At 49.2% G+C, this 136,448-nt stretch overlaps 4 protein-coding genes and 1 long non-coding RNA gene across 10 annotated transcripts; 2 read left to right on the top strand and 3 right to left on the bottom strand.

Moving 5' to 3' along the window:
- The first annotated feature begins 856 nt into the window (after window positions 1-856).
- TTBK1 (tau tubulin kinase 1) lies at window positions 857-42,829 on the top strand. Its single transcript, XM_066359367.1, has 15 exons — window positions 857-935; window positions 4,021-4,182; window positions 9,576-9,723; window positions 10,035-10,108; window positions 10,279-10,419; window positions 11,384-11,488; window positions 11,896-11,961; window positions 12,421-12,513; window positions 12,597-12,722; window positions 14,043-14,197; window positions 15,580-15,811; window positions 16,032-16,210; window positions 19,102-19,663; window positions 37,414-38,987; window positions 39,626-42,829. Exons 2-15 carry the CDS (start codon window positions 4,075-4,077, stop codon window positions 40,008-40,010), a joined length of 3,948 nt encoding a protein of 1,315 aa, XP_066215464.1. The 5' UTR covers window positions 857-935; window positions 4,021-4,074; the 3' UTR covers window positions 40,011-42,829.
- Window positions 22,705-25,369, bottom strand: LOC136387575 (uncharacterized). The gene is made up of 3 exons (XR_010748132.1): window positions 25,230-25,369; window positions 23,279-23,487; window positions 22,705-23,182 (listed from the first exon to the last, which is right to left on the bottom strand). It is a non-coding gene; the product is annotated as an uncharacterized lncRNA (long non-coding RNA).
- Window positions 42,830-49,901: 7,072 nt separating the features above from the next.
- Window positions 49,902-56,391, top strand: SLC22A7 (solute carrier family 22 member 7). Of its 2 annotated transcripts, none has more exons than XM_066359361.1 (10): window positions 49,902-50,543; window positions 51,115-51,218; window positions 51,351-51,505; window positions 51,681-51,783; window positions 52,487-52,610; window positions 52,910-53,019; window positions 53,450-53,664; window positions 53,816-53,924; window positions 54,698-54,904; window positions 55,301-56,391. In XM_066359361.1, exons 1-10 carry the CDS (start codon window positions 50,151-50,153, stop codon window positions 55,353-55,355), a joined length of 1,575 nt encoding a protein of 524 aa, XP_066215458.1. In that variant the 5' UTR covers window positions 49,902-50,150; the 3' UTR covers window positions 55,356-56,391. The 2 variants fall into 2 exon arrangements, with proteins under 2 accessions (XP_066215458.1, XP_066215457.1); XM_066359360.1 differs by having other exon boundaries at window positions 49,904-50,543; window positions 51,615-51,783; window positions 55,301-56,390.
- CRIP3 (cysteine rich protein 3) lies at window positions 56,338-78,121 on the bottom strand. 4 transcript variants are annotated; one of them, XM_066359362.1, is made up of 9 exons: window positions 77,984-78,121; window positions 58,925-59,132; window positions 58,573-58,667; window positions 58,106-58,163; window positions 57,870-58,001; window positions 57,019-57,090; window positions 56,800-56,894; window positions 56,644-56,701; window positions 56,341-56,476 (listed from the first exon to the last, which is right to left on the bottom strand). In XM_066359362.1, the coding sequence occupies exons 2-9, from the start codon at window positions 59,070-59,072 to the stop codon at window positions 56,415-56,417; spliced, it is 720 nt and encodes a 239-aa protein (XP_066215459.1). In that variant the 5' UTR covers window positions 59,073-59,132; window positions 77,984-78,121; the 3' UTR covers window positions 56,341-56,414. The 4 variants fall into 4 exon arrangements, with proteins under 4 accessions (XP_066215461.1, XP_066215459.1, XP_066215460.1 ...); XM_066359363.1 differs by having other exon boundaries at window positions 57,879-58,001; XM_066359364.1 differs by lacking the exon at window positions 56,644-56,701 and having other exon boundaries at window positions 56,338-56,476.
- A 6,139-nt stretch (window positions 78,122-84,260) lies between these two features.
- On the bottom strand, window positions 84,261-111,828 carry ZNF318 (zinc finger protein 318). 2 transcript variants are annotated; one of them, XM_066359358.1, is made up of 10 exons: window positions 111,236-111,828; window positions 108,077-108,225; window positions 100,578-101,217; window positions 97,755-99,200; window positions 96,115-96,214; window positions 93,571-93,875; window positions 89,725-89,928; window positions 89,165-89,264; window positions 88,170-88,288; window positions 84,261-87,907 (listed from the first exon to the last, which is right to left on the bottom strand). In XM_066359358.1, the coding sequence occupies exons 1-10, from the start codon at window positions 111,692-111,694 to the stop codon at window positions 84,566-84,568; spliced, it is 6,864 nt and encodes a 2,287-aa protein (XP_066215455.1). In that variant the 5' UTR covers window positions 111,695-111,828; the 3' UTR covers window positions 84,261-84,565. The 2 variants fall into 2 exon arrangements, with proteins under 2 accessions (XP_066215455.1, XP_066215456.1); XM_066359359.1 differs by lacking the exons at window positions 108,077-108,225; window positions 111,236-111,828 and adding an exon at window positions 107,770-107,967.
- Between the last annotated feature and the right edge of the window lie 24,620 nt (window positions 111,829-136,448).

Below are 136,448 nucleotides of genomic sequence, written 5' to 3'. Positions count from 1 at the left end.
GAAAGGCCCGAGAGAGACAAAGTGCAAATGTTCAGCGAATGTTGAGTAATCCAACCTGTCAGAGGGTAGTTAAAGCCTCTGTGAGCCCATGTTGGGAGGAATTTTTAATGACGCAGTAAAGAGTGTGCATCTTATTTGGTAAGCAGTGATTGTCAATGGCACAGTTTGTCAACAGATGGGAGAAAGGACCGAAGAAAGAAAAACACAGGTAGAGCCAGGAGGTAAGGTGTATATGTGTTGAGGTGAGAGTTATAGGTGAGGAATGGTGTTAGAAGAAATGGGAGTGGGAATGTATGGCAGGTGAGGGGAAATGAATTTAGAGGAAAATAATATGACTATATGGAGGCTGGAGTGGGGGAATCAGTCAAGGCTGATAAGGACAGGCGAGGAGTAATAAGAACATACTGGGAGTGGAGAAGATAGAGTGATGGAGATAGGTGAGGTTTATGGGGGACAGGTAAAGAGTGATGGGGCTCTGTTGGGGAATGGGGATCGAGAGAATGATTGAGACCAGTTTAGAAATCCTAAACGTTAGAGAGGACCACGCGCGCGCGAGCGAGTATTTGAGCTGCAGGAGTGGAGAGAGGGGCAGAGTAGAATGTGATGTCAGAGAAAGGGCGGTGATGTAAGAGCCGGGGCGGTGGGGCGGTGATGTCAGGGCTGGTGCTGATGCTGGCGGCGCAGTGCATTGTGGGCAGCTCCCCGCTCTGCTGCGGCCGCCGCCTTCGCCGAGGAGGATCGGGGCCGGGCCGGGCCGGGATGGTCCCGGTCGGGAGGCCGCCGCCGCCGCCGCCGCGGGAGGGAGCGGGCCGCCCCGCGCCGCACTGAGCCGCCCCCGCCCCCGCCCCGCCCGGGCCCCGGGGGATGCGCCGCCCCGAGCCGCTGCCTCCGCCGCCGCCGCCGCCGCAGCCTCAGCCGCAGCGGGCACAGAGCAGGTGAGGCGGGGCGGGGCCGGGCGGGGGCCGGGCGGGGGCTCCTCTTCGGTCTCGTCGGGCCTCGGGCCGGGCTCACCTCCCCGCGCAGCCTTCGCCAGCGCCCCCTCCCTGCTGCCGTCTCCGCCCGAGCCGGGACGCTGGCCTACACTGCCTGGGCCGCATCGGAGGCCTGGACCAGCTCCCTGCCCCCAGCACACATACCCACCCTTTCCTGCCTGCCCTCCAGGGGTTTTGCTCCTCACTTCTCACCTCTGTCCCTGTCACTCCTGACAAGTCGTTTCCAGCTGTCTCCATAATCTCCCTCCCTTGTCCTCAGCCCCTCCATTGCTTCCACTAGCTGTTTGACCAACTTCCTCACCCCTTCAACTGTGCCTGGAAACTCCTGCCCTGGTCCTGTGGCTTCCTCACTGGCCATCATGATCTCTCATCTGACCCAACACCCTCTGCCGATCCTGTCACCCCTGGTCCCTTTCATTCCCCTCTGCCCCCTCCCACACATCTTTTCACACTTTTCCATTACCCGTGGCTGGTCTCCTTTACCTCTCCTTACCTGGGCTCCCAGATTCCCACACATAGTGACTCGCACTTTGCATAGGTACACACCAGTACCTGCCTTCACATACCATGAGGAGCTACCAACCACTTAGCGCTCTCTCTCATCGTTAGGCCCACACTCTCAGACATATGTTCATAAAAACCTCCTCCACAGCCTCTCTCCCTACACACCCAGCCTCCACACACCCAGCGGGCCCTGAGGGGGCAGTAAAGGGACAGCCAGATTACTTGTGTTCCCGTCATCCAACCCGAGTCTTGAGTTGAGTGTGGTCCTCTGAGGCAGAGAGTTGGGAAGGATGGTGAATAGGGAGAGGCAGGGACCCTCATTTATCCTCCTGCCTCCACTCTTCCTTTCCCCACCTCACCTGTTCCTCCTAGGCTTGCCCATCTATGAAATGGGAGCCGGACCTAAATTTTTCTCATATAGAATCCACCGTCACAGGGCTGGAAGGCCCACCAGAGGTCACCCTGTTCAACTCCTCAAGCCTCCCTCTCTGCTCGTTCAATGGCTTCTTTTATCTTGTCCTAACCTGTCTCCTCCATGTGTATTCCAGAATCTCGTCATCCCTACCTCTCCCTTCACCCTACCAATGCCCTCACAGCCCTGCAAACTCCTGCCCTGTATGCCACTTGGCAAAAGGCGGGCAGAGGCTTATTTGATATCCCCACAGCTCTGATACTCTGAAGTCGTGTGGATAGGAGGGAACAGTTAGCCGAGTCATTTGAAGCAAGTCAGAAAAAGAGTGACAGTGCCCTTCCCCATGAATATCCCTTTTCCACATGTCCCTCATGGCACACCACGACCTGTTGAAGGTTGTTTGCATGCATTCACCATTCCATGCTATTCACCATTCCTGTATCAGGATGGCCAGACACAGGAGCGCTGGGGAATTATTCCAGACCAAGGAGAGACAGGTTTACGGAGTTCCCATCCCATCCATAGATATCTTAGACACTTCCTCTTCTTTACGCCACCCCTACCCCCCCACAATCCTAGCTTGAGTGACTTCCTTCCATCTGTGACTCTCCAGGGTCATTGTGAGGGCAGGGCAGTGTGCTTATTTAAAAAAAAAGGGAAAGAAAAGAAGGAAAGATCTTGGTTCCATTCCTGTACTGGGTTGGCAGAGATTTCAAAAAGTTATCTCTTCTGATCCTGTGCCTGAACATACATATCACACACTGAGACACAAAAACACACATAAGCACACAGAGACACAGATGTACAGACATAGCCATAAACACACACACACACACGCACACAGATACAGAGAGACACTCTAGTGGGGTTACTAAAGGTGAAAGGGGGCCGAATATATGGTGATGGAAGATGGTTTGACTTTGGATTATGGGCACACAATGCAATATACAGATAATGTATCATAGAATTGTACACTTGAAACCTATATGATCTTATTAACTAATGCCACCCCAATATGTTTATTAAACAAAAGACACACAAAGACATATATAGACACTCACATAGAAGGATATATATACAAACACACATGTGCATTTCTCTGGGTGACACTGGCTGGCTCCCAACCCTCACAGTTGGGACACTCTCCCTGCTATCCAGCTTCTACCTATCCTAACGCAAGCAGAGCTGTGTTCTTTCTTGTTGGTTTCTGAGCAGACCCAGGAAGGTGTGGTCAGAGGCTCTCTCACTCCATGCCACCCCAGACCTGCTGCTCCCTGTCACTCCTCATTAGGCCTCTTCCGCTCCCCATCAGTCCCCAATTCCTCCCCATTTGACCTGCTTCTCTCCTTCTGAGTGACCACTTTAGCTACTGTCCCCCTAATATCCGTGTCTTGAGTCCACTGCCTTATGTTCACATCATCATTCTCACCCTTGCTTGTCAAGCCCAGGGCTGTGGCAGTGGTTTGGGCTTCCCATGAGAATGGTGTGTGCCTCTCAGCCACTGAATCCTCACTCAGTACCATCCTTGAGGGGCTGTCGGGTATCTCCTCATTCTCTGAGTATCACATCTCCCACGGTTGGCTGGTAGGTCTCTGTCACTCTGGGGTGTGTCTCCAGGGGTCACCCCTTTGTCAGCAGTTCTCCCCTTTCAGTAAGCCTCAGATGCACAGCTCCCTGGCACTTTGTGGCACAAGGAAGGTGTGGGTGCGAGGGACCACAGATCGAGTTACTTGGACTGGTCTTTCCTGGCTTAGGCCTCCCCAGTATAAGCATGGGTTCCAGTTGGTGTGCTCCTTGGGTAGTAAGTCTCCCCCACATTAGCTAGCATATGTCTCTATGGGAAAAGCTTTCTCCACAGCCTGCTTGCTCATCATTTTCCTCCAATTTTTTCATCAGTGTGTGTTGCTAGTTTTCACATCTCCAGTTTGTAGTTTGAATCTCCCTTCCTGTGGAGAGTACTGTCTTCTCCTTTGACCTCCCCCAGGGCGCTTACGGACCTTCCCCCAGTAAGCCCTGAAGCATCTGTCCAGTGGGACCGGGAAGGATGCCTGCTAGAATAGAGGTCCTTGGTTTGTGGCTCAACGCACTCACAGCCCCTTTCCACTCCCCCAGGTAGATGGCCCCCCCAGGGCAGGCCCTGCGGACACCCCTCCCTCCGGCTGGCGGATGCAGTGCCTAGCAGCTGCTCTTAAGGACGAAACCAACATGAGTGGGGGAGGGGAGCAGGCCGACATCCTGCCGGCCAACTACGTGGTCAAGGATCGCTGGAAGGTGGTGAGTGAGTGACCCGGCGGTGCAGAGAAAGGGGCCGGAGGGGAGGGGCGGGGTAGGGGATCTGGAAACCTGTGAAAACAGGTGCCTTAAGCGCACTTACCCTAAGAGGGAGGTGCCCCTCAGCTCATTTGCATACTGTTTGCAGGTCATTATTTTTGCCTACACTTTTGGACAATCGCTTTCTCCGAGTGCCCTCTCTCCAGCCCCGCCCTCTCTCTCATCCCTTTCCCGGCGAGGTCACGTTGGTCGGTCCCAGCCTGGAACAACTCCTGGTTGGATGTCGGAGCAGGAGCTGCAGAGCTCAGTTGGGGGAGGATCGAGGATGGGGGGAGGGAGCTCTTTCTTTGCCGGACCTTGGAGAAGGGCAGGGAGTGAGCATGTGTCCCTCCGCTTCCGCAGAGGAAGGAAAGACTTAGATTCAGGGAAGGAGGCTCTGCAGGCTGCTCCCACTGCATCCGCACTCCATCTTCTCCATCCACCCTCCTCCTTCACTAGTTCCTGCGGCAGGTGCAACACGCCGAGACTCCATCTCCCAGCGTGCCTTGCTCCTCTAGCCCAGGACTTTAGGCTGCTCGGCCTGCTGGGAATTATAGTCCGAGCCTTCTGGAGGGTTTGGGTTTGGGTGGGAGGAGGACGCTTGAGGATTGGGGGAAAGGCAGTGTCTGGGAATCAGGACCTACTGTAAATCAGTCCCTGTCCTGTCCCCCTTTTAGTCGCATAAGAGCTTTCTGCGTGCCTCTTACCATTGTGGGGGCAGGCTAATGTGGGTGGATTGTGGGGTGATGGTGTGTGAGCTGTGGGTCTGCACCTGGGTGGGGAGCCAGGAGGAAGAGAAGGGGAACAGCATTGATCAGGTCTATACTGAGCCTGTGTGTGTGTGTGTGTGTGTGTGTGTGTGTGTGTGTGTGTGTGTTGGGGGAAGAGGTTCAGCCTACCAGGGATTGGGTTTGAGAGGAGAGTGGGGACTGGATGCAGGTCGGTCTCCATGGCAACAGCCACCCTGTTGGACAGGTCCCTTCAAGGTCCAGGGATTGGGGCAAAGGTGGCAGCTTTGTCAGAGATGTCTTGCGAAGGGTGGGGGCAGCGGAGGAGCTGAAGAACTGAGGGTAGGGCTGTCTGTGTCCCTGAGGGGGACTTTCTGAGAAGGAGAGTAACAAGACAGACTAGGGGAGGAGGAACCAGGAAGGACAGTAATCAAAGGAATGAAGGTCGGGCAAAGTGAGGAGTGCTACCAGAGCTTCTTGTGCTGGTAGATTGGAGGAAGAAGGATATTTGTACTGAAGAGGCGAGAAGAAGATGGTGATCATGAGCTTAGATTAGAATCCCATGGTGCTTTTTGAAGGAGGAAGTAGGGGATGAGTGGGAAGAGAAATGACATGAGGGAGTGAGGAAAGGGGGCATGCGCACAGTCTTTGCCAGCTTACCTCGCTGCTCACGTCCTCCCTGGCCCTTGGAGCGCTAGAGATGGTGGGGTGCCAGGTGCCTCCCCTCAGCCATCTTCCCGTGAGGGATGGGACAGAGGCACGAGGCGAAGCTCAGGACCAAAAACAAGTTGCCCAGAGGTGGGCTGTAGCCAGGAGAAAATGAGGGTCAGTGGCACTAGGTGGGTATTTAAAAATAATAACATTTTCTTCTTGATGCAAGCTTCTCAGAATCAGAATAGCAAACAATAATAGTAATAATAATTGTAACAGAACTTAGCATTTGTTTGTTTTGAGCATTTACTATTGCCAGATGCTGTAGAAAAAATGTAGATACTGTTAGCCTCATTTCACAGGTGTAGAAACAGAGGCACAGAGATTAGTTAACTTGCCAAGTTACGGTAACTGGTAGGTAGACCCAGGTCTGCCTGGCTGACTTCCCGAGAATCAGCCCATCCAAGAATCAGAACCATAGATAGAGCTGGTGGAGTCTTTGTGACCAATTCTAGTCCAACTCTCCTTTTACAGAGGAGGAGGAAAAGTGGATCCTCAGTAAGTTTAAGAAACCCTGGGTTAGCCAGAGCTGGGCCAAGAAGCCAGGCTTCCTTTTTCCTCTGTGAATGCTGGTTCTATTATGTTGCATTTCTCCTCCACTTCAGGGAGGTCCTTCGGCAGGGCAGGGATCAGAGTCTGGTGAGGCAGTTTGAGAGAACATTCCTGTTACTACTGGGTTTTATGACTACATTTGGATAAAGAGGAATAAATAATGTTATATATTAAAATTTTCTTTTTGACCTAAAAGTTCATTTTTTTCTCCTTTTGATTTTATTTATTACTTTTAATTTAAAAATTGTTTATTGACTTTAGAGAGAGGAAGGCTTAGAGAAAGAGAGAGAGAAAGAGAAACACTGATCTGCAGGTGCCTGACTGGGAATCAAACCCACAACCTTGTGACTTAGGGTGATGCTCTAACCCACCGAGCTATGCAGCTAGGGCTTCTCCTCTTTTTTTGTGTGACAGGGACTGAGAGAGACAGAGAGAGGGACAGATAGGGACAGACAGGAAGGGAGAAGATGAGAAGCATCAACTCTTCGTTGTGGCACCTTAGTTGTTCATTGACTGCTTTCTCATATGTGCCGTGACCTGGGGGCTATAGCAGACCGAGTGACCCCTTGCTCGAACCAATGACCTTGGGCTCAAGCTGGTGAGCTTTGCTCAAACCAGATGAACCCACGCTCAAGCTGGTGACCTCGGGATTTCGAACCTGGGTCCTCCGAGTCCTAGTCCGATGGTCTGTTCACTGCGCCACTGCCTGGTCAGAGTAGTGCTTTTCCTTTTGATTAAAAAAAATGCAAACATTTTCATTGCCTCCTAAAAATATTATGGGCCTAGTCACTTTGCTTGCTGTGGCCCATGGATGAGGGCCTGGGGAGGAGGGGTATTGGGTGAGTGGGTGGGGCAGATGCCAGGCTCCCCACCCTAGGGAGTTCTGTAAAGGATGGATGAGGGTAGCAAAGGGCCTAAAGAAGGAAAAACAGGCTCTGTTTGGAAATGAAGGTGGTAGAGAAATACCCTTGGGCACCCTGGGAAATTGGGGAGTAGGTGTTGGAAATGTCTTGATTTCCCTGACCCCTCCTTACCATCTCTAGCAAGGATTTTGGAGCCTAGTAGATCTTAGCTTGAATCTCAGCTCTGACACTTTTTAATTCCAGTGCGATCAACTGTTCCTGTGACATCTTGTTCAGAGTGTGGGTTTCGTATCAGATTTCCTGGTTTTAAATGACACTCAGCTTTGTTATTTACTGGCTGAGTGTGTTCTGGGGCCAGGTACTTTGATCTCTGTGCCTTAGTTTTACTTCTGTGCAAAATGGCGACTCCTGTGACTTTCCTCACCTGTGTTGTTGGGTGCCTTTGCAGATAAGATGTCTGTGAGCCAGGAGCACAGATCCTCTGAGATGCGGTGATTTTTCTCCTCCCCCTGCCCTTTCCTCCATGTGCACACACAGCAAACCACAAAGGAATCCGGAACATACTAAAATCTCCCCGAGTTTAAGGTTCCCTAGAGGAAGACAGGCCCTTGCTTCCCCTGTCTGTGTCTGTCCCCTCCTGGTTCTGAAATTCTTCTAGAAGTCTGACCTTCAACTTTTGTCTCAAGGAGAGAGGGACTCTGGTTTCTCACTGCTCTGCCTCTCCTCTCTTTCTGCGTCTCCCTCCTGGGCACCAGAGTGAGCAAGAGCCCATCCAGCCTTCCACTGCTCTTCTAAGTCTTCCTTTCTAGAGTGGTTTCAGTTGTCACCTGCTGGGTAGTCCCAGGGCTGAGCCCTGCCCCCTTCCTCCCTTCCTTCCCATATTTCAACCACCATTAAATGTTTCCTGGGTATCTAAGTCCTGATAACTGCTAAGGGGAGGGCTCTGAGACTCAGGTGGTTCAGGACAGGTACAGGGTGGCAGATCATAGCCACCTCCATTCACTCATTAGCAAGTCCAGCTGTGGCTGACCAGTTACAAGTCAATAAGATTGCAAGCGAGGCCCTGGCCGGTTGGCTCAGCGGTAGAGCGTCGGCCTAGCGTGCGGAGGACCCGGGTTCGATTCCCGGCCAGGGCACATAGGAGAAGTGCCCATTTGCTTCTCCACCCCTCCGCCGCGCTTTCCTCTCTGTCTCTCTCTTCCCCTCCCGCAGCCGAGGCTCCATTGGAGCAAAGATGGCCCGGGCGCTGGGGATGGCTCTGTGGCCTCTGCCCCAGGCGCTAGAGTGGCTCTGGTCGCAACATGGCGACGCCCAGGATGGGCAGAGCATCGCCCCCTGGTGGGCAGAGCGTCGCCCCCTGGTGGGCGTGCCGGGTGGATCCCGGTCGGGCGCATGCAGGAGTCTGTCTGACTGTCTCTCCCTGTTTCCAGCTTCAGAAAAATGAAAAAAAAAAAAAAAAAAAGATTGCAAGCGAGGGCTCCGGAGGGCAGGCCACCCATGAGGGGCAGGCTTCCTGAAAAGGCAAAGAGTGACTGTACATCTTTCTGAACCCAAAGGAATTACAACTTAGAACTCAACACCTTCTCCAGTGTCCCTCATCATTGCCAGCAGCGCCTTCACTCTCCAAGAACCCTGGGCCTCGGACTTGACATGACTTTCACTCCTCCCATAACTGGGCTTCGCTCTTCTCCCCTTGCTGATTCCTCCTCCATCACCATGCTCTCTGTCCTTTCTCACTACCTGCCCTGGGATGTGGAGGAGGAAGGCCTGGAGGATTAGATCTCCACGGCACTGCCCCCGGCCATAAGCAGATTCTCTCCAAACCTCCATGCCCACATGCTCCTGCGTGTCCCTTGCCCTGAAGAGGAGGCTCACCTTGGTCTTGGGCACCTGAGCAGGGGCCTAGGGAGCGATGTGAGCTTCAGTAGCAGGCATGGGCAGTGAGCACCCTTGCCTGAGTCTCCTCCATCAAACACCCCTCCCCAATACTCTGGCGACAGCTTTTGGGATTATGCCAACCTCTTCCTGGGAGATTCACTCTAAATCTGGGAGGTTCTGGAAATTGGTTTTCTCTCTGGAGGTGGCTCAGTCTCTGCAGTGGATTGGGGAGAGCGTAAGACTTACTGTCCTAGAGAAGAAAAGATTCACGACAGTCCATTATCTCTTCAGAATCCCACATAAAGTTGTCTCCATGTCTATATGATGTCACATGTCTCAGACCCTGTCCTGCTGCCCACTCTGACATCTGGCCGTGTGTGTGTGTGTGTGTGTGTGTGGGGGGGTTGTCCACCCATGAGCTGAGCTGTCTGTCTCAGGCACTAGGAAAGGAGGCGGGGCCCTGGTGGGTGGGGCAAGGAAGGGAGGCATGGGGTCCGCCCCTTCAAGGATGGCCCCTGCGCCTATCAGTGAAGGCTACGACCCAGCAATGGGCGGGATGAGGAGCTGCTCAGTCTGATTCTTGTGTCCCCCATTTCCCCCACCCCCATCCCACCTGTCTCTGCAGCTAAAAAAGATTGGGGGCGGGGGCTTTGGTGAGATCTACGAGGCCATGGACTTGCTGACCCGGGAGAATGTGGCCCTCAAGGTGGAGTCAGCTCAGCAGCCCAAGCAGGTCCTCAAGATGGAGGTGGCTGTGCTCAAAAAGCTGCAAGGTGTGGACCTAGGATCAGAGGGGGTGAAGGTGATGGAGCCAGGGCCTGGGAGAAGTGATGGGACAGGAAGCTGGGGAGGAGGTGGAGTGTGGTGGAGGGAAGGAGCCAAGAGGGGTGGTGATGGACAAGGTGCGAAGGGACCAGAGTCTAAGAATGAGGATGAGCCCAAGGGCGGGGGTGGTGATACAAAGCGGTCAAGGGGTCGGGGATGGCGGGGGACCAGGAATCCAGAGGCTACGAGGAGCCCACCTCAGGGTTGGAAGTGAGGGAGAAGGAGGAGGAGTTGGACGACCCCTGTCTGTGCCCCTCAGGGAAAGACCACGTGTGCCGCTTTATTGGCTGTGGGCGGAACGAGAAGTTTAACTACGTGGTGATGCAGCTCCAGGTGAGTCTGTGGTCCGTCCTCCCCCCAGTCTCACCCTGAACGTGGGCTGCAGCCCCTGCGGTGGGGAGCTGAGAAGGGAGACTGTGGCCCCCGGTGGCGTGGGTGAGGCTGGGCAGAGTGTCACAGTGGCGGTGGCGGGGATGGCCGCTTACCCTCACCTCCACCCGCAGGGCCGGAACCTGGCTGACCTGCGCCGCAGCCAGCCGCGGGGAACCTTCACGCTGAGCACCACGCTGCGGCTGGGCAAGCAGATCCTGGAGTCCATTGAAGCCATCCACTCCGTGGGCTTCCTGCATCGCGACATCAAGCCGGTGAGGGCTGCCCCACTGCACCCCCCAGCACCCCCCCACACACACACAGCTCCTCTCCCGCTCTAGGTCCCCTGTTACTTCTCCAGAACAGCTTCTTCTCCCTCCCAAGCCCCATCTCCCCCTCTCACCCGCCTTGCAGGAGCACAGAGCCCTGTCCACCCTGGGCCACGCCCACGCCCTCTCCTGTACTTCTCTTTCTCTCCCTCACCCCTGACCTGAATAGTTCTTGAACCTAGACAGGTGAACGGGTTGGGGAAGGATGGCGCATAGAGGAAAAGGGACCAGGGACTGGGGCTTCCTAGAAACTCTGTGTAGCTATTTTTGTGACATCTTGAATTTTGGTGCTGGACAAAACTGCCAATCTTAAGGGGTGAAAACTGGGGCCCAGAAAGGTTGGTTGAATGGCCCACAGTTGCACAGCAAGAACAATGTAGGTGTCCTGTTGCCTTAGTTAGACTAAGACTTACTGCCCTGCTAGGAAGTCCCAAGGATTTAGAGCAGCGGTTCTCAACCTGTGGGTCGCGACCCCGGCGGGGGTCGAACGACCAAAACACAGGGGTCGCCTAAAGCCATCAGAAATACATATTTTATTTAAAAATGTATTGTATAATAAATATGTATTTTCCGATAGCTTTAGGCGACCCCTGTGTTTAGGTCGTTCGACCCCCACCGGGGTCGGGACCCACAGGTTGAGAACCGCTGATTTAGAGCCAGACAGAACTAGTTTCGACTGTCAGCTGGGCCATTGGTTGATTTGTGATCTCGGAGTAGCCCCCTAAGCCTTTGACCTTCAGTTTCCTCATCTCTAAAATGAGGACAATCCCACTTGCCCCTTGGATGAGGTGCTCTGACCACCTGCACATGCTCACGTTTCAGTCTTATGTGAGCGCGTGTGGGCTGAGGGTCCTCGAGGTGAGCCGGGAAGGGGTGGAGCCCACGGCTCACAGCTGCTGTCTCCCTGCAGTCAAACTTTGCCATGGGCAGGTTGCCATCCACCTACAGGAAGTGCTACATGCTGGACTTCGGGCTGGCCCGGCAGTACACCAACACCACGGGGGACGTCCGGCCCGTGAGTACCGCTGTGCACAGGACCCCTGGCCTCCCGGACCCTTCACCAGGTTTTCTGCAGCTGCCCAGACAGGCCCAGCTGTGTTTCGTCTCAGCAGCACCCAACTCTGTGTCTGCACCTGGCCCGTCCCTGTCTCCCTGAGCCTAGGCCCTGGATGGAGGCCACACCCACACTGTCATCTGTCTGTCCACTCTAGTCAGGGACAGCCACAGGGACAGGAGGCGGGTTTAGGACTAGGATTGGTGTCAGGTTTGTTCCCGACCAGGCCAACGTGGCGGGGGTGGGAGGTGCTATGGGAAGCCGGTCAGAGTAAGAGTAGGCGGAGGTCAGCTTGGTAAGCAGGGTTGAGATGTGGCCAAGGTCAGGCGCAGCAGCTGAGGCTCCTGGTGGGGTTCTCTCCTCTGCAGCCTCGGAATGTGGCCGGCTTTCGTGGGACTGTTCGTTATGCCTCGGTCAATGCCCACAAGAACCGGGTGAGTGGCAGCGCCAGGACTGAGGGATGTAAGGGCAGCAAAGGCACAGGTCAAGGGTGGCGTTTGCTGCCGAGGGAGAGGGGAGGGGGGAGAGGGGGCAGCTCTGGAGGTGGGGGAGAAGTATGGGGCAGGGGCTGGGAGCTGTTACTCCAGCGACCCCAATGGGAAGAAGGCTCTGTACTTGACTTCCCCTTCTTCCGTGTTTTCGGGGGCTCCCCTCCTCTCTGTTCTCAACACAAATCTCTGTGGGCTGAGAAATCACACAGAAGTTATGATTGGGATTCTATATATACTGGCAGGTTGGGGAGGGAGCCTGGCTCTAGGGAGAACCAGCTCTGCCCATAGAAGCCTGGGTGCCAGGCCCCCTTGAATGATGTACCTCAGTGAAGGGTCAGCCCCCTGTTCCCAGGGAAGGAAGGACCTGAGAGCTGTGGGTGACCTCTACACCCCCACCCCCAGGAGATGGGCCGCCACGATGACCTGTGGTCCCTCTTCTACATGTTGGTGGAGTTTGCAGTGGGCCAGCTGCCCTGGAGGAAGATCAAGGACAAGGTGAGCCCTGCGCAGCGGGGTCTGAGGCGGTGAGGGAGGCTGGGGCAGCCAGGGCTCCATCGCGCTGTGTGTCTTGCCTCCAGGAGCAGGTAGGGATGATCAAGGAGAAGTACGAGCACCGGATGCTGCTGAAGCACATGCCCTCTGAGTTCCACCTTTTCCTGGACCACATTGCTAGCCTCGACTACTTCACCAAGCCTGATTACCAGGTGGGAGCCAGCCACCAGCCTGCGTCCCCGGATACCGCTGTGTGGGCGAACATCTCCAGCAGCACCTCCTGCGGGGCCCTGCGCCCCTGCCCTGACCATCTTCTCCTCCTGGTCTTCCAGATGCATGAAACTGTTTTGTGCTCTTATAAATAGTAGGCACAGCTAAGATTTATCGAGAGTTTGCCCTGTTTTCAGTGCTTTTCATGCTTTAATTCATCTAAGTTTCAAAACAAGCCTTTAGTGATTATTGGGTGCTCCTTATGTTATTATTTTAGCACTTAATTAATTAAGTCAAGTGCCTGCAAGTGCTTTACACCAAAACTCTGCAGGAGTCCAAGTGGGATGATCATCCCGTGTCCTACACAAGGAAACTGAGGCTGGTAGACTAGAGCAGGGCTGCTGGGCTCAGGCACATCTTCTGACTCTGAGGCACCATCCCCGCAGCCCTGTGGGAGCCACTGACCCTGACCCGAGAGTGGGGAAATGTCAGTAGTGTTCTGCCCACCCACGACCTGCTGTGAGCCCGGTGGGGAGTACCATGTTGGGCACACAGTGGGTACTCAATGGAGTGGGCCCTGCCAGCAGAGACAACCTACCCTGCGTTCTGGAGAGAGCGAAGTCAGGTTGGAATGGTCTGGGAGCTTCAGAGGGTCTACCACTGCCCCCCACCTCCTGAACACAGAGCCCTGGTTGCAGGCCCAGGAGCCTTCCTTGGGCAGTAGGAGGCCACGCCTCCTTATTCTTAGGTCAGTCTTGTGGGGTCCCCTAGACCAAACAGCTGAGAACACACCCTGTGCTGGGCCCTGTGCCGGCTGCTAGAGATACAGAGTTGGCACGTAGGTGTGTGAACAGTTTGAGCTCATGCACTGGGCCCAAGCAAGGGAGCTGTGTGGTGGGGAAATCAGGGAAAGCTTCAGAGAGGACGAGTGGGAGAGGCATTGCAGGCGGAGCAAGCTGCCTGTGCACACCCGCGACCCCCGGTGGTGGGTTTGGGGAACTACCAGTACTTTCAGCTGCTGTTGCTTCTGTTGAGATGATGGAAATGGCAAAGGAGTCTGAGGACATTTCAGGGGACAGATCTCAGGGGGCTTATGTCCAGCCAGCGGAGCTTAAACCGAGATGATAATTTGCATGCTTATTTGCATATTGTGTGCATGTTTTCATTTAAAATCAATATACCCTTCTCCTTCCATTGCCTCCTCTTGGTCCACCCCTGTCCTGGAAGGCCCTCTCTTCCCCCTGCAACCCCAGCAACGGTCCCCTCCTCCTGGCTAGCCATGGGGTCACCTCTCTGTCCTCCCACCGCCCCCGTCCCTGCAGTTGATCATGTCAGTGTTTGAGAACAGCATGAAGGAACGGGGCATCGCCGAGAACGAGGCCTTTGACTGGGAGAAGGCGGGCACCGATGCCCTCCTGTCCACGAGCACTTCTACCCCGCCCCAGCAGAACACCCGGCAGACGGCAGCCATGTTTGGGTGAGTCTCCGGAGGGGCGATGGCTGGGGTGGGGGACCATAGGACCTCTGCCTGGACCTGTCACCCGAGAAGCCAGCTCTTGTCCTTTTCCTACCTGGCTGTCTCTCCTCATCTTGGTGCTGAACAGTGAGGTTCTTAAACCCTAGGAAGTTCTGCCACATCTGCACCCTCAGCATGGGCACAGAGTGGGGTCCTCACTTGGAGCTGTTGACCTCAGTGGGCATCAGGAAGCCCTGAGTGAAGTTGCCTGAGCCCCACAGTTGACTTCCTGCTCACGTGCACTCATTTAGCGAGCAAGTCTTGAGCGCCGCCATTAGACTCTGTGGAAACAGAAAGAACTTGCAGCTCCTGCCCTCCAAGTACTTTCCCCCCCCCCCCGTTTATTTATTTATTTATTTATTTATTTATTTATTTATTTTCTGAGAGAGAGAGTCAGGAGCATGGAGCTGCTCCTCTGTGTGCCCTGACCAGGGAATTGAACCAGCAGTCTCCGTGCTCAAGGATGCTCCAATCAACCATGCTGTCCGGCCAGGGCTTAATTTTTATTGATTTTTAGTGACAGAGAGAAAAAGGGAGAGAGAGCAGAGCGGGAAGGGAAGCATCTGTTGTTCCTCTTAGTCGTGCATTTCTGGCTGCTTCCCGTGTGTGCCCCGACCAGGATCAAACCCGCAACCTTCTTGTTTCAGGATGACGCTCTTAACCGGCTGAGCCGACTGGCCAGGGCCCAAGTGCTTTCAATTGAATCTAGGGTATTTATAGTTGATGGGTCAGCATTTCAGAACCACGTGACAAGCACAAACACAAAGGTGGCCAGCGTGAGAAGGGGCTGTCAGCCCAAACTCAGGAGCGAAGCAGGGAGAGACGTGGGCAGGGGTTCCAGAGACACACGTGGGAGGAGACTCCACAGGACTTGTCAGCACATCACAGTGCCCCGTTCTGTAGAGACATTGCTCAGGCCACTCCCAAGTGAGTCTTCCCTTTAGACCCACCCCTGGTCTAAGGGAAGCCAACCAGTGAACCACAGTGGAAATCGGCAGGCTCTGGACAGCGGAGGGATCTCTTAAATCAGCGGTTCTCAACCTGTGGGTTGTGACCCTGGTCGGGGTCGCGACCCACAGGTTGAGAACCGCTGTCTTAAATAGAGTTGGGTGGTGCTGTGCCCATCCTGGCAGCCACATCTTCTTACAACCCTTTGCCAACCGGAGGAGGGTCCGATCTCAGAGGTTTTGTGAGCCGGGGTGGTGATGAGTCCAGGGGCGCCCCTACCCCTGCTGGTGACACCCCTGTGCCATGCCCATGGGTGGCAGTGATCCCCAGGGCCTGTGCTGGTAGGAGAGAGCACCCCGCCAGCCTCCCCCATCACCCCCCTCTGGCCTTTCCAGGGTGGTCAACGTGACCCCGGTGCCAGGAGACCTGCTGCGGGAGAACACCGAGGACGTGCTGCAGGGCGAGCACCTGAGCGATCAGGAGAATGCACCCCCAATCCTGCCTGGACGGCCCCCCGAGGGGCTGGGCCCAGGTTCCCACCTTGCCCCCCATCCTGGGGGTCCTGAGGCTGAAGTCTGGGAAGAGACAGATGTCAACCGGAACAAACTCCGGATCAACATCGGCAAAGTAACTGCAACCGGGGAGAAGGTTGTGGGTGGCCTCCCAACCCGTGGGCCCCGTCCCCGACCCTCCCGGGTGCCCTCTCCCCAGCTGCCAGCCTGCTTGTCCTGCCTCCGTGGCTTTGCCCCTCTCCGGATCACCGGCCTCCTTGTGCTTGGCCTCCCTCTGTCTCCTGCGCCCTGAGAAAACCACCTGGCCCACCTCACTAACCTCCCCTCTCCTGCAGACCCCCTGCGTGGTGGAAGAGGAGCAGAACCGAGGTGTGGGGGTCCCCAGCTCCCCAGTGCGTGCCCCCCCAGACTCACCGACAACCCCAGCTCGTTCTCTGCGTTACCGGAGGGTCAACAGCCCTGAGTCAGAGAGGCTGTCCACGGCGGATGGGCGGGTGGAACTCCATGAAAGGAGGTGGGTCTGGGGCCGGGGGCTGGTGGAGGATCCCCTGGTCACCTCCCACCTTCACGTGGCTGGTCTGGGGGAAAGGTCAGACTTGTGGCAGAGGTCGGGGGGCTCTGGGAGTGTTGAGAGGGCTGTACTTGGGCCTTGAGTCAGACTCGGCTCAAGTCAGTGACGGCCTGGAGAGGGTGGGGCACACGAAGGTCCCACCTCAGGCCATGAGGGACGTGGGGGTGACACAGGCCACAGGAACGACAGGCTGGGTCCCCAGGCCCGGGAGGAAGTGACGGGTGTTAGTAAGTAGGCGGGCTTCCAGACCTCTTTCTTTAGAGATTAATTCCAGGGGCTTCAGAGAGCAGACGAGGTCCCCTTCAGCTTTGGAGGAGGGGTTCAGAGAGGGCTCAGCTTGAGGAGGAGAGAGACCAAGTTTGGGGAATCAGGGCTCCCCTGAATGTCAGGGAGGGGACCTAGTTGATGGGAGTGAGTGTTAGTTTAGAGCTCAGAAGAGCCTTGGGGGGCTGATGGCCAACAAGGCCCAGGGCCACATCTGGTGGGTGGGACAACCTCAGGTGGAGAGAGCTGTCCCTGCCCTCCCTCGGCTGTGGGTGGGCCTTCTCTGCGCCAGGAAGGGGCACTCGTCCTCGGGCCGCCCCCGGGGTAGAGGCCCTCCCACACCAAGCAGTGCGGTTCTCCAGGCCCACCGCAGCCGGGCCCCTCCGACTCTGCCCCAACGACATCCCACCTCTGGGATGGGGCACAGCCCTCCTTTGGGGTGTGGAGACACTCAAGACCAGGGGCCCTGTCCCATTCCCTGTGGTGACCTCACGGCAGAGGGTGTGGTGGACCCTGTCTCCAGGGAGCCGGCAGCTCGAACACTCACACTCACACTCACACAGGTCGGTCTACATTTTCATCCATGGTAGCCTGGAAGGTTCTGGTAATGGAGAGAAATGAGGGAGAGCAGTTTGGAAGGGAGATGAGTGGACAGAGAGGTGGGGAACGCCCTGGACCTACGGTCCAAAAGAGCAAATGGGTTTGGCTCCGAGTGAACCCTTGTTTCAGGGGTGGTGGGTGAAGGAGATGGCTGGGGAGAGGTTTTTCTGGAAGGGAGTTCTCAGGATCCCATAGACAGACCCTTGGTGGCCTCCTTTAGGGCTCTCTTTATTTTAAGCTTTATTAACAAATCAATAAAAATACTGTATAGAGTCCGAGTTGACAGGTACCCACTGAGGCCAGGGTGGCAGTATGTTGAGAAAGCCCCACAAGTGGCTTCTGATCCATACCCCTCCCTCTCACAGGCCCGGTGCTGGGGCAGAACGAAAGCCAGCCCCCTGCCCACGGGCTGAGCGTGAGGGCGCGCACAGCCCCCTGCCCACGGGCTGAGCGTGAGGGCGCGCACGGCCCCCCCTCCCCCCCCCCCCGCCCACGGGCTGAGCGTGAGCACGCGCACAGCCCCCTGCCCACGGGCTGAGCGTGAGGGCGCGCACGGCCCCCCCCCCCCGCCCACGGGCTGAGCGTGAGCACGCGCACAGCCCCCTGCCCACGGGCTGAGCGTGAGGGCGCGCACAGCCCCCTGCCCACGGGCTGAGCGTGAGGGCGCGCACGGCCCCCCCCCCTGCCCACGGGCTGAGCGTGAGCACGCGCACAGCCCCCTGCCCACGGGCTGAGCGTGAGGGCGCGCACGCCCCCCCCCCCACGGGCTGAGCGTGAGGGCGCGCACGGCCCCCCCCCCCCGCCCACGGGCTGAGCGTGAGCACACGCACGGCCCCCCGCCCACGGGCTGAGCGTGAGCACGCGCACACCCCAGAGGCACTCAGCCGTCATGGTTCTCAGTGAGGGCTCCCCAGGCATTCGGGAAAAGTCTTCCTTTCGTAGTGGCCTGTCCTCTACACACTGTCATACAATTACAAATACCCTCACGTTGGGGCCAGTCCACTCCTGGTACTGTACTGACAAGCTCTGGAAGTAATGTGAGACTCACCGTAGTTTAAGATCGCAACAGAAGAGATGCCCAAGGCAGCATCAGTGCCTGAGAAGTGAACAGTCAGATGAGCCCAGGCCCTGCCTGGTGGAGCTCACAGCCCCTTGGGGAGGCAGATGCATAAATGCACACGTGCTTGCTCTGTGATGAGAGGGGATGCAGGGAGCACCCCCATGGAGGATGGAAAGGCTCCTTACAGGAGGTGACATCCGAGCTGGGATGGACAGCAAAGGGTGGGAGGACAGGCCTTATAAGGGGAACATCATGTGCAAAGGCACAGAGGTGTGAGTGCATGGGCATTTGGGGAAAGTGGGTGAATCTGAGATGGTTCTGGCTAGGGGATCGGGGAATCTGGGCTTTAGTCTGACAGCCAAGGACCTTGAGCGCCAATCTAAGGAATGTGGCCTTTGTCCTCGTGGCTGGGAGCCACTGGAGTTTGCCGGAGGTGTGGTGAAACCAGCCAGCCAGGCAGGGTTGAGGGTGGTAGGGGAAGGGGCTGGGAAGACCACCTGCAAACTCAAGGGCCAGGTGGGTGCATTCCCTGGGCGCAGCAAGAGGAAGCTCCTGACGGGGTGTGAGCACCAGAGAGGCCAACAGACTTGGCTTTAGGAATATTCCGTTTCCCTGGGGTGGTCTGGAGAGGAGCATTCCTTGAGCACAGGAACCAGATTTTATTTCCTGCCTGTTTATATTCCTGGAATACAGTAAGCATTCAAACACATGTTGAATGAATGAATGAATGAGATCTGTACAGGGGATGAGGGTGCAGAGTGACAACCCAGGAGGTGACAGCCTCTCCCAGGGTGGGACAGGTACCACGATCAGGAGGACCCAGGCGTCATGGGCCGCCCTGCTACCTACGTGGGGTCCTTGGGGGTCCAGAGAGGCCTGGCACTGAGCCCTGGCTGGGATGGCTTTGCAGGTCACGGATGGATCTGCCCGGCTCCCCCTCGCGCCAAGCCTGCTCTTCTCAGCCAGCCCAGATGCTGTCCGTGGACACAGGTCAGGCTGACCGGCAGGCCAGCGGCCGCATGGACGTGTCAGCCTCCGTGGAGCAAGAGGCCCTGAGCAACGCCTTCCGCTCGGTGCCGCTGGCCGAGGAGGAGGACTTCGACAGCAAAGAGTGGGTCATCATCGACAAGGAGACAGAGCTCAAGGACTTCCCCCCGGGGGCTGAGCCCAGCACGTCGGGCACCACGGACGAGGAGCCCGAGGAACTGCGGCCGCTGCCCGAGGAGGGCGAGGAGCGGCGGCGGCCAGGGCCAGAGCTCACCGTTCGGCCCCGGGGCCGCAGCATGCAGACGCTGGCTGAGGAGGACCCACGGCAGACGCCAGCCCAGCCCCCGCCACCCCAGCTGAGCCAGGCCGATGGCCGGTCGGAGACATCGCAGCCCCCCACGCCCGGCAGCCCCTCCCACTCACCCCTGCACTCGGGGCCCCGCCCTCGCCGGAGAGAATCGGATCCCACCGGCCCTCAGAGACAGGTAAGGTTGGGTTTGCACCCCACACCTCACCCCTGGACACCCACAGTTCTGGCATGGGAGCCGGGAGTGCTCCCTGTGTGCTCCGTGGGGGTACCGACCAGCAACCAACTGTTGCACGGTGTGACGAAGGCAGACAGGTTGAAGGATCTGAGTGTGCTTGGGGGGCAGGCGAGGCTTCCCAGAGGAAGTACCCTCCAAGTTCTGAGTTGAATCTTGCATTATGGGCAGTGTCACCCAGGTGACAAAGCAGGAGAAAGGCCTTCCAGGTCAAAGGGGCAGCATGGGCAAAGGCCTGCAGGTGGCAATCAGAAAACACTGTGCTGATTACATGTTGCAGCAGATGAGGCTGCAAGGTAGGTCCTGGGGCCCCATCCTTACAGGGCCTGGGGCTAAGCTATGGGGTTGGGGCTTGATCTGAAAGCTTGGGAAACCACCAAAGTCTTTTCAGCAGGGGTGTGACATAATGACATTGGTACCTTTGAATGACCCCTCTGGCTGCTGTGTGGAAAGCGGATTAGGGGCGCACAGAACTCTGAGCAGGCCACATGGCAGGCGCCAGCAGGAGCGCGCCCTGGTGGCCTGGGCCGGGGTAGGGGCTCTGGACGTGGAGCAAGGTGACCGGAGCTAACAGGTGTTGGAGCTGTGACAGGCTGGTGGGGGGCTCTTGGGTGGTGCTCTGCATCCTGGCTGGTGGAGGTGCCGTCACTGAATGGTTTGAAGGGAACATGAACTCAGGTTGGGACACTGATCTCTGGTACTGTGGGATGTCCATGTGGAAGTTTCAGAGCTCAAGAGAGATTTCAGCTGTAGGTACAGATTTAGAAGTCATGGAAAGCACAGAAATGGGTGCTGTCGCCCCAGAGGATTGGGTAGGGTGGGGAGAGCCAAGGGTAAGGGCAGATCCAGGAAACACTGACCTCCGGCGGGGATGAGAGGAAAGGAGCCCTTGAGAAAGACTGAGTAAAGGGGCCAAAGTGTGGGGGGAGCACGTGGGGAGAGGGGTCCCGGAAGCCAGGGGCGGTGGCTGGGCTGGTGAGGGCAGCAGGGGAGGGCTGGCATGGGAGTTTCTTGTGGGTGGGGCAGGTTCCATGCAGGAGGTGAACCCTGAGAGCCAGGTGGACAGACAGTGATAGGAAGAAACAGAGCCAGGGCAGCAGGACCCAAGACTGGGCACAGGAGTGGGCGCATTGGGGGCCCTGGGATGACCCAGTTAGGCTGCAGTGGCACCTTCTCGTATGGGAGGACTGAGGGACGAGGCTGGAAGGCCGGGGTCAGGGTGCCAGATGGTGGTTGAATTGTGACCGCCCGGCCGAGCATCCGCAGCCTGTCTGACGGTATTTTGGTTCCTTTCTTCTGGCAAGGACAGGGTGTCAGAAGAGACAGGAGGCCACCGGCCTGGCCTGGCTTCTCTGTGTGTGTGGGGGAGGCTGATCTCTGTCAGATCCAGGAGGTAGCACCAACTCTTACCCTGGGTGCTGACCGGGGCCCATGGTCTCCCAGAGGGGCTGGGGAGAGCCCAGGAGGTGACTCGGAGGGCTCGGCAGGGGTCGGCTGCGCTGCGCTCTACTTTATCGTGCCACACTGGAGAAGGCTTCCGGGTGGCTCTGGGAGATGCTCAGGTGCAGGCTTGGGGCCAGTTCTGCTGAGTGCCCAGATTGGGAGGCCCAGCCTGGGGACAGGCAGGTGCCCTGGAGAAGGGCAGCTCCAGGCAGGGCTGTATTCAGGCCTCATCCCTGTGTCTAGAAGACAGGATCTCTGAGTTGAGTTCTTGAGGAATGTGCATCCTGGTTTTATCCTAGATTCTGGAAAACTGGGGGCTCAAAAAGGGTGTACCATGAGCCCTTACCCAGAGAGGTCCGAGCCAGCGTAAACTGGCGGCTCTACTGGGGCAGTGTGCGGGCCGGCATGGCTGTGTTGCTGACCTGCACCCTGTCCCCCCAGGACCAGCCCTGGGGAAGCAGTAGGAGCAAGATCTGTTTGGGGCTCCCCCCACAACCTCTCACTCATTCACTTATTCACTCATTCATTTCACTCCACTCCTACTGAGCATTTGCTCCGCCCCAGGTCCCAGAGTCTTCAGAGACCATATGCACAGTAAGCTGTGCCCACCGGAAGCCCAAAGTTTAGGAAGGAGCCAGACAGTGGCGGCGCGGGGCAGAGAGAAAGCCATAGTTAAAGTCAGGAGGCCTCAGCTCTGGCCCTGGGCTCTGCCAGTCGCTGCTCCCTGGTGGCCGTGTGCCAGCGGGCCTCAGAGGGAGGGCGCTGAGCTGTGGGGGAGATGTTTCTCACCTTCAGATTCCCACCCAGGTGCCGTGGGGGTCTTCTTCAGATTGGGAGACCCTGCCCAGGGGGTGAGGAGAGAGACTTGGGGAGCAGGCACAGGCCTATTGCATAGTCAGTCTTGGGTTCGGTTGCTGCTGTGACATGGGTGGGCACTGTTCGGCCCAGAGAGCGGTGACCTGTGTGTCTGGCTGGGGTGTGAGGCGATGGTAGGCCCGGGTCTCCTACAGAAATGAGGCTGGTTAGCATTGTGCATAATGTGTGTGCATTTCTGTGTCAGCTGAGCTCAGGAGTGTGCATCGGTGTGTGGGTGTGTCTGTATGTGTGCACATCCGTATGTGTGAGGGCGGCAGTGGTCTGCGAGTGTGTAGAGAATGACGGAAGCCTGGACCATCAGTGCTGGCAGGAGAGTAACAATCATAGGAATCATTCTAATGACAGCAGTAGCTGTCACTGTCCTCAGCACATCCACACTTCCACATTTCGCATGTGTATTCCCCACAACAACACTGTGAATGGGCAACTCCAGCTTAAAAGGTCAAGAAATGGAGGCTCAGAGGAGTTAGCTGGGGTCCCCCGCTGGTAAACAGTAGAGCCAGGGGCTTGAATCTGGCAGCTGACTTGAGGGTCGGCTCTGGGCCACTCAGTCTGAGGCCTGTGTGGTCAGGAGAGGAGTGGACACAGGCTCGAGAGAGCAGATGGCTTATGTGGGGTCAGAGAGAGTCAGACTGGTGTGTGTGTGTTTTGTGTACATGCACGTGTGTTCACTCACTGGCTGGATATGCCGCTGCGTGTATCAGTGTGCATGGTGGCCCCTGTGTGTGTTTGTATGTGAGCATATGAGCACAGGCGGTGTGACCTGGTTAGCCAAACAGTTCAGCACAGCAGGGTGGGCAGGGACCTTCCTTGGTTAAGGGGAGGGAAAGGGAAAAATGGACTGGCATAGTTTTTCCATCTTTCTTTGGTCTGGAGGGAGTCCTGACTTTGTCTATGTGTGTGTTGGGGGGTGTCCCAAACATGGCTACACACTGGAATCACAATTAGTAGAACTCCTCCCTCCCCCCACCCCATAACTAGATTCAATGGCTCGGCAAGCCGTTTAATGGGCAGCAAGTCTCTACAGGGTCCCCCCACGCTGCCAGCTCTCTGCAAGGACTCCCTCCTCGACCCAGTGTGCTCTTCTCAGAGTCTGATGTATGAACTTCCTCGTAACAGCACCTGTCACTCTGCCACCTATGCCTGTGGGGAACAGGGATCAGAATAATGTTCAGAACCAAGCACAGCAATAATCCTTTGGTGTGCATGCCATGATACTAAGTGTTCTTCTTTACACACCTTGCGTTCTTCTCTGGGAATTTCACGTGCAAACCGGAAGTGGCTGGGAAGCTAGGGCCGAAGGGAGGGCACCAGACAGTGTGTGATTTGGGGGCAGATGTTTGCCAGGTCATCTCTGGCTGATAACACAGCAGAGAAGCATTCCCGGAGCATATGGACATTTGTTGGCAGCCACCAGGACATTTCCCTGCCAAGTGCCAGGCAGTGCACTGGGAGCGGGGGGACAAAGATGAATAAGGCTTCCAGTCCTGCTCTTTTGGAGCTCACAGTCAAGAGAGGTGGGGTGCGGGTGCAGAGTGTAGACAAGGGAGAGAACAGAGAACTCTTCTTTGCTAGGGATGGGGAGACTGGCTGGGAAGCTGGAGTGGCCTCACAGAGGTGACACTTCAGCTGGGTGTTGAAGACAATCACAGGTGGCACCTGGTCAGAAGGGGCAGGAGCATGCTGGGATGAGCTCCCCCTGGCAGCTGAGCAAACTCTGGCTGGGCTGTTCAACTCGAGCCACCCACATGGGCGTGAGAGGGGCTGTGGGCAAAACTGTGGGTACCTCTGTCCCTTGGTGATTTGGGGTGGCCTTAGACCCTTAATGCAGACAGGACCAGCTCAGAAAGATCCTGGCCTTGGTCAAAAAGAAGCTGGAAGGAAAAGCAGAGTGAGGGCAGAGACAATCCCCTCAGAATATTCTCTCTCCAATCCTCTCTACTAGAGACTCCATGTTGGACCCTTGTGTCCCCATATGACATCTGCAAGGGGACACTGGAGCTGAGTGTCCTGGGCCTCCTTTTCCTTCAGTCCTCTAGCAGCTGGTCCAGCTAGTCCTCATTGCCCCCACCAAAAGCTAGTTAAACTGGCCTCAGTCCCAGGAAGAGCTAGGGGTTGGGACGGGAAAGGGGTGGTGGCACCAAACCACCATTTCCATCCCCACAAGCCTGGACACTCAGCGCCATTTCCCCTTTTCCCTCTTCCTGCCGGCAGCGAGGCGCCCAAGCCTCTGCTGCGCTGCCTTGTGGCTCAGCCTTGGAGAGGACGGGGAAGAAACCACCCTGGAGAAGTAATTTCTATTCGCTCCCCCTCCTGCTAGCCTCTACCCATGCCTTTACTCTGAAGAGAGACTTAAAGAATTATAAAGCAGCTGACATGACACAGCATTTACTCCATGGCAGGCGCTGTTCTGAGTGCTCTGCCTGTTCGAACATTTCATCCTCATGACAACCCACGAGGCAGGAACTATTGTTACCCTATTTCACAGATGAGGAGGTCGAGGCATGAGGTGAAAAGTACTTGCTGAGTCACCCAGGTAGGAAGTGGTGGAGTTGGGTGGGATTCAACCATGAGTAGCTGGACTCCAGACTGTTATCCTTGTGATAGTTGTTACTAAAACCCTGCCATCCCCCCGTGATGGGGTGGGGGTGGGAAGGCAGAGTGTGTGCAGGGAATGCTCTCTAGACCTCATGGGAACATGGAGTCAGTCCGGCCAGGGAGACAGACGGACACAGCTGCTAACACAGGGCAGTAAGAAGTGCAGAGCCGGAACTCTGCGCTAGGGGGCGCTGGGCCAGGAAGCCTTCGGAAAGGAGGCGAGTGACAAAGGTCTCCGCAGGGAGACCGCAGTATCCGAAGTGTCAGAGAGGAGGAAGGGGGAGAGGGATGGGCGTTGGAGGCCAGAGCCTAGGTTCTGAGGCAGAACCTAGGTCTGCACCCCGTCCTCCCTGCCCGACCCTGCCCTCCCGCCTGGGACGCTGTCGCCGCAGGGGCTGTGCGCGGTGGGTGGTCCCCGAGACGGAGCTGTCGAGTCTGTGCCTGACACCTCTTTTCCCTCCACTCTCTTGGTCTCTTTCAGTTGGAGGAGGACAGACTCTCGGGGCACTCCCTCCCGCGGTACAGCCCCCTGCGACGACTGGCGTCCTCCGTGTTCTCCTCCTCCACGCTGGAGACCGAGCATTACCCTCACCCCGGCGGCAGCGGCTCCTCGGGCTCCTCCGGTTCCCTCATTCAGCGCAGCCGCTCGGCCGAGAGCAGCCCCGTGCGGGCGCCCCACCGGCGCCACGCGCCTCTCGCCGCCGGCAACCACAGACTCGTGCCCTCGGTGCTCCGCATCTCGCGGTCCCAGCTGCAGCAGGTGTGGGCCCGCTTCACCCACAAGACCTAGGCTGGGCCCCCCCCCCTCCTGGAGGGGGCAGGTGGGGGGGGAGCAGGCAGAGACCATGGTTCCTTCCCAGGACGCAATAATCACACTCACACACCGCATCCACCCCACCATGCAATACAGCCCCCATAACGTTGGCCCAAGGTACTGTAATACCCCACCCCCGTCGTCTCCCTTTGCTCCGTGCCAGCCAAATGGTGCAGGAAGGGGTGGTGCTGTCCGTGCAGTTTCAGGAACAGGACAGGGGCAGGACAGGGGCACTGGGCTGGAGCCACCAAGGAGTCCAGAGTCCAGTGGAAACCAAGGTGTCAGGGAGGTGAGGCATGCTGGGTCAGAGTCAGTCTGGCATGGGGTTGATTCTGTTTAATGTGTGATCTCTTGGCATGGCTGGGCCTGGTCCACCTCAGGAGGGGGGCGGCAGAACTGGGCCCCACGTGGCGGGCGGGGTGTGAGTGCCTGTCTGTCTGCTTGGGGCGAGGTGGTGGCTCTGTATGAGGTGGGGGCTGGCCGCCAGGTTCGGGGTTTGTTAGGGAGTGCCTCTGTACCCAGTTATATAGGAGAAGCAGCCCTGGGACCCACTGTCACAGAGGGCAGTCCCTATCTCTCATATCTCCCCCCAGGAGGCCTGGAGGTCAGTGTGCTCTAGGCTGCCCCTCCCCCATGGCACAGCTGCTGCCCCTCTCCGTGGGATTGGTTGCTTGGCCCAGCTCCTTGGGAGCAGGGGTGGGTGAAGGGGGCCTGGGGTCTGCCCCTCAGAGGAAGCTGGAGCCGAGGGACAGGGGGACCCAGACTAGAAGCGGAGACAGAGAGGGTCGTTGTTAAGAATGAGGTGGGACCTGTGAGCTCAGACCACCACTGCCCACCACCGCCCCTCTCAGAGGGCCACTCCTTGTAGGTGCTCAGCTAAGCTGGCTGGTCCCAGGGGGCCGTGGTGGAGTCAGAGCCCATGGGAGGCAGGTCAGGCGGGGGTCTGGACATGAATGGGGGAGTCGGAATCCAGATGGCTTATGCCCTCTCTGTCCATTTCTCAGCTCCTGACCTGTCACTGCAGGGACTCCCAAGTTTCCCTTTCTTCACTCCTGCCCACGTCAGCCAGCACCTCTGTTCCCTGAGGTAACGAGGTAGTGATGAGGAGGGCACCAGGAAGGACGATGCCCAGAGCCCGTAGAGGGGGAAGGACGGGAGGAGACCTGAAGACTTGCAAAACTTTTGTTGCAGTGAGACTGTCTGTGCCCACGAGCATGTCTGTTCCCTGTGAGTATGAGTGTGCTTGTATGAGCATTTGTGCGTGAGCGGGGCTGCCGTGGCTGGTGGCTGAAGCTGTATACTGCAGAGTTCGTGTGTGGGTGTGTATGGGTGTGCATGTGTGTGTCAGGGAGACAGAAAGATATTTGTGCAGTTTCCTATGTACCTGCTCTCTTCCTGGCTCCTCTCTCTCCCCCTTCTCCCCTGGACCTCTTCCCTCCCCAGCGACCTCTGGTCGGAGTAGAGGCCGCAGAGACCTTGCTCCAGCCTGGGGGTGCTGTAAATGGATGGGCATCCATGGGGGGCGTGCCCACACACCCACCTCACTCCTTTCTCCGAAACCTGCCCGCTCCCTGTGGATGTCTGGGCCGGGAGCACCTTCCCCATCTTGGAATGAAACCCGTGCCCCACCCGCTCCGATCCTTGCACCTCCCTTCTGGGCTGTTTTGGGTGGCAGAGGTAGAGGAGGGGTCAGTGCAAAGCCTCTGGAGAAGGGACAACAAACACAAAGCACAAAGGTGAGGGGGTGGGTGAGCAGCAGCCCCACTCCTGCCCCTGGCACTGCCCCCATCTGTGGCCCTCTTCCCGTCTTCCAGCGGCGTGGGGGTAGGGCCCCTGCTCTCTGGGGTTAGACGACACCAAGCACTCTTATCCGGCATTCCCTTCTAGAGGGTTCCACGACCCAAGCCTGAGCACAGCTCCCACTCAGTGACCAGGACTCTGAGGTACTCTAAGATCCCAAAGTGCCTTTTGACTTATTAAAGATGAGGGCACTACCTCCAGCCTTGTTTTAGCATAAAATGCAGATTACTGTTTCCAAAGCCTTTGGAGTTGAGGAATCCATTCCAGAGGTGGCTGAATTTACACACACACACACACACACACACTCACACACACACCTGTGGGAGGGGGTGTGTTCTTTATAGTAAGATTATGATTCAAAACATTTTGTCCTTTGAGACACACTCCTTTGCATGCCCTCTGTGATCAGGAGAGAGTGTCTTGTAAGCCATAATGCTCTGAGCTAACTGGAGGCGATTTTGGTAAACTGTTATTTGGGAGGGTAGCTTTGAAGCCGCATGTGTTGGATCAAGTTCACGTAAAGCTTGGCAGAGCCCTGCCTGGTTTGGAGTTGAGTGGCCTGTCTCTAGGTCCCAGCCCAGCAGGCAAGGTGTGAGGCTGCGATGTTGTCGCTCTCTTTTTTTTTTTTAATTTTATTTATTCATTTTTAGAGAAGAGAGAGACAGAGAGGGAGAGAGAGGAGAGAGAGACAGAGAGAGAGAAGGGGGGAGGAGCTGGAAGCATCAACTCCCATATGTGTCTTGACCAGGCAAGCCCAGGGTTTCGAACTGGCGACCTCAGCATTTCCAGGTCGACGCTTTATCCACTGCGCCACCACAGGTCAGGCTCGCTCTCTTTTTTCTGAAGCTTTTCCCAAAGAGGAGAAATGGTGTCCTGCTTTGGGAAAGTGCACAGCCTCCCCAAGGTCAGCGTTGAAAAGAGGCAGCACTCTTTGTTGTACTTTAAAAATGATGTTTTTTGTACTTTATAGCCACACCCAGCATACAGGAGTGGCTTCCAATGCTTTATTTTTTATTTTATTTAAGAGTCACTGACACCAAGCACTTACTCTGTGCCAGGCGGTGGTCCAAGCACTTTACAAAATGAATTCATCTAATCCTCATAATAATAGCTATGAGGTAGATCCCAATATTTATCAGCATTTAATAGACTGATTAGAATAATGTACAAAAGACATTTTTAAAAAAACAACTTGCCAATGCCAAATAACCAAGGTCTTGTGTGATAGGAACTTTTAAGTATTTCAGTCTGCGTACTGGTCTCTTTAGGGCCCTTCCTGGGTGGCCCCTCCTCGCCCCACTAGTGAGAAGGGAGTTGTCTGTGAGCCAGACTCGCCTTCCTTCTCCACCGCCCACGTTAGGTCACTCCAGTGGGGGTCACTCCCGAGTACTGGGGTTGGTTGAAATGGCAGAGCCTGTCCCTTTAGAGACCCCACACTCCCGACCCCACACCACCCAAGCCTCCCACGGCAGCTCTGGGCATTGGGTGGCCGGGGAAGAGTGTAGTGAAGAAGCAGATGCTCAGAACCCTGACCTCAGTGGTCCTGGCAGGGTCCTCAGGGGCGGGCTCACAGACAGGGCAGGTGCTGAAGGTGTCCAGCAGTGACCATGGGAATTTGAGCTGAGTGTCACCAACTCACTGGTCAGGAGGAGCCAAGCAGTGTCAGGATGTGGGCAGATCGGGGGATTGCAGTAAACGAGACCTCCTCACCACAGCATCCTCTGTTCAGCTGATGTAGCTGAAATCTCCAATTTTTTACGTGAAATCTCCCAATTTTTTAACTATTGGCACCTAATTTTTAAAAAAACCAACTTGTAAAAGAAAAAGCATTGTGTGAGCCAGACAAAACCGGTGTGCAGGCAGAGACCCTGAACTGTTCGTCACCGCTGTGAACCTGAGCACTGTCCACCCGTCTTCTGTCCAAGACTTCAGCTCTCGAAGGGGGACAGTATTCTTCCTCAACCCAGGAGGGCTTCTTAGAAGAGACAGCTCAAAGCCAGGGGTGATGTGTGAGGTGTAGTGTCCGTTGTGCGTTGTGTGTGCCTGAATGTGTGTGTGGGCCAGTGGGCTTGTCTGTGGTGAGTGGGGCCCTCCTCATAGGACCAGTAATTTCTCTGTGGCACAGAACCCTGAGTCAGTGAAAAAGGCTCTGTTAAATTCTCCATAACAAATAGATAACCCCACACACTCAAGGCAGCTTGGGTCACAGCAATAACCACTAAGCACTCTCTCAACCACTAGCATCCCAAACTCAGCAATCCCTTTGCGTTTCCAGTTTGGGGGAAATGGGCCTAAACCTGCCCAGGTGGGGGATGACAGATGGCATCTTCCCCAGCCAAGGAGACAGGCCTCTCCAGTCCCAGGAAAAGCCAGGGGTCCTTTCTGTGGAGGGTCCCGGAGCCTTGACTATTTCTCACCTCTGTCCTGCCTAGGTCCCTTGTTCTGGGGGCAGGGGGGTGCTTTCTGCCCAGACAGTGGGGAAAGGCAGCCTGGGTTAGTGGGGTGAGCGGAGGAGCTGTGTCAGTGTGTCTACACTGGGTGGCCAGGGGAAGGGATCGTGTTTAGGGAGGGTGTGGGTGACCCTGGCTGGGGGCACAGAGAATGTTGTACCCGCTGCTGTCCTTGGGCTGATTTGTGCCTGAAGATGGGTGCATAGACCCCCTAAGGAGAGCCTGAACACCACCCCTCCCTACTCCAAACTCCACTGAGCTCTCAACCCAGAGCGCAGGAACCAACCCACCCCCCTGGGCAGACCTTGTGAACAAGGACTGCGGCAAACCACTCTCCCCCAAGTTCACATTATTCCCGCAGGAGCAGAGGTACCCCTAAGACCGGCAGGTCAGCCTCTGACACTTACACAGCGTCCTTCTCCCTAAGGGAGAGGCTCGCAGCCTGAGAACTACATCCCTCAAATGTCCCTAAAGGATCCCCACACACCCAATGCGCTTCCCAGCCCAGGGGGCCCTGAGCCTGAGTGGTCCCGTCTCCTAAGTAGAGAGCTGAGCAGCAGTGAGGGCATTGGAGGAGTGGGAATCTTCCTAGGCCTCTCGGTCCACTTGGTTCCGCTGTCATTTCTCCCACAGAGCTCTTTTCTGCCTGCACAGGATGGGGAGAGTACAGGGGAGGGGGGTTCGCTTTGCCACACACACACACACACACACACACACACACACACACACACACACGAGTGCGCGTGTGCCCCCCACCCCTGTGTGTGCACACTACGTCCACTCTCGGGACAGCAAATGAACAGCCCCCCGCCAGGGAGGGCACAAGGGCCACGTTTCCAGGCACCTCTCGCAGGTTTCTAAATGTAACGGGACTCCAACCATCACTTTCCACTTTGTCCCCGTCCCCGGGACCGGCCCGTGTCACACTCCTGTCCGCGCCGCCTTCGCACCACGAATGTACGTTCCGTCTTTTCAACTAGCTGCTAGCGGCGTGAGGAGGGGACTGCCCAGCCTCTTCCGAGCCCTGCCCCACCCCCCACCCCACCCGTCCCCAGAGCGTCCCTCCCTGGCGCGAGCTGCCATGCGGGACCCCAGGGGACTTCAGCCCCTGCCCTTTGCCCCCCACCCGCCGAGCTGCCTGCTGCTAAATCCCCCACTTGGGTTAGCACCCCTGCGCCCCGACGTCGCCTCAGCCCATGTTTGCTTTCCCCTCCACCGGCTCGCGGCCGCTGGGTCTCTGGCCCCGGGGCGGGGCGGGGACTGGAGGGGGGCCGGTCCCCCAGTGCTTCCAGGTCGGGGGTGCAGACGAGGGGCTGGGAAGGGGAGCTGGCCCGCTCTCCGGGCTTGAAGAGCCCCAACCCCTGATTCCCGTTACCTCACCGCCCACACGACTGTCCCTCACCCCCCAAATAATTGGCCTTGCAATTGGATGCCAAAGAGCCCAGAGTTGAGGGGGAGCCAAGCTTTGAGCCTAGGTCTCTCCGAGCCACCCAACACCCCGTTTTGCCCACGCCCCAGCGTTCGTGTCTCCTGCCCCACCTCACTCCACTGAGGGCCCTGGGGGGACCCCAAACTCGTCCCCACTTCCGGCTCTTTTTCCTCCCCAACCCCGAAAATAAAACTCAGGGACCAACATCTGCTTCCTTTGCACTTGCTCCGTCGATCCCTTCCCTCACTTGGAGGGGCTTCTGTGGGGGAGGAGGCAGGGCCCGGGGCTCTTAGGACTGACAGTATTGAGCAGAGAAGAGCTGGCCCTTGCCCCCCGAAAGGTGGGGCTGGTGGGATGGGGAGAACTCAGCCCCGGGCCCCGCCGAGCCCCTTCCCTCCGAGGACCCCCCTCCCAGAGTCAGGAAACGCTTCCTCGTCGAGGTGAAGAGGGGAGCGAGGGATGGGAAGGGGGTTGCCAAGACCCTCCGGGATCCCAGCCGGTTTATTCCTGAGCCACCCCCTCCCGTCATGACCCCCTTTTGTACTGCAATAATACTGTATATTAAGCTTGCACTACTCCCCAACCCCGGCCAGCGTAAGCATGCACAAAAAACTCAAAACCACACACACGAAGATGGGACGCTTTTCCCCGCTCTCTCTCCGGGGTGCGTCTTCGGTGTACATAGCGGCGTCGGGGGCCCCCGGGCCCAGGTGGAAAAGCATGCACTGAGCCCCCGCCCCTAGACTGCGAGTACTGTACAAATCCAACACTTGAAACCGACACGCACACGCGCGGCGCCCCCACGGGGGTGGGACACGGACACGCACCCACGCGCACACGGCCACACACGGGCGGGGGTGGGGGAGCCCTGCCGTTACGTGTCGCCGTGCGAGGGATCTTGTGCCTTTTTAAGTCCCTGTATGTTCATGCAGACAATCCGGAGAGCTTGTGTACTACCAAATCCTGATTAAAAAAGCCTTCCAGGAACCTGGCCTCGCCTGCTTTCTTTCCCCCAACCCCTCTTCACCCGCCCCTCACGCAGATCCGGCTCTGGAGTCGCAGGGTCGCTGGGCTGGGCAGAGGGGAGGGTCTAGTCTTTTTCAGACTCAGGGATGGGGTGGGGGCAAATTCCAGATTGGTGGATCCAGCCTCACTACTGCCCACCCCTCGCCCCCCTGGGCTGATAGGGTCCCCAGGAGGTTTCAGCCTCGGTGAGTTGAGCACTTCTCTCTCTGCTGGCCGTCTCCTTTCATCTGGAGGAGGGCCTTGAGGCTGGATCTCGGGTCTCTGGGGCCCACTCCAAACTTCTGGCTGGCAGACTTGCCAAAGCCAGGAGAAGGAGTCGGGGTGGGCCCACTGCTAGTTTCTATATGAATCAGATTGTTGAGTCAGTGGGCGGGAAGCCAGGGTGCCAGTGAGCTCCGTGAGGTGGTTGCAGGAGCCTCCGCGGCCCCTCTGCTCTGATGGGGGCTCTGAGGTCGCCCTGGCCTGGGGAGAAGGGTCTGTTGAGGCAGATCAGTGAGATGGTGGCAGTGCAAGGATAGCCTGTGGGCTGAAGGAGGACCAGACGGATGAGAGAGGGTGGGGACATGGAGGAGAGGCTTGCACAGATTTCTAAGAAGGCAGGAAGAGAGAGTGGGGGGGAGCTCTCCCTCTCCCTCTCCTCTCTGATTCCCACCCGCTCCTCCCCTGCAGGTCTGCTGCCACAGAGCCAAAAGTAGAGACACTTTTCTCCTTGGAGCCTGAAGCAAGTGTAGGGGCAGAACAAGGGCAAGCTACAGCCCTGGCCCTTCAGAGCCCTGCAGAGCGCCCCAGGCTGTCAGCGCCTTGCCCGGCGGGAGGCAGGGCTGGGCTGGGGACAAACACCGGGAGATAAAGGAGGTGAAGATCTGTAGAGACGTAGGGTAGGCAGCCCTCGGCCATCTTTCCCCTTCCTCCCAGAGGACTGTCCCCGGCCCTGAGTCTGGAGCGGGTGGCACTCCTGGGTGTGGGTGGAAGAACAGCCAGAGGGGTCCTGGTTCGGCAGATGTGTTTTGAGAGTGAAGACCTGGACTGGTGACCTCTCGTCTCCAATTTTCAGGCTGCACAGTTGTGGTGAGGGGGCTCCCCCTGGGGAAGGGGGGCGCAGGAGGTGTGCACTTGGTGGCTGTTGAGGAAAGAGGAGTGGGGGGCACTGCTGTGAGCGGCACAGAGCGCTCCCCACACCCACCCAGTGGGGGAAGGGTGGCATCAGGGTTCATCCTCTGCTTTTGTAACTCAGCAACCCCCCTTCTCCGACCTTGGGACCCATGTGCCAATGGGCAGTGGGCAGTGTCTGGGCTGGGCCAGGGTCCAGGCAGGAGAGCTGCTCTATGCACTCTGTGTGGGGATGGCCAATGTGGAATAACCTGTCCCTGGGGTTGGTGTCAGAAAAGTCAAGGCAGAGGGGAGCCCAGTTGGGTTGGTAGCAGAGGAAGATCAGAGGCTGGTCCTCCCACCTCTCTGCACTTTTCCTGCTGGCTGGAGAAAACGTGGACTGGGGTTGGACTCTGAAGGTGGTGAGCCCACCTGGGGTCAGTGGGGTCACGGAGAAGGCTAGGACTTTCATTCGCTCTGCTCTGCGTGTCTCAGCTCCAACGGCCTGCCTCCCCTTCTACCACAATTCACCCTATGACATTTACCTTTTGCCAAACTCCAGTAGAATCACCAGGAAGCTTTGAACAGATAGATTTCTTGGCCTTGTTTCATATCTACAGACTCTGTATTTTCAAGAAGCACCCACAGACAATGCTGTGCCAAACCAGGCGGGAGGACCCCAGTAAGCACATTGGAATCATAAAAGGTCATTGCCCTGGGAAGGGAGAGGAGGTGTGAGCTCCCCAGACCCGTACATTCCCTGCTGGCACCCAGCACTCCTGCTTCCCTCTGAGCTAGAATGGGGGAAGGGTCGTTGCTGTCCCCTCCCACAGTGTCCTCAGCCTCCAGGGCCAAGCATATAGGCTATCTGCTGATTGCTGGCTGAGTGAATGAGCACTGGATTGCATGGAGGAATGGATGGATACTCACTAGGCCCAGGCATCCAGGAGACACCAGGGGACAGGGAGGGAGGACCTCCCAGGAAACCAGATGTGGAGGAGCAGAGGGATTTTTTTTTTTTTTACTAGGCAAGGGATTTTGAAACAGAAAACCCAGCATGCTCAGGTGCAGGTGGCCTTGGCAATGATCCTTAGGACAAAGCTCTCTCCACTGTGAGGTTTATAGCCCTTTCTGCTAAAGGGCAGAGGGCCCCAGTTTCTCTGCCTTGGAGGGTGGGAAGCCACGCTGGTTGATGACTTGGGCGTGTCTGTGCCTCTTTCCAGGCCTCAGTTTTCCAGTCTGATATCACCGATGCCTGGTTTTCAGTTCTCCTCCCTCTTCGCTCCCAGGTAATCGAAGGGGAGAGCTTTGAGATGGAGGAGAGAGGGTTCCAGCTGGGATCATCTAATGTGGGCACTGTGAGAGGCATCCTATGGATGGGGCTTCTTCAGAGACATCCCGGACCTGGCCGGGGGAAAGGTGGTTCTTCCAGGGATGCCCTAAGTGTCAGAGATGGAGCAGGAAGAACAGGCAGAAGTTCTGAGAGAGGATCCATGTGGGGCTGAAAGTTACCCCTGCCAGGTGGATGTGTCTGGTGCTGGGTGGGTGAGCTCTGAGCTGGACAGGAGGGAGACATGATGAGTGCTCAGTATCGCTCTGCCTGTCCCTGGCTCTCAGTGTCCCTGCCCCATGGTCCCCACAAGTCCAGGAGTTCACCACACCCCTTCCACCTCTGCTCAGTCATCTTCGCTAGCCTTGATATTGGTAACTAAACATGGCAAAGGGCCCCAGCACAAGGCCTGGCACAGAAACGGTGCTTAATGTTTGCTAAATGAATTAATGAATAAATGAAGAATGAGAATGGTGCAGATAAAGAACATTGCTGGGGACTTCCAGCCCGGATATGAAGGGGACAGTGCTCTAAGGAGGTTCCTTGTCTGGCTCAAACAGGACATGCTGGGGTCCTGTCTGGTGGGGTCTGGTGGTACCCTGTCTGGCACCAGTCTTCACCACCAACCCCGTCCAACATGTCCTCACCCAGTGGTCTGATTGTGAGGAAGAGTGTGGCAGTTGGGGATGGGAGAGGTCACAGGTAGCCTCGGACAGGTCCTGGGTCTTAGGGATCCCTCCCTCTCCCTTCCACCAGCCTTCGGGCTATCTGCACAGAGACCGCTAGCAGACCTCCTCCTTGCCCCTCCCCCCGATCCCCCATAGATCCTATGGGGGTAGTATCCTATGGGGGACAGAGGGAATGATCTCCAAATCAGAGTAGGAGGGGGATGAGAGGGAGCTAACATTTATCGAGAAACTGCTACATGGCAGACCTGTTGCTTATATGACCTCCTTTATGATCATAGCCTTTGTGGAGTACACATTCTCTCCTCTTCATTTCCTGGTATGGAGAGTGCACACTCCATGGAGTCACAGATTCAGGACTTCTTGAATGAATGAGTAAATGAATAAATGAAGAAATCCTCAAGGGGCTTAGTGTTTATGAACAGAGAGAAGCATGTAAACACCTGCATGTGAACTAGAGGGTGCCTCAGTGCCAAGAGTGGAAGCCACCTTCTTCTAATGGAAGGGTAGGGGCAAACCAGTACAAAGGAAGGATGGAGTCTGCTTGGTGGGTGGACAGGAAGTCTTTTTGGAAGAACTGTTTGAGCTGGGTCCTGGAAAAAGGTGAATTTTTCATGTGAATAGAGGGGATGAGAAGGACCCCCAGAGCAGAGGAAACTGCTTAGGAGAATACCCCAAAGTATGAGGTGCAGGATGCATTTAGGGGACTACTGGTGGCATCTGAGTGGCTGGGTGTGGGGAGGGGGGTCGGAGGGTGCTGCCAGAAGTGAAGTTGGAGCAGAAGGTAGAACCAGACCATGAGGTGCAGGGGTGGGGTTTCTGGTGTGTCTCCTGTGGACCGTGGGGGCCAGTGGAGGTTTCTGTAGGCTTGAAGCAGAGAAAGATGGGATTTGATTTGTTTCAGGAAGATCCCTCAGGCAGCTAAGGGAGGGGCTGATGGACGGATGGAGGATGGGTGGATGGATGGATGGGTGGGTGGATGGGCAGTGTGGGACGGAGAAAACAGGCCAGTGGCTGGGGAACCACCAGGCAAGACAGGGCTGTGCCCATGAGGTGGGGCAGCGGACACAGATGTCTGAGAGGGTACTTGGCGGGACTCCCTGAGAGTCTGGATGGCATCTGAAGATGTTGGAGGTGTCAGGATATCTCTGGGGCCCCTGGTCTGGCTGGGCTGTGTTTAGGAAGATGGAGGCCCAGGATGTCCAAAAAGGCTAACAAAGTGCCAGACACTGTTAGCACCATCAGTCCAGGAACACAGCCCCGTCAGCTGGACCGGGCCCAGCACGTGGAGGGTGCCCGGGATGTGTGTGCGCTGGCAGGGCGGAGCTGGAGGAGATGCAGCCGCCGAGGGCCTGGGAAGGTGGTCAGGCCTGTGCAGTCTAGAGGGAAGGAGGCCGAGGGGAGACGGGCAGGGGTGTTAGGAAACCAAGAATGGGCCATCAAATGGCCAAGGACTCTGTAGCGAGCTTCAAAGGGGAACAGTTAATCGGGTGAAAAGGAACCGCCCTTCCCAGATTGGCTGGGAATTCCTAAAGGAAGTGTGAACCGAAACACATGTGGAGGTCCTAGCAACTTCCTGGCTGATGGGCCAGGAAGGGGCAGGAGGGAAGGGTCTGGGGACTTGCAGAGGCCCCGCCTACACTTGGTGGAGAGAGAACAGCCTGAACTTTGCCTTGTCCCACACAGGTTCCGGTGACCTTGGAACTCTGCCCTGTGGGGAGCCAGGGAGGGCCCCTTGCTGGCCCTGTTTCCTGCTCTGTTTAAGGGAGGGTTGATCTGCCTTGCAATGGTCATTTTATTCTATTGATAGAACTAGCGGGGCTCTGGGTCTCAGGAAGCATGTGGCAAGGAGAGGAGTGGTGGGAATGGGAGACGGAGAAACAGAAAAACCACCAGGATCAGGGCCTGGGACCTCAGGGGACTTGGAGCGTGGACACAATCATTCACCGGAGGTTTATTGAGCACCATCCTAGGCCCTGGGGGTAGAGCCGTGAATAAAACAGACCCGGTGCCTATGTTTATGGAGCTCACACTCTGCGGACACACCGGGCACGTGGGCCTCCTGACCTGTGGGTGCACGCCCTTGGAGGTGGTCCCCTTGGGCCCGGGAGGGTGCGTGACCTCAGTGGGTCCCTGTGTGTGCCCTTTGCAGGTGTTCTCCATGGCGTCCCCGTTTGAGGTGAACGGTCTTCCACGAGCTGTGCCTCTGAGCCTGCCCTACCAGGACTTCCAGAAAGATCTCTCCAATTACCGCGAACGGGCTCGGTTGCTCAACAGGGTCCGGAGGGTGGGCTTCTCGCACATGCTGCTCGCCACCCCCCACGTCCCACTGACTCCGGCTCAGCCTCAGGCGAATGGGAATGAGGAAGAGGAGGAGGACGAGGAAGAAGACGAAGAGGAGGAGGAGGAAGAGGAAGAGGAGGAGGAGGAGGAGGAAGAGGAGGAGGAGGAGGAGGAAGAGGAAGAGGACGAGGAGGAGGAGGCGGAGGAGGAGGCAGTAGCCCTGGGGGAGGCGCTGGGGCCCCGCAGTGGCTCCAGCAGTGACGGCAGCGAGAGGAGCACGGACCGGAGCCAAGAGGGCGCCCCGTCCACGCTGCTGGCTGACGATCAGAAGGAGTCCAGGGGCCGGGCCTCCATGGCCGACGGGGACCTGGAGCCTGAGGAGGGCTCCAAAACGCTGGTGCTCGTCTCCCCCGGCGACATGAAGAAGTCGCCCGTCACTGCCGAGCTGGCCCCTGAGCCTGACCTGGGCACTCTGGCTGCCCTCACTCCTCAACACGAGCGGCCGCAGCCCACGGGCAGCCAGCTGGACGTGTCTGAGCCAGGCACCCTGTCCTCCATCCTCAAGTCTGAGCCCAAGCCCCCTGGGCCCGGGACAGGGCCGGGGGCCGGGCCAGGGGCCGCAGGGGCAGGGGCAGTGGCAGTCACCTCCTCACCCTTCACCAAAGTCGAGAGGACCTTTGTGCACATTGCGGAGAAAACCCACCTCAACGTCATGTCTTCCGGTGGACAAGCCTCACGTCCTGAGGAGCTCAGCTCTGGGGGTGAGCTGGGCCTGGGGGTGCCCTCTGATGGCAGGGCTGCCGAGGAAGGAACTTCTGTGCCCCTGGAGAATGGTATTGCCCAGTTAGGGCTGGAGAGTTGTGTCCCCTCTGGCCCTCCGGAGGAGACCCCCTTGGAGGCGGCCACGGACTCACTGCCCAATGGCCCATCCCTTGCCGAGGGGCCGGCCCCGGCATCCCTGCTGGAACCAGGCCCCGAAAAACGGGCCACCATCTCCCCCAGCCGCCGTGCCATGCCAGGCCCTCGCTCTAGGAGCCGTATACCTGTCCTGCTGTCTGAGGAGGACACGGGCTCAGAGCCCTCAGGTTCGCTGTCGGCCAAAGAGCGGTGGGGCAAGAGGGCGAGACCGCAGCAGGACCTGGCACGGCTGCTGATGGCGAAGCGGCAGGGCCGCCTGCTACTGCGCCTGGCCTCCGGGGCCTCGTCGTCCTCCAGCGAGGAGCAGCGCCGCGCCTCCGAAACGCTGTCAGGCACGGGCTCCGAGGAGGACACACCTGCCTCTGAGCCCTCCTCGGTGCCCAGGAAGGCCGGGCGGGCCGCTGCCACCCAGAGCCGGATTCCCCGCCCCATCGGCACCCGCATGCCCACGCCTGTCTCAGCCCCGCAGCCCCCTGGCAGACCCCACGGCACGGCCCCAGCATCTGACACAGCCATCACCAGCAGGTGAGAAAGCCCTTCTGGCCCCAGGGCTGGCCGAGGGTGAGCACAGAAGGCCTCCCCCGGTGGGCTTGTCCCGGGCCAAGGTCAGGGACTACTGAAGATTCAGGAAGGACTCTCGACTACCTCCCGCTCACCTCCCCGGCTAAGCCTCTCTCCTGACTCGGGTCCCAGACAGGCTCAGAGGAGTAGACGCAGTGAGCATGCCTGGAGAGGTGCCAGGGAAGCCAGGTTTAGGACAGGTTGATGGGGAGGACCAGTGGGGCCCACACACAGCCTCTGGTGTGTGCTACGAGGCATTTGAAGCCAAAGGAGAAAGCCCAGAATAGTTGGGAGAAAACATTATTCATATTAATATAAGCATGGTTATATTATAGAGTAGAATGTAAAATCCATGAGAATTTGAAAGGTTAAATAGGAACGCCAAAGAAAGCCTGCGGCAAGCTCCTCCCATAGCAGCCTGGGAGTGTGCAGCCCCCCGGAGGCCCTGCCGGGGAAGATGGAGCCACGAGCCTCCATTCATCCATCGCTGCCATGGGCTCAACCAGGTCTGAGGATGCAGGCCTCTAGGGCTCATTGTGCCTCTGAAAATGTCTTTTCCCTTCCTCTTCTTTTCTCTTGCCTTCTGACTGCTCCTCCCGCAGGCTCCAGCTGCAGAAGCCCCCAGGGTCCGTCATTGCTGCTGACCTCCGCACCAAGCAGTCCCCTGGCCGCAGCCAGGGTCTAGGGCGAGCCCAAGCCAGCACTAGGCCCACGCCGCGCAGTCCGGGCCTCCCTGCCTCCACTGCGCGGAATCCCAGCGCGTCCCCCCGCAGCCAGTCCCTGTCCCGCAAGGAGAGCCCCTCCCCATCTCACCAGGCCCGGTCTGGGGGCCCCCCACCCCGGGGCGCCTCGCAGGCCCGGGCAGAGCCTGATGGCACCCCCTCTCCGGGGGGCCCCAAGAAAGGACCTAGAGGGAAACTCCAGACTCAGCGCGCAGCAACCAAAGGCCGGGCAAGTGTCGCGGAGGGCCGGGCCGGTGCCAGATAATGACGCGCGCGGCTCTGCGCGGCCCCCCACCCTCACTCCAGCCCCCAACCCTCAGCCGGCCACACTGGAACAGCTCCCAGCACAGCCTTACGCGCCTGACGCGCGCCACCCGCGGCCCCAGCTTCCCGCCTGCACCCGCGACAGCGCGCGCGACAGCACCCACCGCGCCCCCACGCCGGCCAGACCCGACCGGTGGGGGGCGCCGCAGGGTTAGCGCTCGCCTCCTCTACCTTCTCTTCACCTCTGCCCCGGGAAGGCTCAGCCCCTCTTCAGCCCGCTAATCCGGGCACCCGCTCACCCACCAGGCCTCTGCTGCTCTCCATGCTCCACCCCCCAACACACCTCTGCTTATAGCTCCTACAGAGCCTTTCCTTCCTCCCAACCTCTTCCAGCCAAAGCCCCCCCTTTTCAGAAAGACAGCCTCAAATTCTGGAAGTGGAGGCTCCAGCCTCCCCTAAGGGTCAACCCCACAGTCTCCTGGGAAGGACCTCTTCTCAGCGCTAGACTGGGGTGGGGCAGGTGGGACCTAGGGGCATTGGTCTACTCAGGTGTGAGGGGGCGTAGATGACTTTCCCCAAAGTTAGCTCCATGCTGGACACCCCTGTGGGAGACAGTGGGCAGGTGATGGGGGTCGCTCCCTGTACCTCTAGGGTGCAAAGCTCCCTCTCCCTAAATGGGGATGGGGTCTCAGTAGGAACCATAGAGTGTGTGTGGGCTGCCTGCCTGAGCAAGTATTTCCCAGTGGGAAGTTGGGGGAGGGGCTTTAAAGAAGTTTTCACCTGTCCCTTGCCCCCCCCCCCCCCGGATCTAGTGCTCAGGACCCCTCGCCATCAGGAATTTCTTACTGACATCTAACCTCAATCTTGCCTGCTGCAGTTTCGGCCAACTTCCTCTCTCCTAGGTTCAATGGAAGTGGAGAGTGGCCAGTATCATCTCTCACTGGGCTTTTGGAGATTCAGGGACACAGTTCTGGCCAGGTCACCCTCCCTGTTACTCCTGGCTGAGACCATCATCTCCCCGAATGGGCAGAGAGAGCAGAAACAGACAGACAGCTGGCCCCTGGACTCAAGGCAGAAAGGCCCTTCTAACTTCCAGATTGTATGCTTGTGTGATGGGTCCAGCCCTAGCCCTCTCCTCCCCTGGCTCACCCTTTGGCTTGTCCCCTCCTGTCCTAACCCCACACCATGCAGCTGAACTGTCCGTGCAGAGAGTGAGGACTGCTGCTCCATGAATAGAGACGGGGCCTGCTCCTAGGTCTGGCTCCTGCATAGCTCTCATCCCAGCTTACCATGAGCCTCCACTGCCCTTGTCTGGGCCAAGCAGCACACTGGTTGCAGAAGGGACAGCCAACCTTGCTTATCTGGGACAGGTTCCCTGCAGGCCTCCATCCTCAGCACCCACAGCCCCTGTCTCCAGGCCTGCCCCTTCTGTTCTTTCCTGGGTCATGGAGAGCAAGGCAAGATAACCAGGGAAGAGGAAGGAAGGCCCCATCACGCCCCAGTGGTCTGGTGGCACCCAGCCACCATCGCTAGGATGCCCACAAGGAAGTTGGCCCAGAGAGCAGCCTGGTGGTGCCAACTGGAGCCCCTCATGGAGAGTCAGCAGGCTTGGGCAGCTACTTCCATGCCAAGGCGGTGGCTTCTCTGCAGAGCAGCCTAGGGGAGGATCCCCCCGGGTGTCCAGCCTCTGGGGTCCACCCCATGCTGAAGCAGAAGCTCCCAGAACACTCAGGAAACCTCTCTGGGCACAGCCCTCTCTGTCAGCCCGAGACCCTCCCAAGGCCTCTACTGCTCTCTGGGTCTAGCAGAGGGGGTGGGGGAGGGGCCACTCCATCCCACCTAGAGCTTCTCGGAATGACAATCAGCTCCTGCCAGGTGGGGACCAGGGCATGACCCCTGGTGCCCAGGTCCTGGGCCTGCTCCTTGCCGCCAACTGAACTGTGAATGTAGGGCCCCCAGCCTCACCCCTGCCCCAGGACCCAACAACACCTGGTTTGGTGTTGGGAGGAAAAGGGGGTGACCTGAGAGAGCCCCAGGCCCATCCCACCCCCAGCTTCACCCAACACTGAAGCTGGGAAGAGCTGCAAAACCCTGTCTGTCCTTGAGAAACCGGACCTCTCTAGGGCTTGCTCCCAACTGACCTCAGGCCTCTGTGTCACTGAACATCAAGGGTGGGGGAGGAGGAGCAGGGTGAGTGTGGGAGAAGGCTAGAGGACTCGGCTTCTCTCCCCAGGAAGGATCCAGGGCAGAGGAAACCGAATCTCCCAGTGCCCCACCCCCAGCTGCAGCCTCTTCTCCTTTGAGCACCCATCCCTACCCCCGAGCCCCGCAGGTCCTAAGCCCCCTCTCTCTGAGTGTCCCACCACCACCACGCCACTCCTCCAGCCCTTCCTCATCATGGCAGCCTGTGTCACTGGCTCAGATGTGGGCTGCTCACCCCAGAACACGCCTTCCCTCCCCAGCCTCACTGGGCACCGAGAGGGTGCAGGAGAGGGGCTGTGCCCTAGGCACATGGGCTCCCCCTTCCCAGCCCCTCATAGGGGCCTGGCTTGTTCAGTCTTCTCAGCTCTGGGGCCAGACCTGGTGGGCAGGGATGGGGGGCAGGGAGCTGCCCTCCCCTTCCCCAGGGAAGCCACTGAAGAATGTTTACATGCCAAACAGAATGTAACACCCTCCCCTACCCCATCCAATCACTGCATGGCCTCTGCCCACCCTGAGCCTGTCCACACCCACTCCAACACCCTGGAAGCCGCTGTCATGATTAGATCGGGTCTCAGAAGGGAAGTAGCCATCACACCATTAAAAAGCCTGTGGACCTTTCTTTCTGTCGGCTTGGACTCTTCTTCCTTTGGGGCACAGGGTAGAGCCCAGGCCCTGGGACTGGGGGTGGGCAGGGGAGAAGAGCACAGGTGGGTGGGCAGGTGGGGACTGTCATGGAGGCAGATCGTCTCTACAGAAGAGGAAATGGAAGCCCCAGAGGATGCAGGTAACTTGCTCAGGGTCACACTGGTGGGAGGGGCCTGTCCTGAATTCTTTGATGGCAAAGCTTGCGATCTCTTGGCCCCCTGGCTGCTTCTCCCTAGGGCCAGAGACTCTTAAGTCTAGCTTTGGACAGAGAGGGAGGAAGAATGTTCATTGCCTAGCAGGTAGACAAATGTGAGCGTGTTTGGAAAACCATGGACTACAGCAGCTCACAAACAAGGAAGAACAATGGTTTTTATTTTAGCGAAATCTATGAAAATCACAAGTATCCTGTGGCCCAACACTTCTAGAAATGTATCCTATTTATAAACTTATGAACTCACAAAATCGTGTGTCTAAAAGTATTCACTGCAGCGTTCTTTGTATAGCTCTGCAAAGCCTCGTCTGCAATTCTGAAGCCCAAAATGTTCTGAGAACTGGGAGTTTGTCCATTAGATTGGTACAAACTCATTTGGTACTGAACTCTGACAAGACCATTTATTAATTCCACTTACCATATATATTTGCAGTGGAGATATTAATGTGTTTGATTTTGGGGTGCCGTCTTAGATCTGAATGAGGGGTTTCAGAATGTATGGAATATGCACTGAATTTTGCCTTTCTAAATATTACACGTGTGTATAAAGTCTGAATGCTGAAAGAAAGCTGGTCTTAATGGTTGGGATAAGAGGCTGTGGACCTGTAAAAGCAGGAGTTCGGATATAATCTAAATGTCTGTTCTGTTCATTGGGGCTGATTTGGTAGAGTGTGGCCACCCGTCTGTGATGGGGACCCCATTGTAGGGTGCTGTGAGGCTCTGCAGATGGGGACCCCATTGTAGGGTGCTGTGAGGCTCTGCAGTGAGGGAGGTGGCTCTTTGTAGACACTATGGACCCGTCTCCAAGACTAAGTTGAAGAACTGTGCATACAATGGACACTGATTTCTATGAGTTAGAGGTCTCGAGTTGCTTCTGGGAGGAAAGCTGGGAAGAAGGAGGTTTTAGTGTAGTGTCCTTGCTGCACTCTTTGCATTTTGGACCCTGGGCTCAGTAAGTGTGAATCTTTTATCCAGGCAATACAGATTTCTGTCCCCAGGCCTGAGATCAGAGATGAAAGAGCCCAGGCTCCGAAGTCCTGCGTCCTGTTCTCCCTCTAAGAAGAACATTCAGATGCAGCTGTGTAACATCTGTGTAACATCTTTCATTCCCCACAGTGACCTCCTGGAACCCGCTTTGCTCTGACGCGGGTGCTGGGGGGGGGGGCGGTTCACCAGCCTTCAGTGGTGTTCATACGCTTTTATTTTCCTCCTTGTGTAAAAACGTCAAAAGTAAGTCATGTTTGCAGTAAAAAGGCAAATGCGAAAAGCATATACAACATGAATATGATCATATCGACGGATATGATCATATAGAGGTATATTCCTAGAATGGTTGTGCAACCACCACCATAATCAGTATTAGAACATTCCCATCACCCCAAGAAGAAAGTCCCTACCCATTAGCAGTCACTCCCGTTTCCCCCCAACTCCTCCAGTCCTAAGCAACCATTCATCTGCTACATTCTGTCTCTATATCCATTTTCATATTTTGGACATTTTATATCATTGGAATCATAAATCTGTGGTTCTTTGTGACTGCCTGCTTTCATTCAGCAGGTTTTCAAGGTTCATCCATATTGTAGCATTTATCAGTACTCCGTTCCTTTTCATGGCTGAGTAATACTCCCCTGTGTGGATAGAGCACATCCTCACATCTGGTTTATCCATTCATCATGGACTTTGGGTTTTTCTACCTGTTGGCTGTTATGAATAATGCTGCTGTGAACATTTGTTTATGTGGACATGTGTTTTCATTTCTCTCAGATGTATATCCTGTGAAAATATATGAGATAGAATTTACTAGGTCATATGATAACTCTGTTTAATATTTAGAGGCATTCCCAAACCTTTTCATAGTGGCGACACCATCTTACATTCCCGCCAGTAATGTATGAGGACCCTTCTGTTCTTCTTAACGGCTACATAGTAGCCCATGGCATGAACGTTCCATAATCTATTTAACCAGTTCCATGTTGATTTTTCATTAGATTTTTTTTTCAATTTCCCATTATTTCAAATAGTGCCAAAATTAATATCCTTGTTTTGATCTTCGCTTCCTTCTCCAAGTCTAATTCTAGGGAAAATCCCCAGAATAATCAAATAGATGAAAAATGGTATCTTCTATTTTTAATTTCTTATATTATTATTGAGAATGAATGAATGAACGAATTCTATGGGTCACTCATTATTTTTGCATTCCTTCAATCATCCATTCATTCAGCTGATTCTGCAGGCCCTTGCTGAGCCCCACAGGAACCCGAGCGGCCAGACCCAGGGCGGTGTCGGGAGCTGAGACAGCGCACAGTGAGCTGGGAATTGACTTTCACTTTCCGTTTGCACTGTGTGCTGCTATACCAGGCTCAGGCAGTGACTCCCAGACCGCCAGAATGGGAGCTTCAAGGAAGGCCTTCAGATCAATATGACTCTTAAACTGAGTTTTCAAAGACAAACAAGAGTTAGCCAGATAGGGGGAGGACATTCTCACAGAGGGAGGTGTGAGGGTGTGAGAACTGCATGTGGTTCCACGCTGTGGTCAGAGGTGTGAATCAGGGAGCGGAGAGGAGTGAAGGGGCCGGAGCGGGCCCGGGGCAGGGGTAGGCTATGTCCAGGAGGGTGGCTTCAGAGGAGTACAGAGAACCCCTGCCCACCCCCTCCCCTGGGGAGCCTGAGACCTATCAGGTGCACTTACTTCCCAAGGCCCAGTCAGGGCCTACATGGTGCTCCACCTGTTAGGGGCCTGCCCGGCCCCTGGCTGACCCCTTCCCCACTACCCCCGAGAGAGCTTTCTCTTTTCTGTCCTGTGGCCAAGAAAGCTCTGAAGACAGAGGCATGGAGAAATATGAGGCTTGAGCAAGGTCGCTCCATCAAGGGCTAGATAGGGGCTTCAAGATCAGGGAAGCCCCTGACTAGATAGGTTTCCTTCCTACTAACAAAAGCCCCTGGGGAACACCCTGGAGAAAAGAGACCAAGGTCAGAGGGTGGAGGATGTTGGGTCTCTAATTATCAGACACTGTGGCTGCTGAGATTTTTCCACTGGCCACTCAGGGGTCTAACTCAATATTGAGGGTGTCAGAATGAGGTTCTAAGTCCTCAGCAGACGCAAAGAGCCTGGCCATCGCCCATGGCGGTGAGGTGATGGGGGGTCGGCATGGCCGTGGGAATTTGGCTATAGGTCAGAAGGAAGTATGATATGAGCTCATTTTCACCAGCTCCAGGTGGCATCTTCTGCATTCCTCCTTATCCCATGTGCCGCTACACCCAAAATGACCTAATATCACCACCTTGACTTTTATCACAGTCACCACCCCTATCTCCCTTTCCCCACCTCTAACTCTGTTTCCCACCATTACCAGCACTACCATCACTCAGATCACAGACACACTTCTCCCGGACTAGGCTCCGTCGCCACCACCAGCACTACCATCACCGTCACCACTGCCAGGCTCTGATGACACAGTGGTGAACAAGATCCTTGTTCTCAGGGGGCTTACACATCATCTTCATCACCACCATGACCACCCCTTCATGACTGCAAACACCATCAGCATCACCCACATAATCCTCATCATCACCACTGCCTTCATAACCACACCACTATTATTACTATCCCGCGCCCCCTAGCCCTCATCCTTACCCCAATCACCACCATCACCATCATGTCCACTGTCAGTATTCCCACCTCCATCACTGCTACACCGTCTCATTGTCATACTCACCACCATAATTGGTTCCATTACCACCCTCATCAATGGAGGAAATGATTACATGGGTTATTGCAATGGTCAGTCAGTGAAACCCCAACTAAGATGGGGAGGTCAGCTGAGGCCACTCGATGCAGGGAAGGGTAAAATAGTAAGACATCCTTATTGCAAATGATCCCAAATAGGAAATTGCTTATCTTAGGAACTTATTCTCCCCCAAATCTTTCAACAGTTGTAGTAATAATTTCAACTAAGGAGTTGTTCTTTTTCCTATCTATTCTGGTATAAATGAAGGTCTCTTCCATCTAGGTCTCTGCGCTCAGGTTTGGATTTGGTGATAGTTAAAATTTTAATCAGCACCAGCTCTTTACCGGTGATTCAGAGCTGATCTGCCCTCTGGCCAGACCCTCGGTATTTCATACCTTGTCTGTCAACCTCCCCCAGCTGCCCCCACACATCATGGTCATTGTCACCACCACTCCTCGATGATATCAGAGAGGAGAGCCGCGATTTGGCTGAAGGCAGAGAGTAAGACGAAGCCAGGGTTGGCCTCGTGGCTGTCGTCTCTGGCTGTGGACAAACCTCAGAGTATTCCTCTGAGGAGCCACTGGATGGACCATGCAGATGAGACAGCTGGAAAACTTACCTCTCAGGACCTGCGGAGTGTTATGGTGTTTTATATTTTTATAGAAACAGTATGATTATATAGTATTAAATGGGGGAGGGGCCAACAGCGTGGGGATCACATGTGAGTGAGAGCAAATAGGACCAGAGCTGGTCTCCGGGCACCTTGGGTGTCCACCAGGGGAAGAAGAGGGAGCCCAGTGCTGCCCAAGGGACCGCACCGCGGGGCGAGGCGCCAGAGGGCTGCTGTGTTCGGGAAGCTGGAGGAAGGGGCATGGTGGGGAGGAGCCAGAGACAAGGCAGACAGGAGCCAGTCTTGGGGGTCATATGGGCCAACTAGGGAGTTGGACTTTCACTCTCAGCAGTGGGAGCTGGTGAAGAGTTTTGTTTTTTGTTTGTTTGTTTGTTTGTTTTGTATTTTTCTGAAGCGAGAAGCACGGAGGCAGAGAGACAGACTCCCACATACGCCCAACTGGGATCCACCCGGCACGCCCACCAGAGGGTGATGCTCTGCCCATCTGGGGCATTGCTCCATTGCGGCCGGAGCCATTCTAGTGCCTGAGGCAGAGGCCATGGAGCCATCCTCAGCACTGGTGCCAACTTTGCTCCAATGGAACCTTGGCTGCAGGAGGGGAAGAGAGAGACAGAGAGGAAGGAGAGGGGGAGGGGTGGAGAAGCAGATGGGCACTTCTCCTGTGTGCCCTGGCCAGGAATCAAACCCGGGACTTCCACATGCCGGTCCAACGCTCACCACTGAGCTAGCGGGCCAGGGCCCATGGTGAAGAGTTTTAAACGGAGGCATTCCCCTGTCACATTTGCTCTAGAGTGTTCATTGTGGTGGGTGTGTGAAGAGTGGCTTGAAAGGAGTGAGGCCGGAGGCAGGAAGGTTTATGTAACTTGTGTTAACCCTCCTGCTGGACTGGACACTCACCGAGGGCTGGGACTGTGTCTGAGGCATCTTTGTACCCCAGAATACTTAGGCTTCTCTAGAGATCCAACAAATACCTCACACTATTATCAGCTCCTGTCACTGCCTCTAATCCACTGCCCTCACTCACATGCCTATTGGCACCCCTATGCACACACACCACGCCACACTGATTTAGCTCTTTTCCCAAAGCTCTTTGAGGGAGCCCTGCCTAGTGCTGACTGGAACATCTCTAGCTCAGCAGCTGGGGTCAGAGACCTGGGCCAGGGTTATGGGCTCTGGTCCCCTCTTCAGTTCTGCTACTGAGGCACTGTGTGACCCCAACAGGCTACACACCCCATTTCCTTATCTGTTCACAGTGGGGGCTAGATTAAATGAGTCATTTTCAAACTTTTAAAAATGCTTAGGCCCCTTAAAAGCCTATTTGCTTAGCCTGACCAGATGGTGGTACAGTGGATAGAGCATTGGCCAAGGATGCAGAGGACCCAAGTTCGAAACCCCGAGGTCACGGGTTTGAGTATGGGCTCACCAGCTTGAGTGCGGGGTCGCCTGCTTGAGCATGGGGTCATAGACATGACCCCATGGTCACTGGCTTGAGCCCAAAAGTCGCTGGCTTGAGGCCCAAGGCCAATGGCTTGAGTCCAACATTGCTGGCTTAAGCAAGGGGTCACTTGCTTTGCTGTAGCCCCTCTGGTCAAGGCACATATGAGAAAGCAGTCAATGAAAACTAAGGTGCCTCAATGAAAAATTGATGCTTCTCATCTCTCTCCCTTTCTGCCCATCTGTTCCTGTCTGTCCTTCTCCCTGTCTCTCTGTCTTTGTCTCTCTGGCTTAAAAAAAAAAAAAAAAAGCCTATTTGCTTTGAAATCTGTAGCCCTGGAAACATAATTTGACAAACTCCCATCTCTGCCAACTTGGCATTGGAGAATCAGACCCAAAACACTTGACATTGCTGGTTTCTTCTGTGCGTTTGTTGCATGAGTGAGAATTCAGTGGGGAGGGTCAGACAAATCCTGAGTCTTAAGCATTTCCGGTTCCTATGGCTAGACCTTGGTAAACCCTCTCCTTCCCTACCTACTCCCTTGGGGTTACCTAGGAAGCTCTTAAAAATAGGGGTGAGGGCAGGCAGGTGGGACTGTGTGTATGGAAAGAGCCCCCAAGTGAAGAAGTGGGAGGGTGATGGGTCTAGGATCCCCAGATTGGCCAGGCTGCCCGGTGTGGTTCCAGGTGTGTCTCAGGCCCAGACAGAAGTTCCAGGTGGGGATATAAACCTGACAGGGTCAGAGTCTTCGTGGCTCAGCAGTGAGAACCCTTCACCTGGTTTTGAATCCTGGGCTGCCAGCCAGACTGTGGTTGTAAATATGCAAGGCTCACGGAGGGCTTGGTGGGACAAAGGGCATCCAAGGGGAGCTGGCAGCATGCCTGGAAGACTCCTCCTCTTAGGGACCCTTGGAACTCTGCTGATCAAGGGGCAAGGGGCTCATTTCCTACACACCCAGCCACCCATCCTGGCGGCCTGAGGCCACTCCACTCAGCCCCTGAGCACTCACATGGAAGTTCCAGAGTCATGGGGTCAGTGACCTCTGAGGGGATGGCAGCTCCGCCCTCCCGGGCACTGGGTTACACAGGCAGGGATCCCTGCGCACCCGGGTGGCGGGTGGCCCTGGAAGGCCCAGTCCTGGGCCAGCCCCGGAGGGCTGGATTGTGGCTGCAGGCTCTCCACCCATCAGACTCCCGCCTCCAGAGTCCAAGGGTCCAGGTGGTGGGTGGGCTGTGCTGTGCTGGTTACTACATAGGAGCCACACTGGGGACAGTTAGTGAGTGGGTGGCATGGGATTCGAAGAGCTGCTGGAACAGGTGGGTGGCTTTGGGCCCTTCCAGCTGCGGAATGTGGCCCTGCTGGCCCTGCCCCGCATCCTGCTGCCCATGCACTTCCTCCTGCCCAACTTCCTGGCTGCCGTGCCTGCCCACCACTGTGCCCTGCCTGGCGCCCCTGCCAACCTCAGCCACCAGGACACATGGCTGGCGGCCTACCTTCCCCGGGAACCTGATGGCACCTTCAGCTCCTGCCTCCAGTTCACTCACCCCCAGGCCCTCCCCAACATGACATTATGGGGAGAAGGGCAGAATCCTGGGGAGTCGCAGAGTGAGCCCTCCACAGTGCCCTGCCCTCACGGCTGGGAGTACGACCACTCAGAGTTCTCCTCCACCACTGCGACCGAGGTACACGTGAGTGGGACGGGTCCGCTGTCGCCTGGGGTGACTACTCTGGGAGCATTAGACACATGACTTCTTGGAGTCTCAGTTTACCCATCTGTAAATGAGGTCCATGAATTTCAAGCACAGCACTTGTAGTAAGGGACATACATGGGAGCTGCAATTATTAATCGGGAATGATTAAGGCAGGGAAAGGCTAAAGTGGCTCCCTGGGAACGGGGGTTGAGCGTTGAGAAGGGTGTTTGGGATGTTAAGAGATGGGAGAAACAATAGGGACGTCCTTCTCTTCCTTCTCTTCTGGGCCCCAGGTCTGGGGTTTATGTAATCCATCTGGAGGTGAGTGCAGGTGGAGGCAGAATATCCCTGGGGACCCACAGGACCCCTATTGTCATGGTCAAGGTTCTCTGTGGGAAGAAGCCGAAGCTCCCGGGTTGGGGAGGGGCAAAGTCTGCCATCCCCACGCTGAAGTGAACCGTTGGGGGTTTATCATCTGACATGGAGGCCCCAGGATGGCACAGCTGGTGCCAGGTGGAGGGGCCTGTGCCCACGGGAGGCCCCTTCTCGCCTGTCTGCGCAGTGGGACCTGGTGTGTGAGCAGAGAGGCCTGAACAGAGCCATCTCCACCTTCTTCTTCGCCGGTGTGCTGGTGGGGGCTGTGATCTTCGGCTACCTGTCTGACAGGTGGGTGTGGTGGGGGCCAACCAGGGAGCGGGGGATAGAACGTTCTCCCACTAGCTGGGGCCTGGGCCCGGCCCACCTCTATCCTGGGCTGTCCTCTCCACAGGGGGCTAACCCCGCATGGCCCCCGTGCAGGTTTGGACGGCGCCGTCTGCTGCTGGTAGCCTATGCGAGCTCCCTGGTGATGGGCCTGACGTCCGCAGCCTCGGTCAACTACATCATGTTCATCGTCACCCGCACCCTCACCGGCGCTGCCCTGGCCGGCCTCACCATCATTGTGTTGCCACTGGGTAAGGCAGGCAAAGAGCAGGCAGGCCGAGGGGGCTGGAGTTGTCAAGGGTGAGACTGAGCCCATCGGTCCCTTACTAACTGTCTTTCTGTCTCCGGCTGTGGGTCCAGAGATGGAGTGGCTGGACGTGGGACACCGCACGGTGGCAGGTGTCCTGAGCACCCTCTTCTGGACAGGGGGCGTGACGCTGCTGGCACTGGTCGGGTACCTGATACGGGACTGGCGATGGCTTCTGATGGCTGTCACCCTGCCTTGTGTCCCAGGCATCCTCAGCCTCTGGTGAGGCCTGCGGGCAGCTGGGGAGTGGGAAATACAGAAGTCAGAGATAGTATTCATCAGAGACTGAGCTGGGAAGACAGAGAAACTGAGACAAAGAGAATGAGAAGCAGTCAGTGACCGAGACAGGGACCAAGACATGAAATGCAGAGCAACAGAAAACAAAATACAGAGAGAGAGAGAGCAACAGAGACAAGGACTGAAAGGCAGATTCAAAGGGACAGATGGAGATGGACACATGAGTGACATGAGAGACAGAGCCAAGCAGAAACCGAGAGGCTGGTACCCTGGAGGGGCAGGGGTAAGGACAGTGCCAGCCCAGAGCTAGGAAGTCCCTTTCACTGCCTACCCCAAATGAGCCAGCTTTGCATGACCCCTCTGGGTATGTCTGCTTGTCTGTCTCTCCTCCATCCTATGTCCTCCTGTCACCTGTGGGAGAAGTAGGTGGCTGTTCCTGGAGACTGAGATCTTGGGGGTAAGACCAGTTCAGCTGGTTGAGAAGGGACTCCCGGGCTACGGAGAAAGTAGGGCTGGGCAAAGTGTGCGAAAAGGTGCTTTGAAATTGGGACTTAAAGAATGAAGTTCATTAAGGGAGGAGGGTTAGGGAAAAAGATGTCCCAAGCTGAGGGGACAGCCTGTGGTGTGCCCGGGAGGGAAACATAGCTTAGGGTGCCGACTGACTGAAGGACATCCTGCTGTCCCCCAGGTGGGTGCCTGAGTCTGCACGCTGGCTTCTAACCCAGGGCCGTGTGAAGGAGGCCCAAAGGTACCTGCTCCGCTGTGCCAGGATCAATGGGCGGCCTGTGGGTGAGGACAGCCTAGGCCTGGAGGTGAGGGTGAATGTGTGTGTGAGCGCATGCAAGTCCATGTGTGTGCATGGCCTGTGTCGAGCGCCCCCTTCCTGAGGTCCACTGTGTGTGCAGGAAAAGCTCTCTGCTCGTGAGTGTAGAGTCCTCCCTGGATGTCCTCTGGTGGGCCACATCCTTGACTCCGCTTATCCCACTCAGCTCCCATGTGCATCCCTCCCCTCCAATGCACACGGGAGGAAAAGAGACCCAGAGAGAGCAATGTGCTTTGCTCAGGCCACACAGCCCACTCCATCTCACACACTCTCCTCCTCTCCCACCAGGCCCTACGCAAAGTGGCAGCTGCGGAGCGGGTGGTCCGAAGACCTTCATACCTAGACCTGTTCCGGACGCCACGGATCCGCTACATCTCACTGTGCTGCATGGTGGTGTGGTGAGGAGGGGCTGGCCGCGCCTGGGAGGTGGGCGTCGGGGTAGGGACGCGCCGACTCCGGGGTGATGCTGATGGGGACAGGAAACTGGACAAGTGAACTGTAACTGTGTAGGGCCCAGGTGCGGGTGGGGGTGGTGGGTGAAGGGGTTGGGGGTGGGTTCTGTAAGGTCAGAACATAAAGCAGGCATCGGAGACACGTGGGTTCAAAATCTGGCGCTGCCCCTTCCTTATTGTGAGACCTTGGACAGGTGTCCCTTCTATAAAATGAGACACTGTTAGATCCTACCTCACAGGGTTGCTGTGAAGACTGATTAGGCAATGGCGCTCTGGCCACTAGGGGGAGGTGGTCCTTCTGAAAGCCCAAGGCTCCCTTGGGAGGACAAGGCGGAGTGGGAAGGAGGTCCCTGAGTGGCATCGTGACCCTTCTCAGGTTTGGAGTGAATGTCTCCTATTACGGCCAGAGCCTGGACTTGTTGGGGCTGGGATTGAACTTGTACCAGACTCAGCTGCTGTTCGGGGCTGTGGAGCTGCCCTCCAAGCTGGTCGTGTACCTGTCGGTGCGCCACGCTGGACGCCGCCCCACACAGGCAGCAATGCTGCTGGGCGCCGCCCTCTCCTTGGGCTGCAGGCTACTGCTGACCTCTGGTGAGCCTGGACCTGGCCCCGCCCACTTCCGAGGCCCCGCCCTAGGCCAAGAAACCCCGCCCTTTCCCGGAAGCCTTGGTCAAATACGGTCCTCTCTGGAGATCCCACCTCCTACCAGGGAGCCTCACTGCCTGAACCCCTTTTCCTCCAGAGATGGTGTACTGGAGCACCGTCCTGGCGGTGTTGGGAAAAGGTTTTTCTGAAGGTGCCTTCACCACTGCCTATCTGTTCACCTCGGAGATGTACCCTACTGTGCTCAGGTGAGGGGAGCCTGAGTCCCAGGCAAGCCTGGGGAGACGGTTTGTTAGTCTCACCTTTACACCCACATACACACAACACACTACACCCCAGTCCCATCCCATTCCTTATACCGCACTTGGAATACAGGGTTAGTCAGAGCCTCTGTTTGCCTCACTCTGGGAGAAGGCTAGGCATTTTATCTTCTTTATTAAGTGATCGAGGGAGGTCAGACAACTTCTGTGGGCCTCCTTTAAAAGAAAACAGTGACAGCAACAATAAAGTTCTGTCTGCCAATTCCACAGCCCGGGCACGACTGCCCTTGGGAGTTGTCTGAACATAAGGCCTGGGGCTCTTTCAACTATTTATCGGCAAGTAAGGAGAGGCTTGTAGGCAGCTGGAGATGATTAGAAAGCCTTAAACCCCCTGTAAGAACATGGCAGAGTCTGTATGAGCTGCCTTCCACACTACTCTTTCCCCATTCCCTTTCTGGTGATGTTTCTTTCTTCAGCAATAGTCTGGTGATACTTCAGAGATGATTGGTACTCTGTCAGAATGGGAACCCCATCCTCTGGGGGGTACTGGCTTGGGGGACCTTGGCCATGGGGTGGGTGGGTAGGCCACCTGAAAGAAGCCCCAGATTTCTTAGCTCTCTGGGGTGAAAAAAAAAAAAAAAAAAAAAAAAAGGAAGTATCAGCAGGGGGTACCCCCTTCCAGCCCAGGGGGAAAGCCCCATGAGGTATGATCCCAAGTAGCTGTGAGTACCAATCCCTTCTCCCATCCTTTCTCTGAACAGACAGACAGGACTGGGGCTGACTGCACTGGTGGGCCGGCTGGGGGGTTCTTTGGCCCCACTGGTGACCTTGCTGGATGGAATATGGCTGCCACTGCCCAAGCTCGTCTATGCGGGCATTGCCCTGATAGCATCCTGCACTGCACTCCTGCTGCCAGAGACAAGGCGGGCCCAGCTGCCAGAGACCATCCAGGACGTGGAGAGGAAGAGGTATGTGCACATGCACGTGGGTATGGCTGCTCAGGTACCTGACACCTTAGACAAGACACGGAGAAGACATGTCTGCGTGTATGGATCTGGTGCATGTATGCAGGTGTGCATGGGTACATGTCCTGAGGTATGTAAACTGAGTGCATAAAAGCACGCACGAGTCCGTATGTGTGTATGTACAGAAATACCCGACTGTCCAGGAAGAGGTGGCTGTGTGCTGGGAGGTTGTACTGGTATACACTCAAGTACATCTGTACCTCAGGGATGTGAACAAGCATGTATGGGAGTTTATATACCAGGAGCTGGGGAAGCCCTAGGCCATCCCTGATGGGGCAGGTTGGGCCGGTGGGCTCGGGGGCTAAATGCCACCACTGCTCAGGACTCCTTCCTCCCCAGTGCCCCGTCCAGTCTTCAGCAAGAACAGGTGCCTATGAAGCAGGACCATGACTGAGTGGTGTCAGGACCAGGCCCTTCACAGAAGTTCTGCATCAGAGGCTGGGAGAGCAGAAAGGCAGCCCTGTGACTGGGGCTGGGGACAGTGAGCCCCCTGCTCAGGGCTGGATTTACCACCAATACCCTTCTCTGTGATCATCCAACTTCTAGCAACAGAGCGACTTCCCAGAATGCAGTGGCTGCTGGAGAATTCTGGCCCCTCTCTCGGGGCTGGGGTGATTCTGTAAATAAAGGTGCCCTTCGGGCTGGGACAGCAGTATGGAGCTGTGAGATGAGCCCTGGATGGATGGGAAGCCACTGAGTCTGGTGCTGGCTTCTGATCTCAGCGTTACCACTGATTTGCTCTGTGACCTTGGGCATGTGGCTTTCCCTCTTTGGGCCTGTCCACCTCTCAAATGGATAACGAAGCCTCTTAACAGACTTTATCATAGGATCTATCTGTTGTCATGCTCAGTGAGATGCTGAATAAGGTGCTTCTTCTAGAGATGGTGCTAAAGAAGGGATTGTCCTATGATGGCTTCTGGCACCAACAAAGCTGCGGCCACATTGTCCACTGTGTGGTGTTGGGGGCTGCCCCATGCTCGGGCCAGAGGACCCGGAGAGAACAGAGCTCTTTGTTCTGTGATTGGCTTTGCTACCTCCCTGGCTTTCTGCAGGGAACGCACCCCCACGCCGCACTCCCCCCTCTCCCACTCACTGTCTAGGCCTCATGTTCAAAGAAGCGCTGAAGGTTTGGGAGTCAACATTTTATTGGAGAAGCCAGAATAAACACAGGTTTTATGTGTATCTTGCTTGAAGTTACAGAATTTTCTGGGAAAAGGAACTGGGAAGGCCAGGAGGCTACCCTTCAAAATGGGGTGGCCCAATTCCCCTGAGGACACAGGAATGGGAAAGGGAGGAGCGGGCAGAGAGAGTCTAGACTTTCTGGTCTACCATGAAGTTGAGGCCCAGGCCGCCAGCATCCCGCCTTCCCCCATTATCATGAGACTGAAGAATTCTGTTGCTCCCCTTGGACCATGGAGGGGATGATGGGAGGGTGACCTCTCTTGTGAACATCTCATTTGGATTTTATTTCCACGGGGTCATAGATGTAGCAGCCCACATCACCAATGTTCACACCTGAGGAAGAAAGCCCATCACCAATGGCCTTGGGGGCGGGGGGCACTGGGCTGAGGGCTGGAGGGAACTGGGAAGGACTGGGGTATGTCTCAGGGGAAGTGGTCCCCGCGTCCCCAAAGACCCGCACGCCATACTTTAGGCCTGGTGTCTAGGGTGGGGCTGCCCACCTTTGGGGCCAAACAGGTAGCCGTAGCAGGGTATGTGGCAGTAGGGGACGCCGTCATGCTGGGACACAGAGAGAAAGAGAGCCCTCTCAGCTTGGCTCTTTTCCTATCTCCAGCCTCTCTCCTCCCAACATAAGCACCCCTCCCTTCCTCACTCACCTCAGCATGACTGCCAGCGGTCAGGGTCTTCCGGCAGCGCTGGCACCTCAGACAGGGTCGGTGCCAATTTCTTCCCAAAGACATCACCTTCTCAGCTGGTGGTGGAGAGAGGTAGTAGCCCGGGGGGCAGGGCAGGGAGACCCACCGGCCTTGCACTGCCTCCCCGCTCTCTGATGCCCACCTTGTACGCCCCTCCCCACGCTTTCCCTTGTCACTTACCAAAATAGACAGGTTCCTCACAGCCGGGGCACAGCGAGGTCTCCCCAGTGAATGTCTTCATGCAGGAAAGACCTTGGAGGGGAAGAGGCCCTGGCTAGAGCTGAGTGGGACCAGGCCTAGGTGGGGTCCTCCAGCACCAGCCTGCATAGAGGGCACTGCCCTCTTCCCAAAGCCATGCTCATCCCAGAACCTCCCACCTGGGTGGCCGTAAGGATGCCTTCCTCAGACAGAGCTGAGTCCCCTTTGACGCCACCTCCTGTCCCATTGCCATCTGTAGGAGGGACCACCTTCTGTCCTGCCAGGGGCTCAGAGGCCCACCAGCCCAACCCTATCAGCAACTCAATCCGCAGGAAACCTGAGCTGATATAGGAGCTGGCCAGGGCAGGGGTGTCAGGTGTTGGGGAGCACGGTGTCACTGCCCACTGCAGAGGACAGCAGAAAGGAACTGGGAGAGGGGAGAAGTGGCAGAATGGAGGGGCTGGCCCCGTCTCAAGAACTCCTCATTCCTAAGTCATTCCACCCATGGCCTTGGCCTGGGAGAGGCCTAAGTCCCGGGCCGACTTTGCCTGTAACTAGCTGTGCCTACACAAGGTCACTTGCCCTCTCTGGACCTCCGTTCCTCCTCTGTAAAATAGGGTTGGCAATGCCACCTGCCCACTTTACCTCTGACCTCAGCAGCTGACATAAGGGAACATCAAAACATGGGTCCTGAATAACAGAAGATTTTGCCATGAACCAGGTGGGAGGAACGTGAGGCAGAGGACTACGTGAGAGGCTGCCAACTGGCCCCACCCCCGTTCCAGTCTGGGGCGGGTGGAGAGGAGAGGTGGCCGGGGCCCAGGCTCACTTACTTTTCTTGCCCCGGGGAAGACCAGCCCTGGGCCGTGGGGGGCTGAAACTGCTGGGGCTGAGGGGAGAAGTGCTGGCAGGGGGGGGAGTCGGGCAGTTGTAGAGGTAAGAGCCCACACCGCCAATGTTTACCCCTGCAGAGAGAAGAGGGGAGGCCAGCCTTGAGTCTCCAGCTCCCTCGCCACAGAGAGGGTTTCTTCTGCTCTCTGTCCCCTTCTAGGCTGGAGGGGGTACTCACCCCTGGGTCCAAAGAGAGCCCCATAGCACGGCTTGTGGCAATACGGCCTCCCGTTATGCTAGGCACAAGCAGAGGAAAGGGGGTTGCTCAGGGTCACAGGGGCCTCTCCTGTGCCCCACAGGCCTGACCTCAAACAGGCTGCCAGGTGTATCTGGCCACTAGCCTGGCTGTTGGGGCTGGGAGGGGTCAGCGGTAGGCTGGCATGCCAGAATTGCCACTGTGGTCAGGGAAAAAGGGCAAGAACAAGTCAGGAAGCAGTGTTGCTGCCCTTTCTTCCCCCTCAAATGGCATGGGGTCCACCAGCACAAGTCAGGGCCCCCAAATCTGGCTGGTATATGGCCCACTCTGTAAGTGGTCTTGAGAGTTGGCTACTGAGGTTGCCTTTGGTGAGCCTCCAGGGCCGCAGTGGGGCTGGTGCCTGGGCGACAGTGACGGACATGCGGCTAAGCGCCCTGGCCAGGTCTCACCTCTGCATGCCCTCCTGGGGACAGGACACTGTGGCAGTGCTCACATTTCAGGCAGAAGCGGTGCCAGTTCTTGCCCAGGGAGCTCACCTTCTCCGCTGTGGGGAACAAGGTAGAACTGGGCTGCAGGGAGCCACGCCAAACAGCAGGCGCCCTCCTTCCCCCCTCAGCCCCACCCTGCTTCCTGGAGACGGGAAGAGTGTTTCCAGGAGGCCAGCTCCATCCCACCAGAGCGCCAGGCCCCCAGGTAACCAGGGAGGCTGAGATCACACCCGTCGCCAGCTCCTTGTGTCCTCAGGGAACCCAGTGTCTCGCACTTGCCCCGCCTTCTCCCCTTCCTCAGCCTAGGCCTCACCAAAGAAAACGGGTTGCTGGCAACGTGGACAGGTCCAACTCATGGCTCTGCGCAGGGCAGCCGGCACCGCGCACGTTGGGAACCGCGGCAGGGACTGCGTTCCCGCCCCCTCTGCTTGCTCCACCCGTGGCTCAGCGTCCAGCCTCATTGGGCTGAATCTGCCGCTCCTCCAAGCCCATTCGCTGCCAGAAATTTAGCACTACTCCACCTGGGGGACACAAGCGACTTCGCAATTACTTCCAAGCAGGGAGGGAAAATGCCTAGAGTGTGAACACCATGAAAGCAGGATTATTTTAAACCCAAAGCGAGGGGGCAGGCGTCTTTGAAATGGTTTAATTCCACTTTGGCAGTCTCGCAGGTGGTTAAGAGCAAGGCATTCTGGAGCCCATCTCTGCCACTAACTCTGGCTTCAGGCAAATTATTTAACCTTCCTCTGCCTCTGTTCTGCACAAGGTGTATGACGGTCAGTCTCTGCCTCATAGGATTGTTGTGAGAATTAGGTAACTTAAACATGCACAGTGCCCAAACAGCACGCGACATATAAATGGTATAAAAGCAATAGCTTTCATAATGAACTCGACTCCTAGTTTAGAAACCTCAAAACGTGGTCTGCAAACAATGGTTTGCTTGTAAAGTCATAATGCTTAATAAATTTACAAGTATACTTCAGACACCAGTTACATGTTCTGAATTTAGTTTGTTTTATGATGTTTTAATATTTATTAAAAGTAGCTCAGCAGTACTTCAAAGAACACTTCAAAACTGAAACCCATAGAATGGGAGAAAAACATTTGCAAACATGTATTGACAAGGGTCTCTTAACCCAGATATGTAAAGGACTGTTACAATTCAGTAATAAAAAACAACCCAACTAAAAAAAATGAGCAAAGAATCCAGATAGACATTTTCCCAAAGAAGATATACAGATGGCCAACAAGCCCAGGAAAAGGTGCCTGACATCATTAGTCATTAGGGAAATGAAAAGCAGAACCACAATGATACCATTTTATACCTATCAGGATGGCTATAATTTTTTAAAAAGTGGGTAATAACAAGTGTTTGTGAGGATGTGGCAAAATCGGATCCCTCATACATTGTTGATGGGAGTATAAAATAGTACAGCCCTTGGAAAGAGTCCAGCAATTTCTCACAAGGTTAAACATAGAGTTTCCATATGACCCAGAAATTGTACTCCTAGGTATACACCTAAGAGAAATGAAAGCATTTGTCCACATAACAACTTGGATATGGATGTTCATAGTACTCTATTCACAATAGCTAAAAGGTAGAAACAACCTGACTGAGAAACAAAATGATGTATAATTATAATAGAATATTACCCAGCTATCAAAAGGAATAAAGCACTGATGTATGTATGCTATAACATGAACCATAAAAGCATTGTTAAATGAAACAAGCCAGACACATAACACCACGTATTTTATGATTCCATCTTTATGAAATGCCTAGAATAAAAAATCCATAAAGACAGAGATTAGTGGTTTCTTGGGGTTTGGGGGACAGGCAATTGGGTGTATCTGGCTAATGAGATGAGGTCTCTTAACAGGGAAATAAAAGTGATCTGGAATTAGATAGTGGTGGTAGTTGCACAACCTAATGAATAGACTAAAAATCAATGACTTATATACCTCAAAAGGGTGACCTTTATGGTATGTGGATCTCAGTATAATATAATGTCTCAATAATAATAATGATGATAGCAATAATGCCTGAAGTGAACACTTTATTTTTTAAAGGTAGCCCAGCAAATGATGGACAGGAGAGGGAGCTGATTACCTTGTGCCCTGCAGAGTAGACAACACCTCACTCAGTGAAGTATCATGGTGAAATGGAAGACTTTTCTAGAGTAAGTTCCTCCGTTTTGTGGAGTCAGTTTCAGAGGGCCGAGGGGTGTGTGTGTGCGCTAAACTCCTCATTGGGCTGCCGTGCTGTGCCCTGCTGGGTGGAAGGAGTCCTATTTGTGTCTGGAATCCTACACCCTCTCTGAACTTCAATACCCTCAACTTGGCAATGGGGATGGGACTGGTGTCTATGAACTCCCATTCAACACCCCTATTTCCCTCCTTTGTCTTCATCAGTACTTTTTTTCTGATAACACTTGCTTTATCCTCCTCATTGGTTTCTAAACATGGAAGGCTTGCATACTGTGAAAGAAACTTTTCTACACTTTCTCATTATTTGTTTCTTGTTTTGGAGAATATTTCAAGATCCTTAGATTTATAACTGTTCCTTGAAGGACTTCTTCTTTAACAAATTTGAAAAATATTAGTTTTAGTTTCCACTGATACTTTATTCTGTTTCTGCCTCTCTCATGTTTCTTTTTGAAGAAGGCAGCACGAGGTTCACTGCTTTGCTCTCTATGGTGCTAATAGAGAAGGTCCCACTTCAGGAGGTTGGGGGGTTTGTTGCTGTATTTATTCTTAGGGATGCTCCCCCTTTTAGGAAGGGTAGTGTCATCTGCCCAAGGATCTAGCCTCAGCATTTCTAGGGCACATCAGATAGCCCTTTTCTCAGACTCTCTAGCTCCTTCTGCTTTGGGTCCCACTGTATGCACGTCTCAGTCTCCTAGACAGGTCACCTTCACCTGAGCATCCAGCACAGGGCCCTAGTAGAAGGAACGGGCATCTGAGTGTGAGCACCATGCTGCTTTACACCACTTACAATGTCAGCAGACTTCCTGTATTGTCTGGCCATGACAAAGTATAGTAGGCCTTGTCTCTTTTTTTTTTTTTTTCTGAAGCTGGAAACGGGGAGAGACAGTCAGACTCCCGCATGCGCCCGACCGGGATCCACCCAGGGCGATGCTCTGCCCACCAGGGGGCGATGCTCTGCCCCTCTGGGGCATCGCTCTGCCGCGACCAGAGCCACTCTAGCGCCTGGAGCAGAGGCCAAGGAGCCATCCCCAGCGCCCGGGCCATCTTTGCTCCAATGGAGCCTTGGCTGCGGGAGGGGAAGAGAGAGTCAGAGAGGAAGTAGTGGGGGGGTGGAGAAGCAAATGGGCGCTTCTCCTATGTGCCCTGGCCGGGAATCGAACCCGGGTCCCCCGCACGCCAGGCCGACGCTCTACCGCTGAGCCAGCAGGCCAGGGCCGGCCTTGTCTCTTTCACTGCTTAGGAAAGACTAGTTGAAGCTCCTCCTTTCCAAATATTTGCCATCTATTTACAAGTACAGCAATCACAGTATTCCATTCTTCCTTCATGTCGGTTTCTATTATTCTGACTCTAAAAGAGGCTTTGCAAAGAATGCTAATACGGATAATGAACATTTCTTGTAGGTATGTAGTTACTGACAGTGGCTGTTTTGAATACTTTATATACTAAAGCCTCTAAAATTATTATAAAAATATTATATCCCTGGTCGGGTAACTCAGTTGGTTAGAGCACCATCTTGATATATCAAGGTTGTGGGTTCAATCCCCAGTTAGGGCACATACAAGAATCAGCCAATGAATGCATAAATAAGTGGAACAACAAATCAGTTTCTATCTCCCTTCCTCTCAATCACTAAAATAAATAATTTTAAAAGTGATGTAACCAATACTGCAAATGGATAAGTCTTGTTGAGTGTAGATACAGTATTCCCCTTATCCATAGGAGATACGTTTCAAGACCCCCAGTGGATGCCTGAAACCACAGAAAGCACCGAATCCTGTATATACCATTTTTTCCTATACCAATTACCTATGATAAAGTTTAATTTATAAATTAGACACAGTAAGAGAGTAACCATAACAATAAAACAGAACAATTATAACAATAGAAGCAAAAGAAGGATTACTTAAACACAAGCACTGCGATACAGGAACAGTCTGTCTGATAACAAGAGGCTACTAAGTGACTAACAGACAAGCAGTGTATACAGCAGGGGTCCCCAAACTACGGCCCGCAGGCCGCATGCGGCCCCCTGAGGCCATTTATCCGGCCCCCGCCGCACTTCCGAAAGGGGCACCTCTTTCATTGGTGGTCAGTGAGAGGAGCACATTGACCATCTCATTAGCCAAAAGCAGGCCCATAGTTCCCATTGAAATACTGGCCAGTTTATTGACTTATATTTACTTGTTCTTTATTTTAAATATTGTATTTGTTCCCGTTTTGTTTTTTTACTTTAAAATAAGATATGTGCAGTGTGCATAAGGATTTGTTCATAGTTTTTTTTTTTATAGTCCAGCCCTCCAACGGTCTGAGGGACAGTGAACTGGCCCCCTGTGTAAAAAGTTTGGGGACCCCTGGTATACACGGGGTGAAGTGGGACCACGTGAGATTTCATTACAAAAGCGGTCCCCAACCTTTTTTGGGCCACGGACCAGTTTAATGTCAGAAAATATTTTCACTGACCAGCCTTTAGGGTGGGACGGATAAATGTATCACGCGACCGAGACAAGTGTCAAGAGTGAGTCTTAGACGGATGTAACAGAGGGAATCTGGTCATTTTTTAAAAATAAAACATCGTTCAGACTTAAATATAAATAAAATGGAAATAATGTAAGTTATTTATTCTTTCTCTGCGGACTGGTACCAAATGGCCCACGGACGGATACCGGTCTGCGGCCTGGGGTTTGGGGACCACTGCATTACACTACTCAGAACAGGGCACAATTTAAAACTTAGGCAGTGTTTATTTCTGGAATCTTCCATTTAGTATTTCAAACTGCCATGGTTGACCGCAGGTAACTGAAGCTGCAGGATGTGAGACTGAGGATAAGGGGGACTACTGTGTGGCCCACTCCATCATCAGGGTGTGGTCTGTGTCATCCTTTTTAAGGAGGCGGGCCCCTTTCATGAAGATGACTGTTCCCTTGGTGTCCCCCAAGCCCCTGCTTTTTCATGCACAGACCTCTGTCACAGCACCTGTAATGTTATATTACATTTCTTTACTTGTCTTTCTTCAGTTGACAGGATTGACGGACTTATCTGTGTATCTACAGAATGAAGTATAGCGTAGGTGCTCAGTTATCTTTATTATATGCGGCTTAAGTGTCTGTCGCCGATAGCTTATTGGTTGCTTGCGTAACTGTACTAGCCAATGGGGTGAAGTTGCCACGGCTGAACGCAAATTGAGCGTGTCAGGGGGAAGGTGAACATTTGTTTGCATTGGCAATCATCTGTTTTACATAAAAACTACGTCTTAACATAATTTCTTTTAAGAATGCCTCCTAGAAAATACAGCACTGAAGAGGAGAGAAAAGGAGCTAAAGCTGCACAAAAACAGCTTTCTCGACAAAAAGAAACCACTGAGCAGAGAAAGACAAGGCTTGCTTCAGTCGTAGAGCAAATGCGTCTTTCTCGCAGCCTGAAAACATCAGTGAAATTAGTGAAAGGGCAATATTGTGTCCTAAAAATTCTAATGTAGACAAACTAAATGATGATGTCTTAAATATCATGGAAGGGAACGACACGACATATTTAAGTGTTGATTCCGTTGTAGCTGATAATAAAGCGAGTGCCAATAACTTTCCAACAGAATTTTTAAATAGTCTGTTGCCTTCTGGCATGCCACCTCACAAATTGAGGTTAAAGATTGGAGCGATTATTATGCTGTTAAGAAATCTTAACACCAGAAGGGGTCTTTGCAATGGTACAAGACTAGAGGTTCTCCAATTGAAAAATGTCATAATAGCTAAGTCTTTGACTGGCTCCTCTAAAGGTGAAATACATGTCATTCCAAGAATTGATTTGGCTCCATCTCAAACAGGGTTGCCGTTTCAATTGAGACGTAGACAATTTCCTGTAAAACTTGCCTTTGCTATGACCATCAATAAGTCTCAGGGCCAAACGCTTAAGCGTGTTCGCATTTTTTTACCTAAGACTGCATTTGGACACGGTCAACTTTATGTTGCCTGTTCAAGAGTTCGTGAAAGAACAGACGTAAAATTAAAAATAATTGATGGTCCTCTGCAAGGCGAGCTTAAAAATGATGGAAAGATCTACACAAGAAATGTTGTGTACAAAGAGATCTTTGACATGTGAATCAACATTTTATTATTTAAATCACTTTTATTTATTTATTTTCTTTTTTCTTTCTGAAGCTGGAAACGGGGAGAGACAGTCAGACAGACTCCCGCATGCGCCCAACCGGGATCCACCTGGCACGCCCACCAGGGGCGAGGCTCTGCCCACCAGGAGCGAGGCTCTGCCCACCAGGGGGCGATGCTCTGCCCCTCCGGGGCGTCGCTCTGCCACGACCAGAGCCACTCTAGCACCTGGGGCAGAGGCCAAGGAGCCATCCTCAGCGCACCTGGGCCATCCTTGCTCCAATGGAGCCTTGGCTGCGGGAGGGGAAGAGAGAGACAGAGAGGAAGGGGGGGGGGTGGAGAAGCAAATGGGCGCTTCTCCTATGTGCCCTGGCCGGGAATCGAACCCGGGTCCCCCGCACGCCAGGCCGACACTCTACCGCTGAGCCAACCGGCCAGGGCCAATCACCTTTATTTATTGAGCTAGTGGTGGCTCTTAAGAAATGTACCGCCAGTGGTTTCCTTCATTGCACTCTACTTTAAGCAATTAAGCAAGTAGAAGAGGGAAACCCCATGGGGCACTAAGCAAAGGGGCATCCTTGCCGCCTGCCCTGGGTAATTCAGTTTGAATTAGCAGACACCTTTGCACAAATCATTTTAATTACAATTTATAATATCTAGAACAGCGGTCATTTCGTATGACCGCCGGGCTTTCTAGTTGTTATTATTAAAACAATCCATGAACACATTTTACTTCATGTTTTTAAGCTCTACTGTTAGGTAGATATCTATTTTAGGAGAGTTGTGTTTTCTGGATATTGACACCTTTATTGTTGTTAGGCAAGAAACAACTCCAGGTGAGTGGTGGTAAGTTCCACTGTGATAAGTTCAAACACCTGGACGGCTATCGCATGGAAGAGGCGCTAGGGGCACTGCCAAGACGCCTGGCTAGAGGGGTCTCAGTGGATAAATACAGGGAAGCCGATTTAGATTCAGTCCATAAAAAGAACTTTCTAATAGAGCACAAACATGGAGTGGCTGCTTCAGACAGTAGTGAATGTTTCCATTCCATCTGTCTCTGGATATTATAAGTAACATTGGACAACAAACCAATAGATCATCAGTGTTGCAGAAAGGTTTTGGCACAATTCGACAATATATGATTTTGTGATTCCATTCCTGAAGAGAATTTTGTAATTTGTTAGCAAGAAAGCATTGCTAAAATAGTGACAGCTATCACCTATGGAGTGCCAGTCATAGGACTGTACTTGTTACTTCCGACCCTACAACCTGAGGAAGAGTTTAAATGTTACATTACCAACTGTACAGTAAAGGAAAGTAGCTTGGAGAAGTTAAGAAATGTGTTCAGTATTGCAGATCCAAGCATTCTGATTCTAGAGCTCATATTATTTCCACCCCATGTTCCTAAGCACGGTTCCTGCTAAGCTGCCCATGTTTCAGTCTTAAAGGGTGCTAGACTTGTCTGCTCAGCGAGTCCGTACCTGAGGATAAGAGGGCCTATACTGGTAAATAATGGGTTGAGATGCAAGAGGCAAAGAAACGTCATTAAACTCTTCCATGGCTTCTTAGTGCCTGCAAGATAAAGTTTTTAACTTTGTTCCAGGACTCTCCACCTTTCCAGCTTCTAGTCAGTTCGGTTGCATCAACCCCTCCAACCACACTAAAAGAGCTGTGAAGTTCCTTCTAGCCGCAGGGTCTTTGCAAATGCTATTTCTTTTCTTGGAACTTGCTTCCCCAATATCTTCACCTCACTAATTCCTACCTAACCTCAGCTCCCCCTGGCCTACTAGAGTAACAGGCCCTCAGCACTCTCTATTTAGCATCCTGTGCTGGAGCACAGAGGCAATACAATCTCGATAGTTGTGTTTTCCCTGAGTGCTGAACCAAATGGGGAAAAACAGGCAAACGGAGACCCATGATAAAGGCTAGGTTTGTAGCTTCATAGGAGAGAAAAACAGGTCTGCTGACTTCCTCTCTGTTACCCCTCCCCCCGAATCTAAGCTTTCTCTACCCCTTTAGTCTGTGCTCTCTGACGACAGGGACCAGGACTGCTTTGCCAACCATTATGTATACTTCCAGTGCTGTTCAATCTCTAGAATAGTGTTCAGTAAATGCCTGATGGTGAGTGAGTGTTACATGTTATACACAGTCTTCCTCAAATGTAAGTAGAGGAGGACTCATGGAGTAGACGTAGGATTAGGAGGGGACCGGTAGGGATTGAGAATTTTGTTAGAACAAAAGCCCCGGAGCAAGGGAAACTCAGCTGGTTAGGAGTAAGAACTCAGGAGTTTGTTTCTTTTTCTTTTTTCTTTTTTTTTTTTTTTTGCGACAGAGAGACAGGCAGGGACAGACAGGAAGGGAGAGAGATAAGAAGTATCAAGTCTTCATTGGGGCACCTTAGTTGTTCATTGATTGCTTTCTCATATGTGCCTTGACCAGGAGGCACCAGTAGAGCAAGTGACCCCTTGCTCAAACCAGCGACCTTTGGGCTCAAGCCAGTAACCATGGGGTCCTGTCTATGATCTCACACTCAAGCCAGTGATCCCATGCTTAAGCTGGTGAGCCCGCACTCAAGCCGGCAACCTCAAGGTTTCAAACCTGGGTCCTCTGCGTCCCAGTCCATTGCTCTATCTGGTCAGGGTTGTTTCTTAATATAGATATATAAGGATCTGCATGTATGATACAGAATGGAATATGATTTAAACTGATTCTGGTGATAACTACTAGGTAACTAATAAAGTAAAAAAAGAACTGTAATTTTGCTTTGGCAGAAAACCAGCCCCACTGACTACAATAATGCACAAAAACTTACTAATTAAGCTTAATTAGGAGGTAGTACAATTATATCTATCATTAAATACATGGCAAATAAGAGAATGTGGGCACGTGTTATGTAAGCTATAAGCACCTTACAAATATGGCTGCTTATTATAGCAGGTTAGCACTGCAGTGAATTTTGATGACAACTCCACTAATTTTATATACTGCTCACAAAAATTAGGGGATATTTCAAAATGAATATGAAGTGATAAAATATCCCCTTTTGTGAGCAGTGTATTTTTGTAGACTTGTTCAAGTACATGGCCATATGCTTATGACTTTTAATGCATTATCAAAAACTTTAGGCCCTGGCCGGTTGGCTCAGCAGTAGAGCGTCAGCCTGGCGTGCGGGGGACCCGGGTTCAATTCCCGGCCAGGGCACATAGGAGAAGCGCCCATTTGCTTCTCCACCCCCCCCTCCTTCCTCTCTGTCTCTCTCTTCCCCTCCCGCAGCCAAGGCTCCATTGGAGCAAAGATGGCCCGGGCGCTGGGGATGGCTCCTTGGCCTCTGCCCCAGGCGCTAGAGTGGCTCTGGTCGCAGCAGAGCGACGCCCCAGAGGGGCAGAGCGTAGCCCCTGGTGGGCGTGCCGGGTGGATCCCGGTCGGGTGCATGCGGGAGTCTGTCTGACTGTCTCTCCCTGTTTCCAGCTTCAGAAAAATACAAAAAAAAAATAAAACAAAAAACAAAAAAAACTTTGGAGGCCCTGGCCGGTTGGCTCAGTGGTAGAGTGTCGGCCTGGTGTGCAGGAGTTCCAGGTTCGATTCCCGGCCAGGGCACACAGGAGAAGTGCCCATCTGCTTCTCCACCCCTCCCCCTCTCCTTCCTCTCTGTCTCTCTCTTCCCCTTCCGCAGCCAAGGCTCCATTGGAGCAAAGTTGGCCCAGGTGCTGAGGATGGCTCTGTGGCCTCTGCCTCAGGCACTAGAATGGCTCTGGTTGCAACAGTGCGACGCCCCAAATAGGCAGAGCATCGCCCCCTGGTGGGCATGCCTGGTGGATCCTGACCGGGCGCATGCGGGAGTCTGTCTGACTGCCTCTGTTTCCAACTTCAGAAAAATACAAAAAAACAAAAATAAACAAACAAAAAACTTTGTTCCTAGCCTGACCAGGTGGTGGCGCAGTGGATAGAGCATCAACCTGGGATGCTGAGGACCCAGGTATGAAACCCTGAGGTCGCTGGCTTGAATATAGGCTCGCCAGTTTGGGCAAAGGGTCATTGGCTTGAGCGTGGGATCATAGACCTGAACCCATGGTCACTGGCTTGAGCACAAGGTTGCTGGCTTGACCAAGGGGTCACTCGCTCTGCTGCAGTCCCCCCACCCCTGTCAAGGCACATATGAGAAAGCAATCAATGAACAACTAAAAAAAAAAGAGACTAAGGAACGGCAGTGAAGAATTGATACTTCTAATCTCTCTCCCTTCCTGTCTGTCTGTCCCTCTCTCTGTCTCTTTGTCTCTGTCACACACACAAAAAGAAAGCTTTACTTTCTGTAGTTTATATTACTTAAAAATAAATAAATAAAAATATACGTACAAAATAGAATGATATGCTTTCTTAAAAACACACTAATCTTGCCTGACCAGGCGGTGGCGCAGTGGATAGAGCGTCAGACTGGGAAGCGGAAGACCCAGGTTCGAGACCCTGAGGTCGCCAGCTTGAGCGCGGGCTCATCTGGTTTGAGCAAGAGCTCACCAGCTTGAACCCAAGGTCGATGGCTCCAGCAAGGGGTTGCTCAGTCTGCTGAAGGCCCACGGTCAAGGCACATATGAGAAAGCAATCAACGAACAACTAAGGTGTTGAAACGCGCAATGAAAAACTAATGATTGATGCTTCTCATCTCTCTCTGTTCCCATCTGTCTGTCCCTGTCTATCCCTCTCTCTGACTCTCTCTGTCTCTGTAAAAAATAAATAAATAAAATTAAAAAACAAACAAACAAAAAAAAAACCACGCTAATCTTCCCATCTGCTGAGAATTGCTGTTTTATAATCACACTTTATTTATGGTTCTTGTAAGAGACTGACTTTTTCCCCTTGTTTTTCAGCATCAACTTGCCATCACATGAACCTGTTGAGGGTACTCTGTATACAGCCATTTGTGGTTAGCTGCTTGGGGCTACTGAGTGGGCTACATTTTGTCATTCAGTGGCATCACCTGGACTAATTTAGAATCAAGACTGCAGGTAAGGATCCCCTGACGCTTCGCCATGGCTTCCTTTAATTTATCTTCATGAAGAAATCAACAAAAGCTTTAAAGGGTTGTTTTCCATGCAAAGATGTATTTGGCTTCTCAATTATCACTCAGAAATGCATATTTCACCTGAAAGTATATAAAAATACCTCTAAATAATCTGCAACATAAAAAATGTAGCCATATGCTGGAAACTGAGAAAAAAAAGAGTGACACCTGGTGGTCAGTTTGCTTATAAATGGTGACAATGCTCCTTGGAAGAAACTCCCAGCAATTTCCTCATCTTATCACTAAGGTTCAGGGGGTAATTTTTCTCTTCTTTTTTTACAATATACCAGAATAGTTCTCCCCCCCCCCCCCAAAAGAATAGTCCTTCCAGGTCATGAGACGATGTTAATGAAACAAAAACAGTTTAATCTGATGATTAACACAAGGGTAAATGCTTACCTTTATATAGAAACTTTCAGTTCCTCCATGAAGCTCAAGCTCACAGAATCAGGTATCAGTTTCCAGCCTCTTGCCAACTCCAGAATCATTGGACTTTCTCTCTTCTTCTGAGCTTTTGGAATAGGCAGAGCTATCAGATCTTTATTTCTAATCTCTTACTAGCCCTCCATCCCGACCCCCCCCCCCCCCAAATGGATAGCAATTACCAGTATCTTAGTAGCGACAAGAACTTGAGCACCCATCTCTTAATAAGTAGCCACAAAGAGAATGGCTACAAAGAAGGCACTGAATCTCTGCAGCTCTATAAAGAACATTTTATTTTCTACTTAGAAGCATTTCCTTTGAGAACCTTGTCTGCCCCATTCTACATTAATTCAAATTAGTCTTGATTGTTCAATAGGGTAGATCGAGCCTTCCCATGGTGAGCTTATGACCAGGGCCTGATCTGAGTACATCTACCTAGCCACAGTAATTGTTGGAAATGTGGCCCAAGTCACACTGATCAATATCCTCCCTGAGATTTTTTTGTGTCATAAGGAAAGCTATACTCTCATTTTCTAGAGAGGTCTATAAGGACCATGGTAGTCTGAGACTGCAGAGGCTATCTTGCCCCTGAGTGGAGAGAAAATGTGGCCAGGAAGAGCTAAGGAAATGCAGAAGGGAGAGTACTAGTAACATCTCTAACCTCCTGGATCTAACTCTGCCTCAGTTTCTCAATTACAAAGGCATAAATTAGCTCCTTTCCATTTCTGCTTAAGCCTGTTTGAGTTAGGTCTCTGTTACAACCAAAAGACACCTAATTAATACAACATGCACCTTTACACAGATAGAAGTTCTCCTTCTTGTATTTTAGAATTATATCATGTTGTGTAAAATTCTAACACTGTAATAGCTCTATATGCATATTTTCTTAATGCATGGTTTTCAGGATAACCTTTAAGAAAAATAACTAGAAAGTAATGTATATATAAGAAATGGATCTTAGACAAGCAATTCAATTGAAAATGAACAGATGATTTTAATAGTTCTCTAAAGAAGATACGCAAATGGCCAAAAAGTACATGAAAAGATGATCAACATCATTAGTCATTAAAGAAATGCAAATCAAAACCATAAGGAGATACCATTTCATACTCACTAGGATGGCTGTAAGAAAAAAACCAAACAGAAAACAACAAGTACTGTAAAAGATGTGGAGAAAATGAAACACACATTTCTGATAGGAATGTAAAGTGGTATAACTGCTGTGGAAAACAATTTGATAAAATGTCCATACTACCCAAGCTATAGGTTCAACACAATTCCTATCAAGATACCAATGGCATATTTCACAGAACTAGAACAAATATTCCAAAAATTTATACAGAATCACAAAACACCCCAAATAGCCACAGAAGTCTTGAGAAAGAAGAACCAAGTTGGAGGACTTATGCTACTTGATATACTACAAGGTCATAGTAATCAAAACAGCATAGTCCTGACATAAAAACAGACATATAGATCAATCTAACAAAATAGAGAGCCCAGGCCCTGTCCAGTTGGCTCAGTGGATAGAGCATTGGCTCGGCATGTGGACATCCCAGATTTGATCTCTGGTCAGGCACATACAGGAGAAGCGACCATCTGCTTCTCTCCCCCTCCCTCTTCCCCTTCTCTCTCTCTTCCTCTCTCGCAGCCAGGCATCAGCCCAGGTGCTGAGGATAGCTCAGCTGGTCCAAGAATTGGCCTCAGGTGCTGAGGATAGCTTGGTTGATTCGAGCATCGGCCTCAAACTGGAGTTGCCAGGTGGATCCTGTTGGGGTGCATGTGGGAGTCTGTCTCATTATCTCCTCTCATCTCACTTAAAAAATATAAAAAATAGAGAGCCCAGAAATAAACCCATGCCTTTATAGTCGATTAATATTTGACAAAGGAGGCAAAAACATACAGTGGAATAAAGATAGTCTATTCAGTAAATGGTGTTGGGAAAATTGGACAGATAACGTGCAAAAAAATGAAACTAGAGCACCTTTTTTACACCATTCACAAGAATAAACTCAAAATGGACTAAAGAATTAAATGTTAGGCCTGACCTGTGGTGGCGCAGTGGATAAAGCGTCGACCTGGAAATGCTGAGGTCACCGGTTCGAAACCCTGGGCTTGCCTGGTCAAGGCACATATGGGAGTTGATGCTTCCAGCTCCTCCCCCCTTCTCTCTCTCTGTCTCTCCCTCTCCTCTCTAAAATGAATAAAAAAAAAAAAAAAAAAAAAAGAATTAAATGTTAGACTCGAAACTATAAAAATCCTATAAGAAAACATAGGCAGTAAAATCTCAGACATTTCTCATAGCAATATTTTTTCTGATATATCTCCTCGGGCAAGGAAAACAAAAGAAAAAATAAACAAATAGGACTACATCAAACTAAAAGGTTTTACATAGCAAAGAAAAACATCAACAAAATGAAAAGACAACTCACTGAATGGGAGAATACATTTATGAATACATCTGATGAGATTAACATCCAAAATTTATAAAGAACTTACAAAACTCCACACCAAAAAAACAAACAAACTAACAAACAAAAAAGAAAACAATCCAATTAAAAAATGGGCCAAGGACCTGGGCTTTGTTTGTTTGTTTGTTTATTTTGGAGAAGTATCTCCAAATAGGCCAATAAACATATGAAAAGATGCTCAACATCACTCATCATCAGAGAAATGTAAAAACCACAATGAGATATCTCACATCTGTCAGAATGATGATCATCAATAAATCAACAAACAGCAAGTGCCAGTGAGGATGTGGAGAAAAGGGAACCCTTGTGACTGTTGGTGGGAATGAAGACTGGTACAGCCACTGCGGGAAGCAGTATGCAGTTACCTCAAAAAATTAAAAATGGAACTGCCTTATGTCCCAGTGATTCCATTTCTGGGAATTTATCCAAAGAAACCTGAAATACTAATTCAAGAGAATATGCCTCCCTATGTTCATTGCAGCACTATCTACAATAACTAAGATTTGAAAGCAGCCCAAGTGTCCACAGTAGTTGAGTAAAAAAAGCTGTAGTATTTATACAATGTCATACTACTCAGCCATAAAAAGAAGGAAATCCTATCTTTGTGACAGCATGCATGGCCCTGGAGAGCATTATGCTAAGTGAAATAAGCCAGTAAGAGAAGGCCAAGTACCATATGATTTCACTCATGTGGAATCTAATGAACAAAATAAACTAACAAGCAAAATAGAAGCGGACTCACAGATAGAGAACAGACTGACAGCTGTCAGAGGGGAGTGGGGCTGCAGGGCTGGGTAAGAAAGGTGATGAGATTAAACAAACAAATAAAAAGAACACATAAAAACCAACAGGCACAGACAATAGCATGGTTATTACCAGAGGGGAAGGTTATTACCAGAGGGGAGGTAGGAGAGGGTAAAGAAGGGAGAAAAGGTGATGGAAGGAGACTTGACTTGGTGTAGTGAACAAAATAAAATATACAGATGATGTATGATAGAATTGTACACCTGAAACCTATATAATCTTATTAACCAATATCATCCCTGTAAACCCAATAAAAACATCCAATGGAACAGAATGGAAAGTCCCGAAATAAACCCACACATCTATGACAAACTGATTTCCAACAAGGGTGCCACGTTCATTCAAAGGAGAAAAAATAGTCCCTTCAAAAAATGGTGGCCCTGGCTGGTTTGCTCAGTTGGTTAAAGCGCTGTCTTAAAATGACAAGGTTGTGGGTATGATCTCTAGTCAGGGCACACACAAGAAGCAACCAATGAGTGAATCACTGAGTGGAACAGCAAATACTTTCCTTCCCCCTCCTCTCTCTCTCCCTTCCTCCCTTTCTCTGTCTTTAAAACAAACAAACAAACAAAGCCCAGTGGTTGGAACATTGTCCCAAGTGCGGAGGTTTCCAGTTTAATTCTCCAGTCAGAGCACATACAGGAGCAGCTTAATGTTCCTCTCTCTCTACCTGCCTCTCTCTCTCTCAAAAATAAAAATAAAAATAAATACACACACACACACACACACACACACACACACACATATACCACACATTGGAACAACTGGATATTCAAAAGAACACAGTTGGACCCTGCCTCCTACTATATTAACTAAAATCCTTCTATAAAAATTAACTAAAAATTAATCACCAACCTAAACATAAGAGCTAAAACTATTACACTTCTAGAATAAAATAGGGGTAATTCTTCATGACCTTGGACTTCATAACAAATTCTTAGCTATTACACCAAAACCACAAATAAAATAGATAAATTGAACATCATCAAAATTAAGGTCTTTTGTGCATCAAAGAACATTATATAAAAAAAGTGAGAATACAACCTATATTGGGAGAAAATATTTGCAAATCATATATCTGATAAAGATGTAGTAGCCAGAGCATATAAAGAATTCTTATAATTCTACAACAAAAGAACAAACAACCCAATTTAAGAATGGACAAAGGAATTGACTAGATGTTTCTCCAAAGAAGAGATATAGGTGGCCATAAGCACATGAAAAGATGCTCAATATCATTAGTCACAGGGAAATGTAAAGCAAAATCACAGTGAACTACTGGGATGGCTATAATATATTAAAAAAGAAAATTAACAAGTATTTTGGATTAGAGAAATAGGAACCACTGTACATTGCTTGAAGGGATATAAAATGATTCAGGTGCTATGGAAAACAGGCAGTTCCTCAAAAAGTTAAACATAGAATAATCATATGACACATCAATTCCACTTCTAAGTATATACCAAAAAGAAATGAAAACAGGTCCTCACACAAACACTTACACATGAATGCTCACAGCAGTACTATTGACAATAGCCAGAAGGTGGAAACAATACACATGCCCATCAATGAATGAATGGATAAACAAATTGTGGTATACACATACAATGGAATATTAGTTAGCCATAAAGGGTGATGAAGTACTGATATATGCTACAGGTTGGATGAACCTCAAAAGACATTATGCTAAGTGAAAGAAGCAAGACAAGGTCACACATTGCATGGCTCCTTTTATATGAAATATCTAGAATATGTAAATTCACTGAAAGAGAAAGCAGACTGGTGACTGCCAGGGGCTGCAGGACGGTAGGACTGAGAACTAACTGCTTAATGGACACAGTGTTTTATTTTGGGGTGATGAAAATGTTTGGAACTAGACAAAGGTGATGTTGGCACAACATTGTGAATATACTAAATTCCACTGAATTGTTAATTTTAAAGTGGTTAATTTTATGTTATGTGAATACTATCTCCATCAAAAACCAAAACTAACACTTGAGATAGCAGTCAAAATAAGTTATATCTTGGGAAAGTAGTGACTGTTAGAGGGTATGAGAGGGGTTACAAGGGTGTTGGTTACTCAGGTATGTTTCCTTTGTGAAATTTATTGAGCTAACACTTGTGATGTATGCTTGTTTTTTATATGTATCTTATACGTTGATACAAACTTTTATTTAAAAAAATGTTAGTTACTATGTGGCCCAGTTTAAATCAAAGAAAATTGAAAAACATATGTCCACACAAATACTTGGACACAAACGTTCATAGCAGCTTTACTAATAATCGTCCCAAAGTGGAAATAACTCAAATCGCCATCAACTAATGCAGGGGTCTCAAACTCGCGGTCCGCCGAACAATTTTGTACTGATTTTTTTTTTGTTTTCAACTGCAGTGAGAAAAGTGTTGCGTAACAGTTGCCTTTTGTAGACCTAATGCGGCCCACCGAACGGCTGTGATCTTGCTCTGCGGCCCACATGCTGAGTTGAGTTGAGACCCCTGAACTAATGGATAAACAAAATGTGATAAATTCATACAGTGGAATATTATTCAACTATAAAATATAAGGAAGAACTGATACATGGTATCACATGGATGAACCATGAAAGCATTGTGGTAAGTGAAAGAAGTCATTCACAAAAGATCATATATGGTATGACTCCATTTTTATGAATTGTCCAGAATAGGTAAATCTATAGAGACAGGAAGAAGACTGGTGATTGCCAGTAGCTTTAGTGTGGGAAATAATTGATAGTGTCTGTGTTTTATTGTTTAGGGTGGTAATGAAAATATTCTGGAATCAGTCAGTGGTTAACGGTTGCACAATCTCAAAGATATTGTACATTTTAAAATAGGGAATCTTATGTGAAATTTAAAGTTATATGAATTGTATTTCAATAAAAAGGATCTTAAATATTTCATTCAAAATATATGTGAACTCTAGCATATCAAATAAAAGTCTGAAATCCGAGGATTGTTCAAACAATTCCTTTCTGATTGTCTCCCTCTCCTTGAGCCCTTTGTCTACTCATACCCCTTCCTCTAAGGACATACCCATATTCTACCTTGATTCTCATATGGACCAGCAAGGAAGGCTGAAATAGAGATATGAGATGTTCTACTTGCTGGGAACATTTGGACCCATGGCCCAGGAGGCATTAGATGATCTGAACTCCACAGCTTTAACACAAGTATTATGGCACAACATGAGTAATGGAAGTTAGGATATAGCGAGAAAGCAAGAGAGAGAGAGAGAGAGAGACAGGAAGGGAGAGAGATGAGAAGCATCAACTCCTCGTTGCAGCACTTTAGTTGTTCGTTTTCTCATATATGCCTTGATGGGGGTGGAGGGTGCTCCAGCTGAGCCAGTGACCTTGAGCTCAAGCCAGCAGCCTTGGGCTTCAAACCAGTGACCTTTTGGGCTTAAGCCAGTGGCCATGGGGTCACGTCTATGACCCTACACTCAAGTCGCAGACCCTGCACTGAAGCCAGATGATCCCACACTCAAGCTGGCAACCTCAGGGTTTTGAACTTGGGTCCTCAGCATCCCAGGCCAACACCTTCTACTGTGCCACTGCCTGGTCAGGTAAGTTAGGAGATAATATGAGATGAGGAGTGGCAAGTATAAAATATATCCCTGCTATGCTTATCTTCATCTTGTTCCTCCTCTACTGGTACAAAGATACAGACCAGTGGTGGGATTCAGCCAGTTCATACTGGTTCAGCAGAACCAATACCTAATTTTTTGTTGAGTCCAGCAACTGGTTGTTAAAATGGCACTTGTAATCAGGGCTCTTTCTAAGGTGGGAGCCTAGGAAGCTGCCCAATGTATAAATCACAAATTTACATTCCTTATTCTTTTTTAACATTCATCTGTGCAACAGTGTATTCTAAGTGCCTGTAGTCATGTTCATTCCGTCCATAGGTGAAAAACAGTGCAAGTGAAGATGCCAATCAAAAGGCAATATGGAAATATCTTAAATAATAGTTTTATTGTTTTTTGTCAGGTAATTTTTTCATTAATATTTTAAAACTTTCTTATAATAAAAAACCTCCACTTTCTTATAATCTAGTTTTGTGTACTTTTAATTGTCCTTATTTAAGTATTAAATGCATGAAATGATAAACTAACTTTCAGTATATTGAGTTTTTTTATACTTAAAACGGTCATTAGGGCAGAGAACCAGTTGTTAAATTATTTGAATCCCACCAGTGATACAGACATATGTATCTGCTCACCCTAATCACCATTTACCGGCAACTAAAATGACAGGACATTTTCCACAGCCCATTCCTGCCCCAGCAGTCATACCTACCTTTTGCAAGTCAGACTCTAGATGCCTACTGGCCTCAAGGGCACTCATCATTTCTATGTTCTCTGTGGCTTCTATCCCCGCCTCCTTGGGGTGGCGATGTCTTCTGCAATCCTTCCTTCTGGAAATCTGAAAACTTCCACAATTGCTCCTGAAAAGAAAGGACAGGTAGGTGAGTCAGTAAATACCATAACATCCTCATGTAGGTAGGCTATGGGAGGTCAGGATAGAACTTTAGCCTGGACAAGTATCAGAGAGATGAAAAAAAAAATTAATACGTCAGTATGGTTGCTTTTTATCTCTTTGCTATCTTTCTCTGCATCCTTTTCCATCGTGTAACTGACTCCACTTTCGCCCTGCACATTCACTTCCACTGAGCCTGCTCATTTCCCTTGTTGTCTATAAAATTCTTTCTTGCCTGGTCCTCCACAAGTAGAAGGTACAAAAGCTGGTAAAGCGTTCCATCAATACACCTAGATAGGTGTTATCTTGTCTTTTTGCATGCAACCAAGACTTTGTGATATACTTTTGTGTACCTTCAATAAGCCTTGTGAAGACAGGTATCTTGATTTGTGTAATCTAATGTCCAAGTGCTTATACAGCATGAAAGGAAATGCATAACCAGCCCAACAGAGGTAGGAGCAAGAGAAAAGGAACAGAAGAGAGGAAGCAAAGAAAGGTTTCCTTCGAGAACGGAGATTCTTGAAGGATGCATGCTGCTCAGCCTTGACGGGAGTAGAGGAATTAAGGGAGCCTTAAGCAGAAAGCTGTGAGGCCTGCTTGCAATGATGAAAAACTAACGAGAGTGAAGGCAGCAATGCACTGAGTGGAAGAGACACAACTTTTCTTAAAAAAACACAATTTTTTAATACATGAAAAGTATACTGCTAACAAAAATTAGGGGATATTTCAAAATAAATATGAAGATTAATAAAAGCATTTGATCTTTTTTAAATTAAACAAGAACATCAGAAAAGCAAACAAGTCAAAGAAAGTTGTTCACTTATGAAAATGAGATGCAAAACCAACTTTTATTATTTTTTTATATTTTTATTTATTTATTCATTTTAGCGAGGAGAGAGAGAGAGGGAGTGGGGGGAGCAGAAGGAAGCATCAACTCCCATGCGTGCCTTGACCAGGCAGGTCCAGGGTTTCGGACTGGCGACCTCAGTGTTTCCAGGTTGACGTTTTATCCACTGTGCCACCACAGGTCAGGCCCCAACTTTTATTTCATTGGTGAAAATGCACTATACAAAAGGCTGAAAGTACTGGAGTGTCTGCATGTTCCCTAAGCCCCTAAGTTTTGTGAACAGTATATATAGAAGGGAAAAGAAAAACCTAGTCTATAATTCCACAGCACCAGGTAACTCTGACATAAAGATTAATATTTTATATATGTGTGTAGTATTTTGTGCATAAAATATTTGTATTTCATGGAAAACTCGTTTTCATGGTTAGAATGTTTGAAACAAAAAAGATACAAAATAAAAAGTGAAAGCATCCCTCTTCCCTCTTCCAAAGGCAGTCTTTTCTGGTTACTTTTTTTGTTTCCTTCCAGAAATAAAATTGGCAGCTTGATGTAGAGTTTTGCTGAGGTGACAAGAGGATGTTGAGCCATGAAAGGTTGAATTACTCCTTCAGCCAAATCAGAGGTATTTGAGGTTTGACCAACTGGCTTCAAAATATGCCTATGAAATCTGGCTGAAAGGAGAAAGGGGGCCATCTGAAAATGAGTCCCCAAAGCCTTCCATTGCTCACTTTAAGGTCAGTTTGCCCCTTTCCCAGCCTCAGGTTTTCTTCCAGGAGCATCAGGGCCAGTGTGCCCCTCTGGCCTGGCACCATAGGCCAGCATGCTGTTGAAATGAAGGGACCACTGCCGGCCTTGATATGCACTCCCTGTTATAGATAGTGCTTTGTGTACAAAGACCCAGGACAGAAGCAAGAGGAGAGTTGACTTCTGGAGAGCTGCGCACCCAGCAATTTACAACTCTTACCCACTTTTAAGTTGCTAAGTATTAATGATCAGTTAATAAAAAGTTACCATTGATCCTTTTAATGAATTTTTATTGAGAACTCTTTTTGTGCCAGGCAACTGTGCGTTGTAAACACAATAATGAAAAAACAGTAAGCAATGACAGACTATCCTTCTCTGGAGAGTTTATAATCTAGTTGGGGTGAGGAAAGGCATATATTAATAAAAAATATATATATGTAAATTACAACCACGCAAAGTGCTACAATATAAATATACATGGTCTTTTGAAAATGTGTAAGGGTTGAGGGCAAATCAGGACTTTTTTCTTTAAGAGACAGGAGAGAGGTAGAGATGAGAAGCATCAACTCATGGTTGTGGCACTTTAGTTGTTCACTGATTGCTTCTCATACATGCCTTGATGGGAGGTGGTGGGGAGAGGTCCAGCTGAGCCAGTGACCCCTTGCTCAAGCCAGCAACTTTTGGGATCAAGCCAGCAACCATGGGATCATTTTGATGATCTCACACTCAAGCTGGCAACCTCAGGGTTTCAAACCTGGGGCCTCAGCATCCCAAGTCAATGCTCTGTCCACTGCACCACTGCCAGTCAAGGTAGGATGGTGATGATATTTTTAAGGGCAGAAGATTTTCATTATAAGTTCAACTGCTTAGCTTATCAATAAACATTGTTTTTGTATATACAACTTTTTATTTAAAATTACATAAACATTGCAAAATTAAACTCTAAATACGTACTGTATATAAGAATTGTGGTCACAATCCCCCGAAATTTTTATTTGTCCATTTTCTTACAAAATTGTTAATAAATGAAGATCTTGCTTATTAGATTGCCATCTGGACTTAGTAGGTAAGTTTTGTTAAGGTGAGAACCAAGGTTTAGGGATATATATTTTAAAAACCCTACCTACTTCCTTTACATGTCATCTCCTCTCTGAACCCCGCTATACCTTTAAACAAAACTTAATGTCCCTCTTAGCCCCCAATCTCTACTACAGGTTAGGAGGGGACTACTTGAGAAGGGAAGAGAGGCAAGATTTGGGAAGGGCAGAACTAATTCAAGTAGTTGGTGCTGGAATACCTGGAGCAGCTCCTCTTGTACTCTTGATAACCTGAAGCTTTTAAACCAAAGGCATCTACCACTCTCAAGGATTTTCTACAATAACACTCCTTGTAAGAGCTGAAGCAACAGTATTCTTCGTATCTGCCTTGAACCAGCAGAAGGAGAGCTTTTAGGATTGTATTTGAAGGAGAGTATGTCCAATCTCTACTCCCACCCCAAACACACACATACCTTTTCACACACTTTCTCAGTCCCTGAACCTGGCAGTCTGATAAATGGGTATTATGTTCTGTCATGCTTTCCTACCAAAACATTTTTGATTTAAGGGGTGTAGTGGCATATAGTAAATGGGAATACTTAAAAGAAAGATTATTAAGAGTATTATCAAGTGTCCTGAAGCTAGCTGCGAATAGCAGAAAGATGGCTTATGAAGCAAGAGGTCTCCATTCACAAAGCCAGGGAAAATTTTGAGGGGTTATTTAATACAACTTAGGTAAAATTAGGTGTTTGCCTAAATTTAAACCTAACTGCTCATCAATAGTTCTCACAGTTGAGAGAGCCCAATAAAAATTATTTCTGATGTATGCAGAAATTTAAAAGTTATATACCATATGCCACATGAAAAGATTAGGGCCAACTCCTTGCTCGTACCTTTGTCTCCATAGGTAAAAATTTATTTAGTACTGTGACAGTACTAGATAAGAAGAAACAGGCCCGACCTCTAGGAGCTAGCGACTGGGTTAGAGTTTTGCCCTTTCTTTCACATGATTTCTCTGGATGGTCTCCAAGGCTCGATCCCACTGATTAGAAAGAAGCCAGCAACACGTCCTGCCCTGACCACAGAATCCTAAAAGCTCTCCTTCTGCTGGTTCAAGGCAGATACGAAGAATACTGTTGCTTCAGCTCTTACAAGGAGTGTTATTGTAGAAAATCCTTGAGAGTGGTAGATGCCTTTGGTTTAAAAGCTTCAGGTTATCAAGAGTACAAGAGGAGCTGCTCCAGGTATTCCAGCCAACTACTTGAATTAGTTCTGCCCTTCCCAAATCTTGCCTCTCTTCCCTTCTCAAGTAGTCCCCTCCTAACCTGAAAAAAGACTGACTCCCTCCGAGATGAAGTGAGGAGTGTGATCTGGATAGGACTAACCCTACCCCACATTCTCCCTAAACCCATCCATCCCTCCCCAAATGGTGGTGGAACTTACTAAGACAACAATCCTGAAAATCAGTAACAACTGGTATTTTAAACTTATTTTCTCTGAATTCTCTAGAATAAGGAGTTTTCTGGGAAAACAAGTATCTCTCTGAAGTTCACCTGGGTTTAGATTTTTCTAAAGGGCATCTGAATCAGTCTGGTAGCCAGGCCAGAAAAGTGCATTTAACTCAGGCTTCAGCCTAAAAAGCAGCCCTAGACCATTACTCAGGAAGGCCTGACCCTGTACACTGTTGGTACTGAGATGGAGATAATGACCTCATTTTAAAAACGGGGGGAAAAAATAATCCCCGTGGCATCATGAGGCAAAGTAACTTGTCCCAAATCACAGCAAGGCAAATGGCTGAGGAACATCTGAAGATCTAACTCTCCCAAATCTGTTCCCTTTCCACATGATGAAGAGAGGCCAGGATAACTTCTAAACAAACATTAGTCAAGGCTCTAGAAAAAGTAAATAGCCTCTACAAACTCAATGGAGGCATGGTGCAGCTCTGCACACAAGGAAACAGGGAGAAAGAATTCTTAGAGAAAAAGTTGGCAACTTTGCATTATATTTGAGCGGCTTGGGGAAGAGGGCTGGGGGAGAACAAGACTCTGAAGCCTCTGCTGAGACAGTGTACAGACTGCTGACAACAGATGTCAAGAGGAAACTGGAGCAGAGATTAGAACACCTGAGGACCAAGCTCCCTGATCCTCAAGAACACGCGTGTTCTTGGGGAAGCTGAGCTCCCAGAGGAGCACGGGGAGAGGCAGCATAAGGGTGCACAAAAAGCTTCATCATATGAAGATGCCCAAACTAGACCACTGTCCTCTACTTATTACCCTCGGCAGCACTGGGACACAGACTCTAACTCAACAATCTGACATGAAGGAAGTAGCTGAAAATATGAATGGCTGGAGTAGAGACCATAGGGCAGTGGGGGTTCACTGCTTCAGTTTTCCTGTGAAAGTCAAATCTGTGTGGTTCCAAAACAAAAACCCAGGATGTGAGGGCGATCTGGCTGTGACATCTGTCACCCCATTGACTGCCAGGGTTGATTTGGCTGATCTGGCTGGCTAGGTGGGTGTCCCCTTCCTCCCTCGCCGCTCCATGTGCGTCCCTCCCGAAGCTGAGCGCTCAGTTGAAGAGGACGACCTTCCTCGCTAGAGGAGAGGACCATTTTTCGGTCAAGGGTATACGAGTAGCTGCGCTCCCCTGCTAGAACCTCCAAACAAGTCTCAAGCTTCAAAACAAAAACCCAGAAAGAAACATGAGATTAATGCATTTATTCCAAGAAATCAACACATTAAAAATAAAGTTAAACTTGTCCAAGCCAACTCATAAATTTTTTAATCTTTTGAACAATATGTACAACCCAAAACATCATACTATGGTAGAAATAACTTGGGGAAGGGAGAGGTAGAGGAAGGAAAACATATAGGTTGTGGAACAGAGAATAAATCCAATCCCAGAACAATTTTCAGATCTTCTACCTTTAGAACAGAAATGCTGCCAAGCAATTTAACACAAAGTGTTACTGCATCACAATACAATGAACAAAAGCCATTTCAAAAATTAAAGTGACCCAAAAAGCAATCTGCTCCAGGTTCTGAGCCATGAATAAGCCTTACCGATTTGTCGTCTTCCAAAAGTGAGCCTGCTAGATTTTCTTCCATGTTTCCCAAGGCCATTTCCAAACACATTTGTGGATTAGCGGGACCATTTCAAGCAAAGCAACAGAATGGAGAAAGTATGGGGGTTGACATGCCACAAGTAAAACAAAAGAGCTACTCACGCTGCATTTCAAACAATGTTAAGGCAGGCCCTCCAAATGGAAGCCTAAGAGGTGAACAATCCTTCCTTCATCAGTTTTCCATTTCTGCAGGCTTTCTGGTGTTTCTCCCAGAGAACCATCAAGCTGCCCAGAAAATTAGGTGGGGATACAACACAGCATTTGGAGAAGTAATCTGTCTTCCTCCTCCCTCACATTCCAGAAAAGGCATAGCCAAAGGCAAAATACAATCAAAGCACACTATGTGGTGAGCCAGATAGACATTTGCTTTTAATGACAAAGTATGAGAAAATAAATTGGCAAAAAAATTAACATAAAATACTTTTTTTTTACAGATATGTATAGAAAGTATGATTGATTTGTCTATCTTAAGGAGAAAAGGAAAAAAGGAAAGGAGGTACATTTTTTAGCTTCCATGAACATTTGCTATAAAATGCTGACTGCATCTCATGGTGTAGGTTCCAGATGAGATAGCCAGAGTCCTGGGTCATCTGGGCACCTGATTCCTAGAAGCCAATCTGATTCATCCACAAGTAGCTCTGGATATTTATTTAGTTGTGAACACTGGATTCTGTGTGGTCCTGGATGGCATCGACTGCAGCTTCTTGTGCGGGTAATTCCTGAGGGCCAATATTGCCTCCACCTACCTGCTCCCTTGTAGGGGACCCTGGAGCCAAAGACTTTACCAAATTCAAAGGGTTGTCGTTGTCCTCATCTACTTGAGGAATTGCTACTTCTGTGATGGATGTATTCACTATTTCTAGTTGTAGTGGTCCCATCTCCAAGGAACTGCACTCAGGAGGGTCATCTGGCATAGAGAGATGAGAATATAACTTCTCTTTTTGAATTCCAGATGTCCGTGTGACAAAGTCAACAAGATCTGGAAGACAAGGAGATGGTCCAAGACCTGCAGGGTTAACTGGTTCCGATTCCAAACCCAGTGAATCTTGTTTCTCTAATTGAGAAGTTTCTTCTACTTCTTCAGGCATCATTCCTCCTGCTAATAGGTCAAGGGCCTGGTGTGTTCCTTCTAGGCTTCCCAGACCAAGGTCAATATTTTCTATAGGAAGTCCAGTTTTCAAAATGTTAGGAATGATCCTCCCACTTCTGGGATTAGATGAATTTTGTTCACCCTCTGCTCCAAAGTTAAGCACCAGGGTTTTGGAAGAATCTAATGGAAACACAGAAAAGGATGGGATTGATTCAAAGTCAGTGACAGTGGAGGGATTACATCCGACAGATGATGTAGAATTTTTTTCACACATTTTCTGAGACAGGTCAGTTGAAGATCTGTGTGCTGGGTCTGGCTGAGTATTGCAGAATTCAACACCCATATCCCTCCGTTTCTCCATGGCAGCAAGCTCTTCTACTTTCAAACCTGTAACTTTAAAGTCTTCTAAGGCCTTGCTTTCCATTGTCACTGTTAATTCTGGATGGACAGCTTGTAGCTCCAGAGCTTCTGCTTCTGGTTTCTCTGGGCTCACCCAGGTCTCTGGATTCTTGTTCTCATCCCAAACAGCCAGTTCATAGACCAGTTTACCCTGAAGGTCTTTTGATCTTTCTCTTTTGAGTTTGAGGCTTCTGTACCTAGAAGCTCTGGAAGCTGATTCTGGAGCTGAATTTTCTAGGCGTTCCTCACCACCAGTTAAAACTCCTTGCTTCTGTGCACTATCTGCTAAACACGTATCGGATCTGGCTGGGGAGTGAAGGAGCAATTCTGGAGCAGACATTTTCACAGCTGTGTCGTGTGGATTCTGGAGTAAAGACTTAGCTTCTGGCGGAAATGAGTCTATTTTTGCCTTTGTGGAAGAGAGAGCCTGTGCACTCAATTCAATCACTACTTTACTTTGAGTTTCACTTCCTGACATCAATTTCTTAGACTGTTCAGTCTTTTTGTCAGTCATGTGTAACTTGGGCTGCTCTATTTTTCCCTCCCACATATATCTGTTCCTATGGTTCAAATTAGAATCCTCCATGTTATTGGGCCCAACACTGATACCTATTTCCTTTCCTACCATCCTCTCAGAAAGCTTTGTTCTTCTTTCTTTTAGTTCAGTGTTTGTCTCTATCTCACTTTTTCCACACTCCTTAGACTGGTGAAGCTCTTGCCTTTCCTCATCCTTGTTACCAGGTTCCATAAGATGGGTTTCTACCAACTTCTGAGATTCCATGGTATTACAATGTATATCTGACAGCTGAGGGGCTGGCTCTGTACCTGGTGGCCCTGGCTCTCCCAGGTCAGGCTCACTTTTTCCCTCTGGAGATATATTCCTATTAGTGTCACTCTGGAAGGAGCCAGAAGTCCACAGAGCCAAAGTGTCTGTCTTCGGAGTAACAGTTTCGTAACGCTTGCTTTGGCACAGCCGTGTCAGAGGCTGTAGGAAGCCATAGCTGCTGCCTCTGCTCTTTGAGTCTGTATGTTCTACCACTGACCATTTCCCTAGGGACACTATAGGTTTTGCAATGTGTTTTTTAGGGTTTCCACCTGAAGGAGCAGAAACCAAGCTTCTGTCTGAAGGCAACTCCTCCTGGGATGCACTGCTGTTCAAAGTAGAAGTGGAAAATGTGTCTGAGCTTTCGAGTCTAGAGAAATTGCTATTTTCCCCATTGGCCAATGAACCACCACTCAGCTTAGTCTCTGGGGCCCCCTTTCCACCACTACTATAGAATATGTCATACAGGTCCTTAGCATTGGCTGTTGCTAAGCACGAATTGCGCTTTTCCACCTTTTTGGCTTGTTCACTGAACACACTTGAGAGGGGAGGTGGTGGACGCACTAACACAGAGAATAAGGTCTGGTCCCGGTCACTCTCACTCACCCCAGGAGCTGTCTCATCAGAAGGAATGGCAGTTGGCTGTGCTGAGGCCATGATGGCTACTGGCAACACTGGATTCAAAATCTTAGGACCTAAGAAGCCAGGGCTGAGAGTGTGAGATACAGTTGGGTTTGATTTTACTGGAGCCAAGATAGCCTTTGTTTGAGCAGGAGAGGGGGTAGCTGCAGCTGGATGAGGTATAACTGGGGGTGGTGGTGGTGGTGGTGGTGGTGGTGGTGGAGGAGGTGGTGGAGGAGGTGGGAGCATTTGTTCAGGTATATGGGATGGCTCCTTCTTTTCAGCCAGCACCATTTTTTCCTCTGGAGACCCTTTTAGAATCACCTCTTCCCCTCCAAATGCTTTGGAGATGATGTCGGGAGGCAAGAGGAGATCAGATGAAGACTCTTTAACCACTGGCAAAGGCTTAGCAGTGGTTCCAGAGGACTTGATGGATAAAAAGGTGTTAAGAGGAGCCGGCTTGCTGACTGTGGCAGCCCCTGACTTGCGGAGCACTGTGGATGGGATAGGTAGGTTGGGTCGGATCTTAGTCTGGGTTGAAGTGGTCACAACAGGCATCCAAGGGCTAGTATGAGCAACAACAGTTTTCCCAGAGAGCTTGATTTTGATGGGCTTTGCCTTCCCAGCTTCAGCCTTGCCATCCTCTTTGTCCTTACTGCTTTCCACAATCTCTTCCTTGGGGATACTTTGGGCCACTGAATTTTTTTCCTCCTCTTTTTCCGGCTTCTTCCAGCTGAATTTTCCAAAAGAAGAAGATGCTGATGATTCTTTCTTTACTTCTTCTTTTAATTGGAGTCTGATGCTACCCTTACTCTTGTTTTCCGCCTTTTCAGGGGAGTTCCCACCCTCAGAGAGTTGGTCCCCTAATTCCTCAGAGACCTTGTCATCTTCTTTCATGATCTTTGTCTTTTTTTCTTTCTTCTCTTCCTTTGGTTTCTCAGTAAGTTTGCGCTTTAGCTCATTCTGACGCCGCCGTTCTGTCTCCAGGACCACAGCCAAGCCAGCTTGGCGGTCCAGATTCCGCCGCTCCTCATACAATGGGTTTTCAACCACATATTTCTGGGAAGAAAAAAGATAAAGGCTCAACAATTGGTCAAAATACTTTAAAAGAAAATCTTGGCTCCACTAATCTCTAGAAGTCATGTTCCTCAAGAATGCAGATGGTTCTATGATGTCAGCATCTATCACTAGAATTGAGAACTTCCTAGTGATTATGTGGAATTTGAAATATTAATGACTTTTTCTGGCTTTCTAATTGTCTGACAAAGTCAAAGGATTACTGCAGAAAGTGGGAAACTCCACAGGCTACTAAAAGACCAACCTTATATTTCTCATTGTGTTGGTGACCCTTCACATGTTGCTCTCCAGAAATTGGATCCCCCAAAAATTCCTCACACAGCTGGCAGTAATATCCAGTGATGGGAATCAGAAACTCAGAGCCTAGAAGAAGTGGAAGAGAGTCAGGAAAATAAGTCATTTAAATCCAGTATGACTGCAACCAAAGGATATTCTATTTCCCCTTTGCAGTAACATGGCTAATGGTAAAGGAGACCTTGCCCACTTTTGAGTCTGAAATTGCATTTAGATGAATTACAATGGCAGTCTTCCCAACTTAAAGTTTGAACACAGGATCACTATGCCTTTTACCTCCTGGGCACACTATCTGGAATATGCAGGAGTTTCCTGCGCCAGATTCATTTCTGTTGCCAATTCTCCTCAAACTCCAACTAGCACTAAGTATTTTAGGAGATTTAAAAACTATACTCTCTACTAGTTAGCCCAGCACCATTTGTATGAGGATCTCTTATGTTGGTACTAATTACTCAGGAATCGCCTATCTTCTTCAGATCTCAAGACTTTAACAGCACTGACTATTTAAGAAGGTTAAGACATTGAGAAGTTGAAAGACAAAGAAACTTTCTACTTCTCAACTTATCCCCTTAATAATGACTATTCAAAAATATTTCTAAGTTGAAAAAGCAGTTAAATTAGTGTACCTCTTATTCTTCTTTTTACCTGAATTTCAAATAAAAAGTTTTAGTACCTAAGTCAGTAACAAAATTATATTTTAAAGTGGTATACATATGTTTAATATCTGTCAGATTTTTGGCCATATAGGGAGAGGGCATTCTTGTCTTATACAGCACTGTATTTCTTTAGGACCTAGTACACTGTTTTGCACAGAGAAGGCATTCTTATAGCTTTGTCAAAAAGTGTTTATGTCTCACCCTATACTGCTTCCTAGCAACTTAGAGTTCAGGAACACCTGCTCCTTGGCTGAATATAAGGAAACAAAAAGGCAGGGAGGAAACATACCTTTTGAGGGAACAGTTATCTTGTCAGTGCGCTTTACAGCCTCTTGCTTGGTCTCACTCTGGGTCTTTGAAGCCCAAGGTCTGTTGTAGGGATCCAGTGTCTATTTGCAAGAGGCAGAGGTGCTCACACAACAGCACTATAAACTCAACGACCCACTTTTCTTTTCTTTTTCTCCCCACGTACCAGGGGACCAGAAGCCCCCAGCTTCCCACCCCCACCCACTCTGCCAACTGTTTAAACGGAAATCACCTGTGGAAAAGGTAAACACATGTTAGAGCAAGTACCAGCAATCGATAAAATGAAACAAATAATCAGGTTCTCAAGGAATCAAAAGAGGCTGAAGCCTCACTTACACTTGTCATGGTGTTTAGTTACAGGCAAGTCCCCTGGACTGAGCCCTGGGGATGGTGTCTCCTTTGCTGCTATCTCTTGGCTCTTCATATTGGGGCTCCTGCCCATATGAGAATGTTTCATTTGCCAGCTTTGTAATGCAGATGGGGTTACAGAAGTTTAAGGGGAAAGAGGATGAGAGTAGAAATAACAGAGGGCAGGGTACCTACCTGTGTGTGCTTCTTATTGTGCATGTGGGTGAAGAAGTCAAACATGGTCCCACAGATGGTATTGCAGTCCTTGCACCAGTGGTTGCCAGCATCGTAATACTCATAGGCAGCAATGGGTTGATCAGATTGCTTAGTAGTTGGCTGGGGACTCTCTGCAGGCTTGGGGCTCTTAGTATGAGAATTCTCACTGTTTATTTTTGAGTCCTAGAGGGAAAAAAACCTGCACTTAGGAGGAATTTAAGGCAGTCTAGATCTGTCTTCTCTCAGAAAAAGCAAGACACTTATCATAATTATAGAAGTAGGCTTGTAGGGTTATATTTTCAGTGCCTAAAGGTGCATAAACTGGGAAAACCCCACAAGAAATCTGTCTATAAGGCTCAAACAGAACTAATTATAGACTCCATGGTGCTATCTTTTCATGGAGAATAAATCACAATGGCAATATATTTATTTACATATCCTAAAATATCTAAAATAATATTCAAGATAATGGAAATGCTGGTTGCTTCTGGAGAGGGGAAGTAGAGAACAAGAATGGATAAGAGTGTTTCTAATGTATTCCCTTTGGTAGATGCTGAAAGCATTACCTATGCAATTAAATTCAAAAGTTAAATTTAAAAATCATAATGACAACTATGGAGAGAAGAAAAACCAAATTGAAAAGGTAATTGACAGGTTATACAAATGCAGAGAACAGATGACAGTGAACTCACTTATCACAAACACATACTGTTTTGGAACACTGGAGAGCGGGGCTGACCTTGTATAAAAGCAGACATTAGTCTATGTAGGATGACTAAAGTAATCTGGGTAAAATGTTTCTAATTGCCTAAAATACCACCATTGGTATTTTATACTACCAACTGAACACCTCTGAGTTAACATAAATCCTCTTTTAAAATCTATAAACTCCCAAATATTAAGTTAGTAATAAATATTTTAGCCTGACCTGTGGTGGGCAGTGGATAAAGCGTTGACCTGGAACGCTGAGATCGCCGGTTCGAAGCCCTGGGCTTGCCTGGTCAAGGCACATATGGGAAGCAACTCCTATGAGTTGATACTTCCCACTTTTCCCCCCTATTTCTCTCTCTCTCTCCCCTCTATGTAAAAATCAATAAAATAATAATAATAAATACTTTAATATGAATTCATATGTCAGTAAGCTGGGAATAAGACACTTAGAAAATAAGAATTTGGTCAATGTTGGAGAATGAGGAACAGAAAAAAGATAATTTTGGAACAAAGAGTGGGTAAATATGCATGAAGTTCTACAGTAGACAAGATCAGAAAACTGGGCACCTGTAATATTGACTGGTGGGAAAAGGAAGACAGGATAGAGAAAGGGAAACAATTAGCACTTCAAAGAAATCTTTCCCTACTACAGTCTTATTTAAGAGTCACTAGCAGTGGCCCTGGCCAGTTGGCTCAGTGGTACAGCATCGGCCTGGCATGTGGATGTCCCGGGTTTGATTCCCAGTCAGAGCACACAGGAGAAGTGCCCATCTGCTTCTCCACCCCTCTTGCTTTTCTCTCTCTCTTCCCCTCCTGCAGCCATGGGTAGATTGGAGTGAGTTGGCCCTGGGCACTGAGGATGGCTCCATGGCCTCTGCCTCAGGAACTAAGAGCTCGGATGCTGAGCAATGGAGCAACACCCCAGATGGGCAGAGCATCACCCCCAGGTGGGCTTGCTGGGTGGATCCCAGTGGGGGCACATGCGGGAGTCTGTCTCTGTCTCCCCTTCTCTCACTGAATTTAAAAAAAAAAATATATATATATATAATTAGAGAAGTCTATTTATTGACATTGAAAGATGTTCATTATATACTGAGAAAAGTATGTACATTTGAATAATCAATAAAGATACGTGAATAGGCATAGAATATGAAATGTTACCTTATCCAAAAGACTTTTCCTAACTACTCTATCTTCTTTATCCTGTTTTCTTTTTTTAGGTACTTGTCATTACCTAACCCAAAACTTGTTTATTTATTCTCCGTCTTCTCCTATTTGATGTGACTAAGGAATAAGAACCTTGTCTATATAGTTCACTGCTATACTTCCCATATCCAGAATAGTGCCTGGCACTTTCTTGGAGATTAGTAAATATTTGTTAAGTTAATTAATAAGCAAAAGAAAAGTATTTGGAATAATATACACCAAGTTACTAATAACAGTTCTTTCTAGGTGAATGAAATTATGAAAATGTGTTTATTTTTATGAAATTAATAGAAAACAGAAAACCAAATATATATTTTAAAGAGAGGCAAAAAAAAAAAAAAAAAAAAAAAGGCCCTGGCCAGTTGGCTCAGTGGTAGAGCGTTGGCCTGGCGTGCAGGAGTCCCGGGTTCGATTCCCGGCCAGGAACCACAGGAGAAGCACCCATCTGCTTCTCCACCCCTCCCCCTCTCCTTCCTCTCTGTCTCTCTCTTCCCCTCCCGCAGCCGAGGCTCCATTGGAGCAAAGTTGGCCCGGGTGCTGGGGTTGGCTCTGTGGCCTCTGCCTCAGGCACTAGAATGGCTCTGGTTGCAACAGTGCGATGCCCCAGATAGGCAGAGCATCACCCCCTGGTGGGCATGCCGGGTGGATCCCAGTCGGGGGCATGCGGGAATCTGTCTGACTGCCTCCCTGTTTCCACCTTCAGAAAAATACAAAAAAAAAAAAAAAAAGGGGAGAAATACCAAGAACAGGTAAGAAAAGAGAGGTTATAAACACAATGTTCCTTATTGCTGAAATGAAAACCAAATTGCAACATATCCCTCTTAGCTTCAGAAAACATGAAGACTCACTCAAATAAAGATGATAAACTATCATGGATTTGGTGTATAAACAGAACCCCAAACAATGTATAACTCAACTACAAAGGACCAGACCACAAGTTTTTCTCTCATTAAAGGCCCTGAACTCAATGACCCTGGTATAAAACAGTAGAGTCTTACCTGGTTGAGAAAGATAACTCTCCCAGGAGGACATGGAATAATTAAAATTTGATTGATAGAGAAGACAGATTATCCTCTTCTCTATCCCCCAAACATTAACTGAGCATCTACTGTATACTAGACATATGGATTCCTTGGCAAACACAAAGATAAATAAGTTATACTCTTATTTTCAAGAATCTCTCATTTACTGGAAGAGACAGGCACGAGAATAGACATGCTCTAAGTCATGTTTTAAGCATGATAGAATGAAATGCATCTTATAAAGAAGCAAAGTAGCCCTGGCCGGTTGGCTCAGCGGTAGAGCGTCGGCCTGGCGTGCGGGAGACCCGGGTTCGATTCCCGGCCGGGGCACATAGGAGAAACGCCCATTTGCTTCTCCACACCCCCCCCCCTCCTTCCTCTCTGTCTCTCTCTTCCCCTCCCGCAGCCAAGGCTCCATTGGAGCAAAGATGGCCCGGGCACTGGGGATGGCTCCTTGGCCTCTGCCCCAGGCGCTAGAGTGGCTCTGGTTGCGGCAGAGCGACGCCCCGGAGGGGCAGAGCATCGCCCCCTGGTGGGCAGAGCGTTGCCCCTGGTGGGCGTGCAGGGTGGATCCCGGTCGGGCGCATGCGGGAGTCTGTCTGACTGTCTCTCCTCGTTTCCAGCTTCAGAAAAATACAAAAAGAAAAAAAAAAAAAAAGAAGCAAAGTAATATATTCTGAAGAGTGGGATTCTACTTTGTTAGCAATGGGGAACTGCTAAAATTCTGGACAGTATCATGAGCTGATCTAGGCTTTATAAAACTCTAACAAGAGTAAGAACAGGCTAGAAAAGGAGCTAAGAAAATGGTTAGTTAGAAAGCTTCTCTAGGAGTCCATGAAAATTTAAAAATATATATATACGAGAAATGAAAAAGTTCAGTTTTTACCTTGCTGTTTGAAGAAGAGTTTGAATACGATGATAGCTTTTCTGGGCTCTTAGATTTTTCTGCTTTCCCAGGCCTCTCTGTAGGCTCTTTGCTGTCATTTGAAGATTTCTGGGATTTATCCATAATGTTAATTCCCAAGATCTGAGCCACTTTGTCCAGTTCAGATTGCTTCTTTTTGGCCTCTTCTGCCTCTTGCCGAAGTTCTGCAATGTCCTTCATAATGTTATCCTGAAGCCGACTCACTTCCACCAGGAGCGGGTCTTTGTGGCCATCCTTCTCCCTTCGTTTCTTGCGCAGCATTTCCCCTGAGTTGTCAAATATCAACAGAAAGAAACACAAGGAAAAGAAGTTAAGACAAACTGTTTTTCAGCCATAAGTAATAATCGCTTAAGAGTTTATGGTCACAAAATCTTTTCCCATAAAACTTTTTAAAAGCAAGTGGGACTCTCTTTCCACGTGGGCTGGTTTAGGTGAAGCTTCTATGGTGGTAAAGGATGAGTGATTACATTATTTTTCTTGTAGGGGTTATTAGCTGAGGATCTACAGACAGGCTTCAGGGGCTCCATGAATCCCCAAAATGGTAGATACAAGTTTGTGTGCATGTGTTCTCTAAGAAGGTTTATAAATGTTGTATGTATGAATCTAGTAGCTGTCCTCTTCAGAACAGCAAAGGATTATTCAGAAAGCAAAATTCAGTCACAGGCCTGACCTGTGGTGGCGCAGTGGATCAAGAGTCGAGCTGGAACACTGAGGTCGCAGATTCAAAACCCTGCACTTGTCTGGTCAAGGCACATATGGGAGTTGATGCTTCCTGTTCCTCCCCCCTTTCTCTCTTTCTCTCTCTCTCTCACACACACACACTCTCTCTCCTCTCTAAAATGAATAAAAAAAATTCAGTCACATATTTGACTTTATCTGATTTAAGGACCCTTCACAAATGCCTACCTTGAGTTTTAAGTTTTGCCTTAGGCTCACCTAATGCTATCTCCTATCCAAATGGCAGATCCTCATAAATTAATCCTCACAGGATTAATAACTAAGATTCTTATCCCTACATAGTCCAAATCCAAACAGAAGAAATATCTTCTCCCACTCTGTTTTTCCATGCTATCACCAAGCTGCAGTATTTAGAAACCTTGTTATATTCTTTCCTCAGGGTGTATGTTAATTATTTTTTAAAAAACTTTTTATTGATTGCTTTTTCAGAGAGAGAGAGAGAGTACGACAGGAACATCCATCTATCTGTTCCTGTATATGCCCTGACAGGGGATCAAACTGGTAACGTCTGCACTTCCAGATGACGCTCCAACCAACTAAGCTATCCAGGCAGGGAGTGTATGTTAATTCTTAAAAGCATAGATGAAGACAAGGACTCAAAAGAGGTATCATGGAACATCTTCTCGGGCCAAAAAGTAAAGAAGTACTGAAAAATGACGGGAACATTTCAAAAGGACAGATGAGTCAACTTAAAGGGGTCCCATTGGCCAAATCTGGGACAATTTAAGCATGAAAATATACAATGATAGGCATTTTATTATAATCTATTGAATGAAGAATCCATGAGTTCACATGGATATAAATGGGTAGGAAGCTCCTTCTTCCAATAGGAAACCAACTAATAAAAGATAGAATGATGAAATTAGAAAATTACTATTACAACCATCATAAATAACAATTCATTCAGGCAAGAACATCAACAAATGCTAAAACTAGTAGGCTGAAGTCTGAAGAGCAACTGAATATTTAGTCTCAAAGTATCTCCTTTATAATATACTTACTAATTAAAAAGGGTAAAATAGTAACTTTACAGTGGAGAAACCTGGCAGGCACCACCTTAACCAAATGATCAAAGTTGACATCACCAGTAATGGGACAAATCAACACTTGATATAAACTCAGTATCACTTCTGTGAAGTTCCTGCCAAAAATTCATAACCTAAATTGAATAAGGAAACATCAGACAAACCAAAATTAAAGGACATTCTACAAAATATGTGACTTCTCTTATAAAATGTCAATGTCATGAAATACAAATATTCAGAAATTGTTATGGATTAAAGGAGACCAAAAGAACATGACAACTGAATGCAATGCATGCCCTGCATTTTCTTTTGATGTAGGACATTGTTTGGACAACTGGAGAAATATGAATGATATCAGTAGACCAGTATTAGAGTAGTTAGCTTCCTAACTTTGATAACTGTACTATGGTTATGCAAGTCGTCTTTGTTGTTAGTAGACACTGAATTATTTACAAGGAGCATCATATTTACAACTTACTGTTAGAGACGTCAGAAAAATTACACACACAAATTGAGGGAGAAAAAAGGGGATAGAGCAAATACAGTAAAAGGCTAATAGCCATGGAGACTACCTGAGAATTATTTACACTATGATTGCAACTTTTCTGCAAGTCTAATTATATAAAAAAAAAACTTCTAAGTGAGACTTCAGGTCACTAAACCTGAGTCCGCAAAGCTCTTCATTTGGGTCTCCTACTCAAGTTACTACAAGAAGGCAGTCATGCAAAGGAGTGTCTGATACCTTGTTGTTTATGAAGTCGCTCCAGCTCGATCCTGAGATAGTACATCTTCTTCTGGCGAGCTTCCCGGTCACTCTTTAGCTTTTCCCTCTCTTCAATAACCTACAAAGAGCGTGCATCAGCCTCTAATATCCTCCCTTTCCTACTGCACTTGTCCATAAGCCCTCATGCTAGATAATATCTGAATGCCTGTACACAGACGTTCTGACTTTATAGTGAAGGTTATATTTCATTTTGATCCAAGCTCCAGAATAGAATTATCCTTTCCAGAGCTACATTGCCCAAAAGGTATTATTTTTATGCAGGAAGCACTTCACTAATTTTAACCCAATGCTACTGACAGCAACTGTTAGTAGTTCTAAGCCTTTCAAGAAGGAAATTAATATGTTATGGGAGAGGCACTGTGTTAGCTGCATTACATATATTTTACTTAATCCTCATGACATTATCTCTGTTTTATGGCAAGAAAAGTGAAAGATTAAGTAATACATCAAAGGTCATAAAGTAAACCTCATGACCTTTCAACTGTATTATTACCACCTAATGGAAAAAACAAATATGGCTTATCTATAATGGGCAAGTGTAAAAATCTGTGTTTTATCAGCCCTGACTTAAGTGCTAGGTTCATAAAGGGAAGTAAATGGAAAATGATCAGTCTCCAAACAGTGACTCTTCAGTTTTAGGTTTTGTCCTTCTTGAACCAACCATCCTTTCCCAAAAGACTTCAACAAAATGAAAAGTCTGAAGTTCAGGGTATCCAAATACAGTGGAAAATAAAGAGATTTTTTTTGTTCTCTCAAGGATTAGCTAAATTTCTCCTAAAGTGGAAAAAAATGAAATTGCCCCTCCAATTTTTCTTTTTTTTCCTCCTCAGGTCTTATTTTATTAGCAATCAAATTTATACATTACATTTTTATGTTTCTAAACAAAGTGAGTTACTAGCTAGTTATTAAGGACCTTTAAAAATTAACAGTATGCATTAATTTTTCCATTTAAAATTTTTCTATTTAGTATTGCCTGTCCCTACATAATTTTTACCTACTGCTCTAAAACATCTAGAATTATATTTTTGCCCCAGCCACTGCTCCCTTCCTATAAACCAATGAACCATGACAGCATAAAGACTACTTTTTAAAAAAGTGTCATAAAAGTGTTGAGACTCTAAAATAAACCAGAACAAGCAAAGCTTATTTCTTGGTTTAATTGCCAAGTAACAACTAGTTATTAGCTATTAATCCCCATAATCAGTGTAGGAAAAGGACCCCAAACTGACTGGGATGAAACAGGTTTATTGATTCTCCTTCACACAACCCAGTTTCCTTACTCCCTGATGAGTTCATATTGAGGACTTCAAGGCTCCCAGCTCCTACCCATAGTGTTCTAAGGCAAATCATTTATAAATAGAGTAATAAACTTAAAAGTCTAGCAATAACAGTGGGAACTAGGGCCAGACTTTAGTCTTAACGATAAAACATGTGAGAAAAACAAAGGGGGGTATATACATTACTTAGGATGATGACGGCAGCTTCCAAAAAACTTAAAAGTTAAAGGGCCTTAAAATTTTTCAGCTTCCTCTAAAACACAAATACAAATTTAATTTGAAATAAAAGACTTGGGCACAGAATTCCCAAAGCTATTATACCTTCTGCTTCTGGGAAGCACGATTCTTCTCATCGGAGATCTTTTCCGGATTATACCTTATGAGGGGTGGGATGGCCACCTGAACAGGCACTTGGGCAGCAGGAACTGAGCGGAGCACTGACTCCTCCTGCTTGGGCTCAGCAGGAGTCACAGTGGGGATCACACGGAGATTGGGACGACTACGAGTAACCTGTTTGGTAGCTGGCATTACCCTGTGTGGTTCAGGTAGAGGGTGCTTTGATGACTGAGAGGTGGGATACATGGGCCACCTTGAGGCAGCATATGCCATGTAGTGACTATAGGCTTCAAAGGAAGTAGGGGGAATTGCAAGTCCCTGGTAGTTTGAAGGTAGCTGAGCTGCAGCAAACTGAGAGGCCCTTGGCACATGAAACTGAGATAAAGAAGCAGGGTGTGGAAGTCTAACTGGGGCAGATGGGGCTGCCGGCAACAGGCACCTGGCTGCAACAGATGACTGAAACCCACTGTCAACCACCTCAGGTCCTGCAATAGTACCCATTGGATGGTCAGACTTCAGGAATGGGGGGCTATTTTTTGTGAGCAGGTAAGGATCTACAGGGGAGACTGGATGTGGATGAGACACCTCTGGGGAGTGGGTATTGCTATGATGTGCCTCCAAGCTCTCCAATCTGTGAGGATCTGAGGAACGCCGATCAGCTGAGAAACGGCGGTCAACTGAGGAACAGCGGTCTGCTGAAAAGTGCCGGTCAACTGAGGAACGACGGTCAGCGGAGGATCGTGAAGGCTTCTTGCCATGAAGTCGTTCCTGTGTGCGTGCAGCCAGTTTACTAATCTCTGTAACCCCAATATCCAGGCCTATGGTCTTGAGCAAGTCGTGAATCTTGGCATATTCGGGACTGGTCTCTTCCATTGATTCTAGCTTGACAGCTGGAGCTGACGACGGCAGGGAGCTTGCCGGCTGCCTCATGACTTCACTCTCAGAACCCCCAAGGGGCTTTGGTGGAGATTCTGCCTTTAAATCCTCTTCTTCATCTCCATAGAGAAACTTCTCCTCATCCTCAATGTCAGGAAAGCTACGTCGCCTTTTTTCCTGTGTACTGGTAGAATCTGCCAACATGCTCAGAATGCGAGAAAAACCACTGCCATCCTGGCTGGCTCTCTCATGGGGCAACAAGAAGTCTGTGTGTTGCTCAGGTCCCTCAGCCTTCATATCCAGTTTCTCCTTGTGGCACAGAAAACTTCCAAACTTCTCTCTGAGTGGACTGTTGTCTTTGGGCATACCAGCGAGGTGACCCCACTGATAGAGGTTGCCCTGAGGTTCCTTCAGGGTAGTCTCTAACATAGTCCCCTTGTTGTTCTCAATCTCTGAAGCAAAAGCAGCAATAGCACCACTGAGTGGAACAGATGGGTGTCCAGAGTAGAGAGGGTGATCCTGGCTGGAGGTGGTACTGCTGGAAAAACTCTCAAGCTGCAAAGACAAACAAAATCAATACAGCCTCTATGCAGAAACTCAGAAAACTAGCAATTGAGATAAATACTTAGATGCTTTAGTATTCTTGGATAGGGGAAAGATAAGTATGGATGAAAGGAAGGAACAGTATCCTTAGCCAGGTTCAAGATTTGGGTCCCCATCTCTCGAGATGTTTCTGCTATGGCAAGGAGAAACAGGAAATAAGGCAGATTGGATTGAATCCTCACTTTTTCCCATTTGTTGTAGTCCTTATCAAGGAATCTGAATTCAAAAGAACTTTAGAGGTGTCCTAGCTTACTTGTTTTCTATGAATCCCCAAAGAAAAAAACATAAAAAGTAAAGCTACTTTAGTTGAAGCAGAGTTAGGAAACTCTGAAATACTAACTGATCAGCCTCCCCTTGCTTCCCTCAGTGCCAACAGGCACCTCTTCAGAAATTTACAGCTCTTAAGCCCTGGCTGGATAGCCTGGTTGGTTACAGTGTCATCCCAGTACCAAAGGTTGGCTAGTTTGATCCCCAATCAGGGCACATATAGAAATGGATCAATGTCTCTGTCTGTCTCTCCCCTCTTCCTCTCTAAAATCATTAATAATAATAATAAAAAAAACCCCACCAAAACAGCCTGACCTGTGGTGGCGCACTGGATAAAGCACCGACCTGGAACACTGACTTTGCTGGTTCAAAACCCTGGGCTTGCCTGGTCAAGGCACATATGGAAGTTGATGCTTCCTCCTCTCTCCTCTCTCCTCTTTTCTCTTTCTCTCTCCTTTCTAAAATGAATAAAATCTTAAAAAAAAAAAAAAAAAACCTAAAAATTTATAGCTCTTAAGAGGACAGCTAAAAACTAGTGCTCATGCCTGACCATCTTTTTATAGGTGAGGAAAAAATACTGAAGCTCAGAATGGTGAGGTGACTTGTCTAAAAATCACACAGCAAGTTGGTAGCAGAAGTGGGCCCAGAACCAGAATCACCTGATTTCTGGTCTAGTGTCCTACCACTCAGATATTTCGTCTTCTCTCTAAAGAGAGAGGAGGAAATTCAGATCATTTCCTCCCTTTGCCCTTCAAGTTTCATTTCCAAGAAACTCATAATCAAAGATTCCTATAGGGTTACCCAATTTAGAGAAACAGATATAATAGACAGACTCCAAAATGTCTGTTTAGAAATACATGACAACAGAAGCCCTCTACTGATGCATTATGAGACCTACAGTTTCCCTTGACGAGTTCTAGAAGATGCAGCTCATAGGAATAACAATGCTGGTCCAGCATATACTACAAAAATACCATTAGGGATAGAGTCCCCAAATAAGTAACTAGACTTTCAGATATTCAAGGAACTAACAAGAAACCATAGAAGAAACGTAGCAGAGACCTGAATAGAAGGCTCCATGTCCACCTCAATCCGCTTCTTCAGAATTGACTTCTTGGGCATCACAGATACTTCCTCAGGCCGATGTAAAGAAAATCCTGGCTTGGATGCTGTTAGGACTCCTGATAATCCAGGGATGGGACAGCTCGTGCCTCCACCATCTACTCCCACCAGCTCCTGACTCAAACTCCTACTTTGTTCTTCCTCTTCCTCTCGTTTTCGCCTGGCAAGGTCCAGCTCTCGAAACTCAGGATCTAGAAATCTAGGGCTTGGACTCCGTCTACGCTGTCGATAGCTGCGAGTCCCTGATGTAAAACTTGGGTGATCACTTCCCATGCTGTGTATCTTATCTGCATCATCGTAACGAGGCCGTTTGGTCTCCCGGCTCCTCTCCTCCGGTCGTAGAGTGTAGGAGCCTTTGAGTTTGTCTCTGCTCCGTTCTGTTCCATGCAGTATCTCATCATGACAACTAATATGGGGACTATAGTCAGACCGATGCAGGAAAGTGTCTCTTGTTCGGTAGTCTTCATCAAGCTGTCCCAAAAAGGGACTGAGAGGCCCCTCCTCCCGGGAAATATATCGTTCAAGACCTCGAGAGCACTGGGAGGTTCGAGTGAAGACAGAATCATCAGTCAAGTCATCCCTGAGGAGAGAGACAAGACGTACTGAATATAATGAACTTGTAAAGAGCAAGACCAGACAAAGCTAAGAAACTAACATTTGCCCTGGCCGGTTGGCTCAGCGGTAGAGCGTCGGCCTAGCATGCGGAGGACCCGGGTTCGATTCCCGGCCAGGGCACATAGGAGAAGCGCCCATTTGCTTCTCCACCCCTCCGCCGCGCTTTCCTCTCTGTCTCTCTCTTCCCCTCCCGCAGCCAAGGCTCCATTGGAGCAAAGATGGCCCGGGCGCTGGGCATGGCTCTGTGGCCTCTGCCTCAGGCGCTAGAGTGGCTCTGGTCGCAATATGGCGACGCCCAGGATGGGCAGAGCATCGCCCCCTGGGGGGCAGAGCACCGCCCCTGGTGGGTGTGCCGGGTAGATTCCGGTCGGGCGCATGCGGGAGTCTGTCTGACTGTCTCTCCCTGTTTCCAGCTTCAGAAAAATGAAAAAGAAAAAAAAAAAAAAAAAAAGAAACTAACATTTGACAAGGATGTAGAACGCTTAGAACAAAAAGATGACAATCATGAAGTCCAAGAACAAATCTGTATATATGCATAGAGGCAGAACATTTCCCCTCCCTTCTTTGCCCAGGGGCATGCACAAGCAGCTTCAGCTTCTGACCAAGGGGAGATAATACTCATCTAAATAGACAGAGCTCTTAGGCTGATCTCTTCGACTAGACTTTGGGGCAGCAGAGTATCATGCTAGGGTTTGGGAGATGTGAAAACACCACTACCAGACTACAAAGAGCCCCCATTACACAACTCCACACTAGCTAAATACTATAGTAGTTTTTTGCTACTACAAGTGTGGTCTGAATCAACAACATCAGTATTACCCGGGAACTTTTTAGAAATACAAATTCTCAGGCTCCACTGAGGCATACTAAATCAGAATCAGCATTTTAATAAGATCTCCAGGTGATTTATAAGCACCTTACAATTTGAAAAACACCAGTCCAGATCACTGACTTTCTTTTTTTTTTTTTTACCGAGACAGAGAGAGAGAGAGAGGGATAGACAGGCAGGAACGGAGAGAGATGAGAAGCATCAATCATTAGTTTTTCATTGCACGTTCAACACCTTAGTTGTTCATTGATTGCTTTCTCATATGTGCCTTGACCACGGGCCTTCAGCAGACCGAGTAACCCTTTGCTGGAGCCAGCGACCTTGGGTTCAAGCTGGTGGGCTTTTTGCTCAAACCAGATGAGCCGGCGCTCAAGCTGGTGACCTCGGGGTCTCGAACCTGGGTCTTCTGCATCCCAGTCCGACGCTCTATCCACTGCGCCACCGCCTGGTCAGGCATAGATCACTGACTTTCAAACTACGCTCCACAGTGCTCAGGAGCTGCCTAAAGGAAGGGACACACTAGGCAAGCACAGTCTGCACGGCTCCGGGCCTTCCACCACATGGAGCCCTACTAGCCCCAACGCTATCTGTCTAATTAGTCAAGTTCTGCACACTATTCCACCTGGAGAAGGGGAATTTCACTGTGAGGAACAAAATGTTTTTAACTACTGATCTATCTAACATGATTTTCTCATAAGTTTTAGGAAATTCTCCAATGCTTTGTTTTGCTAGCTCACATATTAAAAACCATAAAACTCCCTCACAGCCTGCATTGTTTCTCTCTTTCCTGCCTTGCCTGGATATCCACAAGCATCTGCTAATCTTGGGCCCAGGGAAGAGTTTGGCTCACTATTTTTATTTCATAGAAGTAAAAAGGTCTGTGACATAAAGGTAAAAAATATAGGATGGGACATCTGTCCTTTCAGCTCAGAGCTTTATACCACACACAACAACCTTAACCTTTTTGAGCATATGGTCACAGAACTTCTGCCCAAAAAGAAAGTTTCTGATTTAAATCACAGATAGAAATAAGGATTTTTTTTAACTTTCTACTTTTAATGAAGCCTAATTTATCAAACATTTCTTTTTGAGGCCATGGCTTTTTTTTTTTTTTTTTAATTCATTTTAGAGAAAGAAAGAGAGATAGTAGGGGGAGGGGCAGGAAGCATCAAATGTCATATGTGCCTTGACCAGGCAAAGCCCAGGGTTTTGAACCAGCAACCTCAGCATTCCAGGTCAACATTTTATCCACTGCACCACCACAGGTCAGGCTAATAAGGATCTTCTAACACTTTAAGCATACAACTTTTAAGTAATCAGAATAAAAATTTACACGTCACTCACGTTCCAGAGTGAATTACCATCAAGAATGGTAATTACTGTGTCTATAAGTTTCTGGTAGCTACTTTTGTTTTTTGTGGGTTTCTAGAAATTATTTTTTTTAATAGTTGCTTTCCTGTCTCTGGGACTAAGTTAGCAGAATAACAGAGTTGCCTTTTCTTATTCACCAGCCCAGAATTTCAGCAGAGTTTTAGAACAGCCATAAATAATTTTATGAAAAACTATCAAGGATAAACTGTATCATTTCTTCTAAAAGAATTCCACCTGTGGGAATCCAGCTCTCTGTGACTCACCTCTTCCCCAATAATATCTAAGGCATTTTATTGTTCTTAATATAAAATGAAATAAGAAAACATAGGAATAAACCAAGGACAATCCCTGAAATCAAATGTAACTGGAGTAAAATATTTTACTTTGTAGGTTTGTCAGTCACAAACAAACCTACTTCCAGAGAGTAATGTCTATGAGGTGAGCAACTCCACTGCTAAATCACCTACCATACAAAGTCTCTGACCATATTAGTGAAGGGGAAGAAACACAGGCTCTGTGAGTACCCTGTTTCCCTGAAAATAAGGCCTCCCCCAAAAATAAGACCTAGCGTGTCTTTAGGAGCAAAAATTAATATAAGACATTCTTATTTGGGGGGAAACACGGTAGTAGCAAGTTCATCCATGCTCCCACATTCAGCTGGCATAACAACCCAAGATATAATCCAGCACTAAATACCAAGAAGCTAGAAATAATGAGATGACTTTCAGAAAGTCTCAGTCCAGACTTGCAATCTCTAGCAAAAGGAGGCAAAAACAATGAAAGACGCATAAAAACACTCAAAACAATGAATTATCGTGTAAATACAGGCAGAAATCAGGTTACTTAGAAGTTCTCATCCTCTGTTCTTAGGTCTCCCAAAGGATAAGTGCAAAAACTGGCTGCAGTAAAAGTGAGCCCTAAAAAGGGCCACCTGATCCCCTGTAGCTCAGAATAGTCCAGTGACAGATTCTCTCTAAAAGCTTTGGTTAAGGCCAACTCTTTCCTAAAATAAGGTCTATCTATTCAAAAAATGATTGTTGGAGGTGGTGATGTGTACAGGGCTCACAGTACCACTCCCTACTTTTTTTGTATTTACAAATTCCATTAAGCAACTTAAAAAACATATAACATTATATCCACAAATAAATCTATACACCAATGTTCTCAGCCATTATTCATAATAAACATCATTATTCATAATAGCCAAAAATGGAAACAACCCAAATGTTATCCATCCATTCATCATTAATGAATGAATAAATAAAATACCTACAATAAAATATTGGCAATTAAAAAAAGAGTGAGGCCCTGGCCGGTTGGCTCAGCGGTAGAGTGTCGACCTGGCGTGCGGGGGACCCGGGTTCGATTCCCGGCCAGGGTACACAGGAGAAGCGCCCATTTGCTTCTCCACCCCCCCTCCCTTCCTCTCTGTCTCTCTCTTCCCCTCCCGCAGCCAAGGCTCCATTGGAGCAAAGATGGCCCGGGCACTGGGGATGGCTCCTTGGCCTCTGCCCCAGGCGCTAGAGTGGCTCTGGTCGCGGCAGAGCGACGCCCCGGAGGGGCAGAGCATCGCCCCCTGGTGGGCAGAGCATCGCCCCTGGTGGGCGTGCCGGGTGGATCCCGGTCAGGCGCATGCGGGAGTCTGTCTGACTGTCTCTCCCCGTTTCCAGCTTCAGAAAAAAAAAAAAAAAAAAGTGAAGTACAGTTATATGCTGCTACATGACTGAATCTTGAAAAACCATTATGCTAAGTGAAAGAAGCCAGTCACAAAGGATCATATATTATATGTTTCTATTTATATGAAATATACCGAATGAGTAAATCCATAGAAATAGAAAGTAGGTTAGTGATGGGCTACAGCAAAAGGTGTAGAGGACTAATAGCTAAGGATGCAGGTAATAAAAATGTTCTAAAATTAATCATAGTGGTGTGAATGCACAACTCTGTAAATATACTAAAAGTCACTGAATTAGACACTTTAAATGCATAAATTGTATGGTACATGAATTAGGGCTCAGTAAAGCTGTTAAAGAGAGAGAGAAAAAAGGTCCTCCAGAGCCTAAACTTTCTATTCTTTGTCTCTGAGTCCCCAAAAGGCCTGAAGAAAGCTGTTTGCTTCTGTCTTTTCCCTAAGGCCTCAGTGGGCAAACTGTGGCTCGCAAGCCACATGTGGCTCTTTGGCCCCTTGAGTGTGGCTCTACCACAAAATACCACGTGTGGGCGCTGCCTCGATAAGGAATGTACCTATATAATTAAAGTTTAAAAAATTTGGCCTGACCAGGCGGTGGTGCAGTGGATAGAGCGTCGGACTGGGATGCAGAGGACCCAGGTTCGAGACCCCAAGGTTGCCAGCTTGAGTGCGGGCTCATCTGGTTTGAGCAAAAGATCACCAGCTTGGACCCAAGGTCACTGGCTCGAGCAAGGGGTTACTCCATCTACTGAAGGCCCGAGGTCAAGGCACATATGAGAAAGCAATCAATGAACAACTAAGGTGTAGCAATGTGCTACGAAAAACTAATGATTGATGCTTCTCATCTCTCCGTTCCTGTCTGCCTATCCCTATCTATCCCTCTCTCTGATTCACTCTCTGTCTCTGTAAAAAAAAGAAACTAAGTGTCTTCATACAACCTGATCATGTTCCCTTTTCAGAATAAGTTATAGTCCCACATACAGAGCTGCCAAGGTGAGGTTACTGATAACCGTGGCAATCTGGCTATAACCCGAAGCTGATATAAATCTTAGCAGATTCGCCTGACCAGGCAGTGGCGCAGGATAGAGAGTCAGACTGGGATGCAGAGGACCCAGGTTTGAGACCCCAAGGTCGCCAGCTGGAGCGCAGGCTCATCTGGTGTGAGCAAAAGCTCACCAGCTTGGACCCAAGGTTGCTGGCTCGAGCAAGGGGTTACTCGGTCTGCTGAAGGCCTGCGGTCAAGGCACATATGAGAAAGCAATCAATGAACAACTAAGGTGTTGCAACGCGCAAAGAAAAACTAATGATTGATGCTTCTCATCTCTCCGTTCCTGTCTGTCCCTGTCTATCCCTCTCATCTCTCTCTCTGACTCTCTCTCTGTCAATGTAAAACAAAACAAAAAAAACTACTTAACAGATTCAAAAAGGGAAGAGAAAGAATTTGGGATCACAGGAAAAAAATAAAAACCTACAAAGGATGGACATGGCCTGTTTCAGTAAAAACTGGACTCACTTTCAGAAGACATCCTGAGAATGCCAACAGTGCTATGGCCTGGTTTCAGTAGATGGTAATTATCCACACAAACCTGAGCAAGAGTTACGGGGGCAAAAAGTCAAACAAATGTCCTGGTACCTCCTTTTAGAACCTTAATCTGACTTTCTCTAAAAAAGACCTCTCTCTGAAACACATGATTCTGGAAAGTCAAGTAGTGCTCCAAACTCCCTAAGAGGAAATTTTTAATTTTATAAATTAAAACAATTGACTATCTGAAGAATACACGCATAATGAAGCTCAAGGAAAGGGAGGTGACACCCTAGGCCTAACAAGAGGAAATGCTAATGCTGAAGTGATCTCAAAACCTCAGCAAGGAAGGAAGACAATCACATCGTGTACGCCCACTCACAATGCCTACTCAATCATTTCCTAAAATAGATGCAGCCAGAGGGGCAAGGGCTGTTTCCTCAATTAAGTCATATAGTCACATACCCTGAAGCCCTATCTCCAGAAGCTTCAGTGTTTTGTGACTTTTGGCAGTACCTTACTTCAGTGCATCAAACAGCCCCTGGAGCTCTGAAGTATGTAAATATTACCAAAGGGCAGCATTGGTCCTCAGACTTCTTGCCAGCTGTTCCCCACCTGCCTGTCTATGCTCTGTGTACCGCTGCATGGAATCTTAGTTTGAAAGAACACTACACTGATTTATTGCTGCTGCTGATTATTTGTGAAAACTCTCAATGTGCTGGACAGGGACCATCACAGACACAGTTCTCTGCTCTCAGAAACCAAGTACATTTCCTGCACTCTGCCCTTACTCTTTTACTTTTATGAGGTACAAAACACCTAATATGATTATTTACTTTCCTAGTACCTGTGATCTATATTTAATACTCTGTGGAGTATATTTGCCCCTCCCTCAGCACTTAATAGTTATAAAGTAATAATGTTTTTAAAGAGCTTTAACTTTCTTTTAATGCATATATATTTAATATGGATACATATATCATACATGAATTTATCTAAATCCTTTCTGAATGTATAGTTTAGCCTGGACAAGCAGAAAAACAGCACTATGAAAGATTTACTATTTTGTCCAGAACTTTGCTTCGTAGAAGGAATCCCTACTTACAGAGTTTCAGAATCCATATCATCTCAACTGTTTTTAATCTGAGAGACTCTGTTTATGTCCTCTCAGCTTTCCCCCTTCCAGTGGCACCAGGATGACCTTTAAAGTCTTTTCTTCCATATAATTCTTTCAGCAACACAGTCTTCAGCTATATGCTCTCCCCACTCAGAAAGCCTTTTTTAATGTTATGCTTTGTACTGACATCAGGCGTGACTTCCCTGCTGGCACCAGTCTGTCAAATATATCATTCAGAAAACATAACATTTCTGCCTGCAGCCAGTGCTACAACCCTGCCTCAGATGAAGCCCACCTGTCCACATCCTCCAGATTATCCACCGGTGAACCCAGTCGATCACTAAGCCGCCGCCGCTCTGGTATGCCGACACAGAAGTGGTCATTGCCAACAGTGATCCTTAAGCTCTCTTCCAAAGAGTCAGAACGCAGACCAGGAGAGCGTCTCTGCAAAAGTAAAGCATAATATAATACATCCCTATACTCAAAAATGTTCTCCTGCCTGACCAGGCAGTGGCGCAGTGGATAGAGCGTCGGACTGGGATGCGGAGGACCCAGGTTCAAGACCCCGAGGTCACCAGCTTGAGCGTGGGCTCATCTGGCTTGAGCAAAAAGCTCGCCAGCTTGGACCCAAGGTCGCTGGCTTGAGCAAGGGGTTACTCGGTCTATTGAAGGCCTGCAGTCAAGGCACATATGAGAAAGCAAGGCACATATGAGAAAGCAAACAATGAACAACTAAGGTGTCGCAACGAAAAACTGATGATTGATGCTTCTCATCTCTCCGTTCCTGTCTGTCCCTATCTACCCTCTCTCTGTCCCTTTAAAAAAAAAAAAAAAAAGTTGTGGTCCAACAAGGTGAGACATGGCTATGGTAAGATACTACTCCAAAAATAAAGCATTTTTTAAAAAATTACTGTTTTCTTAGAGGAAAGCCCACACTTCCAACACTACCAATCAATGACCTCTCATTCATTCATTTACTGGTAGTGGGCACGGGACTAGATAAATAAATTACATCAGCTCTCAGAACCTATACATTTCTAGTGAAAGAGGAAAGGTGAACAGTTGAAAAGTACTTTCTGATAGTGATAAGTACTATCAAGTCATAAAACAGAAGAGATTGGAGATAAGGAGCTACTCCTGATAGGATAGTTAAGAGAAGAATCTTCCAAGGTGATACCACTTAACCTGAGGCCTGAATGATGAGATGTCAGTGTTGCAAAGAACAGATGGGTGCTTTAGGAAAAAGAGCAAGCTCTGTACTGTGTTTAGCATGTTTTGGGTAACAACAGAAAGGCAAACACTGTGACTATATGAGTGACAGAAGAGAAGTGAGGCAGAAGCCAGCTAGGAAATTTGGATTTTATTCTCAAGAATAAAGTAAGAAGCCACAAAAGAATTTCAAGCAGAATGATGTGATCTGACTACATTCTTCCTCCAGATGCTCACAATGCTCTTTCCCTCACCTCCTTCAGGTCTTTGATTGAAAAGTCACTTGCCCTGGCTACGCTATCAAAAATTATAACTCCCTTCTCTGTTTTCCTAGGCATTCAATATGCCACACATTTTACTTCTCTATTTTATTTATTATCCAACTCCCTCTGCTAGAATATAAGCTCTACCAAGGCAGAGTTTTTAACTGGTTTGCTCACTGTTATGACCCTGGCACTCAGAACTGCACCTAACACCTGGTAGATGTTCAATAAATACTTCTCAAATGTATAAAGTTTGAAAAATCATTTTGCTTGTTGGATACAGAATAAACTGGAAGATAACAAGAGGGAAGTGTAAAGAAGCCTAGTACAATAATCCAGGCAAGACATAATAGGGTTTAGACTAGAGCAGTGGTAGTCAACCTGGTACCTACTGCCCACTAGTGGGCGTTCCAGCTTTCATGGTGGGCGGTAGCAGAACCAAAGTATAAATAAAAAGATAGATTTATCTAACTATAGTAAAAACTTAGTGAAAACTCGACATAAAGTACTTGGTTAAGAAATTATTATTATATGCTTTAACTTGCTGTAACTCTGCTTTATAAATTTTATAAAGTAAAGTTACTTCCCTACTTGATAAATCTATCATTACTGTGGAACTGGTGGGTGGTTAGAAAATTTTACTACTAACAGATACAAAAGTGGATGGTAAATATAAAAAGGTTGACTACCCCTGGACTAGAGTGATGTGGACCTGTGTTTTGGAGGCAGAGCTAACAGGTTAGACAGATCAAGTAAATCTGACAGGACAGGCTTGGAAGAAGGAAGATCATCTCTATTTAGGGCTGAGTAAGGGGTAATGTCACTTACTGAGACAGAAAAGACTGGCAAACAGGTTGTGTACTGGAGAAGGGAGGTTTGGAAACAAGTGTTCTGTTTTTCTTGCTTACTCTGTAGTAACCAACACTTAGTAGCTACTCATCTATGAAAATCTTAACTTAGTAACAAGTCAGTTCACATAAGTGAATACTGTTGTGCCCAGAGCAATACTGTTACCCCTCAAGGAAACAGAAACTTTGTCATGCGGTTTTAAAAGGACTGGTGAACTGAAAATAAAAATCCAAAACACCAGGCCCTACTAGAGTGATGCTTATGATGAGAAATCAATATTACGTCTAAACTAAACTTTTCAACCTCTAGTTCTGTCCCTGTAGCAGGGATATATAACGGTTAAAAATCATGGGTGCCAGGAATCAGGCAGATATGAACTGAATCACAGTATCACCTCTACTGAACTGTGTCACCTTGATTAAGTTACTTAAATCTCTGGGTTCCTCAGCTGTTCTTGAATGGAGAATAACTTGAAATGCCTGACCTCAAAGGGTTGTGACTGTTTAAAGAGAATGTGTTTGGTGGAGGGCTAAGCCTGACCCGGTGACATAACTCGGTGAGTGGCAGCGGTTAGTACAATGGCTGGGGCATGCACGCTTCATTTAGGAGCAGCAGCTCTAACTCCGCCAGCCCCCCAGCTCACACTCGAGCTGTCAGCAACCCTAACTCGCCACAAAGACATTTCAGCGTCTCCTCTGCGATCCGGGACAGCTCTGGTCTACGGGGGTGGGGGTGGGGGTGGGGGTGGGGGTGGGGGTGGGGGGCACACAAAACCAAGGAACTCGGAGGAGGCATCCACTACTGAAAAAGCACCAGGCACACGGTCTGGAGATCCCTTCAGCCTGGCAAACTTTTCCACGCCTCGCCCAGAGCGCGGGACGCAGCCCGTTCCCAGGACCGGGAGCAGTGCCCCGGCCAAGCGGCCAGCCGTCCCGAGTCCTTATTGTGCAAACGAGTCCCGGGCTGACAGAGGAGCCCGGGTTCGGGCGCGCCGCGGGCCGCAGGGCCTCAGGTTTGGGGACCCCGGCCTGGAGGCCTGGCGGCGCCGGGCTGAGGGGTGTCTGGAAGCGAGACCCCCCGGTGACGGGGCTGGGGTAAGTAAGGAGCGAGTCCCGGTCAAAGGATGGGATTACCCGGCTGCCGCTGTCGCCTGGATGCTCTCCGCGGCCGTCCCGGGCGAAGTCGGAGCGGGACTCCCCGCGGCTGCTGCCTCGGAAACCCGCCGGCCCCGGCGGGAACAGTCGTCGGCCCCGCGGCGGCGACGGGGAACCGCGACGGGCCCGCGGCGGGGACGGGGAGACGCGGCGACCCCGCGGCGGGGACGGCGAGGCCCGGCGGCCGCGGGGTGGGGACGGCGAGCCGCGGCGACCCCGCGGCGGGGACGGCGAGGCCCGGCGGCCGCGATGCCCTGAAGGCGAGCGGGGCCGGCGAGCCGGGGTCCGCGACGAGGAGGAGCCGGAGGGCGGCGGCGGCGAGCTGCGGCGAGACGGGCCGGAGGAGGAGCCGGAGCTGCGGCCGGAGCGCGGGCAGCCGCCGCCGCTCTCTTTAGGTCGGTGCGAGGAGACCGAAGAGCGGGAGCCGCTGCGGTACATGGCTTCGGCGGCAGCGGCCGGGGCGGCGGATCTGACCCGCGGGCGCTCCGGACGCGCGGCCCCCGCGCACCGCAGCAGCTGCAGCCTCGGCCGCCACGGCCGCCGCGCGCCGCCCCCGCAGGCGGAGCAGCCCCCTCCCCTCTGCCCCGCGCCGTCCGGGGCGCCCGGCCGAGCGCGCCCCCGCGGCCGCGGCTGGCGGTTGGAGGGCGCGAGCACGCGTCCGACACACCCCCCCCGCCCTCCGGGGCTCCCCGCTTCTCCACTCAGGGAGCGGCCACAGGAGCCAGAAGTGGGGAGGAGCGCGGAAGCTGGCGGAAGGAAGACCAAGGGGAGGGGAAGTGAAGCGCGCGACCAGCACTTCACACGCTCCGCCTCCAAACCTGCAAGATGGCGGCCGCTGGGCCGCCCACTTCCCCGCCCCCTGGCGACCACGTGACCCCCACGGGCCTCTGCGTAGGGCGGACTGGGAAGAAGGGAAGGGAGGAGGGGTGGTCTGGCTGCTCTTCCCGGGATGCTCGAGGCTTCCAGATGCGGTGGGCTTTGAGGCTCTTGGGCGCATCTTCGCTCTTCTCTTGTCTTCCAGCCCTATTAATTTAGTGAGGACAATAAACAGTTATCAATTACTTGAATATAAATAACTTCCCAAACGTTAGGTGTGTCAAAGGTTACCACCTCAGGAAGAGTGACCATCGAAGTCTTGGTTCCCACAGAAGGCTAGTGACAGCCATCAGCTTACTTTTCAGTTTGCCTGGTTGCTAGAGGAGGAAACTGAGGATGGAAATGTGTGAAATGGGGGAGAGAGAATCCAACCGAAAGCAGACATCGGATTAAATTTTCAGCCTCTGTAGGGCCTGTAGCCACAGCCATCGCTGTGGTGGCCATTCACATGCAGGTTCCCATTGGATTCCGGCAGAGGGTAAAGAAGCAGTGGAGCCAAAAAATAGTGGGCCATTCCACTATTAAAAGTCTCGCACCGGCCCACAAGCAAACACTCAGGGCTTCCAAAGCCACTGACACATTCTCCGGTCCCACAACCAGGAGACTCTTCTCTGGTTTCTCCTAGAATCAAAAGCCCCACCAGTCTTAGCCGAGCTCACAAAAGCCCCTCACCTCTGGTTCCCGGTCTGCACACCTCCTTTCTCCGCACAAACTGGCTTCTTCCTCAGCACGCTGCATTTTCTCTCTCTCTCCCTGTGCAAACATGCTTCTCTCTCTCTCTCTCTCTCTCTCTCTCTCTCTCTCTCTCTCTGCCAAACTTTCTGGGCAAAAATCTCTCCTCCAGCAAACATTAGCAAGACAATGGCCCTTCCCAAGCAGGAAGGTAATATGCAATTTCACAGATCACATACCTGGCGCTGCCCAGTGCCATTTCTTAACACTAAAGAGAGCAAACTTAAAAAATACAGATTTTACAAAGTCATTTGCCCAACAGCCTCCCAACCACAACATTTGGTCATGTGGAAGATAAGGCACCACATTGAGCCTGAGGCAGGATAGTAAGAAGCTAGGAAAATTCCTTGGCAAGTGGAATGGGGAAGGGCAAGAACTTATCCTACACATTCTTTGAAGGTGAAGCTCACCAGAGAATGACCTATACCTGTTCATTTTGATGCATCAACATATTAAAGGATACACCTATAACACTGATGAATATTCTATTGAGATCCTCTCCAGAGATCTCCCCTAAAATTCCTGCCTTTGGAAAACAGATAAAAACCTCTAAGACAAGGAGTCCGTCGTGTGCTGTCCCTGGAGTACACCTGCATCTCCCTCCTCTTTCCTCTTCTTTCTTCAGACTCATATCTTTGCTTTCTTTCTCCTAAGCTCCAAAGGTTCCAGGAGACTTGCAACCAGGGGAGCTGTGGGTACAGGGCAGCAGCAGCAGTGGGCAGAGGGTAGTTGTCCCAGTCTAACCCCAGAATCTGTCTCCAATGACCCTTCTTTTGCCTCTGTAGCTTGTTTCCTGTGTCCAAGCAGCCCAGCTGTTTCACTTCTTCTGCCTCTGTGATTTTCTATTTTTTTTAAAAAAAATTCCATTAATTTGAAAGGAAAGGAGAGAAAATGGGGGGTGGGGGTGGGGTGGGGGTGGAGAGAGAGAACCATCAAATTGTTCCACCTAGTTGTTCCATCTAGTTGTGTGATCATTGACCTTTGTGCACTGGGACCTCTGTGCACTGGGACAACGTTCTATCCACTGAGCAACATGGCCAGGGCCTGACTTTCTAAAAGGCCAAGGTATCTCTCAGAGCAGCCCACTCAAATCTTCTCTTCTAGTATACTTTTGTTTTGCATGCTAAATAAACTTCCTCTTGCGCTAGAGTTCCTGGCTCTGAATTCTTTCTTTGATGAACTCAAGAACTAAGAGCTGCCTGCCAGGCGGTGGCACAGTGGATAGAGCGTTGGACTGGGATGTGGAGGACCCAGGTTCGAGATCCCAAGGTCGCCAGCTTGAGCGCAGGCTCATCTGGTTTGAGCAAAGCTCACCAGCTTGGACCCAAGGTCACTGGCTCGAGCAAGGGGTTACCCGGTCTGCTGAAGGCCCGCAGTCAGGGCACATTGAGAGAGCAATCAATGAACAACTAAGGTGTCGCAATGAAAAACTGATGATTGATGCTTCTCATCTCTCTCCGTTCCTGTGTCTGTCTCTATCTATCCCTCTCTCTGACTCTGTCTCTGTAAAAAAAAAAGAAAAAAGAGAGAACTGAGAGCCCACCTGTAACAAGTCCACATCATGACAGAAGGCCTGTGAGTGATTGGAGGGTGTGAGCGATTCACACCTGCTAATCTATGAACATAATAGTCCCCAGTTGCAGGGCCCTGCTTACTAACTACAGAAGTCAAGAAAAAGACAATACAAAAAGCAATAAAAATAATGGTTCAAACATGCAAAAAATGTTGACCCTAGCGGTAGAGCGTCGGCCTAGCGTGCGGAGGACCCGGGTTCGATTCCCGGCCAGGGCACACAGGAGAAGCGCCCATTTGCTTCTCCACCCCTCCGCCGCGCTTTCCTCTCTGTCTCTCTCTTCCCCTCCCGCAGCCGGGGCTCCATTGGAGCAAAGATGGCCCGGGCGCTGGGCATGGCTCTGTGGCCTCTGCCTCAGGCGCTAGAGTGGCTCTGGTCGCAATATGGCGACGCCCAGGATGGGCAGAGCATCGCCCCTGGGGGGCAGAGCACCGCCCCTGGTGGGCGTGCCGGGTGGATCCCGGTCGGGCGCATGCGGGAGTCTGTCTGACTGTCTCTCCCTGTTTCCAGCTTCAGAAAAATGAAAAAAAAAAAAAAAAAAAAAAAAATGTTGACCCTACACAGTCAAATTCTTCATCAATCATTAGTTTTTTGTTGCGACACCTTAGTTGTTCATTGATTGCTTTCTCATATGTGCCTTGACCGTGGGGCTACAGCAGACTGAGTAACCCCCTTGCTCAAGCCAGCAACCTTGAGTCCAAGCTGGTGAGCTTTGCTCAAACCAGATGAGCCCATGCGTAAGATGGCGACCTCAGGGTCTCGAACCTGGGTCCTCCGCATTCCAGTCTGACGCTCTATACACTGCGCCACCGCCTGGTCAGGCCACAGTCAAATTCTTCAAAATAAAAACCATGGCTTAATAGTTTTCGTCTATCAACTGGAAATACAATGACTGAAATTGGTATGAAAATCAAGTTTCTGATTCCAAAGCAAAAGTGGAACAAAGAAAAAATTAATTATAAAAGCTTTCTATTTTCTAATTTACATGTTTATATATTTAATTTAAAATGTATCCAATTTCACATATTTGTGTAATGATGTATGGTTACATTTCAGCTCAGTAAAAATGAAGTGAAATTTTTACCAGTTGATTTTCTTATACTCAGCTTACTGCACTTCTTAATATTACCTTCCTGCTTCCCATGGGCATTTGAATTTCCAATTCCTGACTTTTGGCTTTCGTGACTTAAAGAGACCTTAATCATATCAAGGTTATCAATATAGTCTTTTATATACATTTTTACACTTTAATAATTTTTGTTCCTGTATTTAGTTTACCAGGGATTTTATGTATGAATCCTCATATAATGTTACATTAGAAAGCCATAGTAGGGACTGAGTTACTTCATTAATGAATGAACTCTGCCAAATGCTAACATTCTACATCTCAATCCAATTTTTTTTTGTTTTCTTTTTGTTGTGTAGCTTAAAGAGATTTTTAATTTTTGATTTCTTTGTGAAAAGTAAACAAAATACTAGGCTTGATGATGGAAGTAAAAGAAAGTAAAGCAATCTGCAAAAGTGATTGCTCTTAACAAGAAAATATGAGTTAGATGTAAGGTTTCTGAGCAATGTAGACTATGTCCTGTGAAACAAAGATCAGAACTCAAAAGATTTGGATACAGAGCTCCGTGGCATAAAAGGCCTGTCAGAGAAGGAGGGCAGTCTATGTAAATGAAGCTGCCATACACAGTAGTGAGTCTTAGACGGATGTAACAGAGGGAATCTGGTCATATTTAAAAAATAAAACATCGTTCAGACTTAAATATAAATAAAACGGAAATAATGTAAGTTATTTATTCTTTCTCTGCAGACTGGTACCAAATGGCCCACGGACCAGTACCGGTCCGCGGCCCGGGGGTTGGGGACCACTGGTCTAGAGAACTCGATTTTAGTCATCTCTGGGGTAGGGTGGGATTAGGAGATCTAGGACATATTACTAGGGCTCACTGATACCTGGTTCTCTTCTCACTCTGGGCAAGAATACTTTCTTCCCCCTTTCAGAAAGGGGGCCATCTGACTAGTTCCAGCCACTCCAGGATGTGCATGGAAGCACTTTGTGTCATTTTCAGGCCCAGTCAGAAAAGACTAGTTACTATAAGCTCCCCATTCTCTTTTCCCTTCATGTGGGCAGCTAAGGAAGCTATGTGTTCCAGGTAGTGCAGCCTGTCAGCCTCGGTCCCTGAGTGATTGTGTGGAGCATAGCATCACCTGCAACCTGAGTTAAATATGTACTTTGAAATAAAACTTTATTGCGTTAAGCATGAGATTTGAAGGATAATTTGCTAGCACAGTATAACCTCATCAAACATGACTATTAATTATATAGACGTGTTTCTTTAGCTGTTGTTTTTCTCTATTATATTTTCTGACTTGGGGTTATTTATATAATTTATATAAAATTAAAAATCCATAAAAGTTATTTTAATTAAAAATTTATTAAAAATATGCCAGAAGTGTGCCCAGTCTTTATTAGCCTATATCTGAATTTTGGTTACCCATGTTTTGGTGGAATCTAAGTAAATGTGAAGAAAATGTGGATAGGTATTTATAAATACATGCAGTTAATGCGTTTTAAATCAAGGTTAGTTATATTCTGTGTCAACTTTTCTTCTTCAATCCGTTTCTAATATTGAATAATAATTTTTCAATAATTATCATCAAGGCGGCTGGCTACCACAGTATATAATTGAAAACCTCTTTTGTTTCCCCTTCAACCTGCCCTGTGCATAAATCTTTCCATGTCCTGCATGAACTCCTTTACAGGTCCTTTCACTTTTCAAGTAGTTTTTAGTCATATAAGTAGTCTCATGGCAGTACTGAAAGCATCTTGTCCCGGGTAAAAATGACAACTCTAAAACTCACTCAGGCCGAAGTTTTCTCCTGCTGAGCTCTTGCCTGCTGCAGACATGAAGTTTGCTGTGATGAAGGGAAGGGTGCCAGGCTGCTCTACATCCCTGTCCTCACTCCTCAAAGCGCACCCCTCCTCTCCCACTGGCTAGCTGCTATTTCTGACACCCCCATGCTGCCCCCACACACACACACCAAGGAATTAGTACAAAAGGGATTAGAGGAGAAGAGCATAGTCTTTCCTGGTCATTGCAGGATGCTTTTGTCTTCTGACATTGGTTCCCGTGGACATGGAGGACTCACAAATGGCTCTTTCTCTCTTACATCACTTTGTGGGCTTTGTTATGACTCTGTTGCTGGGACTGAGGCTATGCGCCTCCTCTGGCTGAATGCCTCTAACACCTCTGCCCCACTAGTCTCTGGCTTTCTAGAGGTTTATCATATGTAAAGGTCAGACTACTAAGGCCCTTTCCTTTCTGGGTGCCCCTCATGAGAAGGGTCCTTTTAAAATCACTCCAGGTCAATTTCTTTCTAGGTATACTTGACCCACAGGACAATGTGTGCATCTTTGCCCTGCTGGCAAGGGCAGTAAAGCTTGTTCTCCCTGCCACCCCCTTTCTTTACTCACTATCCCAGGACAGCTAGTCAGTCAGCATCTTGCTTTTGGACTTTGTCAGATAGAAGTTAGGACATTGGTCCCTATAGACTTCCAAATCCAAGAATATAAAAGCCAAATATTCTGAGAGGTGTTAGTGGAGGCTTCTATCTCATTTGGCTTTAGGCAGAGGGAATGGACCCCTCTTTCTTCCAAGTCCACAAGTAACTCTCCAACACAATCCTCATTTTCTCATATAGACTCAATGTGGATAATGAGTAATGCTGGCAGACTGATTCATAATCACTTCCCAACTCTCTGTGAGGTAGATGAGGGAAGGGGAACCTGGCATCTGCTGCTTTGCTTATTGCTTTTGAAGCCTTTGCTAAAACTCCAAAGACAACAGGGAAAATCTAATTAATATCTTGTCAAAACTGTTTTCAGTCATCAATTCAAGGATATCTCTACTAGACTTCTTTTTTTGTGTATGTGTGACAGACACACAGAGAGAGACAAAGAGAGGGACAGATAGGGACAGACAGACAGGAAGGGAGAGAGATGAGAAGCATCAATTCTTCGTTGCAGCTCCTTGGTTGTTCATTGATCGCTTTCTCATATGTGCCTTGACCAGGGGGCTACAGCAGAGCAAGTGATTCCTTGCTCAAGCCAGCGACCTTGGGCTCAAGCCAGCAACCCTGCACTCAATCTAGTGACCTCTCACTCAAGCTGGTGAGCCCACGCTCAAGCCGGCGACCTTGGGGTCTCAAACCTGGGTCCTCCTCCATGTTCCAGTTCGAGGCTCTATCCACTGCATCACTGCCTGGTCAGGCTCACTAGACTTCTGATGAAAATGGTGAAAATAGGTTAAGGCTTTCAAACACACACATACACACACACACACACACACACACACACACACACACACTGTGGCAGACATACAGCAATAACAGATAAAACTTGAAAAGAGAAAAGTAAAGATCAAGGCTTTAAAATAAGACAAACAGCCCTGTGAATACGCTAAAGTCACAGAACTCCTGGGCTATGAGTTGGAAGCAAAGATAGCAGTCAGAGATTTGGCTCCTGTAGGTAGAGATATAAGTGCCTTCCAGGAGGTGGAGGAGCTGGGCCAGGTTTTCAGCTTGAAGCCAAGGACACCCCTGCCACTACATGGAAGTTGCACAAAATCATTGTCAATCTTCTGCTTGGGGCTATAGCTTTATTGGAAGCTGTATGCCAAGTGGGTGAGAGGACAGAAATGTTGACAGTCTTTAGGTGAGAACTGAGCATAAGTACTCCCTGCTCAGTGGCTGGAAAGGCAATTCTCTGATACCATCAAGTGTATCCAGTAAAACCAATTAGAAAATAGGATTTTATGTTGGAGATGGTAGATTCAATCCATGCATTTATCACTATTAAGTCTCTAAACCCCATTAAAGTGATAGTAAAACATTTTATTGGCCCTGGACGGTTGGCTCAGTGGTAGAGCGTCGGCCTGGAGTGCGGGAGTCCCTGGTTCGGTTCCCGACCAGGGAACGCAGGAGAGGTGCCCATCTGCTTCTCCACCCCTCCCCCTCTCCTTCCTCTCTGTCTCTCTCTTCCCCTCCCGCAGCCAAGGCTCCATTGGAGCAAAGTTTGCCTGGGCGCTGAGGATGGCTCTGTGGCCTCTGCCTCAGGCGCTAGAATGGCTCTGATTGTGGCAGAGTGATGCCCCAGATGGGCAGAGCATCGCCCCCTGGTGGGCATGCCGGGTGGATCCTTGTCGGGCACATGCGGGAGTCTGTCTGACTGCCTCCCCGTTTCCAACTTAGGAAAAATACAAAAACAAACAAACAACAAAAAAAACCCATTTTATCTTTTTAAATTGAATTTATTAGGGGGACATTGTTGATCTTATTAAAGGTGTAAACTCAGTGTGCAGCCTGGAAGTGTGGGGGAGATAACGCCCTGTGCGGTGGAATTTTGATCAATGGGAGACAGAAGCCAACGAATAATTTCTTCACTTGTCTCAGTTCTCCCAGGATGGTCTTGAGACGAAGTTGGTTTTTTGAGGACAAAGTCTCCAGATTCAGCAATCAGTTTAATTTAGTGGCAGCCAGGGTGGTGAAACATCCTCTTGTTTCCCCTTTACTTCCTGCTTCACTCTTCTTGTCCCTCACACCTGCTACCTGGACTCCCTAAAAATAAAATTAGGCTCTGGTTTCTGGGAAAACCAGGCTAACACAACTAACAAGACAAATTTGACTTCATGAAAATTTAAGAACTTCTGTTTATCAAAAGACATTATTAAGCCTGACCAGGCAGTGGCGCAGTGGATAGAGAGTGGGACTGGGATGAGGAGGACCCAGGTTCGAGACCCCGAGGTCACCAGCTTGAGTGCGGGCTCATCTGGCTTGAGCAAAAAGCTCACCAGCTTGGACCCAAGGTCGCTGGCTCGAGCAAGGGGTTATTCGGTCTGCTGTAGCCCCACAGTCAAGGCACATATGGGAAAGCAACCAATGAACAACTGAGGTGTCGCAACAAAAAACTGATTATTGATGGTTCTCATCTCTCTTTGTTACTGTCTGTCTGTCCCTATCTATCCCTCTCTCTGACTCTCTCTCTCTGTCCCTGTGGGGGAAAAAAAAGACATTATTAAGAGAATGGTGTAGGAAAAGGCATATGCTACACATAAACAAGACTCATAACTATGATATATATAAGCAACAGCTATGAAAAAAATAAGACCTGACCAGGCAGTGGCGCAGTGGATAGAGTGTTGGACTGGGACATGGAGGACCCAGGTTCGAGACCCCGAGGTCACCAGCTTGAGCGTGGGCTCTTCTGGTTTGAGCAAGGCTCACCAGCTTGAGCCCAAGGTTACTGGCTTGAGCAAGGGGTCACTCGCTCTACTGTAGCCCCCTGGTCAAGGTACATATGAGAAAGCAGTCAATGAACAACTAAGGTGCTGCAACGAAGAATTGATGCTTTTCATCTCTCTCCCTTCCTGTCTGTCTGTCCCTATCTGTCCCTCTCTCTGTCTCTGTCAAAAAAAAAAAAAAAAAAGACAGCTACTCCAACTGAAGCATGGACAAAAAACTTGAATATGTGCTCAAAAGAGGATATCCAAATAGCCAGTGAACTTTACCTATTGATCAGCCTCCCGGTATGTTACCAATCTCCCACTGCCATCACCACCCTTCCCCCTGTGCAAATACTCTTCGCATTCCACTTGGACTCTGATGCCCTGTGCTAAGCTGCTGCTACCAGCATCCCCACCCAGGAGTGCCCTCCTGAGCCAACCCATGCTCTGATATCCCACCGCCATTCACTCCAGAGAATAGAAGCTCTCTTTACCCCCAAGAGGTTAACTCCTATTTCCAGTCTACCCTTGCCTGGACAAGCTCCTCCCCCTGTTACAGATTACAAACTCAATGATTCTTTCTCTAAGTAAGTTTGGCAGATGATGCTAGTTGTAGGAATCTGCTATGAAAATACAGTATGCAGAGTCAGGACAATTAGAGACAGCAAGGTGCCCTAGGGCAAAAGCCCTGAGCAGACAAGAATCCAGGGGCCTCTCTGACCCGTACTGGAAACAGAAAAACAGCAGAATAAGATTCAATAACAGGGATTAGAAGTCAACATGTTCCTTTTTCTTTACTTCGCCCCATGAAAACTTCTGCTGTCTGCTTCCTTGAGTTATTTGTACTGGCTAATAAATATCTGGGTAAAGCTGGGGACAGGGCTTCAGTCCTTCAGTCTGTGGACCAGGGCCATTGTCTCCCCTCAGCCCCTCAGAGCATTTCACCTGGTGTCCGAGTAGTTCATTGTCGCCACAACAGCTAGTCCCCACCTAATATCCATGCTACCTTTACGGGTTGAATTGTATCCCCCAGAAAAAGACACATTGGAGTACTAACTCCCAGACCTCAGAATGGGACCTTACTTGGAGATAAGAATGCCCTAAATGCCACTGGACTGTTCATTTTTTTTTTTTTTTTTTTTTTTTTTTTTTGCATTTTTCTGAAGCTGGAAACGGGGAGACAGTCAGACAGACTCCCGCATGCGCCCGACCGGAATCCACCCGGCACGCCCACCATGGGGCGACGCTCTGCCCACCAGGGGGCGATGCTCTGCCCATCCTGGGCGTCGCCATGTTGCAACCAGAGCCACTGTAGCGCCTGGGGCAGAGGCCACAGAGCCATCCCCAGCGTCCGGGCCATCTTTGCTCCAATGGAGCCTTGGCTGCGGGAGGGGAAGAGAGAGACAGAGAGGAAGACGCGGCGGAGGGGTGGAGAAGCAAATGGGTGCTTCTCCTATGTGCCCTGGCCGGGAATCGAACCCAGGTCCTCCGCATGCTAGGCCGACGCTCTACTGCTGAGCCAACAGGCCAGGGCTGGACTGTTCATTTTTAAATGTTTTTTTGTTTTGTTTTGTTTTGTCAGGTGAATGTTACCTCAATTTAAAGAGAAAAAAAAAGACAAGTGGATTAAAAAGGCACAAATACAGACCACAGGAAATGAGAGAAATGCTGAGAACAGACAGGAAATGTTGACAAAACTTAAGGAAGCTAAAAAGTGGACTTAGCAAAACAGAAACTTAGGCGTGTAGGGCAGTAGCCGAGAAGAAACTCATCTTAGAGGCCCCGCTACCTCTGAAGGTGGGGTTGGGAGCAGAGCTGGAACAGTAAGATTGGGTTGAAAGTTGGTACAAGGAGCAGATGGGTCTCTCGATCTCTTTCTAGCCCATGAAGCCAGATGACTTCTCCTTCCCTTCCATGGCAGAAGATGGGAGGTTACTTCCAGGAGTCTCCATAGCAGGGCAGGATGATGAGATACTACACTGACGGAAGGACAAAAACCTGGCAAACCTTCCAGTTCTTCCTTTACCTGCTTCCGAATGCAAGCAAGCGGGTCATATTTCTAGCCAGGAGACAAGAAAGAAACGGAATTATTCTAGAGAAAAGGTCTATAGATACCAACATTTCGGGAGCTCTGCAAGGAAGCCCACTTGTCCACAAGCCCACACCCTGCACCGAGAGCTGCTCAGCTTCTTAGTGCATCTCTTTTATTATTTTAAAAAAAATTATTGATTGATTTTAGAGAGAGAAGAAGGGAGAAAGAGAGAGAGAGAGAGAGAGCGCACGCAAGACAAGAGCATCGAATTGTTTCTGAATGTGCGCTGACTGGGGATTAGGCCCCTAACCTCTGTACTTCGGACAATGCTCTAACCAACTGAGCTATCCAGGAAGGGCTGAATGCTTCTCTTGTAAATATAAATGACAGCCAAGGACCACCACCTCTAACCTGAACATCAGAGATCAAAGAGAAGAAGGAAGGAAGGAAGACTCAGAGGAACAGAGAAAGATAGCAGGTCAAAGGAAAATTAAAACTAAAAATAATATCCTCAAAAAAGATATGAGATGGTATTGCAATCATGAAACAAAGAAAAGAAATAGGCTATAAAACTAAAATGAGAAAGAATGCTTGAAAATTAAATATCTAATAAGTAAAATAACAATTTAAGGCTGACCAAGTGGTGGATAAAGCATCAACCTGGGACGCTAAAGACCCAGGTTCAAAACCCCAAGGTCGCCAGCTTGAGCGTGGGCCTCATCAGCTTGAGTGTGGGGTCAATGGGCTCGAGCGTGGGATCATAGACATGATCCCAAGGTCACTGGCTTGAGTCCAAAGGTCGCTGGCTTGAGCCCAAAGTCACTGGCTCAGCTGGAGCCCCCCCCATCAAGGCACATGTGAGATAGCAGTCAATGAACAACAAAGGTGCCACAACTAAAAGTTGATGCTTCTCATGTTTCTCCCTTCCTGTCTGTGTGTTTCTGTCTGTCTCTCTCCCTAAAACAAAATTTATTAATTAAAAATTAAATTAAATTGAAGAGTAGAATTTAAAGACAAGAAAATCTCCTAGAAAGTGGAATAAATGCCAAAAAGATAGAAATAGAAACAAAACTTTTTAAAGAATAATCAGTTCAGAAAAATTAACATTTGACTAATAGAAATTCCAGAGAGATCAGAGATAAAGGAAAGGGAGAAATTATCAAAGAACTAAAATAATATATAACTTTTATATAACATTTTTAATTTTGAGAGGCCTTCTGAGTTCCCAATACAATGAAGAAAGACCCTTCTAAAAGCCCACCAGAAATATCACAATACTGAAGATAAAAAGAACATTCTGGGGAGTGGGGTGACAGGAAAAGAAAAAGGGAGAGAACACCCTAAAATCCTCCAGAAAGAAAAAAAGAGACTGCAAATAGAGGATCAAAGATCAGAGTGGTACTGGACTTCTCAACAGGTACAAGGCAGCAAAATACTGAGTAAAATGTAATTTTCAATTTAGACTTTATACCCAGCTAAACCATCTGTGGAAGCTCATTAAAGATGGCCCCCAATGAATTATACCGCCTAATAATTATACTGTTGGGTAATCCCTCCCAACTCTGAATGTAGGCTGGTCTGTGATTCACATTAATCAACAGGACATGGCAGAAAGGACACTGTGCCAATTCTGTGCCTGAACTTTAAAAGATCTGGCAGCTTCCATTTCCTCCTTTTGGGAAAGCTTTTAAGTCCCTAGCCTTTAGGTGGTTGGCTGAACAACACAGCAAAAGAACAGAGCGAGAGAGAAAGAAAAAAGAGAGAGCGCACGCAAGCAAGCCCACTAACATCTGGGATTCGAGAGAGAGCAGTACAGTAGGATGTGCAAGCCTCTCATATGCATATGCTTATCAAACTTCTGCTGGCACCCCACTTGCTAGCGTCCCATTGACTAGAGCAAGTCACCTGACCAAGTCCAGAGTCAATGTGGGAGAGGACTACAGGCATGAATATCTGAAGGCTTGGTTCATTGGGAACCTCTAATCTAACACAATGTGATATCAAAAGAGATTTCAGAGTTAAAAATGAGATTGAGCCCTGGCTGGTTAGTTCAGTCGGTTAGAGCCGTGGTCCCCAACCCTGGGGCCGCGGACCGGTACCCGTCTGTGGGCCATTTGGTACCGGTCCGCAGAGAAAAAATAAATAACTTACACTAGGGCCTGACCTGTGGTGGCACAGTGGATAAAGTGTCAACCTGGAAACACTGAGGTTGCCGGTTCAAAACCCTGGCTTGCCTGGTCAAGGCACATATGGGAGTTGATTCTTCCTGCTCCTCCCCCTTCTCTCTCTCTCTCCCTCTCTCCCCCCCTCCTCTCTAAAATGAATAAATAAAAAATAATAATAAGGCCCTGGCCGGTTGGCTCAGTGGTAGAGCGTCAGCCTGGTGTGCAGAAGTCCCTGGTTCGATTCCCGGCCAGGGCACACAGGAGAAGCGCCCATCTGCTTCTCCACCCCTCCCCCTCTCCTTCCTCTCTGTCTCTCTCTTCCCCTCCCGCAGCCGAGGCTCCATTGGAGCAAAGATGGCCTAGGCGCTGGGGATGGCTCCTTGGCCTCTGCCCCAGGCGCTAGAGTGGCTCTGGTCGCAACAGAGCGACGCCCTGGAGGGGCAGAGCATCGCCCCCTGGTGGGCAGAGCGTCGCCCCTGGTGGCTGTGCCGGGTGGATCCCGGTCGGGTGCATGCAGGAGTCTGTCTGACTGTCTCTCCCCGTTTCCAGCTTCAGAGAAATACAAAAAAATTAAAAAAAATTAAAAAAAAATAATAACTTACATTATTTCCGTTTATTTATATTTATGTCTGAACAATGTTTTATTTTTTAAAAATGACCAGATTCCCTCTGTTACATCCGTCTAAGACTCACTCTTGAAGCTTGTCTCGGTCACGTGATACATTTATCCATCCCACCCTAAAGGCTGGTCTGTGAAAATATTTTCTGACATTAAACTGGTCCATGGTCCAAAATTGTTGGGGACCACTGGGTTAGAGCATTGTCTGGAGATACCAAGGTTGCAGATTTGATCCGGGTCAGGGCACATACAGGAAGCAACCAATGAATGCATAAATAAGTGGAATGACAAATGAATGCTTTCCTTTCTCTCTCTTTGCCTTCCTCTCTCTGTCTCTTTAAAATCAATCAATACATAATATAAAATTGAGTTACAGAAAATAAGGAGGGTTTTATTTTTTACTAACCTGAATTTGTGAATTAAAAATAACACCTGGTGGTGGCGCAGTGGATAAAGTGTTGACCTGGAACCCTGAGGTTGCAGGTTCAAAACCTTGGGCTAGCCTGGTCAAGGCACATATAGGAGTTGATGCTTCCTGCTCCTCCCCCTTCTCTCTCTCTCTCTCTCTCTCTCTCTCTCTCTCTCTCCTCTGTATAAAAATGAATAAATAAAATCTAAAAAAAATAATAATAACAGCCTGACCTGTGGTGGCGCAGTGGATAAAGCGTCGACCTGGAATGCTGAGGTCACCGGTTCAAAACCCTGGGCTTGCCTGGTCAAGGCACATATGGGAGTTGATGCTTCCTGCTCCTCCCTCCACCTTCTCTCTCTCTCTCTCTCTCTCTCTCTCTCTCCTCTCTAAAAATTAATTTAAAAAAAGTAAAAAAAAATTTTTTTAAATAAAATAAAAATAACACCTGCTGCACTTCTCTTACATCTGAGACTGTATCAGACAGGGTTCTCCAGGGAGACAGAACCAACAGGAAAGAGAGAATTCTTTTTTTTTTGTGAAAGAAAACAGGAGTATTATTGAAAACATGTAAACAGTCTAAGTAAGAAATGATTTCAATTTCCTACTAAGACTTCAGGAAAGAGAGATTTTCTTTAAAACAAGGAATTGGCTTACACAATTATGGAGCTAGAGAAGTCCCAAGATCTGTAGTTGGCAAGCTGGAGATTCAGGATAATACTAAGACTTCAGGAAAGAGAGATTTTCTTTAAAACAAGGAATTGGCTTACACAATTATGGAGCTAGAGAAGTCCCAAGATCTGTAGTTGGCAAGCTGGAGATTCAGGATAACCCACAGGGTAGGTCCAGTCTGAAAGCTGGCTGGCTTGTGACCCAAGAAAATCCAATGTTTCAGTTTGAGTCCAAAGGCAGGAAAAACTGTGCTATAGCTCAGCAGTCAGGCTAAAGTGGTTCCCTCTTAGCTGTGGGAAGGTCAGCCTTTTTGTTCTATTAAGATCTTCAAGTGATTGAATGAGGTCCACTTACATTAGGAAGGACAATCTGTTTTACTCAGTCTACCAATTCAGATTTTAATCTCATCCATACACACTTTCACAGACACATCCATGATAATACTTGACCAAATATCTAGGTACCTCATCATCAGTTAAAATGAAAATAAACTATTATTGAGACTTTGCCATTAGTCAAAGTTTATCTGTCAGTTTCTCTCTTCCCTTAGAATGAATTCTTCCCCAAGAATGGTCCCTAGTGTTCATCTAGTATTCAGTAGTGTTCATCAGACCTGTTAAGGCACTAACGAATTACAGAGGCAGACATAGCTTGGATCTCCTTTACATTATCAATAGCTGTCATATAAGCTAAATTCTGAGGCCCTGGCCGGTTGGCTTGGTGGTAGAGCATCAGCCCGGCATGTGGATGTCCCAGGTTCAATCCCTGCTCAGGGAACACAGGAGGTGCAACCATCATCTGCTTCTCCACTCATCCCGCTCCCCCTTCTCTCTCTCTCTCTCTTCCACTCCCCTCCACCTCAGGTGCTAAAAATAGCTGGGTTGCGAGCATGGCCCCAGACAGGGGTTGCCTACTGGATCCCTGTCTGGGTGCATGCAGGAGTCTTTCTCTCCATACCCCTTCCTTTCACTTGGAAAAGAAGGACACACACATACACACACACACACACACACACACACACACACACACACACACTTCCTTATACAACTGAAAGTCACTCACTGTTTTCTCCAAAAAAGGCAATCTGAGGTTTCCACAATCTCTGCATCCAGCTCAAAGTCCAGTGTCTCTGAGATGCCTACTTCTGTTCTGCCCAGTTTCATTTTGACATTTCTGTAGACTACCATATTTTCCCATGTATAAGATGCACCTTAATTTTGGGGCCCAAAACTTGAAAAAAAAATTACATAAAGTTATTGAACTCAAGTTTTATTCATCATAAAATTCATAAAACTCCTCATCACTGTCAAAACTCCCATCCATTTCCTTGTCCTCATCTGTGTCTGATGACGAATCACTGTCTTCATATATTGCCTCGTCCTCAGTTCCATCTATGGCATTTGAAATGCCACAACCACTATATAAGATGCACCCAGTTTTTAGACCCCAAATTTTTCAAAAAAGGGTGCATCTTATACATGGGGAAATAAGGTAACTTGTAAAGTTATCAATCACCAACACACCATTTTTTTAAAGTGGCAAAGAGAGAAAAGGAAAAGGTAAATTCATCTACATATATCAATATATTTAAAGAAAATATGGGTATCATTTCTCATTTTCACAATTGATTGTAAGGATGTGATTGTATTTACAACTTCGGTCCTCTCTACTGGTTCCACGTTCTCTTTGCCTTCAGGTAAAAAATTTGTCTGGCTAGTGCTCATCACCCTGTGTGGCCCCAAATCTCATTTCTGAAGGATCCAAGCCCTTAGTGGCCCTGCCTATTCAAGAGGTTGAAAGAGTCTTTCATTAACTGCAGTGTGGGGCACAACCATAGGAGAATGGGCCCCAGAGGGCCCCCTGGTCCTATCCATATGCCTCTAGACCCCATTTTTAGTCACAGTCTTACTTCTTGAAAATTAGTTTTTCTTGTCAGCACTGTAATTTCTATTTTTCTCTGTTGATTCACTACAAAGAAGAACCCAATTGGCCACATGGCAATGTCACCCTCAACTGCTGTGCCTACTAGTATAATATTTTCTACTAGCAGAGCTTAGAGTTGATGGATGATGTGGTAGGCAAAAAAAATGTAGGTCCCTTAGAACCTGTGAATATGTTAGGTTACATAGGAAAGGGGGATTCAAGTTACAGAAGGCATTAAGGTTGCAGATCAGCTGACCGCGAGATGGGGAGATTCTCTTGTATTGTTTAGGTGGGCCCACTGTAATCACAGCTGTTACCTCATAAGTGAAAGAGAGAGGCAAGAAAGTCTGTGTCAGTGGTAAAGCATGAGAAAGATTTGATAAGCTATTTCTGGCTTTGAAAAATGGGTGTGGGCCGTGAGCCAAGGAATATAGGTAGCTTCTAGAAACCGGAAAGGCCAAGGAAACAGACTTATCCCTGAGCCTCCAAAAGTAATATGGCCATCATGATGTTTTTATTTTAGCCCAGCGAGAACCATTTTAGACTTCTGACCTCCAGAACTTTAAGGTAATATATTTGTCACCTCTGGCCACTAAGTTTATGGTGATTTGTTACAGGTGAAAGTGTAATTTTAAGAGGCACCATCTCACCTATCCCTTCATCCCCAGACATGTGAATTCTGGGTCTGAGAGAAATAACTCCAGTGCAATTGGTCACTGGTTCAGAGCACATGGCGGCACATTCTGTAGGATAGCACTCTAATATTACAAGATCTTGTCTTCCAGTTAGCAAAATAGCTAAGACTTCAGTAAGTCTACTCTAGAAGCCAGCTATAATACATAATAAGACTAAGGTATCCCATGAGGGTTGACTTGTGTAAACTGACTGCCTCACTTTTTTTTACTATGAATTTCCTTGGTCAAAACCAGTATTGTGTAATATGTCATCTTAACATATTAGGCATTCAGTAAGTTTCTGGATGGTGGTGCTGGCAAAAGTATCGTGGGTAGGAAAAATATAAAGAAATCCAAAATAAGTTTCTTCTATAATGAGAACAGATTGCTGCCTCCTCCATTATGGAAGGGATCCAAGTTGACAGCAGCCAGGTCAGTCTTAGTGAGAAAGTCCATATTGTTGATCCCTTGCATAACCCCCACCAATGGCCCCGTGGCCACTTTGTTTATGAGTTCATAGAGCAACCTCTGGGCCAACTAGGGTAGAAGCCAGATACCATTCAGAAGAGGTCATGTTGTCTGTGTGATTGATGGGAGCCTCTTCTACTGCTAGGATCCAAATATTCTCACTTCTGTATTTTGGTTTGCTCAGCATACATTCTGATCTCCTTCTAGTGTGCTTTCCTATCCTCAAAGTCTAGAAAACCATACATTTTAGATCCTCTTGCTATTAAGGTTCCAGTTGAGATTGAGATTTTGCCAATCAGAGGAATGTATATGAGACCTGAATTTAAAACTGAATTAACTGAGTTGAGTGGGGAAGAGGCAAGGTGTGAAGAACCCACTGAGATCATGTGAATTACCACAGAGGAGTGTAGTTCTCCAGTTACCAGCTTGCTGATTTGGTGGTTTCCTGCACTGGTAGTCATAGCTTACGCAAGCATAGAAGAATCAGTGAGATTGTAGGGGCAGGAAGTTGCTCCTGCAAGCTCCACATGACACTTACAACTCTTGCCCTTCCAAATACCGCATAAGCTACCTAATGCTTGGCAATAAATCTTTTCCCCTTAAACTAGATAAAGTGGTATCTGTGGTCTGCTGCTGGAGCCTGACAGGTATTCTCACATTTGGGGCCCATCCTGAGAGTTTCATCCACATTATTCTTCTCCAAACTTCATTTCAATATTACTCCTAATCCCCTATCTAGCTAACCAGTGGTAGTCAACCTGGCCCCTACCGCCCACTAGTGGGCGTTCCAGCTTTCATGGTGAGCGGTAGCGGAGCAACCAAAGTATAAATAAAAAGATAGATTTAACTATAGTAAGTTGTTTCATAAAGATTTATTCTGCCAAATTTAGCAAAAATCCGACATCAAGTACTTGGTAAGTAATTATTATATGCTTTAACTTGCTGTGACTCTGCTTTATAAATTTTATAAAGTAAAGTTACTTCCCTACTTTATAAATCACCATTACTATGGAACTGCTGGGTGCTTAGAAAATTTTACTACTAACAGAGATACAAAAGTGGGTGGTAGGTATAAAAAGGTTGACTACCCCTAATAAACCATTAACAATCTGATCAAGAGTCAATGTTCTGCCTGACCTGTGGTGGTGCAGTGGGATAAAGCATTGACCTGGAACACTGAGGTCGCCGGTTCGAAACCTTGGGCTTGCCTGGTCAAGGCACATATGGGAGTTGATGCTTCCTGCTCCTCCCCCTTCTCTCTTTCTCTCTCTCTTTCTCTCTCACTCCTCTCTCTCTAAAAATCAATAATAAAAAAAAAAAGAGTCAATGTTCTGAGCTCCATATTGCTGGAAGAAAAAAGTGCCCCAGATTCTTTCAGGACTCTTGGTCTTTGGGGCAAGACCCAAACTGAAAGAGAGAAGAAGGAGGAAAATACTTTGGATCCCTGCAGGATTAATTTATTCAAAAAAGAAATTATAGAAACATACTTACGGCCCTGGCCGGTTGGCTCAGTGGTAGAGCATCGGCCTGGCGTGCAGAAGTCCCTGGTTTGATTCCCGGCCAGGGCACACGGGAGAAGCACCCATCTGCTTCTCCACCCCTCCCCCTCTCCTTCCTCTCTGTCTCTCTCTTCCCCTCCAGCAGCGAGGCTCCATTGGAGCAAAGATGGCCCGGGCGCTGGGGATGGCTCCTTGGCCTCTGCCCGAGGCGCTGGAGTGGCTCTGGTCGCAACAGAGCGACGCGCCAGAGGGGCAGAGCGTCGCCCCCTGGTGGGCGTGCCGGGTGGATCCCGGTCGGGCGCACGCGGGAGTCTGTCTGACTGTCTCTCTCCGTTTCCAGCTTCAGAAAAATACAACAACAACAACAACAAAAAAAGAAACATACTTAGCAGGCAAAAGTCCTCTGAAGAAAATGAAGGGAAACCAAGAACATGCTGAAGGCCGAGGAAGAACCCCCTTCAGAAGATGTACCACAGGAGGCAGAAGACAATCCTCAACCTTCCAAAGAAGGTGTAAACCAGGAAGCAGAAAGAAACTTCACAAGTGGGCTGACTCCTCCGACTAGGCAGTGGCGCCTCGGATTGGGATGCAGAGGACCCAGGTTCGAGACCCCGAGGTTGCCAGCTTGAGCGTGGGCTCATCTGGTTTGAGCAGGGCTCACCAGCTTGAGCCCAAGGTCACTGGCTCAAGCAAAGGGTCACTTGGTCTGCTGTACCCCCCCGATCAAGGCACAAATGAGAAATTAATCAATGAACAACTAAGGAGCCGCAAGGAAGAACTGATGTTTCTTTTCTCTCTCCTTTCCTGTTTGTCTGTCCCTATCTGTTCCTCTCTCTGTCTCTGCCACAAAAAAAAAAAAAAAAAAAAAAAAAAAGTGGGCTGACTCAACCTGTCCAGGGATTTAAAGAGGTCACAGGCCCTGGCTAGTTGGCTCAGTGGTAGAGCATCAGCCGGCGTGTGGATATGCTGGGTTTGATTCCCAGTTAGGGCAAACAGGAAAAGCACCCACCTGCTTCTCCCCCTCTCCCCCTTCCCTTTCTCTCTCTCCCTCTCCCTCTCTTTTCTCACACAGCCATGGCTCGATTGATTCAAGTATGTTGGCCACAGGCACTGAGGATGGCTCCATGGAGCCCCCACCTCAGGCGCTAAAACTAGCTCTGTGTAAGATGCTTCTATCATACCCATCACTGAGGAATTACAAGGGTATTAGGAGCTCCATGTTAGGAACTGAGCGCAGAGAACAAATATATCTATTTCTTTTTTTTGGTTTTTTTTTGTTTGTTTTTGTTTTGTTTTGTTTTTTGCATTTTTCTGAAGCTGGAAACAGGGAGAGACAGTCAGACAGACTCCCGCATGCGCCCGACCAGGATCCACCCGGCACGCCCACCATGGGGCGACGCTCTGCCCACCAGGGGGCGATGCTCTGCCCATCCTGGGCATTGCCATGTTGCGACCAGAGCCACTCTAGCGCCTGGGGCAGAGGCCAAGGAGCCATCCCCAGCGCCCGGGCCATCTTTGCTCCAATGGAGCCTTGGCTGCAGAAGGGGAAGAGAGAGACAGAGAGGAAGGCGTGGCGGAGGGGTGGAGAAGCAAATGGGCGCTTCTCCTGTATGCCCTGGCCGGGAATCGAACCCGGGTCCTCCGCACACTAGGCCGACGCTCTACTGCTGAGCCAACCGGCCAGGGCCATATCTATTTCTTATGCCACAACCAGCAGTATAACTTGTGAGATGCGTAAGATGGTCAAGATCCTTATGTACTAAATTGTGGCAGAGCCAGAAAAACTCATGTAACTATGAGACAATATTCAAATATATATTTTTGTGTATTCTATCTGTTGTTTTCTGTTAATTATGCCAAAGAAAAAGACTTCACAAGCTCAATATACTCTTGGTGTCCCTCTTTTTTAGTAATACTCTCCCTAAGAAGATTAAACCACTATTCTGACTTATATATTTATAATATCCTTGATTAGCTTTTCCTATTCTTAAACTTCACACACCAACAGTACATATTAGAATTGCTCCACATCTTTGCCAAATTTTTGTATTGTTAGTTTTTCTTTTTAATTTTATCCTTTCTAGAGGTAGTACTGTTCTTTTTTTAAAGCTTTTTCAATTTTTAAAATTAATTTCAGGCCCTGGCCGGTTGGCTCAGCGGTAGAGCGTCGGCCTGGCATGCAGAAGTCCCGGGTTCGATTCCCGGCCAGGGCACATAGGAGAAGCGCCCATCTGCTTCTCCACCCCTCCCCCTCTCCTTCCTCTCTGTCTCTCTCTTCCCCTCCCGCAGCCAAGGCTCCATTGGAGCAAAGATGGCCCGGGCGCTGGGGATGGCTCCTTGGCCTCTGCCCCAGGCGCTAGAGTGGCTCTGGTCGCGGCAGAGCGACGCCCCGGAGGGGCAGAGCATCGCCCCCTGGTGGGCAGAGCGTCGCCCCTGGTGGGCGTGCCGGGTAGATCCTGGTCGGGTGCATGCGGGAGTCTGTCTGACTGTCTCTCCCCGTTTCCAGCTCCAGAAAAATACCCAAAAAAATTAATTTTAATTTATTGTGTTAACATGGATTTAAGCATCCCACTGAATACAACACCCACACCCTCTCTGCCCCCCCATGTCCCTATCTATACCTCCTTTGCCTCCCTCCCTCCAACTCCTGCCCTCCTTCCCTCTGGGACCTGCTGTCCTGCTATCTGTATCTCTGTGTTATGTATATATAATTTCACTAATCCCTTCACCTTCTCTGATCCCATCTCTTCATCCCCCTTCCCTCTGACAGCTGTCTCTCTGGTCCCTGTGACCCCACCTCTGCCTCTATTTCATTCCTCAGTTCATTTTGTTCCTTAGATCCCACATATGAGATCAAATGATATTTGTCTTTCTCTGCCTGGCTTATTTCACTTAGCATAATAATCTCCAGGTCCATCCATGCCATTGCAAAAGGTAAGATTTCCTTCTTTTTCACAGCCACGTAGTAGTCCGGTGTGTATATGTACCATAGCTGAGGTAGTACTGTTCTAATGTGTTTTCTTAGATTCTATATTTGTCTATTTGGCATCCATTAATCACAACACCAAACTAAAAACCAAAGTTGTTTACATCTCCCCTGCAATTCAGCTTTTGTGAGCAAACATCATATTATAAATTTCCCAACCAATCCCATCTCCACACCTCAACCTTGTCTTTTATCTTACTCTCACACATCAAGCTGTTCTTTTCCCTGCCTTAAATCATCTTGGGCTAGGTGTCGGACAACTACAGCCCGCTCCTAGAACCCAGAGTCTGCTGACATTATTCAAACCACCAATCCTATTCTGTTTACCTTGACGAGCCTTGCCTTTCTTGCAAAAACCTCAGTAAAGACTGTGGCTTCCGCTTTCCCCTCACTCCTGCTTCTGCTTCCTGGCCAAATCTGATGCTTCCCCAGGTGGCCCTGCACAGCATGTGTAACCCCTTCTCCTGGAAACTCTAAGTAATAAAAACACTTCTTTCAATGGCATTAGCCTGTCCTTGCTCTCAGTCACCTCTGTGACTCCTGTAGACACTATTGATTCAAGTACTATATCATTGTTCTTTTCATTTCAATGTCTCTAATGACAAATGAGTTTGAACATCTTTTAATATTGATTTATTGGTCATTCAAACATCCTATTGTGGATTGCTTGTATGATTGTACTGTCTATTTTTCTATTGGATTGCCTCTCTTTTTTATTGGTTTTTAAGAGTTCTTTATATATTCTGGTATGAGTCATTTGTCAGTTATACATGTTGCAAATGTTTTCTTCTGTATATAGTGGCTTGCCTTTTTACTTTCTTTGGTTTTTTTTTTTTCTTTTAACTGAGAGGAAGGGAGATAGTGAAACAGACTCCTGCATATACCCCAACTGAGATCCATTTGGCAACCCCTGTCTAGGACTAATGCTCAAGGCAACCAAGCTATTATTAGCACCTGAGCTTGGGCCAAATGAGCTATCCTCAGCACTCAGGGCCATGCTCAAACCAATTGAGCCACTGGCTGAAGGAGGAAAAGAAGGGGGATAAGGAGGGGGAGAGAAGCAGATAGTTACTTCTCTTGTGTGCTGTGACTGGGAATCGAAACTGGGACATCCATACTCTGGGCCAACGCTCTATCCACTGAGCAAACCGGCCAATGCCTATAAATTTTATAAACAATATTATTGAAAGAAAAATTTCTGATACAGATCTTTGTCTCTATAGTCCCAGAGAAATGAAAAATTCCTTGAGTCAGAGAAGAAAGAGGAAGTCAGAGGTAAAGCAAAGAACTGGGACTTTGAGGGACTCAAGAGTGGACAGCTTGCACCTTAATTTCTCTCGCTCCCTGGCCATGCACAGAAATGTAGACATGATAATGTGCCATAAGCAGACAATGAAGACACAAGGCAGCCTCCTGAATTTCCTGAGACCCCAGAGTTTCGGAAGAATAGTGTTTCAGCTTGAACTAGCAACTCATGCAGGACATGGGTGAGACTCAGAGAGATCCTCAGGGCCAGCAAGAGCCAATACAAGATCCAATATGAGCCTGACCAGGCAGCGGCTCAGTGGATAGAGAGTCAGGCTGGGATGCGGAAGACCCAGGTTCGAGACACTGAGGTTGCCAGCTTGAGTGCCACCTCGTCTGGTTTGAGCAAGGCTCACCAGCTTGAGCCCAAGGTCGCTGGCTCGAGCAAGGGGTCACTCGGTCTGCTCTAGCACCCCGGTCAAGGCATATATGAGAGAGCAGTCAATGAACAACTAAGGAACTGCAACGGAGAATTGATGTTTCTCATCTCCCTCCCTTCCTGTCAGTCTGTCCCTATCTGTCCCTGTCTCTGTCTCTGCCACAGACACACACACACACAAAATGAAAAAAAAGAAAGTTGTTTTGCCAAGAAGAGTATGTTTAAACCGAAAGAGATGGAGATTCTATTAGTTGGCAATTTTAAATTACAGCCAACTAGTGGTATGGAGGGTGCAAAGATTTGATCAGTTATAGAAAATGAACTATATTTTCTTGGCACATGTGATACGATTTTATAACCAAACTCCTAGTATAAGTGTGAATGATTATTACACTTACTCTTTTCTGCCTCTAGAGGGAGCTTCTCTCACAATTATTGCCATTCCTTGTATTAATTTAAATGAGACCAGGCTCTTTGTGAAAATAAAAAACCTAGCAGGTTATGGGGTTTTATGTTTTACATCAGGGATCCCCAAGGCCATTTATCCACTCCCGTCACACTTCCAGAAGGGGCACCTCTTTCATTGGTGGTCAGTG

Source organism: Saccopteryx leptura, chromosome 1 (assembly GCF_036850995.1).
Source record: "Saccopteryx leptura isolate mSacLep1 chromosome 1, mSacLep1_pri_phased_curated, whole genome shotgun sequence".
NCBI lineage: Eukaryota > Metazoa > Chordata > Mammalia > Chiroptera > Emballonuridae > Saccopteryx > Saccopteryx leptura.
The sequence above is the reverse complement of the archived record's forward strand: the minus strand, read 5'-3'. Positions and strand labels throughout refer to the sequence as shown.

Bases quoted from the DNA above. Each gene is read 5' to 3' on its own strand.
- ZNF318 (XM_066359358.1), bottom strand. From the start codon at position 111,694: ATGTACCGCAGCGGCTCCCGCTCTTCGGTCTCCTCGCACCGACCTAAA. The intron at 93,876-96,114 runs GTATCAGACACT...TTGACAACTCAG, and splicing joins GCGACTTCATAAACAACAAG to GGGAAATGCTGCGCAAGAAA. The intron at 89,929-93,570 runs GTAAAAACTGAA...TTTTCCCTCTAG, and splicing joins ACTCTTCTTCAAACAGCAAG to GACTCAAAAATAAACAGTGA.
- TTBK1 (XM_066359367.1), top strand. From the start codon at position 4,075: ATGCAGTGCCTAGCAGCTGCTCTTAAGGACGAAACCAACATGAGTGGG. The intron at 9,724-10,034 runs GTGTGGACCTAG...TGTGCCCCTCAG, and splicing joins TGTGCTCAAAAAGCTGCAAG to GGAAAGACCACGTGTGCCGC. The intron at 12,723-14,042 runs GTGGGAGCCAGC...CCGTCCCTGCAG, and splicing joins TCACCAAGCCTGATTACCAG to TTGATCATGTCAGTGTTTGA.
- CRIP3 (XM_066359362.1), bottom strand. From the start codon at position 59,072: ATGAGGCTGGACGCTGAGCCACGGGTGGAGCAAGCAGAGGGGGCGGGA. The intron at 58,164-58,572 runs GTGAGACCTGGC...GCTTGTGCCTAG, and splicing joins CCCCAGGAGGGCATGCAGAG to CATAACGGGAGGCCGTATTG. The intron at 56,702-56,799 runs GTGAGTGAGGAA...TCTGTGTCCCAG, and splicing joins CCGCTGGCAGTCATGCTGAG to CATGACGGCGTCCCCTACTG.
- SLC22A7 (XM_066359360.1), top strand. From the start codon at position 50,151: ATGGGATTCGAAGAGCTGCTGGAACAGGTGGGTGGCTTTGGGCCCTTC. The intron at 51,784-52,486 runs GTGAGGCCTGCG...GCTGTCCCCCAG, and splicing joins CCAGGCATCCTCAGCCTCTG to GTGGGTGCCTGAGTCTGCAC. The intron at 54,905-55,300 runs GTATGTGCACAT...CTTCCTCCCCAG, and splicing joins CAGGACGTGGAGAGGAAGAG to TGCCCCGTCCAGTCTTCAGC.